The 121,896-nt window shown below is 36.1% G+C and overlaps 1 long non-coding RNA gene across 1 annotated transcript; it reads right to left on the reverse strand.

Moving 5' to 3' along the window:
- Positions 1–9,126: 9,126 nt before the first annotated feature.
- LOC122745623 lies at positions 9,127–115,835 on the reverse strand. Its single transcript, XR_006355477.1, has 3 exons — positions 115,528–115,835; positions 72,676–72,805; positions 9,127–9,575 (listed from the first exon to the last, which is right to left on the reverse strand). It is a non-coding gene; the product is annotated as an uncharacterized LOC122745623 (long non-coding RNA).
- Between the last annotated feature and the right edge of the window lie 6,061 nt (positions 115,836–121,896).

Consider the following 121,896-nt stretch of genomic DNA (forward strand, 5'->3'; position numbering starts at 1 on the left):
CGAGAATCTATTACCCAGCAAAAATGTGCATTTTCTTTCAGGGGAAAAGATGGACATTTAATGACATTGGCGACTTTCAATCTTTCCTGGTGAAAAGACCAGAACTGAATAGAAAATTTGATCTCAACATACAAGACTCAAGAGAAGTTTAAAAAGGTAAACAGAGGGGAAAAAAAAAAAGTTACCCTATTAGGTTAAACTGTTTATATCCCTACACAGGAAGATAATACTCATAACTCTTAAGAATTGTAAATGTATTTGGGCAGAGAGAAGGACTTTATATAGAGGGTATAAATATAAATTGTCTTTGATGTGATGATACAAAAGAATTAAGGGGATAAAAAGGGAGTCTATGGGGAGGAGAGGAAAGGGGAGGTGGAATGGGATGAATTATATCATATGAAGAGGTGGAAAAAAACCTATTATAATAGAGGGAAAGAAAGGAGGGGGGAACATGGTTTCAACCCTATTCTCATTAGATTTGACTCAAAGAGGGAATAACATATACGTTCATTGGGATAAAGAAACTTAACTCATTCTTTAGGGAAACAAAAGGGGAAGGGAAAGGGGGGGCTGATAGAAGGGAGGACAAAAGCAAGGGAGAAAAGGGTAAAGAAAAGGGAGGGGGGTGATAAAAAGGGAGGGCAGATTGGGGGAGGCAGGGGTAAGAAGTAAAACGTCGGTGAGGAGGAATAGGGTGAAAGAAGGGGGGAAAAGTACAAAGGGGGTAAATAGAATGGAGGGGAATAGACAGTCAGTAATAATAACTGTGAATGTGAATGGGATGAACTCTGCTATAAAACGGAAGCGAATTGCAGAGTGGATTAAAAACCAGAACCCTACAATATGCTGTTTACAAGAAACACATTTGAAGCAGAGAGATACACACAGAGTAAAGGTAAAAGGCTGGAGCAGAATATATTATGCCTCAGCTAAAGTAAAAAAGGCAGGGGTAGCAATCCTTATCTCAGACAAAGTGCAGGCAAAAATAGATCTCATTAAAAGAGATAAGGAAGGAAATTACATCTTACTTAAAGGTACTATAGATAATGAAGTAATATCAATATTAAATATGCATGCGCCAAGTGGTATAGCATCCAAGTTCTTAGAGGAGAAGTTAAATGAGTTACAAGAGGAATTAGATAGTAATACTATACTAGTGGGGGATCTGAATCTCCCCCTCTCAGAATTAGATAAATCTAGCCAAAAAATAAATAAGAAAGAAGTGAAAGAGGTGAATAGATTACTAGAAAAGTTAGACATGATAGATGTCTGGAGAAAATTGAATGGGGATAGAAAGGAATATACCTTTTTCTCAGCAGTACATGGCACATTTTCAAAAATTGACCATGTATTAGGGCACAGAAACATCATAGTCAAATGTAGAAAGGCAGAAATAGTAAATGCATCCTTCTCTGATCATGATGCAATAAAAATTACATGTAAGAAAGAGCCAGGGAAAAGTAGAATGAAAATCAATTGGAAACTAAATAATTTCATTCTAAAGAATGAATGGGCCAAACAAGAAATCATAGAAACAATCAATAACTTTATCCAAGAGAATGACAATGAGACAACATACCAAAATCTATGGGATGCAGCCAAAGCAGTGCTTAGGGGAAAATTTATAGCTCTAAATGCTTACATGAATAAGAAAGAGAAAGAGGAGATTAATGAATTGGGCATGCAACTTAAAAAGCTAGAAAAAGAACAAATTAGAAATCCCCAATTAGACACTAAATTAGAGATCCTGAAAATTAAAGGAGAAATCAATAAGATTGAAAGCAAAAAAAACTATAGAATTAATCAATAAAACTAAGAGCTGGTTTTATGAAAAAACCAATAAAATAGATAAAATATTGGTTAATTTGATTAAAAAAAAGAAAGAAGAAAACCAAATTACCAGTATCAAAAATGAAAAGGGTGATGTTACCACCAATGAAGTGGAAATTAAAGCAATAATTAGGAAATATTTTGCCCAACTGTATGCCAATAAATTTGACAATCTAAATGAAATGGATGAATAGTTACAAAAATACAAACTGCCCAGGTTAACTGAAGAGGAAATAAAATCCTTAAATAAACCCATATTAGAAAAAGAAATTGAACAAGCTATTAATGAACTCCCTAAGAAAAAATCCCCAGGGCCAGATGGGTTTACGGGTGAATTTTACCAAACATTTAAAGAACAATTAATTCCAATATTATACAAATTATTTGGAAAAATAGGTGAAGAAGGAGTTCTACCAAATTCGTTTTATGACACAAATATGGTGGTGATACCAAAACCAGGCAAAGCAAAAACAGAGAAAGAAAATTATAGACCAATCTCCCTAATGAATATTGATGCTAAAATCTTAAATAAGATATTAGCAAGGAGATTACAGCAAGTGATCACCAGGATAATACACTATGACCAGGTGGGATTTATACCAGGAATGCAGGGCTGGTTCAACATTAGGAAAACTATTAACATAATCAACCACATCAATAAGAATACCAACCAAAATCATATGATTATCTCAATAGATGCAGAGAAAGCTTTTGACAAAGTACAGCACCCATTCCTAATAAAAACACTAGAGAGTTTAGGAATAGGGGGAGCTTTCCTTAGAATAATAAACAGTATCTACCTAAAGCCATCAGCAAGTATTATATGCAATGGAGATAAATTAGAGGCCTTCCCAATAAGATCAGGGGTGAAACAGGGATGTCCATTATCACCCCTATTATTTAATATTGTTCTAGAAATGTTAGCTTTAGCAATCAGAGAAGAGAAAGGAATTAAAGGAATTAGAATAGGCAAGGAGGAAACAAAACTATCACTCTTTGCAGATGATATGATGGTATACTTAAGGAATCCTCGAGAATCAAGTCAAAAATTACTTGAAACAATTAGCAACTTTAGCAAAGTAGCAGGATATAAAATAAATCCACATAAATCATCAGCATTTCTATACATGACCAACAAAGTCCAGCAGCAAGAGATAGAAAGAGAAATTCCATTTAAAGTAACAGTAGGTAATATAAAATACTTGGGAGTCTACTTGCCAAGACAAACCCAGGAACTCTATGAACACAACTACCAAACACTCTTCACACAAATCAAATCAGATCTAAATAATTGGAAAGATATCAATTGCTCATGGATAGGCAGAGCTAATATAGTAAAAATGACAATACTGCCTAAATTAATTTACTTATTCAGTGCCATACCAATCAGGCTACCTAAAAATTATTTTATACAGCTAGAAAAAATAATAACAAAATTCATCTGGAAAAACAAAAAATCAAGAATATCCAGGGAAATAATGAAAAAAAATTCACAGGAAGGTGGGTTAGCGGTACCAAACCTGGAGCTTTACTATAAAGCGGCAGTCATCAAAACTATCTGGTACTGGCTAAAAAATAGAGTGGTAGATCAATGGAATAGGCTAGGCTCAGGAAATGCAGTAGTAAATGACACTAGTAATGTAGTGTTTGATAAACCCAAAGACTCCAGCTTCTGGGATAGGAACTCAGTATTTGACAAAAACTGCTGGGAAAACTGGAAGATAGTATGGCAGAAATTAGGCTTAGACCAACATCTTACACCTTATACTAAAATAAGGTCAAAATGGATACATGATTTAGACATAAGAGGTGATACCATAGGTAAATTAGGAGAGAAAGGAATAGTGTACCTATCAGATCTTTGGAAAGGAGAACAGTTTTTGACCAAACATGAGATAGAGTATATTATAAAATGCAAAGTGGATGATTTTGATTATATTAAATTTAAAAATTTTTGTACAAACAGAAGCAATGCATCCAAAATTGGAAGGGAGGCAGAAAGCTGGGAAACAATTTTTGAGGCCAGTGCTTCTGATAAAGGCCTCATCTCTAAAATATATAGGGAATTAAATCAAATTTATAAGAATCCAAGTCATTCCCCAATTGAGAAATGGTCAAAGGATATGAACAGGCAGTTTTCTGATGAAGAAACCAAAGCTATCTATTCCCATATGAAAAAATGCTCTAAATCTCTAATGATTAGAGAGATGCAAATTAAAACAACTCTGAGGTACCACCTGACACCTATCAGATTGGCTAAAATGACAAAAAAGGAAGATAATAAATGTTGGAGAGGCTGTGGGAAAATTGGAACACTAATGCATTGTTGGTGGAGCTGTGAGCTGATCCAACCCTTCTGGAGAGCAATTTGGAATTATGCCCAAAGGGCGATAAAGCTGTGCATACCCTTTGACCCAGCAATCCCACTTTTAGGTCTTTTGCCCAAAGAAATCATGGAAGGGGGAAAGGGACCCACATGTACAAAAATATTTATAGCTGCTCTTTACGTGGTAGCAAGGAATTGGAAGTTGAGGGGGTGCCCATCAATTGGGGAATGGCTGGACAAGTTGTGGTATATGAATACAATGGAATACTATTGTGCTGTAAGAAATGATGAGCAGGAAGAGTTCAGAGAAACCTGGAGGGTCTTACGTGAGCTGATGATGAGTGAGATGAGCAGAACCAGAAGAACATTGTACACAGTATCATCAACATTGAGTGTTGACCTACTGTGATGGACTATATTCTTCTCACCAATGCAATGGTACAGAAGAGTTCCAGGGAACTCATGATAGAAGAGGATCTCCAAATCCAAGAAAAAAAAAAAGAAAGAAAGAACTGTGGAGTATAGATGCTGATTGAACCATATCATTTCTTTTGTTTTGGGTGCTGTTGTGTTTTTTTTTCTATTTTGAGGTTTTGCATCACTGCTCTGATTCTTTCTCTTGTAACAGGATTAATACAGAAATAGGATTAATGTTATTATGTGTATATATATGTGTGTGTGTATATATATATATCTATATGTATATGTATAGAGATATATAGATATAACCTATATCAGATTACCTGCTGTCTAGGGGAGGGGGGAGGGAGGAGAGGGAGGGAGAAAAATCTGAAATTGTAAAGCATGTATAAACAAAAGTTGAGAACTATCTTTACATGTAAAAAAAAAAAAAAAAAAAAAAAAAAAGAAAAAGAAGTCCTACCTAGCCTAGAGTTCCAGCCTGGTTGGGTTCTTCCTGAAGTCCTCCTCCACGAGCCTGCTTTAATCAGGAACTCCTTAGCAAACTGATTGTGGAAGCTCTTTATAGGTCTGGAACAGAGGCGGTCCTTACACATTGCTTCAAGCTGATTGGTTGGCATCCTCCAAATCCATTAAGGGCTAGCCAGGTGTGATTACAATGTAGTTAACTTTGAAGTAGGCTAATCAGCAGTCAATCACTCTCACTTGATTCAATCAGTTTAATTTCCAGATGGGTCTTTGAGTATCTGCTAAATCCCATTATTTTATCACAGTTATAAGAACTATGTATACATATATATGCATGTGTGTGTTTATAGAGCCCTTAAAGGTCTACAAATTGTTTTCCTAACAATCCTGTGAGGTAGCAAAGAGTTATAATTATTTCCATCTTATGAGTGTGAAAACCAAACATTTAAAAGTGGTACACTGTCTAGCTGCTAATGTATTCTTCTCAATATATTCTTTCAATATATTTGTATTACCTTCTTAATTCCAGTGCCTTATCTCTGTTATTTATTTCCTCTTTATCATATATATGTGCATATGTGTGTGTGTGTGTGTGTGTGTGTGTGTGTGTGTGTGTGTATATATATATATATATATATATATATATATATATATATATATATATATATATATATATATATATATATATATATATATATATATATAGCTTGTTTTGTGTGTATTTTTTTGCATGTTGTTTCTTAGATTACAAGCTCCTTGGGAGCACAGACTCTCTTTTAACCTTTTTTTGCATTCTGAGCACTTACCAATGCCTGCCACAGAGTAGGGGCTAAATAAATGTTTACTAGTTGATTGATTGTTCTCTCTTTTGCTTCTTTGGAGAGACTTGCCACCATAAGTTTAAGGCTTTCTATTTTATTTCAATTACTTCAGCTGTGCAAGCCATTCATTTTGCCATTTGTTTCCTTTAATGTCTTTCAAGTTCCTGATTTTTCTCTTGAACCATTAGACAGTCTCCTGTTGCAGTTCCATGCTTTCTTGAGAATATACAGGATTCTGTGTTTTACCAGGAGCTGGTTCAATTTCCTTTGCTTGCAATATGTATTTAGACATGTTTGCAGTTGTTTAGATGTCTTGGTACATGCTTTCCCTTCTGTTTTAATATCTTTTTGCAGATTTATCTTCTGGTGCTCAAGATTTTTAAATGCTTTCTTTCCCCTGAAGTCTTCGGTGGTTTCAAGTTTAGTTTGGTTTGGTTTTCCTTGAGACTGGGTCCATCCCAGGAATATTACAGTCATTCATGTCCCTGACCCTGATGGTGATCAGTCTAGAAACTGCTCCATTTTTTCTGATGTGAACCAGTTTACTATAAGTGGCCTAGCACACCCTCCACTCCTGGAGATTCACTGCATTAGTGCCTGACTTAGCATGGACAGTCAGTCATATTTAACCCCATTGCAGCTCAGAGATCCATGGACTTAAAGAATCCACCAGCCTTAGTCTCCATCATAGCACAAATTACTAGAGTGTGCCACCAAATCTGGCTAATTCTTTTTAATACCACTCTCCTATGAGAATATAACTGTTCCCTTTTCTATGTAGTCCAACCCATGAAAACCATCCATATGTACATATTAGGAAAATATTGCTTGTTTTTGTTTTGTTTTGTTTTTGTTTTTTGGTGAGGCAAATGGGTTAAGTGACTTGCCCAGGGTCACACAGCTAGTAAGTGTTAAGTGTCTGAGGCTGGATTTGAGCTCAGGTCCTCCTGAATCTAGGGCCAGTGCTCTAACCACTGCACCAACTAGCTGCCCCGATATTGCTTGTGTTTAAGGGTCATGGCTCTCTCTTAATGTGGAAAGTATGTACCTAAACAATCCAGCAACCAACAACCACTGACATAGGATTTGTCCTCTACTTCCTCGGGCTCCTTGTTTGCACAAAAATATTTTTGAAATGAAGGCAATATGAGTATAAGTTTACTGTCTCTGAAGCAATCTGTCTTATCTCCTTCCATATTTTAAGTGACAGGATACACATTCATAATACCAAATCTTCTTTTTGATAGCATGTTTTATATGCCTTGCATCTGAATAATGCCAAGCACCCATATGTTTATAATCATATAAAGAAAATAATAATTTCAACTTGTATTTGTTTAGAAATATAAACTTTTCAAGATCTTAATTTTCTCAGTAACCTTATAAGATAGGAAGATTAGCTAATACTGTTTTTGCTATAAAGATAAGGAAACTGAGGTTAAAAGAGGGTGCTATTCATACCCAGATAGCATCAGATTTCATCTAATAGGCTGAAACTCAGAGGAAATGTAATAAGAATAAATGCAAAGTCCTCTATTTAGGCCCAAAAATCAATTTGTACAAGAATGGGAGAGAGTAGAGGTGTGGCTAAAAAGTGATTTATATGAAATAGATACAAATGTTTAAGTAAAATGCAAGCTCAGTTGAAGTCAATAGTGGCATGTGTCAGTAAAATAAACTTATATAGTCTTAGATGACATAAAACATAAAGGTCTAGGTTAACAGAAGTGACAGACCAGATGTACTCTGCTATGGATTTGACCACCACTGGATTATCTTAACCAGTCCTGAAAAAAAAAAACACATTTTTACTTAGAATATCGACAAGATAAAGGACAACTAAAAAAGATTAAACAAGAAGGTCAGTAGAATGGTTAAAGGAATTGGAATTATTTGGCCTGGAATAGGGGGCACACAATAGCTATCTTCAAATATTTGAAGGGTTGTTATATGGAAGAAGGATTTGATTTGTTCTTCTTGCCCCTGGGAAGGAGTTATAGAGAGGAAGATTTAAGCTCAAACATAAGGAAAAAATTGCCTAACAATTTGAACTGTCCAAAAAAAGCAGATGGCCTCAGGGAACTGTGGTTTCCTTGGCACTAACAGTCTTTGAGCTAAGGTTGAATGACCACTAGTTTGGGATACTGTGGAGAGGTCCTATGTTTTTTGTGCCTGGTTAGACTAGCTGATCTCTGAAGACCTTTCTGACTCTTCAATTCAATGATTCAAGGATTTTTAGTAATTGGTAGAGTCATATCTTCAGAATTCTAGTGCAGTGCCCTTTTCATTGTATCAAGTTGCTGCCATTAAAAACAAAACACCAGAACAATCATATTCTTTTTCATACAGATATTATGGCACAGATACCACTTTAATGTCAAAGCTTAGAACCATTTATTACAAACACCTGTTTAAAAGTAGGAAGTTGGTTTTCTTAAAAACTAGAGCCTTCACTGGAGCTGTAGAACCTAATTTAGCCAGTGATGTTGCATGCAGTAATTTCAATTATAAAATAAACATAGTGCTGACTTCCTAAGAGGTAATGTGGCATCATGGATACACACCTAGCCTCAGAATGGGAGGGGGGGGGGAAACCTGTGTTCAATCCTCTCTCAAATGAACAACTCATTCAATCTCTCACTGACCCAGGTAACTCTCTAAGAAAGAAGTTATTAAACTTTTATGGTCTCAGGACCTCTTTGCTCTCTTGAAAAACTTGTTGAGGATCCCCAAAAGCTTTTGATTATTTTGGTTATACCTATAAATATTTACCACATGAGAAATTAAAACTGAATTTTAAAAAATCTGCGTTTGTCATTTAAATAAGTCTATTACATGCTAACATAGATATTTTAAAATAACTATATTTCCACAAAAAAGTAGTGAGAAGAGTGGCATTATTGTACTGACTTTTTGCTAATCTCTGGACTGTCTGGCTTAAGAGAAGACAGCTGGATTCTCATACTGCTTCTGTATTCAATCTGTTACAATTTGTTGTTTTGGTTGAAGTACAATATGAAGAAAATTGAGCCTTACAGATATGTAGTTACAAAAGGGAGGAGTATTGTACAGGCAAATAACATCTTAGAATCATTGTGTAAATAGAATTATGTAAATAACTCTTAGACCCCCTCCCCCTCCAAAAAAAAAGCATGTTGGGGCTGCCTAGACATAAAATTGTGATTAAAGAATCACATTTTCAGAAGCCTGCACTGATCTGCCTTGGTAGATAGCATTTCTTCACAGAATTCCCTACATTGATACAATCATAGGTATGACCCTTCCCTTCTCAAAAAAAAATTAAATCCTCATTTGTCATGAATAAATAGGTAAGATAAGTTGTTACCTATTTATTGTGTTTTAGTTACTACTTTTAACAGGGTTGGTTCATGTATCATCTGTTCATTTCTCAATCAAGAAAGAATGTTCTTTAGGCATCAAAGACTCGTATTCACAGAATGGCTTTTTCACAATTTTGAGGCCTCTCATCTTTCATAACCTTGCCTGAAGATTTTCTGTGAAATTCTCTGAAGACTGATGAGTCAGTTTCCATGACTGATAACAACCTGACATCACAAGTGGCCTCCTTGAGAGATTGCAAAAACTTGACACATGAACATTCCATAAATCTTCCATGTTCCAATTCTAAAACAAATGCTTCCTTTTCCGCGGCCAGTCTATGTATTGCCTGTGATCATTTGACAGCCCTGTTTTAGAAAGGGGAAAAAAAATAAAGTCACATTTGGCTTGGTTCACTTGCTTTAAAAATTACTTTTTTGTATAAATCTGCTGCTTCTCTCCTACCATCTTCAAAAGAACATTAGTGACCTTTACTAGTTCACCAAAACCTTATAAATGTCTATCAGATGTTTAATAATCTCATTATTTTTAGAGGAGCCACGTACCAGCCGGTGCAGACAGCTTGAACAGCTCAACTCATGGGTGAATGTTCAGTTTCATGCTGCCTTAACAACACTGGATCCATAATGATTGCAAATAGAAACATGGAATGAGTCTGAGAAGTAGGATATTTATTTTGAATTTAGGTTGTAATCAGGTTTGGTTTGCACCGAAATGAAAACTTGCACCCCAGAGGAAAAGGACTTAGGACAGTGCTACAAAACTCATAGCTGCCCACTAAATCTTTTTTTTTCTTTGGGTAAGGATGAAAATTCATAATGTAGCATTTACTCAGAGAACACCAAAAAGTTTAAGAGGCACATCTTAATGTGCAAGCAACTTTGATGCCTAGAGTTCTACTGTTATATTTCCTGATAAATAGAATGGTTTAGTGGTTAATGCTGGACTTGGGGTTAAGAAGACCTGGATATAAATCCTGCTTCAGACACTTGTAAGGTGTGTGACCCTAGACAAGTCACAACCTCTCTGAATCTCAATTTCTCAGCCAAGATAGAAGGATGATAATAATAGCATCTACCTCTCTCATAGGGTCGTTGTGAAAATCAAATGAGTTAATACATGCAAAGCACTTTGCAAATCTTAAAGCATTATATGAATGTATGACATGATTATTATTATTAGCTGTGTGACCTTGAGTATCCTCTCTGAACCTCATTTTCCTCATCTGTAAAATGGGGGAAATAGCACTAACCAAACCCAAACCTAACTCTTAGGGTTGTTGTTAGGCTTAAATGAGATAATTCCAAGCACTCTGTAAAGTTCTATTTAAATGTCCACTATTGTTATTTTTTATTATTTTAAATTCTGATTTAGTCTATCTTTCAGTTGAGATTAGAAGACTAATAATATTCAACCATTTTAGATAGTTAAAAGCTAGTATGTTGAAGTACCAAAGCAATCACAAACCATACACTTAGAATTTGTTGGCCTTTTAGTAAATACAGAGACTATACATATCCTCTTAAAGTCAGAAGCTCAATTATTCCAATATTTCACTCCAGCTATGAGTGTCTCTTTCTTCCTTCAGGCAACATGCATCAGAATAATTTTGTACCAAATAGAAAGATTAATGCTAAAAAAAAAAAAGTAATGCAGCTTTTTGCAATGCCCTAAAAAGATAATATAAGACCTAGAGCTGTTAAACTAAATGTTTCTTGCTGTTCAATTTCCCAATTTAAAACACTTTCAAGATGGGCTTTGGGCTTCTTACCTGTGCTGTTATTCCCTCCTTTCTTCCTCCTCTTCCCTGAAAGAACTGCTATTCTACTAGAAAATACTTCACACTATGGCAAATGGCTATTTAAAAGGATGAATTTAAGTGTCTCTCTTCACATCAGTGGCTTGACCTACTAGTAGGTGATTTAAAGTTCAAAAGCCCAGGTCCCCATGTGGCCTTTAAAGAAGAAATGGGGGGAAATGGCAATTACTAGAAAAGAGCTCAAAAATATATCCCAAAGTAGCTGGAGTGGAAAATAAGATTCAACTTGGTTAGCTAGGACAACCCTTTGTGTCAGAGGCTCTCACATGACACAAAGGGCACTGGAAGGCTTTGGAGAATTTCTCACATCTCTAGCTCAATGCCCCAACATGAAAATCTGCTAACTTGAATAAATGACACCATTCAATGTGTTATCACCAACTGTACTTGCAAGCACACTATTCACAAAGCTTAAAAATATAAAAAGGTTATTTACACACCAAAGAAAACAAAAAAAGACAATATCAAAACTCATGGTAAAATATTAACACCCAAAAGTGAGCTACTCTTTCCCAGAAAACTCAGTCATTTACAGTCTTGCAACAAGTAGAACTCCTAGAAATCCTTGACTCTTATGCCTAACCATTACTCTTCCCTATGTCTACCTATAGCTTTCTGCAGCTCTTAGCAGGGAGCAGTATGTGCCATTTTCCCCACAAGTACAGGGTTTCTTAAGGGCAATCTCAGTATGACAGAGGAAAATATTCCAAAATCTCTCCATCATGGCCTTACAGCTAAAAATTCTGCTTGACAATAGTTCATTCTCTCTTATGTCTCAAATTTGCTTTTATATACCTACCTTCGCGCGCGCGAGCACACACACACACACACACACACACACACACACACACACACACACACACACACACACCTTCCTGGAGTCGATCATCTACCCCACCAACTACCTCCAAGAAGGTCTCCTTCAGCTGCACCAAAATGCAGCAGATTGAATTTGTACTCCAGTGATGTCTTCTCTTTAGATCCCAGGGCTAAATTGCTATATGGCACAAAGTAAGTGCTTAATAAGTAATATTTTCATTCATTCATTCAATCACACATAGGATGGTATGGGTGCCTTAAGCTACATTACTATATTACTAGAGAAAATACCCCTAACAACAATATCACATTTACACTGAAAAGTAGGAAGCACTACTTGGCCAGCATTTAGTGATGCTCCAGGTACCACGTATAGCAAAATACATAAGACAGAAGACTCAGACCTTGCAACTGTTACAATCTAGATAGTCAACTTTCCAAAGAATGGGCCTAATCTACTGCTGGGTCTCCTTTCTTTACCTTGTTTTGGGGTTTGTTTAACCTTAACCAAAACCCTACTCCCTTTTAAGGCCCACAGAATTTTTATTACAAATAGACACTAGAATGAAACAAAGATCTTAGAGGACCAACAGGGTGGGGAGGTATCAAAAGACATCATCACTTCATTACTTTTGCATAACTTGCATTTTAGATCCTGTCTGTTATTACCTACGTTTACATGTATTGGTAGTATTCTCTAATCCAATTGTATGGAGGACAGGGGTACAGTCTGCATTCATGACAGGTTACCTGCTCTTTTTATTAGGTGCAAGCACACACACACACACACACACACACACACAAATGCACATGCAAAAACACATCCTGGGAGAGCAGGGAAATTAAGCTCATTAGTTTCACCTGTATCAGAGGCCCAGCTGGCAACCCATGTCTGGCAACCCATGTCTGGCCCTGGTGCTCTGTCCTTTCAGAAAAACTCTCTAAGGAAACACGACAGACACTAGAGCAGTTAAGCAATGTGTGAATTAAGCCGAGTCATGATGAGCCTCAGAAGCCCCAGAGATGCAATAAATCATTACTGTCAACTGCTAGGGACAAGTAATAAAGAATCCATCCACTTAGTGGAAAATAAATTTGAAAAGTGTGCTTTAAACAATAGCATCACAAGTGAGAAATAAACAGCTTGGTGAGTCTGTTGTTTCATCTTCCAGGGAAGGACAGAAGGAGTATGAATCGATTCTGAATGGCTAAGTGACTCAGCAACTAGAAACTGAACCATGTCGTTCCCTCCTTCCTGAGGTCATTAAGGTGAGTGGTAATCCTGCCGATCCTATTTCAGAGGATTTCAGCCACATCTTCCCAGGGCCTGTGCTCGTCCTTGGGAGTAAGACAAACACTTTTGTATAGAGCCCCATTAACTCTTTCAAACCACTGAGAGAGTAATTTTCAATTGATGTTTTTTTTAATCTCCCAAAGTATCCAACCTACTCCTGGAAAGGTCCTTGAGGATCTAATAGGGGCCAGAGACCACATCTGTATTTTTAATGGCTTCAAAGACCAAGTTAACAGCTGGTGTATGGAGAGTAACTGTTTGCTGTTGCACTCCTGTGCCAAGTTTTTCTTTATTCCTCAAGTCCTCAAGGACAAAGACAGTGCCAGTATTTTCTCCTCATTAAATCTTTTCAGACAATGCTGCAGGGTGTTCTCATGGTTGCAGAAAATGAAAAACTATCTGCCTTTTACAAAACATTGATATGTATGGATGGCTAGAAGAAGGAGAGGGGGCTCACATATTCAAGTGCTAGGAATGTTTTATATTCATTTTCGGAAAGTTTATTTAAAAAAACATGTAGGGACAGACACACAAATCCACACATGACATCTGTTTATAATAGTTGCCATTTATATGTACCTTATATGCAATAATTTGATTTTCACAAAGATATGAGGTACTAATACATATCTTATTATGCCTATTTTTGAGATGAGAAAACCAAGGTTGAGGGAGATTACTATACATGATTGCATCTATTTACATGTCTAATCAGTCTCAGAAGTGGGACATGAACTGGAATCTCTCTTGCTTTTTCACTCTACCAGGCTGTCAGATTTAGAAATATAACTTGAACCCATATATATTTTCAATAACATACAAGGTATCAAAAAGGAAAGAGTATTCTTTAATCAGTGAATACATGTACACCACTCAGCTATTAATAATACCTTAGATTGTGCCAGGCTAAGTGCTTTACAATTGTTATCTTATTGGATCCTCACAACAACCCTGGGAAGTGGTTGTTACTATTAATCTCATTTTACAGATGAGGAAACTGAGCCACCAGAGGTTAAAGTGACTTGCCTCATTTGAACTTAGGCCTTCCTGACTCTAGGTCTGGCACTCAAGTCACTGTGCCAACTAGCTGCCATAAAAATATTTACATTTAAAATATGGGTCAAAAGATTCTGCTTGCTTCTATTCTAAAATTAAATGGGGGAAAAATGAAAAGGAAAGTTGAAACTTTGATATTGTTTGGCATAGTAGTTTCCCAACATCATACTATTTGATAAACTGATGATTGAAAACACAACCAAAAATAAAATGATGGCTCAAGGGGAACTTTAGAAGACTTACAAAATAATAAGCATAATGATATACTCGTAGGGTAGATGTCTATAAGTAAATATATCTTCTAGTTCTTGGAGACTTTCCTTTGTTGATTTGATGTTTCCATGTAAATGCTGTCAATCAATGATAACCATCTTTTTAAAGCATTTTGATAGTATAAAACCATCTGAAAGTTTTTTTCTTTTAAAGTCTACAAAATGTGTTGTGCTACATGTACATTTTCTAAACCAATGAACATTTAGATTTATTTCAGGTTTTTTTTTTTTTAGAATTCCACATTTACATATTGCTGCATACTAGAGATATTCACAGTATGATTTATCAGTCTGTCATATTCATTTGATAGTTTCCAATGGTCTTATTCAAATCATGATATGGAAGATAGGTAGCCTGAAGTAGTGGACAGAGCCAACCTTGGAGCCAGGAGCACCTGGGTTCAGGTCCCACTTTGACATGTACTGATTGTGTGACTGGTATGTCACATATCCTTTGGTGGGGAGGTGCCTGTCTGAATTGGTAGAGAGAATTTCTTCATATGGGTATTCCTCATACCAATAAAAAAATAGGTTTCTACCCCCAAGAGCCATGACCCTTTAAATTGTGGATTCTCAAAGACTATGGCAATGGGACATAAGGTCTAGAAGTTCCTCCTAAGAACAAAAAGCTTTGGAGTACTCATCTAAAAATAGTATGTCTCTTTTCTGAGAACCAGACTAGCTAGTTTCATGATGATGATGATGATGGGGTGTGTGTGTGTGTGTGTGTGTGTGTGTGTGTGTGAGAGAGAGAGAGAGAGAGAGAGAGAGAGAGAGAGAGAGAGAGAGAGAGAGAGAGAGAGAGAGAAACTAAGAAACTATCAAGGTAGGAAATTTGATTATGTAATGATTCTAGAAAAATATAAGCACAGTTACATGGGGGAAAGACAAGATAGCAAAGCATCAAGTAAAGATTTAAAAGTATTTGAGAATTATGATCTGTATAAAATCCTTCTAAGGATATGGATTCTTCCTCATCTTTCTATGATCTGGGATAGTTCTAGAAATGCTATTGATAACACAATAAGAGAAAGAAATTAAAGGTGTAGATATTTGTAAAGAGAAGACAAATTGACCCTTTTTTCAAAGACAGTTCACTTAGAAAGTCATAAACAATCATCAAAAACAAAACAAAACTAATTGTAATAATTAATATCTTCAGTAACATCACAGGACATAAAACAAATCCACAAAATGTTCAGCATCATTAGGTAATAGTGACAAAGTTCAGTTGGAAATATTAGAAGAGGAAACCCAATCAGAAATAACTAGAAAATGCATAAAATATCTGGGCTTTAATCTTCAAATGCACAATAAAAACATAAAGATGATTACAAAGTACTCTGTAAAAATGAAAAATTATTAGGAGGATATTCATTGCTCATGATTAGGCTATGCTAATGTAATAAAAAATAATAACATTATCTAAATTAATTTGAAGATTCAGGGCTATACCTGTTTAACTAAGAAGAGATTATTCTCCAGAACTACAAAAATAATAAAATTCATTCTGAATAATAAATAATCTGGAATCTTAAAGGAAATATTGGACTAAAGTAGGAATAGCACTTTCATGAGTCAAATTATACCATATAGCAGTAAACATGAAAACTGATTAAAAATAGAAAAAAGGGGGGGCAGCTAGGTGACACTGGCCTGGATTCAGGGGGACATGAGTTCAAATCCGGCCTCAGACACTTGACACTTACTAGCTTTGTGACTCTGGGCAAGTCATTTAACCTTAATTACCTCACAAAAACAAAAAACAATAAAAAACAACAACAAAAATACAGAAAAATAGAAAAAAGTCAAACAATCTAGATAAGCAATTATCAGAAACAATTGAACTTGATAAGACCATACTTGATAAGCCTGAAAACATAAGCTACTTGGGCAAGAAATCCTTATCTGACCAAAATTTTGGGGAAAACTAAAAAGGAATTTGCAAAAAAAATAATGTTAAAACCAGTATATTATACCATATACCACTAAAAGTTCCAAATGGATATTCAAATTGATCATAAAAGGTTACATCATAGAAGCAATTAGAAGAAAATGGATGGAAGTTATCTTTCAGAATTATACTCAGGGAGATAATTCTTAAGCAAGCAAGAGAGAGGAGATCATAAAAATGAAATAGATCATTTTGATTACATGAACTAAAAAAGACTTTTGTGAGGATAAAATCATGCAGGTAAGATAAGAAAGAAAACTTGACTTGGAAAATATATTTGTCAAATATTTTTGATAAATATTTGATATACAATATAAAGAGAACGATTGCAAAAATATAAGACCAAGAACTATTCCCCAAAGGTTAAGTGGTCAAAGAATATGAACAAACAATTCTCAAAAGAAGAATTACAAACTACTAACAATCACATGAAAATTTACTTCAGGTTATTAATAATGAAAGAAACGCACAACAAAATAACTCTGTGGTTTCATCTCACAGCCATCAAGTTGGCAATGATGACAAAGGATAGTTATAGTCAATATTTGAAGAATTGAGAAAAGACAGGCTTACTAAAACCCTGAGAATTGGTATAACCACCAGAGAAAGCAATTTGGAAATTTGCTTTTAAAAGTGACAAAAATGCCTATATCCTTTGACCCAGTGATTTCACCATTAGGCTTATACACCAAGAGGATTAAAGATTGAAATAAAGATGCTGACTCTATTCCCCCAAAACAAACAAATAAACAAAAGCTGGACTTTTTCCTGTTTCTACACTTCACTTCCTGTTTTCATGCTTTGCACTTGTCTTCTCCCATTCCTAAAATATATTCCTTTCTCAGGGAGCTTGGTGGTACAGAAAATAGGGTGTTGGGTCTAGAGTAAGGAAGACCTGAGTTCAAAGCTGACCTCAAACACTTACTAGCTGTGTAACCCTAGGCAGCTCACTTAATTCTGTTTGCCTCACTTTCCTCATCTGTAAAATGAGCTGGAGTGGGAAATGACAAACCACTCTAATATCTTTGCCAAGAAAACCCCAAAAGGGGCCACAGAGAGTCGGACACAAACCAAAATGAATAGATACTCCAGTACATTCTTTTCTCACTTTCATCTTTTACAATCCCTTATTCCCTTCAATGATCATCTAAAATGTTACCTCCTATGAGGTTTTCTTGATATCCTAGTTACTAGGAACTTCCTCCAAAATCACTTGAATTTATTTTATATAAATATTTATAGATGTATGTATTGCCTCCACCAAAAGACTGTAATTTCTCTGAAGGGAAGGATTATTTCATTTTTGTCTTTTTAGCCCTTCCCCAGTGCCTGACATAAAGGAGATATTTAATAAATAACTGAAGATTGATTGGGTGGTTATGATATTAAAGAACTAGAAAGGAAATGAGTGTCCATCAATTGGGGGACAATTAAATAAATAATGGTACATGAATGTAAAAGACTATTCCTATGACATAAGTAAAGAAGAATATGAAAAAGTCAGAAAAAAACAGGAAAAAATAAAATAAGCAAAAACAGGAAAATAATATTCACACAGTCTAAAATGTAACTGGAAAGCACAATAAAATTAAACTTAATGATCAAACTTGGCCCCAAAGAAATATCAATAAGATGTAGCTCCCTCCAATCATTGCAGAACTGGGGGTATATGAGTGTGGAATAGTTCCATAATACTATAAGACATGAAAAATATATTACTGAATTCCGCCTCTCTCTCTCTCTCTCTCTCTCTCTCTCTCTCTCTCTCTCTCTCTCTCTCTCTCTCTCTTCTCTCTCTTCTGTCTCTGTCTCTGTCTCTAATATCAGTATTCAATATTCAAGTATGAATAACAGAGTATTTGAAATGAAAGTTTAATTGTTCTCAGGCATATATTCAAACCATGTTTTCAAAAGCCTGGTAAAAGTCCTTGAGGGACTTGCTCTAAGATATCAGATATAAATAATTAGTTACTTTTAAAGAGGATTTGATATGTGTGAAAATAGTTTGCCTTTACTGTTTTAAACAGCCACTCCCCTGGAATGTGGTTTATACCAGCTGTGAAGGGAGATTTTGTTAGGCAAATGTAAGCTTCAATCCAAGCCCTGTTTGACTTATCATGTATTCAGAATTAATAAGATCTTCCTGGACTTTCAAAAACTTGGGTAAGTTGAAAGTCCAAAGCACATAAGCATTGGGTTTATTTAAGGATAAACACTCAAATGTGTGTTTCTAAATCACCTGCATCTTCAAAATTGGGCTCATAACTTGGGAAGGCAGATTTTCTGCTGAGATTTATTGAGCCATCCTATTCCTTGTTGCATTGTAAATACCACAAGAATACCTTTCTGTAGGTATTTTGGCATATCTGATCCCAGAAAGTGCAAACTTTTGCAACATTTAGGGGAGAAAGAAGAAAAATAAGAATCTGATCCCATTCAAGTTCCTGATAAACTCTAATTTTGTACAAATTTCAGCCAACTGACAATTTTCTAGATAACTTGTTTGTAGAGATGTTCTCTGGCAGCTGAGAGAAAGATACACAAAGGCAGTATCTAAAAAGCTGTCCCTCAAGAATGGGGCATCAGGGTGATTGCCCAGGCCCATGCAGCTGCAGGATTTGGAAAATGGGAGGAGGGCAACCTGTAGAGCTGAAAGAGGGGCCTCCTCAATCTTGTTGCTATTAACTGCATACATTTTCTAATAAAACAATCCACAGTACCACCTCCTTCTACCACCAATGTCAACAACAAAATAGGTGGGGATTTTCCTTCCAATTCCTTCCTGTATGACTACCCTGATTGTTATTTTCAATGAACAAAAATTGCCTGGGTGAAGTAAGGGTATCCCACATTGGGGTTTTTCCCAAGCCCTACATACAAACCCACTCCCCTTAAATGGCCTTCAGTGCTTATACACATACATAACAGGTGTGACCAGAGATATAGACCGTTTGACTCAATTCACTGACCACCTTGCTATGCTGGTCCTTCTCTGAGTGATTCTTCTTTACCAATGATCTCTTTTAAAGGGAGGAGTGAGGGAGGAAATGGATGAATCCAATTTGCAGTGGGTTGGAGAGATCTCTATGCCTGTGAGAGCTGTCTAAGGCTGGACCTACATGCACAGCTGGCTCTAAGGTTTTCTCTAGATTGCCTAGTGAAGTAACCATTTTGTAGCAGAAAGGAGCAGTGGGTGATCAATAATTGACTTGTTTTTTTCCACATCAAAATTTTATTGCTTTTGGACAAAGGCCACTTAAAAGAGACTTGATTAGAGTTTTGTCTCCTCTCATTTCCTCCAGGGACCTTTAAAAAAATGATTGATGCCATTTGCTTTTACATCATTTCAGAATATAGCCCTTCCCAGGGAGCCTTCTCTTATAGCAAAGATTAAAAAAGAAAGAAAAAAGGCATTTCAGCAAAACCAACTAACACATTCACCATGTCTAAAAGTGCATGTAGTAACCCACGGTCATATCCTCCCACTTCTGTAATGAAGAAAGGAAGGTGCATTTTCTCTTCCCTTCATTGGGGAAAAGTTTGGTCAGTTTCTCTTTATGGTTCTTTACATTTACATCCCCATGGCCAATGTGTTTTGTTATCCTGGTTCAGCCTGCTGAATTGCAGTGGAGCAATCAGAGATTCTGAGCTACAATAAGTCTTTAGAGGCCATTAATTCCAACCACTTCATTTTACAAATAAGGAAACTGAGGATCTGAGAGGCTTAATGACTTGATCAAGGGTAATGGCAAATGGTTAACATTTCTGCAGCACTTACTATGTGTAGGTACTGTGCTAAGTGCTTTACAATTATGTCACTGGATCCTCACATTAACTCTGGGAGGTAGGTGTTATTATTACCTATCATGTTGCAAATGAATAAAAGGAGGCAACAGACATTAAGTGACATTCCCAGGGTCAGAGGCAGGATTTGAACACAGATATTTCTGACTCCAAGGCCAGCACTCCATCCACTGTGTCACATTGCCTTACACATCAATTCAAATTTTATCTTCATATTCATCATTCTTACAGCACAGAAACATTAAACATTAAAGCATATTTACTTACCTCAATTTGTCCATATTCAAACTAGTAAATGCACTTTTCCTAGTTTTTTACTACCATAAAAAGTATTGTAATAAATTTATTGAAATTGAACATGGCACAGTAGATGGACAACATGCCTTGGAGTCAGGAAGTCAGGAGTCTGGGTTCAAGTGTTATCTCTGACAAATACTGACTACAGGAACTTGACTACTTATGTAAAAATTTTCTTTATATCTTTGATCTCCTTGGGATATATACATAGCAGTAGGACCTATGGATCAAAGACCATGGGACATTTTAAGTCACTTTTATTATTATAGTTACAAATTTTTTCCAGCACAGTTGGGGAACACTTCATAGCCCCTACTAATAGTGCATCAATGACATCAGTCTGTTCTATAATGATTAATGTTCACGAGGGAGACCATAGGAAGGGAGGAGGATACACAGCTCAGAAATAGGTGATCTGGAAACTAAATATCAGGACCTAAATAATTGAGTTTGGTTATAGGAGTTTCTATTTTCTTTTACTCAGTTTCTTCTCAATGATAATCTTATCCTTGATCATAAATTTCTTTCTGTCTTAGTTTCTAGCTTTATAGATGACTGGCATTTCAAAATGTTTTTTTTTAAAAAAGGTTTACTTTCTAGCTGAGCAATCTCTCAAAAATCATTCTTTAAATAGGACTTGCAGCTTGAATTCTCTCTTGGCAGCATATCTTTTGATTTTTGAATTTCATCATGGGTTTGTTTGCATTGTCCTTATGCAACAGCCTTGTCTAACATCCTAATAACAGGCTACAACTTGTAATTTGGATTTTGAGAGTGGTATATTTTTCAAACATGCTCTTTCTATTGATATCAAAGGCCTCATTTCAGTGACAAACAAAATGAGAAACTGGACAACAGAGAAAAGTCTAACAAAACAATGCTATCTCCAGCCTTCAATCAATTAAGCAAGAAAGCATTTATTAAGTATCTGCAAAGATCTGGGAAAGCTAGGTGGTCCAGTGGATAGAGTACTAGCCCTAGAGACAGGAAGATTCATCTTCCTGAGTTTAAATCTGGACTCAGATACTTACTAGCTGTGTGACCCTGGGCCAGTCACTGTTTGCATCAGTTCTTCATCTGTAAAAATGAACTAGAGAAGGAAATGTCAAACCATTTCAGTAGCATTGCCAAGAAAACCCCAAATGGGATCGTGGAGAGTCAGCCATGACTGAAACAACTGAACAACAAAGTTCTGGGTTGCTAAGCATTGGGAGTACAAGGAAAGGGAAAACCAGTTTCTGCCCTCTCCCAGCTTACATAAGCAGAAGAGGAAACATAATAGGTACATGCATAAGTGGTTACATACAAAATCATAGAGAGGAGATGGAAGGTAACCCTGCAACAGAAAGCACTAACAGATGGGGGAATCTGGAAAGAGCTCCCAAATAAAGTAACATTTGAGTTGAGTCTTGAAAGAAAGCCTTGTGGGGTGTGATGTTTAAAATCTATATTGTGTGATCGCCTTAAATTAGAAGCTTTAGCACCAGTCTTTGGGCATTAAACATTTATTAAAGCATACAGATATTCACATGGAGTTCAGAAGGTTAAGAAAAGGCCTATCTAGCCTAGAGTTCCAGCCTGGTTGGGTTCTTCCTCAAGTCCTCTGCTAGGAGCCTGCTTCAATCACGAACTCTTTAGCAAACTGATTGTGGAAACATTTTACAGGTCTGGAACAGAGGCAGTCCTTACACACTACTTCAAGCTGATTGGTTGACGTCCTCCAAATCCATTAAGGACTAACCAGGTGTGATTACAATCTAGTTAACTTTGAAGCAAGCTAATCAGCAGTCAATCACTCTCACTTGATTCAATCAGTTTTGATTAATCTCCAGGTGGGTCTTTGAGTATCTGCTAAATCCCATTATTTTATCATGGGGGCAGCTAGGTGCCACAGTGGATAAAGCACCAGCCCTGGATTCAGGAGGACTTGAGTTCAAATCCATCCTCAGACACTTGATACTAAGTGTGTGACCCTGGGCAAGTCACTTAGCCCTCATTGTCCCCCAAGGAAGGAAGGAAGGAAGGAAGGAAGGAAGGAAGGAAGGAAGGAAGGAAGGAAGGAAGGAAGGAAGGAAGGAAGGAAGGAAGGAAGGAAGGAAGGAAGGAAGGAAGGAAGGAAGGAAGGAAGGAAGGAAGGAAGGAAGGAAGGAAGGAAGGAAGGAAGGAAGGAAGGAAGGAAGGAAGGAAGGAAGGAAGGAAGGAAGGAAGGAAGGAAGGAAGGAAGGAAGGAAGGAAGGAAGGAAGGAAGGAAGGAAGGAAGGAAGGAAGGAAGGAAGGAAGGAAGGAAGGAAGGAAGGACTTGTAAACTAAGAGATAGAAGAAAGTTGGGGGAATACCCAAGGCAAAGTTATGAAGTTGTAAGATTCTCCTGTGTGAAGAACAGAAAATAGCCCTGTAGAGCAGGGCAATGGATTGTGTAGAGGGAAATATAAAACAGGAAAGACAGAAAGGAACCTGCTTGGTAAGAGTTTTAAATGCCAAATAAAAGAGTTGATATTTGATCCTGGGTGTAATAGAGAACTACTGAGGTTGATTGAGATGGGGAGATGATTTAGGAAAGTAATTCAGCAACTGAGAGGATGGATTAGAGTGGGGAGACACTTAAGGCAGGGATAACAGTTAGATAACCTTTGCAGCAGTCTAGGGGAGAAGGACATGCTAGGGTGATGACTTTGTGAAAGAAAAGACTATGTATATGACAGATATTGTCAAGGTAAAAAGGATGAGGTAGGGTGAATGAGAGTGAGGAGTGGAGGATGGGACTCTGAAAATGCAAACCTGTATGATAGCCTTCAGACTGTGTTTCCTCCTCACTGGTGTTGTGGTCTTCTCTCTGTGTTTCACTGTCTGTTTTGCTATAGAGGATTTATTTCCTTGCTTGCACAGAAGACAGATTTTTTTTTAAATCATTAATCTGCAGCCCTAAATGATTTACTCACAAATGGCATTTCCCAAATCAATGCTAAACTCACCCCTGTTTACCCCATTGAGAGACGCAGGAGGCCTTTAGAAACTAATGCTTTTTGCCCTTCAAAAAAATTTAATCTAAGCACTTAAATATCTCATTTTCCTGCTCGACATTTTAGTTTCCATTTTGCCTATTAGTGCCAGGCCCTGTGCCCAGAGTTACTTTAACAGAATTCAGTAAACTTACTTTGCTAAGGGACTTTTCTAGTTTGAGGGTGGAAGGAGGAATTTTACATCTCCCCACCCACTCCCATCCAGGACATGAATAGGTCTATGTTTTAATAGCAAAACTGTCTACAAAGAGGCCCAGCTATATAATTTTAGTAGCTTCAGAGAGGATAACATCATTTTTAAAAAGGCAAATGTATTATTATTCAAAATGTGCCATATTGTAAAATCTCTTCTGTAACAAAATGTTTATTTGGATTCAAATATCATTAAGCATGCAATCAACAAACAAAATTAAATATGGACTATGTACCAGACATAGTGTTAAGTTCTGGTGATACAAACAAAATATGATCTCTACCCTCAAAGACTTAATATTCTAGTGAAGAAGACATGTACAGAATATATATGTGTTGTGTGGGGGTATATATATATATATATATATATATATATATGAACCTATGTGTATGTATACAGAGTAGGCCAAAAGTCACAAAGGGGCCTTATGTTTTAATAACTTTTTGAAAATTAATTTTCTTTATATATTTAAATTATAGATGTAAATTCATTTCCTATGTATTGTATATGATGCTATGATATTATACATTAAAAACAAAAATTAAGGGAGTTTTAAAATATTGAAACACGTTCATGGCTGTTGGCCTACTCTATCTCTGTATGTATATGTATATGTATATGTATATGTATATGTATATGTATATGTATATGTATATGTATATGTACCTGTACATGCACTGCACACGCACATGCACATGATGTATATGTCTATGTGTAAGTGTATGCATGTGCATGCACGTGTATGTATGTATGTATTTGTGTAACAATTGGAATGATGCCCCCTGCTGGAGACTTAATGTAGAAAAGCTCTGCCATGAGGAGAAAGCCTCTGAGGGCAAGCCATGTGGTCAAGATCCTTGGCGTCAGGAAGTGACATTTGCTCCTGGGTACTGTCTATCAAGGCTGCCAGCCAATGAACTTGAGGAGTCTCCCATTTCTGGGAGGGGAACATGAAGTAGGAAGTGGACGCTGGCAGAGGGCTTCTTTCTCTTTTGGTTCCTAACCTCGCCATGGTGGGTCAGATGATGGGGTCTCTTAGAAATAGTTAGATTTTTACCTTTCTCTCTGATCCTAATGCTCTTTAATAAATACTTAAAACACTTAAATACTCTTGCTAAAGCTTATAATTTATCGGCAACTGCTCATTAGATTTTAGATCATATACCTAGAATTTTAGCCACCTTACATATGTCTACATATACACACATATATGTATATGTGTGTGTATATATATAAACACATGTATACAGTTATCCCTTCCACATTGCAGTTGTTAGGGGTATGGTGCACTGTGATCTGAAAAATCCAAGTAAAATTTTTGGCCCTCCCTTCATACCTGAGAAGTCTGTATTTTTTCTTTTTCTTTTATGGGATGTTTATAGTATCTTATTGTTAAATTTGGGTTGATATATGTGTATATATACATATATGTACATATATACATATGATATATATTTATGTATATATACTTGGCGATTTTCTGAGTTTCTAAACTATTTCTATTTTTTCTGCTGACCTTCTCATGTTGTCTGCAACTTCTGCAAAACTCCCAAAAAATCCCATTAAATTTCTAATTCCGACCCACAATATATCAAAACTGAGATGGGGAAAGTCATGATGTGGAAGGGATAACTCTGTGTGTGTGTGTGTGTGTGTGTGTGTGTGTGTGTGTGTGTGTGTGAGAGAGAGAGAGAGAGACAGAGAGAGACAGAGAGAGATGGATTTTGAGGAATGGGTTCTCTAGGGGACTACAAAAAACTTCATGATAAATGTGAAGCTTGAGCTGACTCTATAAAGGAAAAAAGACTCTAAAAAGAGAAGGTAAGGAGGATATCTATTCTATGCATGGGGGATAATCAATTCAAAGGCATGGAGTTGGACGATGGAGCATTATGTGTGAGGAACAATGAGTAGGACAATATATTTGGAACAGAGAATTTTTGGAGGGGAGTAAAGTATAATAAAACTGGAAAAGAAGGAAGGGTCCAGGGCTTTCCACATTAAGTTGGAGGGACTTATATTTGATCCTAAAGGCAATAGGCAGTCACTGGAGTTTCCTGAGTGTTAGGGCGATGTGATCAGATCTGTGCTTTAGGAACATCACTTAAGAATCTGTTCAGAGGATGGATTGGAGTGGGGAGAAGCTTGAGTCAGGAAGATGGGAAAGAAAGGTCTTATAATAGTCCAGATGAAAGATGATTGGGGGGTGGGGGGCAGGTAGGTGGCGCAGTGGAGAAAGCACTGGCCTTGGATTCAGGAGAACCTGAGTTCAAATCCGGCCTCAGACAATTGACACTTATTAGCTGTGTGACCCTGGGCAAGTGACTTAACCCTCAGTGCCCTGCAAAAAAGAAAAATGAAAGGTGAAGAAGGCCAATGGAAGATGATGAGGGCCAAGTGTGTGGTAAGGGTGGTCAGATATGATTTATGCAAATAATTTATACTCTTTCTGTTTCTGAACCAGTTAAAGGCATATAGCAAAGAATAATTGTGGATATTGTTTCTGACAACTCAATGAAAACCATGTACTTTTCAGGTTCCTTTATGATCCTTTGGAGCCCTGTCCCCTATCTGTTGCAAAGCCAGCCTTGATCACTCCTATTTCTTTTACTTTTAAATCCATTTAAAGAGTAGAAGTAGGGTTGCCTATCCTCCCTCATTTGCTGATTTACTCAGAATTATTTATTTCTTCTATATCTAAATATCTCTTACTATTCCTTGCTTGTTTGTTGAGTGTGATAGATAGATAGATAGATAGATAGATAGATAGATAGATAGATAGATAGATAGATAGATAGATGGATAGATGGATAGATAGGTGGATAGATAGAGATAATGTTCAACTGTTTTCTTATAATGGCATTTTGTCCTCTGATTAAGATTTGATCCCTTACATCATTAGGGAATCCTCCAGCCCCTATTGCTGCAATAAACGTGAGCAAATTAATTATCTTTTTCAACATTTAATTCCCTAAGCAAAACTTATGGGCTCTTAGTAACCATTAAAAGATGATGTTGATTTTTTTCAAAGAATTTTTCAGTTTCATAATCCCTACATTTCACATGAAATAAAAAAATGTCCTTAACTTTTGATTATTTTAACAATTTTCTGGAAAATATAGAGTTCTATTTAACTATTGATTTAATTTTGGAACTAGATATATAAACAGAAGGATAAATTCTTGGATTTCATCATTGTTCTTCCCTCTTATCAGTCAAAATTTGGTCATTAGCATTATATGTTATCTCTCTCAAAAATTAAAATATGAGTGATGGCATATTTTTCTAAAAATCTGTTTCAACAAAGAGGATATTGTGGAAGTGAAGATACATACACATTTGTGAAATTTTAAAAATCATTAATTTTATGTTATGTTTGTTAATTATCAAAAACAACCCACTTTCACCTGCCCCCCCAAAAAGTGTTTTATAGTAGCACAGAATGACTATTTTTCAGTTATATCTGTGATTTCGTTGGTGTAGAGTATTTAATTTGGAGTCAGAAGATTTGATACAAGTCTAGTTTCCACCATTCATGACTTTACGACCTTGGGGAAAATCTCCTATCCTCTCTGGACCATGGATTTTCATTTGTAAAATGAGAGAGTTTGACTTAATGATCCTTAAAATCCCTTCTATCCCTAAATCAATGATCCTATAAATTCCACAGTAGTATATTCCCTCCATTCCTGTTTGTTGGCAATCCAGATAGGTACCTGAAAACCTGAGGGGCCACATGAGTTTTCCAAGAGCATATAGCAATTGTGTATGTCAGAGACAAAGTTTGAGCCCAAGTCATCCTGATTTAAAGTCCATCTCTTTATCCTCTACACCAGGATACCTCTCTTTAAACACTAAGGAAACTAAATTGGATATGTACCATGTGCAACACATGAACACATAACTAGATTCTATTTACTTTCACCCACTGATCCAAGGAATTGGGGTCAAGTAGAGACTAGATCCAGTCATTGCTAAAGGAGGACAAGAGAAGAATGCATGGCTAAGCTTTTTGAGATATACATTCCACCTCTCTTTGAGACTCAAATTTAGGCCCCATGGTCAAAACGCAGACAAATGCACATCTTTTCAAGAGTTTGTTAGAACAGATTAATCCTTTGCCAATATTTGTGCTAGCTTTACAGGTTAAAACAAATATTAGTGACTACTCACCTAAAGTGAGAATGTTACTGAGAAGCCTATACCATAACTAAGAGCCCTTTCCACTATGAAAAAAAAGGATATTTGTGAACAGTAGGTCCTCAATAAATGCTTTAATTGAATGGAAAACTGTTCTTTGATTTATGACAGCCAGTATATGTAGGGCCTAACTTTACTTGAGGGTCTATTATTCATCTCAAAATCTAATAGTGATATAAGAAAGGGGGGAAAAACCCTAAACTTGGGGGCAGCTAGGTGGCGCAGTGGATAAAGCACTGGCCCTGGATTCAGGAGTTCCTGAGTTCAAATCCGGCCTCAGACACTTGACACTTACTAGCTGTGTGACCCTGGGCAAGTCACTTAAGCCCCATTGCCCCACAAAAAAACAAAACAAAACAAAACAAAACCCTAAACTTACAGTCAGAGAAACTGGGAACAGGTTAAAGTATAACTAGTTGTATAACCTTGGGCAAATAATTTCTCTGGGCCATGGGTTCTCATCTGTTATTGTTGTTACTGTTGCTGTTGCTGCTGCTTCTTTTGTTACTGATCCTACTGTGCTTTTTATTATTGCTGCTGTTGATTTTGATAACGTTGCTGTTTGCTGTGGTGGTGGTGTTGGTGCTGCTGTTGCTGCTGCTGCTGGTGGCAGTGGTGGCTATTGGTTGTGGATTTTTTTAGAGCAAATTTGTTATTCCCTTGATCTAGGGAACTCTCAGGAAGGGAAGTCCTGCTACCACTGAAGACCAGGAGTATCTCTAAAACGTAGTATGCTAGAGAATTGTCTGTGGCCCTAAGAGGTTAAGCTACTTGTCCAGGCTCATATAGACAATTTGTTATCAGGACAGAGCTTGAATATAGGTCTTATGGGAGGCAACTAGAGGATATAGTAGGTAGAGTGCTGGCCTTGGGGTCAAGAAGGCCCAAGATTATCCAAGGCCATAAAAATTCTTACCCGTGTGGGACTACCAACAGAGGCTGCTGATAGACTCAAGTGCTAGACTTTAGAGTCAGGAAGCCCTGATTTCAAATTCGGTCTCAGACACTTACTAGTTCTGGGATCCTGGGCAAGTGTCTCAACCTCTGTCTACCTTGGTTTACTCATCCATAAAATGAGGATGATCATGGCACCTAGCTCCCAGGGTTGTTGTTAGGATAAGATTAGATAATTTATATAGAGTACTTTGCAAACTTTAAAGCATTATATAAGTGTTAGCTATTATCATTCTTGACTTCAGGAAGAGATTTCTCTCTACTGTGTCACTCTGTTTCCTGTCATTTTTATCATCTTTGCCATCTTTATTTTCATTAAGATAAGGAAATTAGATGAAACTGTCTCTAGGATCCTTTCTATCTCTAACATAATATTAGTCTTTAAAAAGCTACTCCCTTTCAAATGACTCCCCATGTGACCAACATAACATGCACATGTGGTTCTATAGAAGTACAAGTTATTTTTTTTCCTGGGGGGGAGATCTATACATGTGCCTGTCTGGGCAATGAGGCACAGCTCAGTTGGGACTTATACAGTGGAGCTGGTCTCAGACACTTCTAAATATTTCAGGTTGCCCTGAGTAGTTGGCATGGATGGCTGTGTTGGCTGATTCTATCAGGTAGGGCTACAATAGCCAGATGTGAAGGATGTGCACAGCCTTCAAACATTTCTTCTTGCCTCCCTGTCTATCACATACCAGTTCAATGTAGGAAAACTCTATTTATTGTCAAGGTTCCCTTCTTTTCCCTCCCTGACTTCATCAGGACCCTGAGAACTTCATCATCCTTCAACATCACTTCCATAGCCCCTAACCCTGGGCATCCTCCTTCCCTCTGACTGCAGAGGGTGGAGGATAGAGAGTGAGAACTCCTCCATTAGGGAGAGTGCTCAGGCTAGCCATTGTTTTACTTCCCATGGGACTCTGGCTCCATCATGCCCCTCACTTTTTCAGCTGCCTTTCATGTGTTGCCTCCTTTATTAGACCGTGAGCTCCTTAGGGACAGAAATTGTCTTTTGCCTTCCTTTATATCCCCAGTGCCTAATGCAGTGTTTGGCAGGTGTTTAATAAATGTTTGTTGCCTGCCTGATGGGTCCTGTGACTTCTAATAGGCAAAGGTTTTCTAAATTCTGCCACTGGCAATGCCTTTAAGAAGGGAGAATGGGTCAGGTAAGATTTTTAGAAAAATACTCTATATTCTCAGATATAAAAATGTCCCCAGCATTAGGATATCACTAAAATGACATCAGGGATGTGCATGTCAGAACAGGGGGGAAAAGCACTGGCTTTGGAGTCAAAAGCCCTGGATTCAAATTCTACCTCTGATTTTTACTACTTCTATGACCTTGGACAAGTCATATAATGTCCACTGGCATCAATTTTCTCATCTGTATATTAAAGGGGTGGGGCTAGATGGCTTCTGAGGTTGCCTCCAGATCCAGATGTAAGATCTTGTAATAGATCCTGTAATCCTATGAATCCCCCTGTCTGCATCTCCAAAGGGGGAGGCAAAGTAGTAGGCTACACCAATAAATGAGGAGGAACCCCAACCCAGGATCCCTAGTCATCAAGACCTGTGCTGACTGACCACATGCAAGGCTTTCAAATATCACCTGCATTCGCCCTGGCTGCATCCCTGCATTTGATCTCACTGTGAAGTGTTGTATTACATGAGATACTTTTTTGTTTTCAAAAGATGTCAACCTCCCTGACTCAATCCTCTTTTCTTAAATTCTCTGGCTACTGCAGCCCTACCTGATAGAATCAGCCAGCACAGCCACCCCTGCCAGCAACTCAAGGCAGCCTGAAATTTTTAAAAGTGGGAGACTGGCTCCAGAGTACAAGTCCCAACTGAGCGGTCCCTAGGTGCCCAACTGTGTTTCTTGCTCCCATTATGCTGTCATCTATCATCTATCCTCTGTACACCCACTGCTGTGAAGGTGGGTTTTCAGTGTACATAGTCCAGATATGAGAAGTTAGCTATTTCCTAGAACTTGGATCCTATCCTGCAATATGTTCAGGAGGCCTGATAAAATCATTCAGCCCACATGTTATCCAATCAGTTTCCAGATCTTAACATTTCTTTTCCTAAAATCTGTATCCCCTTCTCTGCACATACATAATTATCACTCCAGTTCAAGGCCTCATCACCTCTTACCTAGACTACTGGAAGAACCTTCTAATTGTTATCCCTGACTCAAGGATCTCTTTACTCCAAACACTAGTCCCTCCATGACTGCCAAAGTGATCTTCCTAAAGTAAAGGTCTGACTATGTCTCCTCCCTCCTCTGCAATCAATTTCAGTGACTCACCATTCCTCCGGGATCTAACCTTGCTGTTCTTTACATGGGACACTTCACCTCCTATCTCTGTGTCTTTGCATTGGCTGTCTGCCATGCCTGAAATGCTCTTTCTCCTCAGTTCTATGTCTGATCATTTCTGGCTTCATTCAACACTCAGCTAAAATTCCACCTCTTTCAGGAGACCTTCCCCAGCCTCTTCAGCTGTTTATGCCTTCCTTTCTATAGTTATTTTCTAATATATGTGTATGTGTGATATATTATATGTGTGTATATATAATAGATATAATCTAGTATATATTATTTAGTTTTACATATATATGTATATATATATATATATATATATATATATATATATATATATACTGTGAGAAAATAATAGGGTTTGGGGGACTCAAAGACCCCTCCCCCCACCACACACACACACACACACACACACACACACACACACACACACACAGGAACTCTGGCTAGTTTTGCAGGGCCAGCCCAGAGTCAGGAGAATTTCAAAGGAAATGTAGATCTTCCATCCTAAGTAACTAAAGGAAGTTAACTAACTTAAGACCACCTTCAAGTCATGTCAATCAATGGACTTGAATGTTACCAGCCAATTAGCTTGGATCAAGGTGGAGTGACCCACCTCTACCTGAGACAGGTTAAAAACCCTGGAGAGGGGCCTCTTGCTCTCTCTTGGCATATTCTTCCTTCTCCCACACTGCTCTCTCTTTCCCCTCTATCCTAGGTATGTAGGGCTTCTTAACCTTCTGAGCCACGTGCTCTATGTCTTTACTAATATTTAATATGCTTTAATAAATGCTTAATGCTCCAAAACTGGTGCAGTTGCCTCTAATTTCTAAGTAAAAAATATATTATAAATCCCAGCTAAACTCTCTAACACTTGGGACAATTATAGGGCAACCACAATACATAAAATATACATATATCTATAGGAGAAGCTAGGTGGTGCAGGGGGATAGAGAGCTTGACCTGGAATCAGGAAGACCTAAGTCCAAATCTGGCCTCAGACACTTACTAGCTATGTGACTCTGGGCAAGTCACTTCACCTTGTTTGCCTTAGTTTCCTCATCTGTAAAATGAGCTGGAAAAGGAAATGGCAAAACACTCTAGTATCTTTGCCAAGATAATCCCAAATGGAATCACTAAGAGTCGAACGTGACTGAACAAAAACAAATTGTGTATATATTAACTTTCCCATTAGAATGATACAGCTATTTATTTTGTCTTTCTTTGTATTCCCAGTGTTTAACACAATGCCTGGAGCATGATAGATATAAATGCTTGTGGATTGATAAAAGTGAGACCAATTTAGTTTCTGTAACAGTCCATTCATAGCACTCTTGTTGTTGGATTGTCCTCTGGTTTGGTGTGAAACACCATGGCACAGTGAAACAATTTTTTTGTCTGCTAAAATTATTAAGAATTTGCTAGGCTGGGGCAGCTAAGTGGTGCAGTGGATAAAGCAAAAGCCCTGGATTCAGGAGGACCTGAGTTCCAATCCGGGCTTAGACACTTGACACTTACTAGCTGTGTGACCCTGGGCATGTCACTTAACTCTCATTACCCTGCAATAAAAAAAGAAGAAGAAAGAATTTGCTAGGCTTCCTGATTGAGTTTCCATGTCAATCACAACACCAGCATAGAATACTATCCAAAAAAGCAGGGCCCATTCTCTTGGATCCTCCCCATTCCATTGTTTAGTGCTTGAAATAAATTTGTTTTATTAATCACAGCAGTATCTACCAACTTTTGGATAAATATAAAACATGTATATATTATATTTACAAAGAGAGGTAGAGAGAGAGAGAGAGAGAGAGAGAGAGAGAGAGAGAGAGAGAGAGACAGAGACAGAGACAGAGACAGAGACAGAGAGGGAGCAGCCATGATGAAGGGGAGTCCTTGAAGTCAGAAAACCCTGGCTTCAAATCCTGCCTCTGACACACACTAGCTGGTGAGACCATAGTAAGTTTCTTCACCTACCCATATAGCAGTCATTTCTCTAAGACTATATTTTATAAATGAGTTGTCAGTCTTTGTTAGTAATGGGAACTTCCTAAACCAGTGTTATTTGTTTAGTCATTTTTTCAGTCACATCCAACTCTTCATGACCCCTTGTGGGGGTTTCTTGGCAATACTGGAGTAGTTTGCCACTTCCTTCTCCAACTCATTTTCTAGTTGAGGAAAGAGACAAATAAGGTTAAGTGACTTACCCAGGGTGACACAGCTAGCACATCTGAAGCCAGATTTGAACTCAGAAGGTGGGTCTTCCTGACTCCAGGTCTGGCATTCTGTCCACTTCACCACCTAGCTACCCTAAACCAATTAGATATGTCATTATCTGTGTATGTATGTATGTATATATAGTATGTATATGACCAAATATATGTATATATGAATATACACACATTTTATATGTGCATATACACACAAACATCATACCATACACATTTGTCTGTGTACTTGCACATATACATGTATGTATAAATAAATTTATACATGTATTTGTGTAGCACATGTGTGTGACCACAGATAAGTCACTTAACTAAAATCTGCCTCAGTTTCTTCATCTGTTAAAATGGGGATAATAATAGCATCTACCTTCTAAGTTACCATGTACCATCTACATGTGATTTATGAGGATCAAAGGAGAAAATATTTGCAAAGTGCTTAACACAATGCCTGGTATATAGTGGGGTCTATGTAAATGCTTAGTTCCTTCCCTTCATATATATATATGTGTGTATATATGTGTGTATACATATATACATGTATGTGTGTATGTATGTGTATGTGTGTATATATATATATATATATATATATATATATATATATATAGGGAGAAGCCTAGAATAATGGAAAGTATACTGGCTTTAAAGTCAGAGGACCCCAGTAGAAAGAAAATAAATCCTGCCTCTATGGCTTATTACTTGTATATTTGGCCAACTTAACCCTTCCTGAACTTAGTTTCCTCATCTGTAAAAGGAGAATCCTGGACTGAATGGCCTCTGTTGTCCTTTCCAGCTGGGTAGATATGACATGTTGTTTATTCATTTTATAGATTATTTATTTATAGATTCATGATTCTTTACAAAAAAATGTGCCAAAATACCCTACCCATCAGGGATCCTCTTCTTACAGATTGATATCTGTTGCCCAAATACATTTTCCTCAGTTGAATTAGTGACTGGTTTTTAACAGTATCATTAGTATTCATTTTGTCTTTCTTCTGCTATTTCTTTCCCTCTGCATGGAAAGTGTGAGTGTTTTTGCATCAAAACAATCTTCCCTTTGAAGGAATTCAAAAGCTTTTCTCCTCATAGAAACTCCCATTTTTTTAAGTATTCATAGAAATTTCCATCAGAGAGAAAAAGAGCATAAGAGAGGTTTAGAAATGAAATAATGCTGAAAAAATGTTCTAAAACTTTCCTTTCTCTATTGTTGTTGCTGTTGTTTTTAGAGAGATTGTAGTTAGAACAAGGGATTGAATTAAATGAAAATATTAATCAGGCATCAAAATGATGCTACTGCATCTATAAACAGTATCAAAGCAACTGAGAAGCTTTGGAAATAGTTTCAGCATGTGTGAATATACACATAGAAATATAGATGTATGTATATTACATGTACATATATCTCATTCTGCTATGTTCCTAAGGATCATATTTAATATTTATATTACTAATGTGGGAAAAATGGCACACCTACAATTTATTCTGTCTTTAAATAAGTTGCTTTGTGGTAAACACAATATACCATAACAAAATATGATGCATTTCTGTAGTTCTATACACAGTACAACTGTGAAATAAAGGAAATATCTTTGATACTCCAACAACTCTCTCTGAATATACCTTCTGCCTAATTCCTATTAACCTAAGAAGAAAAACATCAATAGAGGTGACAATTATTGGGGTGGGGGGGCCATATATTAATAAAATAAAATAATGACAAAAGATGTTTTTAATAAAATCTTAATTCCAATAACTAATATTTGGAGATGATATTTCTCAGTATCCTCTTTAATCATTTTTCACAGAATTACCAATGTTATATCTCTATGTAGTTTATAAGGACTGTCATATTTTTCTTACTGGAAGAGGATATAGTATAGATGTGGCTCCATTTCCCAGCTTGATAGGCACAAGGGCAAACCAATCAGAGATGCTTCTTTGGCCTAGAATTGTATTTGATTGGTAGATTATAAACAACAGTGATGAAGATGTATCACCAGTATAGAGCTTTGAATGTGAAAAAGTTGAACACAAATGTTATCCAGGGCTTTGCCTATTCCCTACCCCCACCCACAACAAAAACAACTTTTTGGCAATAATTTTATGACAGTCTTGCAGCACCCCAGTATGGTGCTGACATCTAAGGAATTTTATTAGTGCTTCATTTTATTGTTAGTAATGACAGCGACAGAAAAGGGCATGAGGTGAAATAGGGTGAGGAGTTCCAGACTTCAGTCAAGTAGGGATCCAGTAATGCTTTTGAATAACTTTTTTATACTAGATGGGCAGCTGGGTGGCGCCCTTATGGGATAGAGTGTTGGGCCTAGAGTCATGAAGACTCATCTTTTTTAATTCAAATCTGGCCTCAGACACTAGCAGTGTAACCTTGGGCAAGTCACTTAACCCCATTTGCCTCAGTTTCCTCATTTGTAAAATGAGCTGGAGAAGGAAATGACAAAGCACTCCATTATCTCTGCCAAGAAAACCCCAAATGGGGTCACAAAGAGTCAGACACAATTGAAAAATGACTCAACGACAAAATCTGTACCATACATATATTCACACTTCTGTGTTTGTGAGGATCACAGCTTTCATAGCTCTTGGCAAAGATAATCTATCCTAAGTAAACTGTATGTCTCCAGCTCCCCTTCATAGAAGACTGAAACAACTATGTGACCTTGACACATTACTTAACCTTCCTGGAGCTCAGTTTCTTCATATGTAAAATAAAGAAATTGAGCCAAATGGCTTTTGAGGTCCCTTCCAGGTCTAGGTCTATGATCCTAACCCATTATGACACTGAACTTGTGGAGTAACTGTCATCTTTGGGCTCAGAGAGAGAAGACTCCAAATGAATGTACTTCTGCCTTTGGCAGGGGCTGGGCTCTGGAATCAAATGAAATCTACATTCTATCTTAACCAATACTGCTTCTACTACTCTTATCTTTTATGTAATCCAGCTAAATCTCTTACTAAGCAAACAACAGGCAAGGTCTAACATAAGAAGTAGAATCAATGGGGGCAGCTAGGTGGCGCAGTGGATAAAGCTCTGGCCCTACATTCAGGAGGATCTGAGTTCAAATCTAGCCTCAGACACTTGACACTTACTAGCTGTGTAACCCTGGGCAAGTCACTTAACCCTCATTGTCCTGCAAAAAAAAAAGAAGAAGAAGTAGAATCAGGGGGTGATTAAAAGCCAGCACATACCTTAGTACCACCAATAGCTTTAGAAGTCCAGAAAATTGGTTGTACATTCTCATAGTGATAACTGCTATACATGCCAAGTTTCACAGGTGGGAGTGACCTCAGAGGCCATCTGGTCTAGCATACACCTAAACAAGAAGCCTGTCTACATAACAAAGAAATTGGGTAATGACTAAACCAATTATAGTAACTGAATATAATGGAATAGTATGTAAAGTAATTATGTGTGTACTAGTAATGTAATGGAAAGGTTTCCCAAAAGCATTAAGTGTTTTTGAGCTAAAAGCCCAATAGCTAAAAAGTACTGTCTGATTTTTACCTCTCTGTTCCTAGAAAACTGGATTCTTCAGCAAGCTTAATTCTAGGGGTTATTACATATAATTGAATATCTAATTAAAAGAATATTGTTTCTGTACATTTATACCAGGAGCTCTTAGCGTTTCAAGAGATCATTTGACTGAAATGATTACAATGGGAATCTATAATTAAATATAAGTAACACTCTAGAAGGAAGAAAATAACATGTAATAATTTAAAATAAACATTTTTAAAGTTTACCTATGTATAATGTGTGAATATATGTATACTTATTCTTACAGATATACAATTATATACAAAAACATGCAATTATACAATCATATGTATTGCATATATACACATACATGTATTGGAGAAGGAAATGGCACATCACTACAGTATCTTTGCCAAGAAAACAACATGGACAGTATTGACATACTATGGTCCACAAGGTCATGAAGAATCAGATATGTCTGAATGACTGAGTAACAACATACAAATATATACATGCATTAATGCACAATCTAGCTTTTTAACTAGATAGTGTATATTGCAATGAACATTCAAAGAAAAGAACATATGAAACCATTTTGATGTGGATGACATGTTGGCTTAATGAATTTTCCCTTTCTGATTAATTGAGGATCATCAGTAACATTATGGGGTTTAAAATGAAATCTTTTGTTGTATTCCCCTGGTACATAACAAACTCACTCCTGGAGGTGAAATTGGATTAAAGATTTTTGTATTCAAATGCCAGTTCTATGGAGCATAAAGTGAAATGGCAGATTGAAAGGCACTATACAAATTCAAAATATGTAAATACTTCTTCAAATACTGACACCTGGTTTTTATTGTTAGTTATCTGGGTAATTAGGAATATGTCTGTAGTTTAAAGGGGCAAAGGGGAGTCCTCTTTGGTTTATTTCTGTTATTTACATGATGCAAAGAAAATTTTGGAACAGAATAAAAATTTTACAAATGTCACCATTTTAAACCATGTGGAAATTATTTCATCTAGTTTAGTAGGAGAATCTTGGAGCACCCAAAGCCACAAGTTAGTTGGTCCAGTGGATAGAGAGGACCTGGAGTCAGGAAGAACTGAGTTCAAATCAAAACTCAGATACTTACTAGCCCTTTGACCCTGAAAAAAATCACTTAATCTCTCTCTGCCTTAATTTCCTCAACTGTAACATGGGTATGATAATAGCATCTATTCCCCAGGTTGTAGTGAGCATAAAATGAGATAATATTTATGAAGTGCTTTGTAAACCTTAAATACTATTTATTATTACTATTGTTACACATGGAGAAAAAGACCTTTAAAAAGACCTAAAGGGAGGAATACAAAGTGAGAATTTGTCCTAAGTAAATAATCCTCCTGTTTTTCTTTGTGTCCTACTTTTCTTCTGATGAATTTATCCAAAATATGGAGACAAACATTCAATAACCTGATTTAAACCCCAGTGAAAACCTGGAGTCTACAACTAAGACCATGCTGGAAGAAATGGAGTTTGTCAAAGATACACAATACCTAAAATTATAAAAATGTGACTTCATGATGAATTAAAGAATGGGTCAAAATCATGTGATTCCCCCAATGCCAAAGCATATGCAATAAATAATTGCAACAAAAGGACATATTGAATATATTTTTAATTACGGATATAAAGTTTATTTTATAAGTAAAAAAAATTTAATCATTTTTGTCACTGGGGAAATTGATGTGGGGGGGATCCTTAGTTATTCCTCTTTAAAGAATTAAACCTTCTCCCACACAAATCCAATTAGAATAAAATAATATTTTGTTTAGGCTTTAGATAAAGAAGATCAAGAGAAAAGTCAAGGACTTCTCTAAAAGGGAGATGGTTCAGAGACATTCTCTGAAATACCTATCTCCTGGAACAGGAGAATGTCAAAAACTTTTATAGATGAGAAATGGGGTGATCACCACGTGACAATGGAAAGTCCCCTTTGGGCATGAAGGAAGTCTTGAATGAGGCAGTGGTCTCAACTTCTGGAGTTATCTCTGTCCCCTGGCACCAATCTGGTAGCAGCCATGCCTAATAGGCTTAACTCACTTCCTTCTCAAGATGTGTTCGTCCTTCAGTTTAACTGGCCAGTTTAAACTTCAATAGTCCCAAATTCCTTGATATGTCCCAATCCTATAACTATTTTACTTTTTCAAGTAATTAAATAAGCTGTTTCTTGTATAAGCCTCTTTATTTTTCTTTGTATAGTGAATCATTTGTATTTCTTAATGAATGATAAGAAACAATTTGGAGGAAAATGATAAAAACTAACAGTGCTAAACAAACAAAAATATCATTGACCTTCCAAAGCTGGATAATATAATAATTTTGCTAATATAAATTGAGCCATCACACTGCCAGACACAGATGCTTAAGCAAGACCACACTTCTGCAGTTTGCTTTTTTTTCTTATTCTTCCAAGACTGCCCACTGGTCAGACATGCAGTCATTCTGAAGAAAAAAAAAAGATAAATTGGCCTGTTTGAAGCAGCCAAAGCTCCTATTTCTCACATCTATCTTCTACCCTCCCATTGCACGGCTTCCTGGAAGTATTAATAGTTGCATTTCATTTCACTATATAAATATTTAAGGACAGTAATTCTGCACAGTTGACATTGCCAGTGCCAATGCAATGCGATGTTTCATTATCCCCTCCTTGTATCAACATAATCTTGTCAAACTTTGTTTCCAATAAATAGAACAGGCTCTATTTTGAATATTTTAATAACTGAACACATTCACATTGCTTTCAATCACAGCCTGCTTACAAACACACAGTTAAGAGGTGCAGTTACATGGAACAATACCCTGCAAGTATCATGCCAATATATTTTCATTAGTCAATGACATCCAGCTGCAGTAAAGAATTAGGTCATGTCCTTTAGAGACAAATTCTTCTGCTTGTGGCAGGACCACATCAGACCAGCCTGGATTCACCAAATCTTCCTGTCACTGTTAAGTGAATATTTATACTTGCCTATGTCCATTCCAGGGACTTCAGCTATAATTTCTCAATCCCATGTTATCTTTCAGTTTAAAGCTCACCCTTTTTATAACAAATGTGGATGTGGTAGAAAGATAGAAAGAGAGGGAGACAGAGAGAAAGAAAAAACAGATAGAGAAGTACTTTTAAAAAAAATACTGCATGTAGGCTATATGATTCTTAGTTATTTGTATCAATAGGTTTAATGCATCTTTAGCTGTGTGGCTCAGTTTTTTAATTGCTCTGATTCTTTCTTTGGCCTTTTAATTACATAGCACTAATATATTTAGAAAATCATTTTATCCCCTAGCATTATTAGATTCAGTTGATTACAAAATGAAAGTATATAAAAGAAGACTGCGTCTTTATTTTGACAATTTTTGCAACATAAAGCATGTTACATGATAGTTAGGCTGTGATGGCCATGTGGAAAGTTAGGTAGAAGAAAGAGTTTTCTCTACCCAGCTGCTGGGGTAGTTAGGAAGTCATCCTAATGGATTCAAGCTCTTGATTCTCTTGTCTTCCAACAAATGCCTCATTTTTTTAAAGGAGGAAAAGATCATTTGCATACAATTCATAACTTCACAACTTTATCTTGTATCTTTACCCACATCTGATTTTTTTTTTTTACAAAAGGTTTGTTGCAGGGAAATTTCTAAATAGAACTTAGCTATAGTTCATGTTTCATTTCTTATGAATATTCTTACCACTTTCCATACTCAGAGAGTGATCCTCCAGGAAATACACTCATGACAGAACTATGCCTTTACTGTAAGAAAACCTAATTAAAAGGATACCATAATGAAACTCCACCCAGAATCACTCAGATAAAGGTTCAGGTATCTGTAGCCCAGCAGCAATTGCCATGTTAATAGCTGATCTCACACACATTTACTCCTCCCAATAGAACTAAGAGGATATACATTCTGTCTTTACTCAGCTTAGCTCATAAAAAGTTCATGGCAGGAGTTTCTTTCTTTCTTTCTTTCTTTCTTTCTTTCTTTCTTTCTTTCTTTCTTTCGCAGGGCAGTGAGGGTTAAGTGACTTGCCCAGGGTCACACAGCTAGTGTCAAGTGTCTGTGGTTGAATTTGAACTCAGGTCCTGAATCCAGGGATGGTGCTTTATCCACTGAACCACCTAGCTGCCCCCATGACAGGAGTTTTCCCAAGAACCTCCACTCTGCTCCAAGCCATACCATCTCCACTTTTCCTCTAGCTACGTTCAAGCTACTGTTATCTTTCTATCCCCTGGACTATGGAGAAGGAATGATAGGAAATCTTTCTACTGGACAGTGACCCGAGATTGAGAGTTTCTCTTTCAATGGTAACGCATGTGGCTTTCTGGAACAACCATCTCTCACTGGTTTCCTCCTGTAACCAATTATCTGGTCCAATTAGTATTTTTGTTTGCTTATTTTTTCTCTTCCCCCATTGATAAATATTGTGTGTGTGTGTGAGTGTGTGTGTGTGTGTGTGTTTGGTACTTCCCTTGATTTCAAGATCTTTTATTTTTCCAAATGAATTATAATTTTATCACATTTTATAAAATAATCCCTTGATAATTTGATTGGTAGAGGATGGAAATTTTAAATTAACTTTGGTATACTGTCATTTTTATTATAATGGCATGACCCAGCCTCAAGCACTGAATATAACTATTTAAGTTGTGCTTTATTTCTTTAAGAAGCACATTGTAATTGAATCTAAACAATCATTTTCTGGACTTTATAGATTGACCTATCTTTTGGCTTAAGATATTTTTTACGAATATTATAAAAGGTCCCTCTATGGCTATATTTTTTAGAATTTTTTTTAGCATAAATGAGTATTGTACTTTGTCAAAGGCCTTTTTCACATCTATTAAGAGAGACATAATGTAAGGTGTTTTATTTTTAATTATATCTATCTATAAATATATATATCTGTATATAGATATATCAATTATCGATTATTATAAATTAAGTTTATTGTTTTCACAACTTTGAATCATCTTTACGTTTCTGGTATAAATCTAACTTGGTGATGATGAATTGATTTCTTAGAGGAATCACTGAAATCTGACAGGATCACAAAAAATGTAATCAGTATTAATTAATGGCATTGTTCCACATTTTTCATTCTGTACCATATACTTCCCAGGGTTAGGTATTAAGACTATATTTGTTTCATAAAAAAGAACCTACTAGGGTACTTTCTTTCTCAGTTTTTGAGAACAGTGTATCATGACTACTATTTGCTTTTTAAAAGTCTCATAGAATTCTTTAAATCCATCAGGTCAAGGAGCTTTCTTGTTCCCCTTGGAAATGCCTTTAAAGCTAGCTCCATTGCTTTTTCTGAGATTGTATTAATTGTATTAATAATTGCATTATTTGGTTTCTTGTTAGTTTATGTATTTTATATTTTTGAAGGAATTCCTTAATTTCTTTTTGTGTTCTCTGTTTTGTTAGCATATAGCTGCATATAATAGTCATTCTTTTTCTTTCTTCTGAATGTTAGATTTTTACATAGTTCATTTGCTATATTTTTGATTTTCATTTTCTGACTTTTTCTTTTTTATCAGATTGTCTAAAGGCAGATAAATTTTGTTGATCTTTTCAAAGAACAAACATTTAATTTGTTCTTTTTATCATTTCTTGGTTTTGTTTCTTGTTATCATTTCTTCTTGTTGTTTATTATTTCTTCAGTTTTTCCAGTTTATTTCCTCCTTTAATTTTAACATCTTTTTTTGTTGCTGTTTTACTTTTATTTACTGATTGTTTTTCTAATATTTATATGAATATTCAGTTCACTAATTCTATCTTTTTCTGTATGTTTAAAGGAATATAATTCATCCCCTAAGCACTGTTTTAGCTGTGTCTCAGAAATTTTGGCCTGCCATTATATATTTATCATTTTCTTTCATATAATTATGCATCATTTTGTGATTTGTTCTTTGACATTCATTATTTAGGATTTCATTGGAGTCTCTGTTTTGGTCTGTCTTTTGTTTATATTCTCTGAAATGTTTATCATTTTTATTGCATTATCTGAAAGGGGTATGTTTATTATTTCTTCCTTTTAAAATCTGTTTGAAATATCTCTGTGCCCATAGTCAATTTTCATAAAAGTTTCAGTAGTGCTGAGAAATATGGATATTCTTTAGCAGTCCCATTTATAAGATGTCATTAAGTCATTAAGCTCTTGTCTTTCCAGCAATTTGTTCAATTCTATATTTCCCTTTAGTTTATATTTCTATTAAACTTATCCAAAACTGAAAAGGGGACATTTATATTTCCTGTTGCAGTTGTATTACTGTCTCTGTTTTCTTATAGTTCAGATAATTTTTGCTTTATAAATATAGATACTAAAGCATTTGAAGTATATAAGTTTAATATTGATATTGCTTTGCTGTCTAAGGCTACTTTTAACATAATGTTTCCTTGTTTATTTCTTTTTGTGTGGTGGATGTTTGTTTTAAGTTTGTATTATATCATGATTATAACTCCTGATTTTTTGGATTCCCCATATGCATAGTAAATTGTTTTTCCAGCTCCTCATGTTTAGTGTGTGTGTGTGGGGGGGGGTTGTGTGCTTCTTGCAAGCAAAAGATTGTGGAGTTTTTAAAATTCAATTGCTTGGTCTTTTTCATGTTATTGGATTTTTAATCCATACATATAAGAAGAATTGGGTTTATATTTTCTCACACTTGCTTTACTATTACAGCTTTTTTGTTTGTTTGTTTTGGTTTTCTCTTTTCTTTTGCTAATACAATTCTTTTCCTTTTTAGTTATTTAACTTAATCTAATTTTAGGTAACTCTATTCCCACTACCACTCTTCCTCTGAATTCAACCTTCCTTCTCAATTTGGAACCCTTTTTCCTAGTTTTGAAGTTTTGTTTAACTTACTAGTTTTATTTTCTTTCTTTCTTTTACTTAGTTATTTTAACATCACCCCTTTTGTTGAGGTGTTGTTTAGTTTTATTTACTGATTAGTTTTCTAATTTTTAAATGCATATTCAGTTCACTTATCCTCTCTTTTTCTGTATGTTTATAGGAATATAGTTCATTTTTCTTCCATTTAATCATCAGGTAAAATCCCCTTTCTATTCCACTATAATTTGTTTTATCTTTTGGTTTCTAAAAATTTCATTTTCATTGCCTTTTTGAAAAAAACATTTATTTTTTCATTTTATTTATTATTTATCTTCCATTTCTGTCAGTTCTTGATTTTTATTATTTGATTCAAGGACCGGATCTGTCTTTTGTTTTTTCTGTATTATTAATGGAATCAAGGTTTCTGAAGTACCAATTTTGGGATCTCTCCTTGAAATAGTTTCTATGTCATTTCCTTCTAGATATTGCCTTCAGCTTTATTTTCTGTCAGGCCTTCCATTTAGAAGCAGGTGATAGGAAAGGATATTGCTCCATGAGATGAGTTTTCCTACATCATTGATTGTACAGAGTTCATTAGTAACTTTCCCCTCCTCCATTATCATTTTTCCCAGTTTGCCATGAAATCTCCTTCCTCAGTCACCCACGGAAGTGCTTTTTTAATGGTATCCCCTCCCACAACTAAAATAAGATTTCCTCTTACATTCCCTTGTTTCAATCCTTTAATTTTCCTCTTTAGCCTGTCTCCTCTAGGCTATCTTTCTGAGAGGCTAAAGGAGTTATTTTCCCTTCACTGTCAACCTTTCATTTGATTAGACTATATCACATATTTCCCAATTATCTTCTTCCTCCCTTCTCTCCTTTTGTGTTCTCTCCTATTCTGTAATTCAGTCCCATAAAAATATTAAATCATCTGAAGGAGGGATGTTGTAAGGTTCAGTCTATTATGTTTCTGGTCTATTTTTCCACCATGATTTATATTTGATTTTTGCTTTAACACTTGTCACCTTATATACTTTCTTTTGTTGTTGTTTTGTTTTGTTGTTTTGTTTTTTTTAGTGAGGCAATTGGGGTTAAGTGACTTGCCCAGGGTCACACAGCTAGTAAGTGTTAAGTGTCTGAGGCCAGATTTGAACTCAGGTACTCCTGACTCCAGGTGCTCTATCCACTGCGCCACCTAGCTGCCCCCTTATATACTTTTAGGAAGAAATCTCTTAATATTCTCTTCTCATTTTTTTGTCCTTAGTTGCTAATGTTGTTTTGCCTTCCTTACATTTTTGTTGTGTGGGGTATTCAATAAGCAAATGATTAGTTCAGGTCTGTTCTCTTTCCAGAGATATCTTAAATGCCTCTTATTGACTGTGTCCACCTTTCTTCAATTGGTATTTAGGTTCATGTTTGCAGAGTATATCATCATAGGTTGTACTTTGAGCTCCTTTAATTTTCACAATATATTACTCTATTTCTTCATGAAGTTTCTAGTGGGCGCAGAATAGTCTTATGTTATTTGAATTTCTCCTACTTTGCGTTTGAAAGTCTTTCTCCTGGATGATTGCAGAATTTGGTTTTTGTCATTAAAATTTTAAAATTTCTCACACACACACACACACACACACACACACACACACACACACACACCTGGAGGTAGGTACTCTGTTGATTCTTTTAACTGGAACTTTGACTTCTGTATTCAGAAGTTCTATAAAGTCTTCTTGCATTATTTCTTGTATTATGGCGTTCAGATTTTTTTTTTGATTTATCATGTTCTGAAAGACTTATAATCCTTAAATTGTCTCTAAAAATCCTGCAATAGAGATCAATGTGTTTTGATTGCAAGGAGATTATGTTTTCTTTTAATGTTATTAGTTATTACTTTTCTATTTCCAGATTGTCCTTCATTTCTGTATGCTTTCATTTCCAATTTTTTGTTTCTTTAATGAGATTTGACTCCATGGATTCAAGTTTTTCTGTCTTACCAATTATTTCTGCTCTGCAGGCCATAAATTCTGCTTTTATAATTCTTATTTCTCTTTTAAAGCATTCAGGCACATTATTCTGTGGTTTCATGCTCATTTGGGAATGCATAGGACTCTCTGCTTCATCAAGTATCAATTCCTGTTTCTTTCCTTTATAATATTTATTCCAAGATTTCTGGACTCAGCTAATCTGAAGGATCAGGATTCCCTCCTATAATTAATATCTTCCATGTTGGTTTATCTGTATGTGTTCAAGGTCTTTAACTGACTTTTCTTCTTCGTGAGATCTTTGGTAATTTGGGTTTCACACACACACACACACACACACACACACACACACACACACACACACACACACACCCTTATATTGTCATATTGCTATCTTTTATCATTAATCTTTCCCCTTTTATGAAGATCTCCCTGGGGAGAAGGAGGGGGTATTCAAAAACATATCAGTCTCCTCTTATGCTGAATAATTTATGTTTATCCAGATTCATTCTCTGCCCTGACTTCTGAAGGACAGAACCTAGCCCTTTGCTTCTGGTAGGCATAGTGTGTCAAGGAACACTCTGATGTTCTGCCCCATCTCTGTACCTGAGTAGTCTTGTAGCACATAGTATTGAAGTCCCAGCTAGGGTAAATTTTCACCACTTTAGGTTTTTGGTTTCCATGGCAATGAGGGGGAATAGAGGAAGGGTTGAATAGTTATTTTGAAAGCTCTGTGGATCCGTTTGTACAATCCTGACAAAGCATGGTAGGCAAGAGGGAAGGGATCCTGAATGAGCACTTTAGGGGTTAAGGATTTGCCTTCTCTGCTATCAGTTCTTCGTGTTTTACCCTATTCAGGTTCTTGGTGTCCTAAACCATGAAGACAGATGAAGTTGCTTTATCTTTCTTAACATCCCTCTTAATTTCTTTTTCCTGTTTACCTTTTTATGCTACTCTAGGGTCTTATATTTGAAAGTCAAATTTTCCATTCAGTTCAGGTCTTTTCATAATGGATACTTGAAAGTCCTCTTTTTCATTGAAGTCCCACTTTTCCCCCTGAAATATTATACTCAGATTTGCTGGGTAGGTGATTTTTGGTTGTAATCCCAATTCCTTTGCTCTCTGAAATATCATATTCTATGCATAGTTTCCTTATCTTTTGTGCCTAATTCCTATTTTGCAGGGGTTTATAAGGTTTTAACATTCATAGAAAGTGTCTTCCATCCTGTTGTTCATTTGACCCAAAATGTTTTTTTAAATATCATAATTCTTCTCTCCACTAAAGTCTCAACTCCAATGCCTCATCATGCTGGAGGCAACATAACTCTGCATTCTAAAAGGTAGAGTACAAACTATGATGGCTCCTACCACCTAGAAAGTATCCCTAAGGAAGAAGCTAGGTGGTGCAGTGGATACAGCACTGACCCTGGATTCAGGAGGACCTGAGTTTGAATCCGGCCTCAGACACTTGACACTTACTAACTCTGTGACCCTGGGCAAGTCACTTAACCCTCATTGCCCCACAAAAAAAGTATCCCTAAGATAATGGATTTAGAATAAGATGGTAGCTGGGTATTTTCAAAGTTATTTAGTTCAGACCCCTAATTTTGCAGTTGAAGAAATCAAGATCCAGAAATGTTAAGTGACTTGCTCTAGATCACAAAAGTAGTAAGTGGTAGAGTCAGAATGTGAACTGAGATTGTCTAACTCCATTTCTAGCACATTCTCCTGCCACCATGTTGCCTTCTTATTTTGAATATGGGTCCAATAGCAGATTGTAATTCAAGGACAAACCTTAGTTAGGTAAACCCTATTATCAGAAGGTTGATTTAAGAGGAAAAAATTATTTTGACCAATTCATGAAACCATTTATTAAGGCATGAAGGGGCTACAGTGTAGTTGGTGGAGGTATCCAGCCTGCTGAAATCAAAGACCAGTGTGTGGCAGTGTAGACAATGAATTGGGCTTAAAGACCATGGACTCATCACATCCTGCCTCTGACACATTTTAACTGTATGTCCCTAGACTTAACCACTTATTTTCTCAGTGTCACAAGAACACTTCTAAGACTAAAAGAAAGTTACATATGAGTTGCACTGGTATAGGCAATTTCCACACCAAAAATTCACTAAAGATCCAGACCAAAAATAAAATTGTATCATATTATATAAAGTTATTTTATATTGTTTACATAGTGGTCAAAAGGATCTTTTTTGTGGGGCAATGAGGGTTAAGTGACTTGCTCAGGATCACACAGCTAGTAAGTGTCAAGTGTCTGAGGTTGGATTTGAACTCAGGTCCTCCTGAATCCAAGGCTGGTGCTTTATCCACTGTACCACCTAGCTGCCCCTGGTCAAAAGGGTCTTAAAGAACATAATAATGTCAGCTTAAATGAACAAAATGCAAACCCAGTGGGTTGAAGTCATCCATTTTCTCTTATACTCCATCAATATCCTATAGGACAGTGTGAGCTTTTGACTGTGCAGTCCCTATTTTCTCCAAAATTTTGAGAAAGTTGCTGACTTTAAAATGAGCAGGTCAACCTGGGCTGAAAAGACACCAAAATATCACAGAGGAATCCATTCTAAATGCAGCAGTAATTGCACTACTGGAAGAACATGGTGACCAGAACATACAGGACAATAAATGACATAATAGGAAAGCACATTTACAGAAACATGCAACCAAAGGGTTCTGAAAGGTGTACTAGTTATATTTTCAGCCTTTGTTTCTGTGTAATGAGGTATACCTAGTCAGAGAGAAGTTGGGTTTTTGTTTTTTTATTAAAGAAGCTGCCAAGGGGAAAAAAAAAAAACATTTTCCTCAGAGACCACAAAACATCTGTTGAAAGGTCTTAAAGAAATTCTTAACATGAATCCCTCAGATAGAAGAATCTGTTTCTAATTCATATCAAGCTATTTAACTGAAATAAGGAAAGAAGAAGACAGCAAGTTAGGTAAAGAAACAGTTTGCTGTCATTGATGGCTAAGATTCAGACTAAATGAACCACTTCTCAAGAGGCCTTCATAATTAGACTTTGCAAGTCAGGGGACAGAAAGATAATATGGCAACTGGCTCAGCAGGCATGTTCATTTAGTTTCTGGGGCAAGAATATGAGCATTTTTTCCAGGTGTCACAAAAGAGTAAGGATAAGAGCCAAATTTTCAGTCTATCACCTTACTATGTATGAAAATTTGACTAGAAGTTCTAAATAGTTGTAATGCCAATTAAAAGTAATGAAGTCATCAGAAACTTTAGGAAGAGATATACATAATTAAATTGACACCAACTGACAAAAATATTTTAATTGGGGTACATATAAGTTAGTAAATGCCCTAAATATAAACCCCTTACTTTGAAAATGGGATATATATTTTCATTGGCTCAAGATAAAGATATTGAGAACAAATATATCAAGGGGAGGTGTGTCCATTATAGAGCCAAAAATATCAACTCCTTGAGGGTAGGCAGTTTCATTTTGGGTATCTGTATTCCTGCCAAGAGCTATAATGCTTATACATAGAAAGAACTTAATAAATGCTTTTCAGTTGATTGATGAAGGACAGGTGGGTGGAAATCTCATTTGTGAACAAGATTTTGGAAAGCATTTGATAAAGTCTCTAATGCTTAAATGAAACAATTTATGAAAAGCACTTTATCAACTTTAAAGCACTATATAAATGTCACTTTTTGGCACTGTTATTCTCATTTCACCTATTCAAAAGCTCAACTCATCCCCTATGATATAGGAAGGAATCAGTGAAATAGGAAGAATTGGCAACATAAGGCAATGCTGGTCAGACTGATACTTAGTGACAGCTTTCCAGGTCCTTTGACCACTACAATAGTTGTGAAGACCTGACAGGATCCATGAAATTCAGGTAAATTGAGTTCTACAGATTGCATTGATTAAGTTAGCACCTTGGTCAATTTGATAAGGATGTGACTTTTTTTTTTTACTTAGCCAACTATTCTATTTGTACCCCCAATCCTATTTCCTCTGTCTCTTTAAGAAACATGTCTGATGAGTAATTTCTTTCTTTCTTGACTGATTAACTACATCAAAAGTTCAGCTTTTTTTTTCTATACGTTAGTCAAACCACCCTCATATATCAGTCTTCCCTCCATAAATGTGAAAGCTAACAAGACATGGAGAGTCATCACAGTCCAGAGAAGAGCATCCAAGACAGTCTCATTCTTGTGTTTTTCAATAACAACAACAATAATAATAATAATTAATATTATTATTGTTGTTGTTATATTTTTGAAAGTGTCAATATAAGAGAATTTGTATTTCAGTGCCATTTCTACTAAGGCTTATCTCAAGGCTTATCCTTTTCTGACAGGAGTTACCACTCTTCAGGCAACAGGCCATTATTCTTGGGATCTAGTCTAGGCCAAGAAGTCTACCCCACTCCTTTTTAAAGAACATACCATTTTTGCCACTGCTCATGTCAGTCTCTGGTAGTTACCAGCTCAACAAAGATAACTCTCTAGCTGGATTTGGAATGTGCAAGCCTAGATGTGAATCCAGCTTTGTTACTTACAATCTGATGGTTTTTGTTATTATTCAGTTGTTTCAGTCATGTCTGACAATATGTGACTGCATTCAGGGATTTCTTGGCAAAGATATTGGAGTGGTTTGCCATTAGCTTCTCCAGCTCATTTTACAGATGAGGAACTGAGGCAAACAGGATTAAGTGACTTGCCCACAGTCACACAGCTAGTAAGTGTCCCAGGATAGATTTGAACTCAGGAAGAAGAGACTTCCTGACTCCAGGTCAGGCCCTCTATCTACTTTGCAACATAGCTGCCATGTAATATATTTAACCTTGGGCAAATCACTTAAAGAAAAGGCATTGGACTAAATGATGTTTGTCCCAGCCTGTTCTCATGATTTAGGCATGTAAAAGAGGCTTTAACAAAAACAAATACAACAACAAAATCAGATGGACTAGTAATAATATCAATAATAGCAAAACCCTTTAAATAGTAAAGGTTTGCCAGGTCCTGTACCAGTCTATTTCACAAGATGATTAGGGGAAAAAGGAAAAGAACTTAAATATTCTAAAATAATTATTCCAGCTCTCTTTGTAGTGACAAAGAAGTGAAAATCACAGGAATGTTCATCACTTGGACGATGATTCAACAAGTTGTGATATATGATTGTAATGGAATACTATTGTGCTATAAGAAATGACAAACTCAATGATCTTAGAAAAACACAGATAGGCTTGCACAAAATAATGAAGAACAAAATGAACAGAACCAAGAGAACATTATATACAGTAAACCAACAATATTCTTTTAAGGACAATTTTAAGTGACTAAGTTATTTTGACTATTATAAATGCCCAAATTAACTACAAAGGACATATGAAGAAAGATGCTATCTTCAATCAGAGAAAGAACTGAGAAAGAGAAGTATATATAGAATGGTTTTATACACACACACACACACACACACACACACACACATATATTTGTGCTGAATGGTAGCCATCTCTAGGGGGAGGGGGAAAAAGGAAAAAAACAAATATCCCAGTTTATCTTTATAAGATCCCTTGGATATAGATGCTTTTATTTTCCTCATTTTCTGGTTAAGGAAACTGAAGCAAAAAGAGATTAAGTGACTTGGACAGAATCACACAGCTAGTAATTCTTTGAGACTGAATTTGAACCCAGATTCTCCTGACTTGAGGTCCAGTACTCTTTTCCCTGTGCTCGCTAACTGCATGTAGCTAATCCTTTAAAATTTACCTTTTTTGCCACGTTTTTACTGATACGAGGGAAAACTTAAGGCTTATTAGGAGACAACAAAGTATTTAAATATAGAAAAAGACAATGAGGACCTTGAGTGTGGGTCTTCTGGCAGGACTGCTCAAAGATTGAAACAGACATCCTAGATTTTATTGGGGTTGGGTTCTCATTCAAGTACATTGTTGGGTTTCCTTTGATTTCACCATCAGGGACTTTCTGGGTATAACATAAAGGTGAATTATCAATACAGGGTATGGAAGTTTCAAACAAAAGAGCTGGAAGAGAAGCAACATGTCTAGAATAGAGGCAGCCTTTCCCCAAAATAGAGTGGCTAGCACAATTCTGTGTGTTTAATCACATAAGCAATTGTTGTATTGGGTAAAGAAATTCTTGTTCTGAGGCAGCCAGGTGGCGCAGTGGATAAAGCACCGGCCCTGGATTCAGGAGGACCTGAGTTCAAATCCGGCCTCAGACACTTGACACTTACTAGCTGTGTGACCCTGGGCAAGTCACTTAACCCCAATTGCCTCACTAAAAAAATAAAAACATAAATTTTAAAAAAAAGAAATTCTTGTTCCTTTGTACTTCCTGATTTTACCTAGGACTGTCAACAATGTACCTATTATTTGAGGAAAAACTATCCTTCCATTCTCATTCCTCATTCTGCACACATGAACAAAGATACGGTTTAAGTGGGTAGACTCCTTGAAGCAATTTCTTAATCCAGGAATAATGGGCTTCCAAAGCTACACTAACTCCACCAGGGCTAGTCAAGTGCCTGCTGTTCTCTGTGTCTGTCATTACAATCAGTGTTGATCACTCTATTGGGGGAAGGGCTGGTAAACAAGTAATTTCCTTGTCTACATTGATAGCTGTCCCCATCCTTTGCATCTGCTTTTGGGACTTAGAGATTTTTACAGAAGAAGCAGACTGGGCATTGGTAGTAAAAAGCAGTAGGCCTCAATTATGGTTGTGTTTCAAGTCACAAGGAAAGGTACAAGGCTCAGAATGAAACAACTGGAAGCAGAGAGAGGAAATCGAGTCTTACACTCAGGGAGATAAAGGGTCAAGGATATATCTGAGTAGGAGGGCAATCAAGGGGGGGGGGACTAGGAAGGTGGTTGCAACCTCACTGATCTTCAGGCCATGGAAGGAGAAAAAAAGGGGAAGCAATGATCATAACTCTGTCCTTCAGTTTAAGCTTATCAAGGCTTCCCTTTCCATTCCTTCTAATTGAATGGGGTGAAATGACTGAGTCCTTCATCCATAATATATCAGAGGAGCTCAAAACATTAGGTGACACACTATGGAGATGTAAGCTCCTAGAGAGTGGGACCTGTCTTTTGCCTTTTGTTGTTTTGTTCTCCTTTGTTTTGTCTTGTTTTTTATCACTAGTGCTTAGTTAGCACAATGGGGGCCCTTAGTAGGAACTCAGTAAATTCTTGTTGCTTGACACCGTGGGTCTGAAAGTATATCAAAGCCAACCTACACAATGAGCAACCCCCCTACTTGGTTAATAATGAAACAGGCCAGAATAATAAATTTTGTAGGGAGGGTTATAGTCTGATTTAGGAGTCAAGAAGAGTTCAAATCTGGCCTCAGACACTTATTAGATGTGTAACCCTGGGCAAGTCACAACCCTATTTGCCTCAGTTTTTCATCTATAAAATGAGCTGGAGAAGGAAATGGCAAACCATTCCAGGATCTTTGCCAAGAAAACCCCAAGTGAGGTCACAGAGAGTTGGGTATGACTGAAACAACTCTGTTTTTTATAATTATACAATACCTTAAACCATGAGTTTATTTAAAATGATACATAAAAACATGTAAAGATATGAAGGATTTTTATACAAAAAAGATCATGAGATTGGTGACTGGATTGTCTCCAACTTGATATAAAAATAGTAACTAAACATTTGTTTCTTGATTGTCTGTTAATCCCCGTTGTTCTGCTTTGTAAAATGCTACGGGTTTCTGGGACAGCTAGGTGGTGCAGTGGATAAAGCACTGGCCCTGGATTCAGGAGGACCGGAGTTCAAATCCAGCCTCAGACTGGTTGTGTAACCCTGGGAAAGTCACTTTGCCTTTATTGCCCCACAAAAGAAAAAAATGCTATGGGTTTTAGATGAGATTTATTTCTTATTTTGCATACTTGATTTAGATACCATTGGTTGATTTTCCACTCCTGATATAATAGGCAAGGAGGTGCCAGAGATTTGCTAGTCAAAATGAGGCGTGGATGTATCCAGTGGGAAAGATTCTAGAGGACTCCAGAAAAGGAGAGCATGCAATAGTTCTTTGGGTACAATCTAAATCAAGGATTTTCACCACCCCTTATTAATGAATATGCCTTGACTACTCTAACCAGTTTCTAGTAGTTATCAGCTCAACCCAGATGACCCTCTAGCTGGATTTAGAATCTGGAAGGTTGGATCCATATCCAACTCTGCCAGTTTCTTCTCCTGAAAAGGAGCAAAGGAGGGGTAAAAGTCAGAAAAAGGGTGTATGTCTCAGAGCAGAGACTATCAAAAGAAAGGCTAGGGGCAGCTAGGTGGCACAGTGCATAATGCACCGGCCCTGGATTCAGGAGGTCCTGAGTTCAAATCTGGCCTCAGACACTTGACACTTACTAGCTGTGTGACCTTGGACAAGTCACTTAACCTTCATTGCCCTGCAAAAAAAAAAAAAATGGCTAAACTTGGAAAACCAAATAGGTTTAACTACTATACGGTCAAAAATGTACTCCCCAGAACAGTATGCCATAAAACTAAGTAAATTCACAGAATCTCAATGATGAAAAGGACCTCAGAGGGCATCTTGTTCAATGCATAAATGAATATGAATTCCCTCTACAAAATGCCCCCAGAGTAATCATCTACATTTTATTTAGAGATTTCTAGAGAGAAAAATTCCACTCCCTCCTGAAATTGCCTGTTTCACATGGGAATAAATCTAATTGTTAGGAAGTTTAAATTTGTCTCAAGCTCAAATTTACCTTTTTACAACTTTCACCTATTGTTTCCAATTCTGCTAAGAACAAGCAGAATAGTGGCCAAATGGACAGTGTTGCTTTTGGAGTCAGGAAGACCTAAGTTCAAATGCAGTCTCACACACTTACTAACTGTATGATCCTGGGTAAGTCACTTACCCTCTTTTTGCCTCAATTTTCTCAAGCACAAAGTAGGGATATTAAAGTTCCTACCTCCCAGGGTTGTTGTGAGGATGAAAAGAGATATTTGTAAAGTTCTTAGCAAAGTGTTTATCACATAGTAGGCACTATATAAATCCTTATTCCCTTCTCTTTCTCTCATAGTGCTCTTTCAAATATGTGAAGATAGGCATAATGTCTCCTATATGTCTTCTTTTCATAGGCTAAATGGCTGATTTTCATATGGAATGAACTCAAGGCTCTCCACCATCCAGGTTACCTTTTAGTGGACACTCTTCACCTTAGAATATAATGCCTAGGGGCGGCTAGGTGGTGCAGTGGATAGAGCACTGGCCCTGGAGTCAGGAGTACCTGAGTTCAAATCCAGCCTCAGACACTTAATACTAGCTGTATGATCCTGGGCAAGTCACTTAACCCCAATTGCCTCACTAAAAAAAAAAAAAAAAAAGAATATAATGCCTAAAACTGAACACAATACTTCAAATGTCAGCTGACCAGGACAGAGAACAGGGAGACTACCACCTAATGCAATATTGATATTATGCTTCTTTTAATGAAGCCTAAATTTGCATAAGATTTCTTACCTTTCTCTTCACTAAAACTATAAGATTATTTTAAAATAACCTCCTATCTAGACATATCTCTCCTGTCACAAGGATAAATCTTTGTGATGTTGATTAATACCAGGAAGGGAGGGAGGTGTCAAAGACAAACTACAACTCTTCTCTAGGTCAGACCCTTTAGTGTATCAATGAATGGAGTCAGAACTGGGAAGAATGTTGGACCTGAAATAAAGAGATTTGGGTTCAAATTCTGGCTTTGATGTTACTACTTTGAAATCATATACACTAATGTATATATACACTATATATATATACTATACATATATATATACTATTAGTGTATAAATAATATACACTAATACTTCATGAAGCTCAGTTTCCTCACTAGTAAAAATTAGTTTAAAAATAGTAAAAATTAATATTGTACTCCATAACATTACAGAGTTCTTCTGGGGTAAATGATCAGTAAGTTTTAAAGTAGCACATACATAAGAATCATAATCATCATTGTATTAGAGAATCTCTGGACAATATTCTTTTCACATATGGGGAAACAGATAAAACGACTTGCCCAGGATCACATGGATAGCTAGGAGCAAAATATGAACTAGTGTACAGGTTTCTGCAAAGGTCACTTCTTTCAAGATAAAAATAAGCTAGACATTTTAATTTAAATTATCCATTTATAAATTATAAAATAAATAGTAAATTATATATTTACTATTATAGTCAAAATATAGTATAATTTCTTATAGTAAATTATAGTAAAATATACATTTGTCTATATGTATGTTTATATATAAATTATACATTTCTAAATTATAAAATTAATAGTAAATTGTGGAAAGAAGCAAATTATCCTTATTTCAGCTATAAACCTTTTCAATAGTCATTTTGTCCTTCAGTAAAGCTTGAATAGAATAGTGCTTCTTCTCACACTGCCATTTTACTGATTTCAAAACTGTGTTTTAAATAATAGTTATTAATCTTGAGATTCTACTAGACTGTGAGGGACCTGTGGATGGGGATACATCCTGAACTTCTATGGCCCTGTGCTTTATCCTTAATACATTATTTAGCTGGATTGTTTGATAACTTCTGGCTGGAGGATGAGTTAGGATTCAACTTGTTTTGTCTAACCAACTAAACTCATGTTAACCGTTCCAAGTTTCTGAGGGAGAGCAGACAAAATTCTAGGATACACCTATTACATTGAGACCTAAGGCAGGTAAGTGGCACAAGGGATAGTGTCAAGCCTGAAGTCATCTCCTTGAGTTCAAATCTGGCCCTAGACACTTACTAGTTGTATGACCCTCAACAAGTCACTTAACCCTATTTGCCTCATTTTCCCCATATGTAAAAACAGCTAGAGAAGGAGATGGCAAACCACTTCAGCATTTTTGCCAAGAAAACCCCAAGTGTGCCAACAAAGAGTTGGATATGACTGAAAAACTACTGAAGAACAAAATTATATTGTGCTCTCAATCTCAACAATTGGCTCAGATGTTTTACCCCATCAATCTTTTCAAGTAACCATTCATTCAAAATTTCATTCACAGAAACTATTGAGCTTTAAAATATGTTCAAGTCTGTTTCACAGATAATCAAAATGACTAAAATGTTGGCATCCATTCTGCCACCTTTACTTTCCCTATACATGAATATATTGAGTTTTCTATCCTTGTTGTTACTCTCTTAATTGGGTCTCATAGTGTTCCATCAAGTATCTCTGTTGGTCTTCAAATAGAGCTTGGATGACCACTTTTCAAATATGTTACAGTAGGGATTCTCTATGGTAGGAATTCAGCCTAAATAACCAAAGTTTTTAGGCTAGATAAGATGGCTGCTAACCTCTAAAATTCTATGCTTAAAACCTAATGTGTGCTGGGAAGAAATATATAGAGATAAAGCTATGGAGAGACCACTGATTTCACTGGCATCAGGAATTCCCAGATAGGGAAATTTTCTCTACCAATGTATTGGTACCTTATCTGAGACTTACAATATTAAAAAGTTTGCCTGGGGGGCAGCTAGGTGGTGCAGTGGATAAAACACTGACCCTGAATTCAGGAGGACCTGAGTTCAAATCTGGCCTCAGACACTTGACACTTACTAGCTGTGCGACCCTGCACAAGTCACTTAGCCCTCATTGCCCTGCAAAAACAAAACAAAACAAAAAGTTGCTTGGAGTGTTGAGAGATTGGATTATTTATATAGGCTTGCACAAAAGTATGTTTCAGAGATAGGTCTTCATTACTCCCAGGCTAACCCTCTTTCTACAATGCTATGCTACATTTTAAAAATCTATTTCTCAAAGGAAAATGCATTTCTTTTTTTTTACAGATTAAAAACATGAACTAATATTTTCGCAAGAAATTCCTTCAAGATCCACCAAAATCATAAAATAGCAGAGTTTCACAGTGAAAGGAAACTTAGTGGCAATCTAGTCTAAAACATACATGGAAGGAATTGCCATTATATCACTCAACAAGTGACAATCAATTCTATTTAAAGACATCTAAGAAGGGAATACTAACCACCTCTTATGATAGGCCATTCCACTTTTGGATAATAGTTAGAAAATTTTTCCTAACATCAAACTCTCATTTGCTTCTTTGTAATTTTCACCTATTAGTTCTGGTTCTGACCCCCGGTTCCAAACAGAATAAATATAAACACTTCTCCAAAAAATAGCCGCCAATCAATCAACAAGCATTTATTAAACAATTACTATGGCCATCTGGGTGGCACAGACACTTGATAGCTGTGCAACCTGGCCAAGTCACTTAACTGTGTTTGCCTCAGTTTCCTCATCTGTAAAATGAGATGGAGAAGGAAATGGCAAATCATTCTAAAGTAGTATATACATAACTCCAAATGGGTTCATGAAGAGTCAAATACAACAGAAATGACTACAGAGCAAAGCATGCAGTAGGCACTGGGGATACAAGTACAAAAGGGAGATGGTACCTGACATCAAGATGCTGTCATTCTACTGGCAGTGAATATGTTCACAGATAAGTAAATAATTAGTCAACAAGCATTTATTAAATATTATTGTGTGCCAGCGGATTTTAACCACACATTTGCCTACTCCCATTTCAGAGAAGGTGAAGATATCCTCTGACTGCTTTCTGTCAGACATTATGATTCCTTTAATTGACTGCTGAGACAGAACTTCGTGGAAACACTATCAGGGTGATCATCATGCCTCTTCTTCCCCCAGCCTAGAAGTTTAATAATGATTCTCTGAGCTCCAGAGTGTGAATGGGGAATGCCCTTTCACCCACTAGTCCATTAGCTGGGAACTCTCCTAGACTAACGTGTTGGATCAGGAAGTCTCCCATTTGTTTTGTTTTATTTGGCACATGGCCATGGGAGATATCAAGAGAAAGCAGGAAGATTCCCCTCCCCAGATATTCAGTATGGTATCAGCTACTGAAGCAGTTTAGGCAGAGACAGAACACCCAAGAGGGAAAGAGAGACTCAGAAAATGAGAGACCACAGTTGAGAAGAAGCCTACTTGGCTTTGACTGAGATGTACTCAGTGTAAATGAAATGTAAAATACTAAAGGGAGAAGCACTAGCAGCTGGAGGCAGAGAAAGAAAGTCCTATGTAAGATGGGGTGAGAATTAAGTCTTGAAAGAAGCTAGTAAACCGAACTTTAAAAATGAGGATATGGAGTATTCCAGACATTGGGAACCTTCAGTGAAAAAAGATAGAATATAATGCTCAAGGATGAGCAAGCAAAGACTAGGAAGCAATTGTAGAGTCACAAAAAGGACTGGAAGACTGGAAAGGTAGTAAAAGACCAGGTTACAAAGAGCTTTAAATTCCAGAAGGTTTTGTATTTTATCCTGGACAAAATAGAGATCGAATGGAGTTTATTTGAGGAAGAAGGCGATATGGTCAGACCTACATTTTACAAAAAAATTACTTCAGCAGCTTAGTGGGGAGGGATTAGAATGGAAGGAAACCTTAACCAAGAAGACTGATTAGAAGGTTATATAACAGTACAGTGATAAGCTGTATGCCTGGAATGGGTAAGTAATATGCCTCCATCACAATATTTTCTATTCAAATTAATGAACCAAAATTACACCACTAAGTCTTTTGTTTTGGTTTTGTTGTTGTTGTTGTTGTTGTTGTTTTGTTTTTGTTTTTGTTTTTTGGTGGGGCAATGGGGGTTAAGTGACTTGCCCAGGGTCACACAGCTAGTAAGTGTCAAATTTCTGAGGCCAGATTTGAACTCAGGTACTCCTGACTCCAGGGCCAGTGCTTTATCCACTGTGCCACCTAGCTGCCCCTTACCACTAAGTCTTTTAATAGGTTTTATTGATACCTTCTGTTTCTTACATTATCATAGTTATCTCAAGCATTCTTCTTCTTCCTCCTTCCAGAGAGCCATCCCATATGACATATAGTATTTTGAGAGAGGATAAAGAAAAAAAAAGTCAGGTTAACTGATCAATGAACATCCAAAAATATGCTCAATGTGTAAGATCTGTGAACATTCCACCTCCACAAATGTGGGTTGGGAGTGTCCTCCCTTATATTTTCATTCAAGTTTTAGTTGATCTTTATAATTTTGTTACATTTACTTTTTGGTGTATAGCTGATCTTTTCATTCACATTGTTGTGGTTATTATCTATTATGTGGTTTTTTTTCCTGATTCTGCTTCACTCTGTATGAATTCATAGAGGTTTTTCCATGCTTCTCTGTATTCATCACACATCACTTCTTGCAGTACAGTAATATCTCATTACATCCATGTACCACAATTTATTTAGTCCTTTCCTGATTGATAGATTTCTACCTTGCTTTCAATTCTTTGCTAAAACAAAAAGTACTGTGTGTACATGGGTATTTTTTTTCTTATCAATGGCTATAATGGAGTTTCTATTTGAATAATTCTGAATTGCTCTGCAAAATGGTTGTAGTGTCATTCTACAACCTTACTAAACATTGAGTGTTGCCATTTTTTGTCATTTTTGCCAATTTGTAGAGTATGGGGTAAAACTTCAGGGTTGCTTTATTTGTATTTTTCTTATTAGTGATTTGGAACATTTTTTATGTGGTGGTGATTACTTTGCAATCCTTCTTTGAGACCTGTTTGTTCCTATTCTTTCACCATTTATCTATTTGAAATGGTCTGTAATCATATATGCATTAATCATTTATATATCTTGGATACTTAACCCTTATTAGAGAAATTCAGTACAAAGTTTTTTCCCCATGTGACCACTGCTATTCTTAAGTACATTAATTTTGTCTATGTAGAGACTTTTCAGTTTCACATAATGAGTTTTCTATTTTTATCTTTTAAAATTTCCTCCCGTTTCATTAAGAATACATCCCTAGGGGCAGCTAGGTGGTACAATGGATAGAACACTGGCCCTGGATTCAGGAGGACCTGAGTTCAAATCTGGCCTCAGACACTTAACACTTACTAGCTGTGTGACCCTGGGCAAGTCACTTGACCCCAATTTCCCTTCAAAAACAAAAACAAACAAACAAAAAAGAATACATCCCTAACCATAATTGTGAGAGGTATATAATATGATTCTCTTCTAAAGTTTTTAATAGTATGACGCATTAAAGTCTTTTATCCATTAAGAATATTTTATGTAATATAGTGTAAGGTATTTGTCTAGGCCGAATTTCTGTCAAACTACTTTCTAGTTTTCCTAGTAGTTTTTAATCAAATAAAGAGTTTTCCTACTAGGTAATTAACATTTTCCACTTTATCAAACATGGAGTTATTGAGTTCTATTGTTTCTGATTCTCTATTGTGCCTATTTTATAATTAATAACATATGATTTTGATGATTGTTCCTTAATAATTTATTTTGAGGTTTGGAAGTGCTATTCCTCCTTTGTCTTTACTTCTTATCATTTCTTTTGGTATTCTAAATCTTTTGTTTTTCCAAATGAATTTTGTTATTATTTTATCAAGTTCTATAAAGTATCCCCTTGGTAATTTGATTGGTATAGCATTAAAGGTCTAAATTAGTTTTGGTGACATTGTCATTTTTGTTATATTGGCATGGCCTATACATAAGTGAACACCATTAAATACAATTATAAAACATTTGCTAAGCAAGAAGCTTAGTAACAAGAATAACCATGATATGGTAGTTACCTACCAATCTGGATCATACTCTCCCTACAATGTAGAGTGTCCTTGGGAGAGAATGAACACAAAGTTGCAGACACCTGGCAGGGAGACACATGACTGAGAGACTTGTGTGCCTGAAAGATTAACAACTGCAGGCTTTGATGTATGTGTTATCCACAGAGAATAGCCTGTATAATGCATCATTTGCTTACTGGGGTCACTCATCTTTAATCCCCTTTTACTCTCCTCTTAATTACAGCCACTTATTTTTTTTATCTTTTTTTATTTTTTTTTGCGGGGCATTGGGGGTTAAGTGACTTGCCCAGGGTCACACAGCTAGTAAGTGTCAAGTGTCTGAGGCCGGATTTGAACTCAGGTACTCCTGAATCCAGGGCCGGTGCTTTATCCACTGCGCCACCTAGCCCAATTACAGCCACTTATTAACTAACTGCTACTCTTAGGTCACTGAAACAATGTTAGATTCTTTTAGCAAAAGCATAAATCCTAATCCTAAAGGTCACAAAGTTATTTAGGTCTACTTTCAGAGAAGTTCTGTCATGGACCTCCAAGGGATTTTCCCTTATCAAGCTGTACTTATAAGTAAAAAACATTTCAAACAAATATTAAGCTACAGGTAGCACCAAAGGGCAAAGCAGCCTAATTTTTCTTTTCCCAGTCAGATCTTCAAATATAGGACTTTTGTTTTCTCCACTCAGCTCTCTAAAATAGCAATGCTTTCTCCCAATCAGATCAGTTCTCATCTGCAGCTGCAAAGCTGTCTTCCCCTTCTCTGTTGGTCTCAGCCAGGCTCTAATAAATCAACTGCTCTTCTTTTTTAATGCCCTTCTGTTTCTTTCTGCTCTCTGCCCAGAATTTAACACAGTGCCTCACACATAGTAGGCACTTAATAAAAGTTTAATGATTGATTGACTGATTACTTTGAGCCTTTCTACTGTAATCTCTGTTCATTGACTCCAGTTGCTGACTTGGCATCATTTGTCACTGACTACTGCCCAGCACAAAGAAGTCTTATATAAAGCAACTCACCTCTACTTCAAGATAAGGAACCAAAATTTACATTTCTGTCAAACTCACCATTGTTAGGCAATATACAACTGCCTCACAATTGTGAAAAAGTTCTTATTACCATGGTTCCTAGTTATGACCTTCAAACTCCGTATGACAGTAATGTTTAAATGAAAAACAAGATACTCAGATCATATTTGTATTCAATAAGTACTTTTGTCATCATCTATCAGGTCCATTTAGAATTGTCTGTTGGGGCAGCTAGGTGTCGCCGTGGATAGAGCACTGGCCCTGGAGTCAGGAGTACCTGAGTTCAAATCTGGCCTCAGACACTTAACATTTACTAGCTGTGTGACCCTGAGCAAGTCACTTAACCCCAATTGCCTCACTAAAAAATAATAACAATAATAGAATTGTCTGTTTCTCTCAAGTACTTTTCTCTAAAAAACTGATTTTCTCCATGTTTCTCAAACAAACACCTTTCTACCCTTTTCAATAAAAGTGAATGTCCAAATTAAAAAAAAAAAAGCTGGTACTTCACAATGGAAATTGGGTTGGAAGGGTAAGTGAAAATGAAGAGTTAAGGAAAATAGTCTTTATCATCATGAGAAATCTTGTGTTACATTGGATAGTACACTGGACCTGGAGCCAAGAGGCCTTGAGTTTCACACCTTCATTGGTTCCTTATTAGCTCTGTGTGAACATTTCAAGTTAATAATTACTTAGTATATTCCTACCATGTGTAAAGCACTATACAAGGTGCATACCTTGTTTCTTCATTTGTCAAATGAGGCTAATATTGCTAACAGTACCTAGCTCACAGAGTTGTTAGGAAGGAAGCACTTTGCCAACCTAAAGGGATGGGTAAATGTGGCTTATCTTATTCTTAATAACATGAGAAAGTGTGTCTGAAAATGCTTCAAAAAACTTTTAAAAATACATAAGTTTAAGTCATAACCATTATGCTCTTTGGCTTGCTGGTGCTCATACATCCAATTCCCATCTTCCAATATCTCAAGGATTAAGGAGTTATACATATGTTCCACCACAGGCCCACAAAATAAATTCAAGTTCCGTCTGGCTTTGTCCCAGATTTTTTGTAGAGTTCTTTGGCTGGGCTATATCTGATCGAAATGCTATTTCCATTCCAGCCTTTTAGAACTATAAGCATCAGAGGCTTAAAGGTAAGAAATATTTTCTCAAATGTTATGTTATTAAACCAGGGTTGAGAATCACTGAATGGAATTGCTAACTCTACAAGGCTACTAAAACTATATGAGTTTATATAAGTATGCTAAACTCTATCTGACCTCATCTTGACATCATGTCAAAAGTTCCAGTTAAGCATGCTACCCTTACTTTAGACCTGTCCAATTGATTTATCTTAGACTTTTTTATTGTAGAAGGGGAAAAAGAGGCCAGATTTAATGATGAGAACTGTATTGGCATGATTTGGTGAAAAAACAGATCCTGAACAATATTTCCATCAATGGTAAAAATGGCCCCAGTGCCCATTAATAATTCACAATGCAGCTGAGCAACTGCTACTTAGGACAAATCTGATCATTAGTGGGAACTGCCATTGCCAGCACTATTAAATGTAATTAACACTGATGTTCAAAGTTTTTTGCTTACCAAGTAATTGGCAATGGATTAAAAAAAATAAGGTTATGAGGAAATTAACCAGTCAACCCATAACTCTCTTTTTCTTGTTCCATTGTTTTAAATATCTTAATTGCCATAAAAAGAACTTAACCACACAGAATGAAGAAAGTGATTAGGAACTTTAAGCAAATAGTTTTTCATTTTCCACAGCTTACTTTTTTCATTATAATACATTTTCCATTTTTAATTAAATGAATAAAATATCACTGTTGCCTATGAGATTATATATAATTGCTAAATAAAGCTTCCGACTTCTCATTCTGTAGTGTGTTTAGAAACTAGCACGGTACTATCTTTAAAAGAAACACTTTTTTTCACTTATCTTGTTTTGGAGTTTTACAAGCTTATAAAATCACAACAGATGTTTCCTGTGGGTACAGGGTACAAAACAAATTATAGATCTGTTTTCACATTGGTTTTTTTTTCTTTTTTTAACAGTTGTCAAACTATTTTGAGCTCAAAATTGGGTGTGACAAATTCAACTCTGTCCTTCAGTATTCTCCCTACACCTGGATGAGAGAATCCTAAGCTAAGTGACAATGATTAAGGTTTTCAAAGTGCAGAATTTGACACACACAAAAAGGAAAAGAAATTTTGACACAATTTGGTAGCTGTCCTTTTCTTCCATATTTTAAGAGCAAATCAATAAATCAACAGCTATTATTTAGTAGACAGAATGTGCCAAGAATGCAAAATATAAGAAGCAACCTGAAAGTGAACCAATCAGCTCTCCTAAGCAGGAAGACCTTGCTTGGTTGAGGTCCTGCCTCTCACATATATACTAAATATAGGACACTAGGCACATGATTTAAAGTGTCAGTGCCCTTAGGAACATCTCTAAAACTATTGGTTATATAGCAGGTACTGATCTAAATTAGTAAGGTTAATTTCTTCACTTGGATTTTCCCATACCAGTAAAATCTTATTAAAAAAAAGGCACACTGCTAGGCACTTGGGCATGCAAATAAATGTAAAACATGATACATAACTTAAAGTATATTACAACTGAGTGACATGGGAATGGGATATTGATTAAAAAGTATGGAATTTCTTTACCCTAGGATTTTTTAAATATTTTCATTTGCTGGGAAAAGTTCAATGTGGTTCTAGCTAAAAGGAAGAAATGGACAGGATGATTTTTCAAGGTCCTTTCTAAAGTGATTTAAGTGGTTATACTCAGGAATAAAAAGCAAGTGGCTTTGAAGCTAAATTTATTATTTTTATTTCTGAGAATACATCCCAGGATGTATTTGATGATTCTTTATCCTGTTTGCCTTCTTTTAAGATCAACAAACCTGAATAGTGTATTTATGGTACATCAGTCAAAAATTGAATCTAGATTTATACCTGGGATATCAAAATAAATTTTTAAAGTCTGGGATGGAACACTCTGTATAAAATACTATTCTCATCTCACTAATGGAGAATTTAGTTTTGATTTTTAGATCTGTCTTCTTAAATTCTGAATTCTTATAGACCCTTTATCAAAGATTTTTTTAACTTTTTCCATAATTTGGCCTAATTACTTCTTGACATGTTTGCACTTTGCAAGGTTACCTATCAAGGCACAAAGTTACATGATCCTTACCACTAACCATCCTTGTAACTTTGGCAATGCTAAATTTCCTTTCAGCTATAACAGTCTATGGTTCTATGTCTCAGTTTCCATCTGCCATTTTAACAATAAGGAAATGCCCTTTGTAGTAGTGTGTACAGAGGTAATTACAAGTTAGAAAGACAAAATGTGCCTGCAATGACTCTTCTACCCAGGATACTGCAGTATGCTTTTGAATATGCCATCAAAAGAACTTCAGATCTTAGCCTAGTTAAAGAATGACCAAAGAACACATTTATCAGTTATGGCTTGGTCAGCTGTCCTTTAAAATAATATAAAGTGTCATCATCATCATCACCATTGTCATCATCACTGTTACTATAATGAAAATGATGACAGATTCTAGAAATTATCATTGCTGACTTGACCCGAGCTCTTTCAGTGTATCTACTCATCTGCTTTTGTTATTTCTGAAATTGCTTGTCATTACTAAATATGATTTGTAAATTGTGGCAGCTGCAATTGGAGCAAAGAAGACATTTTGAAAATTGAACTAAAAAGAGTTTTGCCAGACAACTCTTTCAAATGGGGCACTTTATATTTTTTTTAATTTAACCATTTTGTTCTAAATATCAATGAACAGATATACCAAGCAATGTACTAAAGTGGTAGGATTTTGCACTCAATAACTAAGGTTAATTTAAGTATATCCTTAAATGGATTCATTTTAGGGATGCAAATCAAAAAATACATTTCCAGTTTGCTATGGAAGAACCCAAGAAGACCACATATTCAAGCAAAGTATTAAATTATGTGGAAATTACAAGGGAAAATGTCTATGAAAGATTAATAGTGTAGCTATTTATCATCTTCCCTTCATGTGATCTAAATATAAACAATGAAAGAGTGGCACAAATTTGAGATGAGCTGTCAGGAGTCTTGGTTCACTTTTAGGGACTGGAGGAGACTACTTAAGATAATACAGAAGATCAAATATGAAAGTCCTCTGAGAAAAGCTCTTTTCTCAATTATAATGATATCAGAGATAGAAGTAATAAATTCCATCATCCCAAACAAATCATACACTCTGTTACATGGTCATAAAGTTAGAAACTATATACCAGAGTAGAGTGATTACTGAAGTGTGGTCACAATAAGTTTGTTCCTATTGAATTAACATAAACTTGAACTTGCATATCCAAGTATAAAGGGATAGAGCTATATATGACATAACACTGCTGTCCAATTTCTTGTTTGATTTGGGCATTTCTACTTCACTACCTTGGCTTATTGTGCTACCATTTTCCCTGTCCTCACCCTCAATCCCTCTGCTGAATCAAATCTTTTTTTTTTTTTGGGGGGGGGGGCATGGCAATGAGGGTTAAGTGACTTGCCCAGGGTCACACAGCTAGCAAGTGTCAAGTGTCTGCAGCCATATTTGAACTCAGGTCTTCCTGAATCCAGGGCCAGTGCTTTATCCTCTGCACTACCTAGCTGCCGTCGGCTGAATCAAATCTTAAATACCCTTACTCATTAACCGAAAAGTATCAGTTCTTGTGAGAAAATATTTATTAGTAATAGATTTCTAGGAGAAACTCAGACATTAGTTTTAGTTACTTTCTCCCCCTCACACTAGAAACCTGCCTGAGCACCTTAACAAAAGGAACGCAGATTGATTCTTCCGATTAGCAAGGGGAAGAAAGCACACCTAGATGGTTGGAATTTGATATCTAGACCACCCCCCCAAATCATCTCAATAAATGGAGATGAATGATGCTAACCAATTAGTTTAGATCAATGTATGGTGACCCGCCTCTACCAAAAAGAGGATAAAATGATTGGGTCACAAAGGGATTGCTCTCTTCTTCCCTGTACTCTGTTTTAGTCTCTGAGCCCTCTCCTTGTCCTCTTGGCTCAATATGCTGAGTATGTAATTATTTAGGCCTGTAAGCCTGTGACTAGTGGGGAAGTCAGGAAGACTTGCAATCAATGCTTTAATGATATGTGATATTAATTAATAATAAATGCATATTGCCAAAACTGGTGCAATAGCCATTAATATATAATTTAGCAGGGGCAGCTAGGTGGCGCAGTGGATAGAGCACCGGCCTTGGATTCAGGAGGACTTGAGTTCAAATCCAACCTCAGACACTTGACACTTACTAGCTGTGGGACCCTGAGCAAGTCACTTAAACCCCATTGCCCTGCAAAACAAAAAAAAGCACAAAACAAAATATATAATTTAGCAGAATTTTAGAAAACCCAGACTAGTCCCCCAATAATTTAAATAACATTTTCTCTTAACTCTTAATTCCTATGTTAACTCAACTCCTATGTTATCTAACTTAACCTGCATGCTCTAGTAGAAGGAATGCTGGATTTGGAATCAGGAAAGCTCTAACACTTACTAGTTGTGGCCATTAGCAAATTATTTGCATCATCTCAGCTTCACTTTGTTCTCTTATAAAATGGGAATAAAAATGGCAATAGCACTTACCTCAGAAGATTTTAAGGACCAAAGGAGGTCATGTATGCAATAACCTTTGCAAACTTTCAAGTGCTATGTAAATAGCATTTATAATTTCCATTCCTTGGGCATTTATACAATATTGCTTTATAGTGAGTTAACTTTTCAGCTTCTGTGTCTTAACTAGCCAAATAGATTTTGTATTTCTAGAAGGTAGGAAGCATGTTTTATAGCTCTTCCTATTTCCTTACTACCACTATGGCAGACAGTGTGACAACATGGAATTAGAGTCAGTATCAGAGTTTGAAAGACTTGGGTCTAATTCCTACTTCTGGGATATAGTAGCTATGTGGCCCTGGGAATGTCATTTAACCTTTCAGTGGCCCTATGCAATTCTTTTAGACCATATAAGTTACAGAACAGTGGCTAATCTAAATAGTTAGAGTGAGTTTTTGAAACTATAGAAAATACGGGTGCAAAATTTTCTTTTTCTTTTTCTTTTTTTTTCAGGGCAATGAGGGTTAAGTGACTTGCCCAGGGTCACACAGCTAGTGAGTGTTAAGTGTCTGAGGCCAGATTTGAACTCAGGTCCTCCTGAATCCAGGGCCAGTGCTTTATCCACTGTGCCACCTAGCTGCCCCAAAAAAATGTTAAATAAAATATTAGCAAAGAAGCTAAAACAACATAAAATAAATATTGTACATTATAATCAGGATTGATTTTCATCAGGAACACGTGTTTGCATTCCTGGGATGATGGAATTTATTGCTGGCACTTCTGAAATCATTATGATTGAGAGAAGAGTTTCATCCACAGAGGACTGGTTGATCTAACAATAGGAAAACTATAAACTTAACTATATTAATAACAAAAAGCATGAAAACTGTATGATGTTATCATTAGATGCATGAAAAACTTGTGATAAGAATAAAGTACTCCTTTCTGTTAAATGAAACATTAGAAAATAGGAATAAATAGACCTTTCCTTAAAATGATAAATAGTATATATTTGAAACCAAGGGCTACCATTACATATAATGGAGATAAACCACAATCCTTTCCAGTATCCTTAGGGGTGACACAAGGATGTCAAATGTCACCACTTCTATTTGAAATAACAATATATATACTGGCTACCTCAAAATAGCAAAGAGAACTTGGAATAAACACAGATGAAGGAACAAAATCACTTTTTTCAGATGATAGGATGATAAAAAGAACTCTAGACAATTAAAAATTAATCAAAATAACAAATTCAAATTTACAAAATATAAAATAAACCCACAAAAATCATCAGCATTTTTATAAAAATAACAATAAAACTTGAAGGAAAAGAATGAGAAATTCCATTTAATATTACTACAGAATGAACAAAATACTTGGGAACCTACCTCTCAAGATACGCACAAAACTACATATATATATATATATATATATATATATATGTGTGTGTGTGTGTGTGTGTGTGTATATATATATACACAACTACAAACCATTGTTTACAGAAAAAAGGCAGATTTAATCATTATAAAAATATTAATTGCTCTTTGGTAGTAGTCAATATAAAAGTTACAATACTACTTAAATTGTGTAATATCATATCAATCAATCAAAAAATAGAGAGATCCATCGGTGGAATAGATTAACTACATAACATGCAAAAGCAAATATTTCTAGTACCTGGCATTCAATAAACAAAGACCACAGCTTCTAAGATAAGAATTCACTAACAATAAAACTCTTGGGAAAACTGGACATCATTATGGAAGTTAATAGATTAAACCAATATCTTATACCTTATTCAAAGATAAATTCCAAATGAGTACTTGAGCTGGATATAAAAGGTCACATCATTAACAAATTATATCTGTGGATAGAAGAAAAATAACAACCAAACAAGGGACTGAATAAATCACAGAAAAACAAAAAGATGCATTTTATTCACATATATTTTTATTATGCAAAATTCAAAAGTTTTTTGCAGACAAAAAGATAGAGTAAAGCCAAGAATTAAAAGCAAACAATTAGGGAAAATATTAAGCAAGTTTCTCTGATAAAAATCTCATTTTCAAGATATATATGAAACTGATTCAAGTTTATAAAAGAGCAATTCTCAAGGGAAGAAACTCAGGCCATACAAAATAGCTATTGATTAGTGAAATGCAAATTGAAGCAATTCTTAGATTCTATTTCATACTTACTAGTTTGAGAATGACTATAAAAAAAGGAAAATAATCAATTCAAAAGAGACTGGGAAAACACAGGAACATTGATACCCTATTAATGGATATAAGCATTCTGGAAAATAATTCGGGATTATAAACAAAAAAAGTTACTAAATAGGGAATGCCCTTTGACGCAATTATACCACTGTTAGGTCTATACTCAAAAAATGCATCAAAGAAAGAGGAAAGATTCTTATAGTTCTTTTTGTGGTAGCAAAGAACTGACAACTAAAAGCATGTTCATTAAATGAGAAATGGCTGAATAAGTTGGGATATCTATGGATGTAAGGTCATACCATCATGCCAAAAGGAATGAGGAAACAGGTGAGTTCAAAGAGTCATGGAAAAAAATATGAACTGATGCAAAATGAAGTGAGCAGAATCAGAATTTTAAAAAACAGCTTATGCTACAATATCTACATAAAAATTTTAAACATTTGAAAACTTTTATAAACTGATAAAGGATAAAATGAACAGAACCAAGAGTAAAATTTATACAACAACAATAACTATAAAAACAAACAACTTTATCTCTAGGGCATATAAGCAGTTGCAATGGAGTACAGGGCCTGAAGTGCAAAAGATGAATTCAACTAGTCTTAGACACTTAATAGCTGTTTATTAAGTCATTAAACTTATTTTGTCTCAGTTTTCTCAGTTGTAAAATGGGTACAATAAAAGCATTTATTACACAGGGTTGTTGTGAGAATCTAATGAGATCATATTTTTGAAGTGCTTACTTAGTACAATTCCATGGAACATAGTAGATTCTTAATAAATGCTCAATTCTTGGAAAGATATGAGAATTGTTACCCCCAAAAAAGGACAACTCATGATTCCAAGGGGTTATGATGAAACTATCCAGAAAGTAGATAGATTCAGGGTTCAACATGATATATATGTGTGTGTATGTATGTATGTGTGCGTGCAAATACACACATGTGTGTGCACATACATACATATATATTTATATGCATACATATATATAAATCTGATTCTCAAAGAAATAATCTTCAGGGGATCTAAGAAATACTATCAGATCTTAAGATGAAGAAAAACCCTATTTTAGGATTAGTGTTTAGAAGAATTATAAAAACAAAGATTATGCAGCAATTCAAAGAATGATTAGAATCAAATAATTTATTTGCTGTAAAGAAGTTGGCTGGTGGATAAGCTACATAAACTAAGTTTTAACAAAGATTTGCAGCCTTTCTGCATTGAATTCAACATATATATGTATGTGTGTATACACATATATGCATATACACATTTACATATATGTACGTGTGTGTGCATGTCTAGGTCGGGGTGTGTGTGTGTAGAATGCAAAAGAAGCATAGAATAATAGTATCTGGCCATGTTGAAATACAAGATACCGGTTGAAACTTCAAAGTTAGCACTATCAGGGCATATAATTTTAGCAGTGTCTTAGATGATTAGGCTAATTCTAAGTAGGCCTGCCTCAACTGCTGGTTCTGCATTTCAGGACTGTATTTATCAAGCTTATAAACCAACCCAAAAATCTGAGTAAATCAATATGGAACCAAACTTGCCTTTTGCGGGTATTTGGGGACAGCCTTAATAGGACAGGCTGATTTAATCCCCAACTAAAAAGTTTACCAAAACTATTCTAGACTCTTACATAGAAAGTTAGTAAACAATCTGATGGGGCAGCTATGTGGTGTAGAGAATAGTATCATGCCTGGAGTCAGGAAGGTTCTTCCTTGTGAATTCAAATCTGGCCTCAGACGCTTACTACCTATGTGACCCTGGGTAAGTCATTTAACCCTGTTTGCCTGCTTCTTCATCTGGAAATGAGCTGGAGAAGGAAATGGCAAAACACTCCAGTATCTTTGCTAAGAAAACCTCAAATGCAGATCTCAAGGAATCAGACGTGACTGAGAACGACTGAACAACAGAGGTATGTATTTATATGTGTGTACACAGAGAGGAAGAATAAGAGGATTTGTTTTGCTTGACTATGCATATTCATTATAAAAAATTACTTTTTCTTTCTTTTTTCCAGTGATAACCCTAAGTCCAACGTCAAAGGGAAAGAAAATAGATTTCTGTTAATTAAAAGAAAAAATAGAGAGCTGAGGGTACTAGAAATATGAAATGTTGAACATACTTTCTGATGAGGTTATTGTAGTATTATTTTTACTTAATTGTGTTTCTTTTTTTATTCTCACAGAGTAGGGAGAATCTTTAAATATTTGTCATATAAAAACAAAACATTAATTTTTTTAAAAGAGAAGAAACACAGGTGGAAACAAATAAAATCCCCCAAAAGACCTTGAACATTATAGATACTCACTATTTGTTAATTGAATAATTTCTTCTTCAGTTACTTGAGTCCCGTCAGTTCATCATAAAATCACAGTTCTTAATATTTGCCTTTATAATCATGGACAAGACAATGACTGTGTGGGCCTCAGTATCCACATCTGTAAAATGAGAGATTTGGTCTAGGTAATATCACATTCAGTTCTAAAATTCTATGATTCTGTGATTCTTCACAACCCCATGCAGACAAAGTAGCAATATTCAGGGGAAACATCAGGTTTGCTGCAGAGAAGAGGGATGAATTCTTAACACACATTCCAAGGAATGACTGGAAAACATGTTTTTTATACCTCTGGTAATTCCACCTTCCATATTCAATTGATGACTCATTTGAGGCAGAGACTGTCTCCTGTCCTTTGACTCTCGTTTCACCTCAATGCCTCCAAGGTGATTGGCTGAAGTGGGAAAAGAGCATGAACATGAGATGTTTTTCACTCACCTTTATTCTTCAGGCTGAATTCACTGCTAATTGCAGTTGAAGTTGAGTTAAATCAACTGAAGAGCATTAGAGTGACTGGAGACTAGAGTTGGGAGTGGGGAGGGAAGAGTGGAGGGGGAGGAGAATAGGAATAAAGTTCTATTCTCCCATTGCCTGAAAGGGTAGTTAATTATGTTCAGACCTGCATCATATTCAAAATCTTATGACTCCCGACATGTTCTGTGCAAGAAACAGATGTCATCTTGACATAATTTCTTTGTTTGCTCAGTGTATGCTACAAGGACTATCCATGCTCTTAGAAGCAGGTGATTTATCATGAGATAGGGATTATTCACTGTTTTATTAATATTTTTGCTTCATTCAAGGATCTTTCAAATGAAGTCATTTTCTGTCTATTCCTTTGTCTTTACTGCTGGCAGAGCTATTTTGTGGGTCCTAAACCAATGTGAGCCGATCTAGAAGAGACTGAGCAATTTTGACTGACAAATTTGAAGGGAATATGTGAAATACTTTGGTGTTTAATAAATTTCTTCTGGATGCCAATGACTTCCTAAATCTGAAACCACTAATAAGGAATTGAGGGGGGGAAATAAAATGATTCTTTTCTGTAAAATGCCTTTTCAGTAATTAGATTTTAGAAAATTTCTATTCAGATTGCCATGTGACTCAGAGAACAATAATGGAGTAAAACTGAGCCTGAATAACCAGACTCAATGAGACAAAAAGTCAAATGAGGAGGAAGAGGAAGAGGAAAAGGAAGAGGAAAAGGAAGAAGAAGAGGGAGGAGGAGGAGGAGGAGGAGGAGGAGGAGAAACTGGTCCTCTACACATTACCTTGAAAGTCTCCATAAAAGTTATATTCAGATGCTTCATCAAAGTAAGGAGGTAGCATTGGGTTGTTGATGGTTATACCAATGTACTACAATACCAAGCAGGTATTGAATGAGAAGGACTTTCAGTAAGGTCTGATACCATGACAGACTACAAATGCTATCCAAGAACCAACCTAGAGAAGTCCCTAGATCAAGGTTTTTAACTTTTTTGTGTAATGGACCCATTTGACAGTCTGGTAGCATCTATGGATGCCTTTGGCAGTCTGGTGAAGCATTTGGACCCCTTTTCAGAATGTTTTTAAATACTTAAAATAAAATACAAAAAATTACAAAGGAAACAAATTATATTGGAAGACACATATTTTTTAAGTTCACAGACCCCACATTGAAAACCTCTCTCTTAGAAAATCATCACCAACTACTGGAAGATGGTCATAGACTTATGAAACATATCTTAGAACCAATAACACTAGAATCTTCTTATTTATTTCCTTTTAAGATAAGCTTGTTGGCCCATCTTATTGCCTCAGTTCTCATCTGCTTATTCATTTATAGATGTGACCTACCATCCTTATATGGACTTCACTATGCTATTCACTTCTACTTAATATAATAACATACCTTCAGATAGGAGGTAATACTTGAATTGGATTTTAAAGGTTGTCTAAGCTATTAGTACAAAGCAAGCAGACCCAATAGTGGGAATCTAACTGTCAAGTGTGGGGAAATGTGTTGGCATTTGCCTAGAGTCAGTAAGTCAATAAATATTTATTAAATGTATCAATACTTTAAAAAATTAAATCAGACTATTCACTGGAAGGTCAAATGCTGAAGTTCAAATTTAAATACTTTGTCCATAAAATGAGAAGACAGGATTCATTGGAAAAGACTCAGATGTTGGGAAAGATTGAAGTCAAAATGAAAAGGGAATGGCAGAGAATGAGATGGCTAGAGTGCCATAGAAACAATGAACATGAACTTGGAAAGACATTAAGAGATGGTGAAGCATAATAGGTCCTGGAATGCTATGGTCACTGGGGTCACAAAGAGTCAGACACACCTAAACAACTGAATAGCAACAACACTCTCAGGGTCTTTCACTCATAGTTTAGTGGGATAGATAAAATGGAAACAACTAAATACAAATAAGATATAGACAGTATATACTGGAGATAATCAACAAAGGGATGACACTAACACTAAGGGGGGGTCCTGAAAGACTTCTGGTAGAATGTAAGATTTTAGCTGAGACTTGAAGGAAGACAGGTATTTGAGGAGGTAAGAAAAAGGATAGGAAAGTTAAATAGTAACCAGATTATTAAGCCTCTTGGTTGTCAGACTAAGTGTTTCTACTCTAATCTGCCCATGATAGAACACTAATAATAGTTTTTAAATAGCTGAATTATTTTCATAAAACTGTATTATAATGATTAAGGCATTTGGATGTATTGGATTGGTTAAAAACAATCCCTTGAGGCATGATAATGCAGTAGAAAAAACATTGGTTTTGGAGCCTGAGGACATGGGTCCAAATCCTGATCCTGTCACTACTTACATGTCCTTGGACAGGTCATTTAACCTGGCTGAGACTCAGTTACCTAGACTAGATGGTTTCTCAAGTCTTTTCCAGCTTTGATTCTATAAATAATCTTCCCAATTAAATTGTAAATACTTTAGAATTTGCTCTTTAGACCTCTTTGTGCCCTCTCCCAAAGCGCTTTGCACATAGTATTTGCTATTTGTTTATTAACTGATAGAATCAGGAAGACAGAATCTATATTCATGTTCTAGAGTGTCTGTTAAACAATAGGTTGAGCCTGAGCTTATTGTATGTGCTTTCAAGAATGATTGGAAAATTTTGTGATTTGCAAAGCATCTTTTAGCTAATAAGAATAATGATAAAATCTGACCTTAACATTTCAGAGCAGTGACATCTACTGTCTACCTGTAGTCCCTCCAGAGAAATTAAAATGGTCTCTGAAGAATAAAAGTTCTTGACTGAACCCTTATACTTCAGGAGGGAGGGGTGGGGCAGGACAACCATTTGAAAAGGAAACAAGACCAGCTCTACCATCTCTGCACCCTCACAGCGCCATTTTCATTAAGTTGGCCTATCATTTCAATTGAATCCATTTCCCTGTGAGAATAGCAGCATGATATGTTTTCCCTAAGCTATTGGCACCTGTATTGACAGATACCTGTGTTTAGCAAACGATTTCTAATTAACAGCTTATTGAGCTGCATTTCCCTCACTACCAGTAGGTGTTTAACTCATACTAAAGCTCATTTGTCTACCCAAAGGTAAAACAGGCTGATTCTAATCACACATTTAGAAACCAAAGATGTAGCTTTACCCAGTGGAGGAAAAAATTCTTTCTTCTGCCATTCATAGATAGATAGATAGATAGATAGATAGATAGATAGATAGATAGATAGATAGATAATCAGAAAGACAATAATAATAATAATAATCTCTAGCATTTATAGAACACCTACTTTGTGACAGGCACTGTGCTAAGTATTTTATAAATATTACTTCATTTGACCTTCACAGAAACCTGGGAAGTAGGTGCCATTATTGTGTCCATTTTACAGTTAAGGAAATGGAGACGAGAAAATTAAGTAATTTGCCCAAAGTCACATAGCTAGGAAGTATCTGAATCCAGATTTGAATTCGGGTCTTCCTGATTCTAGGATTAGCACTCTATCCATTGCACCAATCAGCTCTGTGTGTGTGTGTGTATGTGTGAAAAAGAGAGAAAGAGATAATTTATTAAGTGACTACTATATTTATGTTGAGCACTGGGAAGATAAATTTTAGCAAAGGAGATAGTCTCTCAAAGAACTAACTATTTTTTTGTTTTTGTTTGTTTTTGTTTTTTGTTTCTTTTAAAGAGCTAACATTTTAATGAAGGAGAATACATATAGCGGAGCAGGTAAGAGGGTTCAACACAGGTGATAGAGTCTAGAAAGTTAATTTAGACCTGTATGAAGCCTGGAATGGAGTCACCATCCAGGAGAGTAGGCCTCAAGGTGGAAGTTTCACCAGTGTGGCCAGCAAATGCAGACTAAGAGGAGGAGAAATCCAGGAATAAATGAGGTTCTCCAAGTGCATGGATCCTCAGTTTATTTCTCTATAAAATGAGAAGAGCTTGCTAGGCAAATCTTTTAACATCTCCAAGCCTTTGTTTCCTCCTATATAAAACTGTGATTACTTTAGCTACAATATCTACATCAAAAGGTTGTAATGAGGTTCAGAAGAGATGCTTTCCCCCAAATGTTTTTTAATCTCTCATTTCCCTTACACTTCTACACATTACCATAAAAAAGTGATTCTAGACTTTAGTGGGGGAAATGAACTCAAAATCCCCTTTCATCAATTTGTTTCACTTCTTCAACTCTAAGCTTTTCTATGCACTTCAGATTTCACAATTATTCAGATATTTGGGGTAACAATACCTTATATTTACATTTTTATCTGACTATCCATTTGTTTCTTCATTCACTCTATTGTACTGATCTCAATCTTGTTATAAATTAGTTGTGGGGGGCAGCTAGGTGGTACAGTGTATAAAGCACCAGCCCTGGATTCAGGAGGACCTGAGTTCAAATCTGACCTCAGACACTTGACACTTACTAGCTGAATGACCTTGGGCAAGTCACTTAACCTTCATTGCCCCGTTAAAAAAAAAAAAGAAGAAAGAAAGGAAGAAATTAGTTGTGACTTTGGGCACACTTTTGGGCTTCATGATTCTCTAAGGTATTTTCTCTGTAATAATTCATATCTACTAAGATAAGAGAACTGATGTAAATCTTAGGATCATTATTTGGAACACCCTATCCAAACTCCTCCAGAGGACAGAGGCCCAGTTAGGTGAAGTGATTTGCCCAAGATTACATAGCTAGTAAGTAGTAAAGTGAATATTTGAACCCAAATCTTACATCCTTCTACCCTGGTTGCCCCCGTTCTCACATTAACTTGTTCTTCCAAATATCCCCATTTTGTGGAAGGGCACAGGCCAGCCAGCCTTTATTTCCTCTTGAAGCTCTGCTTCTGATTCTCTTGACTTCGTTATCATTCTCTTGTGATGCACTGCCTTCTCTATTCACCCCACCCCCTATTTTTAGCTCTCTTTTATTTATTAGAATGTAACATCAGAGACTTTGACATCAGAAACTGTATTTTTATTCATGTTTGTATAGCCCGAACTTAGCACAGTGCCTACATAATAAACATTTATTAAATGCTTGTCAACTGGTCATTGACTCTTACACCAAATCCAATGTGAAAAAGATGGAATTTTATAAAGAATAGGTTATATAATCATAGTTATTTATTATATAATCATAATTAAAAACAATTAGTCCAGCTCTAACCTAGACCACGAATCCTTTTCTGCATCTCCAACAAGTAATCATCTATTTCTTTGAAATCTAAAACCACATTGTCAATTGTCAACTACTGGACAGATATCTCCACCTACATGTTCCTTTCTCAAACTCAGCACGTTAAAAATTGAACTCATAGTAGATAGAGCACCGGCCCTGGAGTCAGGAGTACCTGAGTTCAGATCCGGCCTCAGACACATAACACACTTACTAGCTGTGTGACCCTGGGCAAGTCACTTAACCCCAATTGCCTCACTAAAAAAAAAAAAAAAAAAAAAATTTGAACTCATTTCCTCTCCTGAAACCTTACCTCTTCCAAGCTTCCCTATTTCATTTTAGAGTAAGTACCATCCTTCGAATTACCCAGCTTCATAATGTCAGTCATCATCAACTCTTCACTATCCATCAAAAGTCATATCTAATCAGGTACCAAGTATTTTCAATTCTACTTCCATAATGTCTCTTGAATTCATCCCCTTTTCTCTTCTCCTTTGGATCACCATGCTAGTTCAGGCCCTTATCAGCTTTCATCAAGACTATTGTAATAGTCTCCTAATTGGTCTCCTTGATCCTATGGTCTCCTCTAATCCATGCTCCATATGTCAACCAAAACAATCTACCTTAGCCACAAATTGACCATGTTAATTCCCTCCTAAAAAATCTTCAGTAACCTGTAGGAAAAATACAAATAGATAATTCCAACTATAATTTATTATCAAATATATTTCCTAAATCAAACATTTCCTAGAGTACTAAAAGTTGAGATTGTTAAAAATAATTCATTCATACCATAATTCTTTTATTCATTCTATAAAAACATATTTAGCACCTATACTATACAATGCATTTTGCTAGGCCCTAGGAGAGACATCAAGAGAAGTAAAACCCCATCTAATCTCTCTAGGGCTTATAAAATTGTGGAAATAAGAAGATGTGCATGCAGAAAACATAGAATAAGACTGAGTATGATAAGTCCAAGAAGTATGGTTCACCTCCTACCACTAGCTATCCTGACTATGTGATACCAGACGTCACTTAATATCTTCTTGCCCCCAAAGAATTCTCTCAAACTCTAAGTTGTAGAGTATGTGGCAATCTACATTGCTGGGTAGCTTTTCTCACTGAAATCCCTATACCAAAAAAAAATTCATACTGTTCCATGCTTTCTCATCTACCTACCACCAAAATAAAGATTAGTGTGCAAAAAAGAGATGATATATTCTTAATATTTATGTTTATTGCAAATTTCCTTCTAAAATTGTTACTACTTTGAACGACCAGGTCACTCTTAAATTCAATGTAATCAGTTGGGTGCATTTTGCATAGGCCAATGTGACCAGACTATTCCCATCTTCACATTCTATGCTTTGCTATGTGGTCACAGTCTAGACATTCTGAAATTACCCCTGAATTAGCACAAATTATGACCTCTTAAGCACATCTGGGACAATGCCAAGAGCCATCATTCATTTTCAGAGTGATGTGACATTCTCAAGTTGAAATTTTTCCTTTCCTTTTTCAATATGTTCACTACAAATCATTTTGAAAATAAGAAAACAGGAAAAACTATCCTATGGGTAAAATTGTGCATTCATACTATACTTCTTTCATAGAATCATAGATTTAGAGCTGAAAGAAACCTTAAAGAACATTCTATGTTCACCTTCCAAATTTATAGAAGAAGAAAACAACGTATGGGAAGGTTAGATGACCATGCACAAAGTCTAAAATCCATCAGCAAGCATTTTTTTGGTTATTGCTATGTGCTAGATGCCATGCTAAGCACTAATGATACAAAGAAAAATCAGAAATAGTCTTTACCCTCAAGGAGCTTATATTCTAATTGAGGAGAGAATATATATGTAAATACATATAATACATAAATGAAGTAGATATAAGGTAATATAGAGGAAGCAGTCATTAGCTGGGGCTTCTAAAAAAGGGAATTAGTGGGAGAACAGGATTCACACTCATGTTCTCTGACTCCAAATCTAGCACTGGCTCCCTGTATGATCTATGTAATATAATAAAAATGATCATTTTGGAGATATCTGAGAGGTTCTCATTTACGTTTTGTGGGACATAGCTCGCTTTCTGTTTCATTATTAAGCTGAACAACTGCCTTGAACTTAAAGAATTTGCAAGGCAATGCATGCAATCTCCCAAATGTTATTCATCGAGGAAATATCAACTAAGTAATTTCTAATGGCTATTTAGTTCACTGGTAAGAAGCTAATTCCAGAGTTGTACATTATAGAACTCTTAGAGAATCATACCGAGAAGGGGCCTTTGTGGCTTTATCCCCAGTGCCTAGCACAGTGCCTGGTCCATAGTGGATGATTAATAAACACATAAATTAAATAAACATATTAAGTAAAGTGATTAATTAATCATTGAGAGCACTTGGTTTGGAATCAGGAAATTCCACTTAGAATTCAGTGCTACTTCTTACTATCTGCATTGTCTTAGACAAGTCATCTCACATCCGAGGACTTCAGTTTCATTTGTATAAAGATTGTGTTGGACTAGATCACCTTCAAGATCCTTTCTAGTTTGAAATTCCAAGATATTTCATATCCCACATTTTTCATTCTTCTGCTATGTTTCCTCACCATAGGATGCTATACTGACTGCCAGCAGAATTCCATTGCCATCTCAACATTCCAGATCATATAAATCCAAACTACCTCTCTGATATCTTATTCTAATCAATTTTTGGAACCCTAGAATAGACCACTTCCCTTCCCATATGCTTTCCAAACTTGATTTCTCAAATCCACATTATCCTGAATAGTAATTCTAGGTGAAACTCTCCACAACTCAAGTTTTCATGACCAATTTTCTCCGTCCTGCCCCTCACTAGATACAATCCACATTAACCACCTCTTTTTAACCCCTTCTGCTACCAGGCTTTTTAACCGGGGGGACATGAATTTTTTTCCTCTGTAATCCTATATATTTTATTTAACACTTATGAAAACATTATGAGACCAACCAAAATGGTCGAGTAGGGAGAAGCAGTGTAGCCCAGATCCTTCCACATTTACTCCAATAAAGATCTAAGAAATGTGATAGACTGAGTAGTGACCTGGAAACACATGCAGATAAAGAATTTGAAGTAGAACTACATTGGTCCCTATGTGGAAGCAAGAGGAAACAGGGAGAGGAAAAAGAAGAAAATAAGGTGAGCATATTCAGGAAGAGATTAATTATAAACAAAACAAACCCTTAGTTCAGAAAGGGGATAATGAAGAGGAAATTAAAAAGAGAGAAAGGATGAGAGCCTGTGATTAGAGTCTAGGTTGATCAGGGGAATGGAGCTGATTGCAGACAGCTTTAGTGCTGAGCACACTCCAATCCCATGACTCTCTCCTTTATAAAGAGGAAACAAGTAACAAAGAAAGGAAAAAGTGTAAGAGAATCATTTGGAGGACAAGACACAATTAATAATCATAGCTGTGAATGTGAAGGGGATGAATTCACTCAGATAATAGAAGAGGATAACAGAATGGATTAGAAAGCAGAATCCAATAATTTGTTGTTTATAAGAAACACACCTGAAACCTAAAGACTTATTCAGAACGAAAATAAGGAGCTGGAGCAAAATCTATTTTGCTTTAGTTGAACTAAAAAAAAAAAAACAAAAAAAAGAGAGAGAGAACAGGAATCAGTCATGATTTTACACAAAGCAAAAGCAAAAGTAGATTTCGTTTTAAAATGCACCATAGATAAAAAATTAATGTCAATAATTCACATATGTAATTAATATAGCTTTTAAATACTTTAAATACTAAATGGTATAGCTTTTAAAAATTAATGAAGACCTAAATGAATTACAGGGGAAAATAATGAGAGCTCTCGATGTATTCCTTTCAAATCTAAGCAAATGTAATGAAAAAGTAAGAAAAAATTTAAGAAGCTGAATAAAAACAGAGTTAGCTATGATCAAACTCTGGTGATTTTGGTTAGGAATAGAAAAATGTATGCATATTTTCATCTGTACATGATAACTTTATAAAAATTAAATATATATTAAAATGTAAAACTCAAATTAATGCAAGAACACATCATAGAAATTATTGATAATTTAATTAAAGATAACAACAACAATGAACCAACATCCTGAATGCTGGAGAATTCAGCTGAATTCTCATACTCATGTGAAATTTTGTATAAACCCTATCATCAAAAAAAGCAAAGGAATAGATCAACAAATTTGGCATGCAACTAGAAAACTAGAAAAAAAAATTTAGAACCCTAAGTAAACACCAGAATAGAAATCCTGAAAATAAAAAAAAAGTTTAAAAATCATCAAATTAATAAACAAAAGTAGAACCTGTTTTTTTAAAAAACTTAAGAAAAAACATTTGGTAATTTAATTAAAGAACAAGAAAAAGAAAAAACTACCAATATAAAAAATGAAAATGAATTCTCAACAAATATGGAAGAAATAAAGGATATTATTAGAAATTATCTTGTCCAACTATATACTAATAAAACCAACAAATGAAATGGATGAATATTTTTAAAAACATATAAAGTAACAAGATTAATAAAATAAAAACAGAGATTTTAAACAACTCAGTAATACCGAAAAGAAATGTAATGTCATAAATCATCCCCCTCTTAAAAGCATTATATTGAAGAATCCATGGACTTTACCAAATTGCCAAAGGTATCAATGACACATGCAAAAAAAATTAATCCCTATACCCTATAAACTTCTTTTCCTCCTTCAACTACTTCTTCCACTTACAAAATGATAAATTCTGAAAAGACAGCATCTCTAGCACCCTAATCCAAGAGTTTTCTTCTTCACTCACTCCTTGACAATCTTCTTAGTAAATCATGAGGATCCATATTTTTCTTGTCCCTTCTATAGTCTCTTCCATTGCTCAGTTGGTCATCCATTTTGAGGTTGATTCTAGTAGGCTATGCAATATCCTCTCTCCATCTTTCCCTTAGGCACTAATGCACAAACCTCTAGGATAATCCCCTCCCTTCCTTAATGATTTCAAGACCTGTCTTCCCATCCACTGCATTTTCAACTTCAGAAACTTTAATTGTCCTTATATTAATGATTCCTCAAGTATCCTGCCCTTGAAGTTCTTGTCCCTCTTCTACTCCAGTGACTTCTAATTCTATCTCACTTAAACTACATACAAACATAGACATACCTCATATGAGAACATGTAATTTCTCACTTGTGAGACAGATGATGGGAAATCTCTCTTGGGGGCTTGAATTGATTCTTTACACTACAACTCCTAATTTATGCCAACTTGCTTGCTTGATAGAGTTAGCAACACAAAAATAATGGTAGGCAACTGGTTATCCTCTATACACATATACTCCAGGAATTATGTAGGATACATTTATCCCATGGACCTTGGGCTGTAGGACTTGCCAGCACTTGATATTGTTATATCTCCAAGATCCAATACTCTGAAATTTTCCTTCTCTAACAGCAACTCCATGTCATTCCACCTAGTCACTCATTCCTCCTAAACTTGCTCTTCATATTTCCCATGGCCTTTTTTCCTTACTTATTCTTCCAGCATATCACCTCTTTTCTGATTCTCTTACTTTCCTAACAATGCTAAATTCCATAGACAGCCATTTCTTTGACATGCTACTACTTCCTTAGAATCCCTCACCCTCTTGATCTACTAATCCTCAGTCCTAGGTAACTTCCACTATCTTTTCTCCACACATAAGAACATATATTCATAGTTAGAAGGTGCCTTAGAATTCAGTTGATTCAGAATTTTTATTTTATAAGTGAAGAAACAAAGTGATTAAACAATTGCTATATATCACAGAGGTAGTTAGTCGAACCTAGATTTGTATCCATGTTCTCTAACTCCAAATTCAGTTATCTTTTGACCATAACAGACTGCCTTTCCTGATTCCTATCTCCTAAAGATTGCCAGAGAAAGTCATAGAGACATGTTGATTTCCTACATTCTTAATATGTAGGATACTACTTCAGCCTAGCCTCATTGGCTTCTTGGCATTTCTTTTGCATATAAATATTGAGTTTTATCACATGTCTCACAAGATGTCCTCTAAACCTCTTCTTATCTCCTCACATTCCTAACCCCACCATAACCCTCAACACTCTTAAATGCCCTTACCACCTACTTTTTAGAGAGGAGTAATGCCATCTGATGAAAAAACTCCCTTAATTGACCTCTTAATCACTTCAAAATTTCTATCATCATGATAGGATTGTAGATTTGGAGATGGAAGGTACCCTAGAGGCATGATCTATTCCTATGACTATCAATTTCTTAGTCTACAAATTTTAAAGGTTAACAAGAGACATTGGACAAAGGATTGTTGTTTGTCCTTCATTCTCAAAGATGACCACAACATCAGGAGGTGATGTCATGAATTTTGGTGAACAGGATTTAACTGAGGGAGGGCTGTGCAAAGTCACCAACCTCACTCTCCTTGAAACCATGAGATGTGGTATGATAACCTTTCCATAACATTTTCAGGTGTCATGAACACGTTACTAAATTTGACTTTGATCCAGACACATGGTGATAAGAAGTGTTATAGATTGCATAACTATCTAAACCCTTTATTATATAAAGGAGGGAATGTAATGGAATGTATTAAATTTGATCATTGACAATGCTATGCTAAGGTTTAGTAAAAAATCCAGCAATTCAAACAGTTAAAGAAGAAGATCCAGCTTCCTCCTGATGATATCTTACCACTCCAAGAAGACAAGAGAACTGAGAAAAGACTTCCAAAGACTTAATTATTTTTTTACTGTTTCATCTAGGAACACCTGTTCCTAGAAGAAAGGGGGGGGAAGCACGCGCGGAATGTGATGAAATAATGGGATTTAGCAGATACTCAAAGACCCGCCTGGAAAGTAATCTATACTGAGTGAATCAAGTGATAATGATTGACTGCTGATTAAGCCTACTTCAAGTTAATTAGATTGTAATCACACCTGGCTATCCCTTAAGAAGGTGTTGTTCTCAGAAACTAGAGAACTTGAGAACACCTTCAAAGCCAATGGATTTGGATGACCAATCACCTTGAAGCAGTGTGTAAGGACTGCCTCTGTTCCAGATCTATAAAAAGCTTCCACAAACAGCTTGCTAGTGTGTTCCTGATTAAAGCAGGCTCCTGGAGGAGGACTTAGGAAGAACCCAACCAGGCTGGAACTCTGGGCTAGACTGGTGCTGAAGCTTCTGATTTAAGGCGACCACAATTTAGATTTTAAACATCACACTAACAATCCATACCTTTCAAATTGAATATTTCTTTTTCAAAGAGATAGGATCTATGCTTTAATCATGTACCTATTCATCTGAATAAAGATAACCTCAGCTTATTATGAGGCTTACATTTACAAAATACCATCCCTAATCAGCCTCTTTTGGATATTAAAGTCGGAAAAGTAGCCCTCAAACATTGAAGTGGCAAGATTTATTGTTGGGGGTGGGGAGGAGGAGAGGAGACAAGAGCACTGATGGTGAAGAGGAAAATCTTCAAGAAGATTCAAATCAAAATGAATGACAGAGGAACCAGTCAAAATGTTAGACTCTAGGTTGGCTTCCTCCTTTTGGATTTTTAACTTGACAAACTGCTGATTGCCCACTTTCCCAGGAGATAACTATAAAGTCTGTCATCAGAACACTGAGAGTCTCTTCTAACCACACACATACCCCCTTTGCTGCCAAAAAGTCATGGCATCCTCTTGTAATATCGGAGAGGGTCTGAGTGTCCACAGGCTGATAAAAGGCCAAACCTTGACATCCATTTAGTTCTCTATTTCATATGTAAGGCTCGCCTACTTCAGATCTTTGTCACTTGGCAATTTTGCCCGTGCCAGTGGCTCTCACTTGAGGGAAAGGGAAAAATGAAGGAGAGCTGACAATGGCATATTTCCCTCTACTCTCCCACAAATATATATTCTTCTGACAGCATTCCCTGAGTCAGTTGAAAACTGGGCTCATGCCAGAACCATAGAGTGAGAATATAGCACTGCAAGGAGCAGGGAGACTAACAAGGGTACTAGCAGAAGATGCATGAGGTTAGAAGGGGAGATGGGGTGAGCCATCATAGCACCTTTCTGTAAGGAATAATTGCAAATTATTAAATATAGCTTATTGAAGATATTTCTTTCATGTAACAAAGACTGACTCACTCCCTGAAAACGACTTGCCCTCATCATGCTCCTTACCCTGTCCTTAATCATTCTCTTCTCGGAGGAAAAAGAGATGCTTCTAGCATGCCCACACCCACCCTGAGATGAGCTTTTTTGTTTTCTAAAGCAATAAACATAAAGAAGTGTCATTACTACAGAGAAATAGTGGCACATAGAAGAACTCTAGCATGTTTGGCAAAAGGATTTTTAATAATAGGGGAAAGGCAATGTTTGTTTGGATTTTGTTACATTTCTTGCCATCTCCTCTTTGTAAAATCCACAGATGCAGAATTATATACAGAATATTAAGATCCATGCATTGAATATTCAGTAGGTACAAACAGACAACCCATGCATCTGCTAGGTAGAAAGGCTTTCACAAATGAAAAGTAAGACCTATTTTTCATCCTTTTTAATCCTCTCACATTTTGAAGGGATCTTAGTGTTGATGAAGAGAGACTGTCAGCTTAGAAGGAGGGTGACTGGTTAGTAACAACCTGCAGCTCAAGGGACCTCAGTTACAGGATTTCTATTCCCCTTTGTAATGATAGTAGCCTAGATTCATATAATGGTTTCCATTTGTAAAGCATTTTCACATACATTTTTATTTTATCCTTGCAACAATATTGTGAAAAAGGTAGTTGATACATCTTTTCCCATTTTTCAGATGAAGAAATTAAGGCTCTGTAAGGTCAGGTGATTTGCCTAAGGTTCCACAGAAAGGAAACAGCTGAGACAATACTGTAACTCAAGTATTCTGATTCCCAATTTTTCCATATTACAATTAGCTACATTCTTGTTAGTTTGGGGGGGAGGGGGCTAAGACTATTTTACCTCATAATTTTTATGAGGCATAATTATTAATAGGGTAGATTCTGATTGTTTTTAATTGTGGGGAGTAGAATGTTTTGTGCAGTTTAGAAATGAGAGAATGGATTACTGATTTGGATTTTGCAGCCCACATATCTCATCCCAATGCCCTAAAATAAAGCAGTCCAAAAACTTCATGGCAATCATCAGTTCATAAAAGATTGAGATATTCTTACTATTTTTAAGGGAAAGGTAATATAAGGAATTATTCAAAACTTTCAAACACTTGCAGTATGGGTAGAATATTTGTAATAGGTGTTGAAGACCCACAATTTAGATAAATCCAATCCTTTACCCCAACAGTCTAATAGAATGATTTGACACAAACACCAGAATCTGCACTACATTTTTAAAAGTGTATATCAAAGGTAGAAACAAAAAGCTATGTGAGGTCCAAAGGGAATAAAGATGTTATCACTTATTTTAGCATTAATAAAAGCTGAGATCCGCCCCCCCCCATATTTTTGACATATGTCCCTGCTTTGACTACCTTGTGACTAGATCTCCCAGTGTACTCACAATTCTGTTGCCTCCAATACACTTCTCTTTGGGTAGATTTAGGCCAATTCAGTCTCCTTTCCTATACTGTAACTCTTGAGTACAATTTTTACCTCTTCTTTAAGCACTTTTGTGATTAAGGTGTTAGAACCCCAAAGTTGTAACTCTATATTAAGTACAGGGGGCTCCTCCATACTAGGTTGGCTATTTAGTGATGAATACTTGAGTGAAAAAAAAAGAAAAAGAAAATATGGACCTTGTACTTGTACAGTGACAGTGGCAGAAAGGCTAAAAAGCAGAGAGAGGATGATAAGAATTTCATAGGGATTTTTTTTAAGATTTTCTATAGACTTTAACTGTTGATACTCTAATTATGAGATCCATGCCCAGAGACCAACAAGTAGACATCCTGCTGGAGGAGATGAGGCATATCAACCTTGAAATTTGAGCTATAGGGGCAGCTAGGTGGCTCAGTGGATAGAGCACTGGCCCTGGATTCAGGAGTACCTGAGTTCAAATCTGGCCTCAGACACTTAACACTTACTAGCTGTGTGACCTTGGGCAAGTCACTTAACCCCAATTGCCTCACTAAAAAAAAAAAAAAGAGAAAGAAATTTGAGCTATAAATAAAACCAACAGGAACAAAAAAGTTGCAGCAAAATAGAAGAAAAACTAATAGGTTCTCCATGGAGAAGCAAAGAAAGAAGTACAGTTGGTTATATCAGATACCAAAGGAAATATGCATTATCTATTGGGAAACTTGATTGAAGAACTCAGGACAAAAAAATCAATCAATCAATCATTCAATCAAAATGACCATGATAAAATGAGTTACAGCTTATGCATCAACATTATTTCATATGTTTGAAACAAGCACCCAGATAGACAAAAGAGGAGGAGCAAGAACTGAAAAGAGAAGAAGACAATACTGCATTGCATTTGGGAAATTAAACAGTGTTCTTAACACTACAAAAAATTCTGCATTGCAGAGACCAGTATTTTCAACACAAATGTTCTCCCACAGATTCTTTATGTTTATGAATCTTATAATACCATGATTTTATGGAATTAATGTTGCAGATAACCTAGAGAAGAATGTGTACATATGTATTGTGTGCCTATTTACACATATACACACATTATATATGTATAAGCATATACAGAGATTATGTAAACGGGAAGCTCAGTGGATAGAGTGCCCATTCTGGAGTCAAGAAAATTGATCTTTCTGAGTTCAAATCTCGCCTCAGACATTTACTAGTTGTGTGAACCTGGGCAAGTCATTTAACCCTGTTTGCCTCACTTTTTTCATCTATAAAATAAGCTGGAGAAGGAAATGGCAAACTACTCCAGTGTCTTTGCCAAGAAAACTCCAAATGGAGTCACAGTTATCCCTTCCACATTGAGACTTTTCCCAATGTGGTGTCAATATAACATGAGTCAACATAAGAAATTAAATGAGAATTTGGGGGGGCAGCAGTTTACAGAAGCTGCAGATGACACATAAAGGTCAGCAGACAACACAGAGCCTACGGCAAAATACTTAAATTTTACAATATGGTACCGTAAACATCCCATAAAAGAAAAAAAAATTCAGACTTCTCTGTTATAGAGGGCCAAAATATTTTATGAGGATTTTCTACATGGAGGGGGCACTGTTCCCCTAACTCCCATGATACATAAGGAATAACTATATACATGTTTACACATAAACATCTATATATGAATACAACCACTAGAAGACTTTAGGGGTGGAAAGATCACTGGCCTAGGAATCTGGAGACCTGGATTCTAGTCCCATCTCAGCTACTTATGAGTTCTTGGGCTTTATACCAGTGATAATTCCTCTAAATTTGTTTCTTTATCTATAAAATGAGACATCTGGGGGGGGGGTGCAGCTAGGTGGCACAGTGGATAAAACACCAGCCTCGGATTCAGGAGGACCTAAGTTCAAATCTGGCTTCAGATACTTGACACTTACTAGCTGTGTGACCCTGGACAAGTCACTTAACCCTCATTGCCCTGCCAAAAAGAGAGACAGAGAGACAGAGAGAGAGACAGAGAGAGAGAGAGAGAGAGAGAGAGACCTGGGCTAGATAATCTCTAAGGTATCTTCTGGCTTTGAAATTCTGTGTGACTCTTCGATTTCATGAATGGGAAATAAAATGGGTAAGTTTTAAGAAAGAAATGGGGAAGGGGAAAGTCCAGAGCTTGAGGTCCTGTCTGAGAAGCAGTAGTGGTGAGCAAAGGATAACCTTTGTATAACCTGAGGTAATTAAAGAGTCCCAGAAAATAAAGGCCAGCAGAAAAAGAGGAGTTAAAAAAACATAATTGGAAAATTATCTAAGGCAAATTTTGCCTACTCCATAATTTTATTTAAGACCAGCTCTCCTGCTCTGCCAACTACAGCCAAAAGTCAATTTTTTGGACTTTGAGATTTATGGGGGGGACAAAAAACCCAATCCCAAACTATGGTGTGTATGTGTGTTGTTAAGTTATTCTGAAATATTTTGAAACATCAGGTCTCATTTATACACGTCTTTCAGTCACAAAATTTCTTCTGACATAGGAAAATGTTCTCTTACCAACTTTATATATGGAAATTTTTCTACATGAAATCTTAAGACGATTCCTAAATCTATATGTAAATGAGCACTTCCCTTTATCTAGGTAACCGCCCAAGAATGAAAAAAAAAAGTTGGATATAAAGAAAGTATCTGAGAGAAAAATCCAAAGGAAGAGCAAAACAAGATAGAGTTAGATAAAATGTGAGATGGCTGAAGAGAAAAATATGGCAAAACCCGGAGTTATGTATTCAGTCTAGGAGAAAAGAGATTCTTAAGGATGAAGTGGGAGAAGATGACTTAGAAGAGGAAGAGGTTGAATGTGCTATCAGATGTCTAGGAACTGAAGCAATAGGGCAGACTAGAGAAAGTAGCTGAGTTCTTTCAACATTCCCTTCCAAAGAACTTTAAAATAGTGCTTCAGTTTGAATTCTGCAGCAGGGGAGCCAACAAAAGGTTAAGGTGAGACATTCTTTTCCAGCCCAAGACAACTTAGGAGAGGTCTGTGACACTGGGGTGGGAGTTGGCCTAAAGTACACATGGCCTCAACACCAGCAATTGGCCTTGGAGGTGGCAACAGCAACAGCTTTGGGCACTTTCCAGTCAGAGATAGTAAAGGGATCTGGCGACTGGTCAGAAATAGATTGCAAAGAACCCTTGTGCTGTCACTGGGTGCAGAATGGGGTGCTGTTTGACAACTGCATTGTCTATACCCATTTCCAGGTCATAGAAACAGGGCCAGGAGGAGAACTTGCAGTCTAAAGGAATCAGGGGCCCTAAGAAGCAGTGTTACTTGTTTTCTTGAGGAAGCATGGGCTCAACAAGGAGTATCATTTGCAGATACAAGAGATCAGAGGCCCATTTTGGGTAAGGACCAAGGCACAGACCATGAGAGCAGTGACCCCAGCTCTCCCCAGATCATACCACTTTGGAAGCATGAAATACTTTCAACTCCCAGAACTATCTCTTAAAACTGCAGTGAGATGAAGCCTAAAGATTGGTACACTGTCTCCCCACCCCCAACCTGAGAACAAAGTTCACCTTTCACATTAAAGTTCAAAATCAAGAAATAGGCTATCAAAATGAGCAAACAACGAGAAAAAAGAGCCTAATCATAAAAAATCTACTATGGTGACAGGAAAGATACAAGCACAAACTTAGAAGAAGACAATGATACCAAAACAGCTACACATAAATTCTCAAATAAAAACTGTTTAACTTGAAACAAGCCCAACAAGCATTCCTAAAAGAGCTAAAAAGAATTATTTTAAAAATCAAATAAAAGTGGTGGAAGAAAAAATTGGAAAAGAAATGAGAGTGAAGAAAGACAATTACAAAAAAAGACAATTAACAGCTTGCTAAAAGAAGCACAAAAAAAATCTGAAGAAAATCACAACTTAAAAAACAAAGTTGTCCAAATAGAGAGGTACAAAAAAAGTCACTGTTGAAAACAATTCCATAAGAAGCAGAATTAGCCAAATAAGAAAAAAGGAAAGAGAAAACTCACTGAAGAAAATAATTCATTAAAAATCATATTTGGCAATTGGAAGCTAATGACTTTATTAAATATCAAGAGAAAATAAAAACAAAGCTCTTGAAAATCAAGGGAGAGGCAGAGCCAATATGGCAGAGTAGATGTAACAACCCAGTCAAATTCTAACATTCCCCTTTAAACAACTTTAAAGTAACACCTCAAGTCAAATTTTGGAGGTGCAGAGCCAATTAAAGGTCAGGATAAGACATTTTCCAGCCAAAAACAACTTAAGAGGTCAGCAGGTGAGATGGGTGACACCCAGGATGGGGGCTAGATAGACAGCATGGCTCTTGAAGGTGGTAACAGCAGCAGCAACAATTTTGGGAATTTTCAGCCCAGAGATTCTAAGGATGTTGGAAAACTGATCAGAAGGAAATTACAGGAAACTTTTTGCTGGGACTGGGCACAGCTGTCACTGATTGACACTTCTATTGCACATATACAGTTCTGGGTCACAGTTCCAGAGCAGAGAGAAGCATCAGGTTGCAGTTCCAAGACAAAGTGAAGCACTATTGCTTGCAGCTGCAGGATAACAGGGGCCTGGTCACAGTTCCAGGGCCAAGAGGAGCACTAATACTTGATGCTGTAGGAAACAGGGGCACTTCCTGGGTGAAGACTAGAACACAGACCAAGAGAAAGTGACCACACCTTTCACCGCCTTGGAAGCACTGAAAAATTATAGGTTTCCAGAATTATCTCTGAAAATACCAATGCAAAAAAAAGTTTAAGGCTTAGAAAAATGCTTCCTCATCCTCAGGTATGCAGATCCCAACTTTAGCATAAAGTTAAAAGTCAAAAACAGGCTAGAAAGAAAGAACAAACAGTAACAGAAAAAGAACTTGGCCATGAAAAGCTACTATGGGGGCAAGGAAGACCAAGACACAAGCTCAGAAGAAAATAACAAAGTAGAAAATCTACAATCAAAGCCTCAAAGAAAAAACTGCAAATGGGACACAAGCCCAATAAGAATTCCTAGAAGTGTTAAAGGAAAAAGATAAATTAGGAGAAATTATCTCACATAAAAGAGGTATTCAAGGAATAACTTTAAAATGAAGGAGGAAATTAGGAGTGATGGGCAATGTTTGAACCTCATTGTCATTGGAATTGGTTCAAAGATAGAATGTAACTATAATGAGAGAGACAGAGACAGAAAGAGAGAGAGAGAGAGAGTTGGGTTTAGAAATCTATCTTATCCAAAAAAGAAATAAGAGGGAAAGGGGGTATAAGACAAAGGGAAGAATTATAAAAGGGAACATGAATTAAGGGGAGCAGTGGTTAGAAGCAAAACAGACTTTTGAGGAAATACAGGATAAAAAGATAGAGGAGGATAAACAGAGAAAGAAAATACAGTTATTAATCATAACTGTGAATGGGATGCACTCGCTTATAAAACAGAAGCAGATAGTAGAATGGATTAGAAACTAGATTTCAACAAAATGTTGTTTACCAAATACATACTTGAAACAGAAAGACACCCAGAGAAAGAGTTAAAATAAAGAGCTGGAGCAAAATCTATTATGCTTCAGCTGAAGAAGTAAAAACAGGGATAGCAATCATGACCTCAGACAAAGCAAAAGTAAAAACAGATCTAATTAAAAGTGACAATCGGGGAAATTACAATTTGCTAAAAAAAAATAATCATAGGCAGAATAATGAAGTGGCATCAAAAAATTATACAGGAAGTTTCTCTGATAAAGGCCTCATTACTCAAATATATAGGGAGCTGAATCAATTTTATAAAAAATAAGAGCCATTCCCCAAGTGATAAATGGTCAAAGGTTATAAGTAGTCAGTTTTCAGAAGAAGAAAGAAAAGTTATAGTTAAATGAAAAAATCAAAATCACTATTGATTAGAGAAATGAAAAGTAAAACAACTCAGAGGTGTCATATCATGCCTGTCAGAAATGACAAATGATAGAGGGGATAAAGGGAAATAGCTACCTTAATAAAATGGTGGAGTTGTGAACTGGGCCAGCCATTCTGGAGAACAATTTAGAACTTTGGCCAAAGGGCTAAAATGCGTATACCCTTTCAACCCAGAAATACCAGTACTAGATCTATACCTAAAAGAGATCAAAGGAAAAGGACCTTCTATGTACAAAAATATTTATAGCAGCTCTTTTTGTAGTGGTAAAGAATAAAAAATTATGGGGAATGGCTAAACAAGTTGTAGCATAAAGTGTGATGGAGTATTATTGTGCTATGAGAAATGATAAAAGGGATGATTTCAGAAAAACATGGTACAGGGTGGACCAAAAGTCAAAATGTTCTAATAACTTTGTCAAATTTTTTTTTGTCATTTACAGGATTTGATTTTTAATTCATAATGTAAATTCATATATATACATACATACATACATAGAGAGAGAGAGAGACTGTATATGATGCTATGGTATTCTAAATTAAAAACAAAAACAAAAAAGTTATTAACTATTGAAATCCCTTTGTGACTTTTGACCCACCTTGTTTATGAAGACCTATATGAATTAATACAAAGTGAAGAGAACAGAATAAGGAAAATATTTTACATGGTAAAAGCAATATTGTAATATATTGTAATATGATCACCTGTGAAAGACTTATCTACTGGGATCAAGGCAATGATCCAAGATAACTCCAAAAGAGTCAAGATGAAAAATGCTATCCACCTCCAGAGAGGGAACTAATGAACTTAGTGCAGATTAAAATATACTTTTTTCACTTTATTTGTGTTTCTTACTTTTTATAGTTTTTTGGCAACATGGCTAATAGAGAAATATATTTTCATAATTTCACAAGTATAATTGATATCATGTTGCCTTCTCAACAAGTGGATGAGGAGTGGAAGGGAGGGAGAAAATTCAGAACAATTTTTTTTCCCCTCAAGAATAAATGTTAGAAGAGGAAGAAGTTAAAGGTAAGTGTAGAGATTGAAAAGAAGAGGGAAACTTGAGTTGCTGAATACAGAACCATCACACAGTGCAAAGAGATCAGGTTCTTTTAGTCTTTTAGCCCATTTCCATGCTTGACCAATGAAGATATTCTCCAGAGGGACAAAAGTAGACTATATTATAGGAAAAAAGAAGTGAGTGGAAAATCGTTAGTGATTGTTAGTGGTAACAACAGCACATGGGATAGAAGAAAAAAATAGAAGTCAGACCCAAGGGAAGGTTTTACTTTGGCAACTAGAATAGATGGGAAAAAAAACCTATGTCACAGACGACAGATAAAATAGTTCCTTGACTGCAGTGATTCTCTAAAAAAGCCAAGTGCTGAAATGCATTAGAGGCAGTAACATCAGATGCTCAAGCTTTTCAGTAAGAGAGGGAACAGCTACTGTTACAAATGAATGAACAATCAATCACTCATTCAACAAGTATTTATAGAACACAGACTACATGTAAATATATACTAGTAGACTAAACATGGAACTTGATTCAGTTTGATCAAGTTTAACAGGTATAGATTAAGGCTATTGGTGTGCTTCTTCCCAGAAGAAAACCATTTGAGACTTTTCTGAGATGATAGACATTTTCTGTTTGCAGTTAGAAAGAACTTTTAACATTTATTTTCTGTGACCTTGTGGATAAGTAACTTAGCTTTTCTATCTCCCAGACAACTCTCTAGGATGAAACTGCCAAGACAAAAGCAGGTTACAACCTATATCTGCATTGAGTGTTTGCTCATCAGGAATCATCTCTATGCAATAGAGAACAAAGGGAAAGCCCATTCACTATTAATGCTTAAAACTACATTAAGAATTTGGAATGCCCTGTATAGTGTAGAGTCACCACAATCTTTAGTCAGCTTTGTAAAACAAGGATGTTTCCCAATTCCCTTGAATGCAGATGTCTTCCCACTGTGGATTGTTTCCAATATATCTTGCACATATATTGTTTGTTTATAGTTGTTTTCACGTTGTCTCCCCAATTTGACTGTGAGCTCCTGGAGAGCAGGAACTATCTTCTGTTTTTCTTTGTATTCTCAGTGCCTAGCACAACCCTGGAACATAGGAGGCACTTAAAAAGTTTTGACTGATTGACCTAAATATCCTTTCTGAAACCATGCAATCAGAGGTATACCTAGGGTGGAATGCTTAAAACTTTGTCCCAAGGCACTTAACAGCATATTCTGTCCCTTCAGTCACAAATAAACAGATTTTAGCATTTAAATAGGAAGAATGGCTATTTAAAGTAAGAAGCTACCAGAATAGCAGTGACCTTGTTTCTACCAACCAGTCTAGTGTCCCTTCCTGACCTCCCACCAAGTGAAAGTCCTATTCTTCCAGCTTATTCCAGGCATGACTTGTAATACTTATCCTGAGCAAAAGAATTCTTAGTTATGGCTCTGCACCACCCCACCCTTCAAAAAAAATACAGAAACATTCTAGATTTTCAGCAAGACTTCCTGCCAACTCAGCTGAATTGCCTTAAATTTTAGGGGTCTGCAGGTTTATGTTGCTGTTTTGAATTAGCTTCTCTTGCCAAGGGATGTAAGAAAAGGATCCTAAAGGAAGCTAGCAAAAACAGCTCATTACTGTGCAGACCAGCCCACCAGCACCTCACAAAAGACTCAGTCTGAGAGGCTTTGTTGCCACCGTCTGATAGCATGAGGAGTGGCCTTGAATACTAAACAGGGAGCTGAAGAGAAAGGAAGGCTTCGTGAGAAACTGGGTCTTTCATATAGGTTGGAAAACAACAATATCAAACCATCCAGTTCCCAACAAGGCTATCAAACATGAAAAACTCAGAATATTTTAGGAAAATGGAGGTTGTGTTGGAGGGGGAGGGTAGTTATTATTGTCTGTTACTATTGTTTAAAAGCATCTTTCAGTATGTCCCTAATGCAAAATCACATACAATAAAGTCAGTTTGCTCAACTAAATGAAAACAAAGGAAAACAAAATTGGTTGGAAAGGACAGTTTTCATTATATATTAATTAATGTAAATCTAACATGCTAATTGAAAGTCTGAAATAAATATCTATAGTAAACTGAAGTAAGACAGAGGGGAGGAGTAGTTGAAAATAAATTAAGATTTTGTACAGAAAAAGGACAACCACAACTCAGTCAACCGACACACCCTCAAAGCAATGGCCCCATCCATCTGTCAATCAACAAGGATTTATAAAGTGTCTACTATTTGCCACACACTGTATGAGGCTCTGTGGATACAAGGACATAGAACAGAACAATCCCTACTTGCAAGTAATTTATATCCTAATGAAAGAGGAGAGGCACATGTAATCTAAATATTTATCCAGTACAAAAATAATTTAATAACTACAAATATATGCAAAGTAGTCAGCTACAAGGTAGCTTAGGAGGTTACTTAGTAGTTCAGCGTATTTGAAAACTTCATGCACCAGATTGTGCTTGTGTTTAAGCATATATTTTTTATGTATTAAATTATGTTTATGCAGGATAAATCTTTAAACATACTTGTGCCTTCCCTTCTTCTTTCTATGAGAATGTAACATCCTTGTGAGCAGAGGTTGGTTTTTTTTTATTCTTTGTACTTATATCCCCTGAACTTAGCACAGTATCTTAAAGGAAGAAAGAGAGACTCTATGAAGTGGAGATAAGAAGGGAGTGCCCATCAGTGTCCTATCGTTGTCAATAAAGTCAGCCAACTTTATTAAAGAACCTACTTATGTGCAGGTCATATTTTCCCCAAAATAGGAAATTTTGGCATTAGAGGGAGGGTAGTTTTCCTAAAGGAGTGGTCAGTTAGGTGGCACAGTAGATAGAGGCAGGGTTTGGATTCATGAAGACCTGAGTTCAAATCCAGCCTCAGACAAATTACTAGCACTGTGATGCTGGGCAAAGTCATCTAACCCTATTTGCCTCAGTTTTCTTATGTGTAAAATGAGCAAGAGAAGGAAATGGCAAACCACTCCAATATCTTTGCCAAGAAAACCCCAAATGGGGTCACAAAGGATCAGACACCACTACAACAACTGAACAACAACAAAAATTCTCCTAAAGCATGACCTTTTCTAGCAGAGCTTTTAAACTAGAGTAAAAATATAGTTATAAACATGAATTAGTATTTGATTTATGTATTTTGTGGTTAAGTGTTGATTTTGCAGTTATACTGATATAAATGACACTGACACAAAGATAGGACAATTTCTCTTTCTTTCTCATTAATATGACAATTTCTTCAGTCTTTCAGGCTAGAAATCTTGAAGTCATTTTTGGACATTCCTTCTCCTTCATCTCTTAAAGCACTGTTAACAAAAAAAAAAACCAAACCCACTATGTTACCAAGTTCTGTTGCTTCTCTCTTCAAAATGCATGTCAGACTCACAGTTTGCCCTTCATTCCCACTGCCATGCATCAAATCAAGAAACTCATGCATGATTTCTGTTTTATGGCAACAGCTTTCTAGTGAGCAGATTCAGCTTTCTGCCTGTTCCCATATACCACATATATCTTACAAATAAATATAGTGATGTGATGGATCTTTCTTGAAAGACACAAGATCCTAGAGCAGAAACTATATGTCAATTTGTCAAAAATATTGCAGAGGGTATTCCCATTTAGTATTGAAGCATATTAGATAGCCTGATGAGTTCTGTTATTTTTCTTTAAATATAAGCATCATCATGGCAGTGGGCCTCATCTAGATGACTAATACATCAAGGTCAGGTTGCCTTTCAAGACTTCCCAGAATTTGGCTCCATCCTGCCTAAACTTTCCTTTCCTTATCATAGGACTTTTGCTGCCATCGGGATGGGCTCCTCTTTGACTTCCAGCAACTTCATACTAATGCTTTGCCCTCAATGTCCTTCCTGCCTAAAAGGCACTATTTCTCCTCCTCACCCTCAAACCCCATCCTATCTGAATTCTAGGAGTTTAAAGATTCATATCAAATTCCACTTCTTCCATGAGACCTTTTCCAACTATTTCAGACCTCTCTGGTCTGTCATTTCCCTCAATGCCTAAGCACAATTTGGCTATTAATTAAATAGGGGTTTGTTTTGCTCTGTTTTGTTTCACAGAAGTTAATCTTTTCTTCCCAGTGGGACCACAACATGGTACAATCAAAAGAGTACTGAATTTGGAATCAAAGGACCTGAGTTCAAATCCTGTCTTGGCTCCTTGGTTTCCCCATCTGCAAAATGAAAATGGAGTAAATTTCTTTTAAGATATCTTCCAGGGGCAGCTAGGTGGCGCAATGGATAGAGTACCGGCCCTGGAGTCAGGAGTACCTGAGTTCAAATCCGGCCTCAGACACTTAACACTTACTAGCTGTGTGACCCTGGGCAAGTCACAACCCCAATTGCCTCACTAAAAACAAAACAAAACAAAAAACAAACAAAACAAAACAGATATCTTCCAGGTTTAAATTTGTAATCCTATATGTGACCTTGAGAGCAGAGATAATAAGCAGATCATTGATTATAGAACTTTGAAAAGAAGGGAGCTAAGAAAGAATCTCATCCAACCCACATCTTTTACAAATGAAGAAATTGAGTTCCAGAGACTTGCCCAGCTCACATTCTAATGCATGTCCAAGTTAGAATAAGAACCTTAATCCTTTAATTCCAAATTAAATACTCTCTTTCCATTGCAGCATGCCATATTTATGCCCTATTCTTTGCTAGGTATATATAAAAAGAGCTTTAAATATCCATTAGTTGATTGATTTGATTTGTAAGCTATGAATTCAAAAAGTAAGAGGGGAAACAATAACAAAATGCAAAGAACTGTTATATTATTTTGCATTTAAATGTCTTTATTTCCATTAACAAAATGGTTTATTACAATATCACATGAAATTCCTTAGGCTGATATCTGAGATGATATCATCTATCAGAAAATATCACAATCACAACACATTAGTCATACACTAACGGTAAGAAAGGTACATGAGAGACAAGCATCCTGGTTGTAATGTCTAATTTGTGACCTTGTACATGTCAGTTTATATTACATTAAATGAAGATAGAATTTTGTTTATGGCAAGTATTAACAAAGGTGCTTATGAAAGAAAAACTACCAAAGCCATAGTCTACTTAGTGAAATTTCCATTAAATATTGAAAACTGAGTGTGTACACTATGACTCTGAAATTGCAGACCAAAACAAAAATGCTACCAGGCCAAGTGAATGCACCTCAAATAGATTACTTTACACTTTGACATTTTTCAAGTGCTGTTTTTATACATAATTTTATATTGAGGACATTTATAAGTTCAGGAAAGTTTGATGCTTTGGATTTTTTAAAAACTGTTCTTTTTTTTTTTTTTTTTTTTTTTTATTTTTAGTGAGGCAATTGGGGTTAAGTGACTTGCCCAGGGTCACACAGCTAGTAAGTGTTAAGTGTCTGAGGCCGGTTTTGAACTCAGGTACTCCTGACTCCAGGGCCGGTGCTCTATCCACTGCACAACCTAGCCGCCCCAAAAACTGTTCTTTTTCAATTGATATTGCTATCTAATTCAAAAGAGGGTACAGATTTCTCAGAAATGGATCCAATGAAAGACAATTTCATTGAGTTTTTCAAGAACTGGTACCGGAAGTAATATTTCCATATAGCCTTTTAATTAAAGAATCTCTACATACTTAAACCAAGATTTCAATTTTTTCATAATTAAGTTTTAATATTTTAATTTGCATAAGAACTTTTTTTAGGTTGTAAGGGGGAAATTCTAAATAATTTAAATATGTACTTCTTGGTTAAGTATGAAGTCAATATATCGTATGTCTAGTTTCATTAAATTTTACTAAATGGCTGTGATGACTGTTAAGTTAATATTCAGCACCTAGCTTGTTAACTCTAAGTTGTTTGTTTTATGGAGGAAGTGGCAAAAGAATTTTAGTTGTCCTAAATGAGTTTAGTTCATCTAACCCTGATAAATTACATTGGAAGATACTGAAATAGCTGGTTGTTAGTCATCACTTCTGTAATTATTAGTGATATTTGAGGAATCCTAAAAAAAAAAAGAGATGTCTCAAGACTAAAGAAGGATTCTAATTTTCAAAAAAAAAAAGCAGTAAAGGTTGATATTTCAAACTATAGAGCTCAATGATTTTGATTTTGATTTATGGTAAAAATTATTAAATATAATATAAAGATATGGAATTGTGAGTACTTAGAAATCAAAAGGTGTTCACTACAAGCCAGTATGGATTAATTAAGACATACCAGATTAATCTCTTGTTCTTTTGTGAAGATTATACTGGTGTATATATATATATATATATATATATATATATGTGTGTGTGTGTGTGTGTGTGTGTGTGTGTGTGTGTGTGTATACATGCATATACATATATAGGGACTCATAAACATAACATTCTTGAATTCTGAATGTTATAAAGGTAATTGACAAACTCTTCAATATCACAGTGTACAGGATGAAGAAAAATCACGGATAGTTGAGTTATCAGATTCATGGAGCATTATTTGATTATTTCCCATCAAGAATAAAGTATCCTGTTAAGATCCTCAGGACTCTGTCTAGGGTCCTATTCAGTTTAACATTTTTTTTTTGGTCAATGACTTGAATCAAGAAAAAGATATTTATAGAATTTTTAGTTAACAAAGCTGGGAATAACAGGCAATATATACATTGGATGTCAAAATCATGATCAAAAAAGTCTAGGCAGCTGAAACAGTGGTCTGAAGGTCAGAAAAAATGTAGTAAGGGAAAATATAAAATCTTATTGTTTAGGTTAAAATATTACCCATATCAATTCAAAAAGAACTAGAAAATAGTTCATTGCAAATAAAAACAATCTAGGGGTTTTAGTGGACTGTGCATTTAATATGAGTTAAGAGGGTGATGAGCAGCTAAGAGAAGCTGATGTTACCTTTGACTATATTATTAGAGAAAGAACAGTAATCATCCTCCTATATTCTACTCATCTTTCTGGAGTGGTTTTTTTTTTTCAGTTCTAAGTAACCCGCTCTAGGAAAGACAATTACAAGTTATAATGCAGAGTAACCAGATTATTGAGGGGATCCAGGGATATTTACCCTAAAAAAATTCAGAAGGACATGATAGCTGTTTTCAATTAAAGGAATTGGTCACCTGGAAGAAGGATTAGATCTGTTTTCCCTCTTCTACATAATAACAAAATGAATGAATGGGTGGAAGGCATATTGAGAGCAGAGTCCAATCCAGCATCAAGAAAAACTTGATAATAAGTTAAGCTGTTCAGATGTAGAATAGACTGTTTTAGGAGCTAGTGAAATGTTTGTCATTAGGAATCCTCAAGTAGAGGCTAAATGACCAGATATCAGGAATGTTGCAAATATGATTCATGTTATGTCTAAGGATTGAAATTTTATTATGTAATCTGGGATTCTAAAGCTAGCATTCATATGGTACTTTAAGGTTTTCAAAGAACTTCTCCAATATTATCTCTTTTTTGTCATGGCAACCCTCAGAGGTAGGTTCTATTATCATCCTCATTTTATAGGTGATGAAAGTGAGGCAGCGTTTAAGTGATTTGGCCAAATTCACACAACTAGAAAGTGAGGCTGGATTTGAATTCAGGTCTTCCTGACTCCAGGTCTAGGGCTTTACTGACTGTACCACCTAGCTATTCTATGACTCTATAACAAGATCTGTTTATTTGTTTGATGACTATTAAATAAACTGGTTTATTTATTTAGTAACTATTAAAATAAAAGAACAATGGTTTCTGTATAATTCAACAACTAGCAATTCTCCCAGTGCTCTGTATATTACATAGGACATAGAGAAATCTGTACCATTCTATATCACAGATGGAAATCTGTCTTGCCTCAAAATGGAGAGGATGTGGTAAGGGCTGAGCTTCTGTACAGATGGAGTTCAGATACATGAAGTAAACTGAGTAACCAGTTGATCAACAAGAAAGTGTTAAAGACAAAGGGGCCTATCAGAAATAGAACACAAATCATAAAGCCACAACAAGGTCTAAGAAAGGTATTACTGAAAGGCAAAGAACAATTTTCTATACTACAAAGTTTATTGCTAAGAGATATAAGATGGAACTAAATGAAGTACATTCACATTATTACTCATGCTCAACTGCTACATAGGCACATATGAGTTTTAGAGCCCATTTATGTACCATGAATTAGTCAGTCTCCTCCTTCCAAACCATACAGAACCCTTTCTTATGGGGATCTCCTCATCTCTTTGCTTCCCTTCTAAAGTTTAATGAATTTGCTTGGGCATAGGATCAAGCAAATATTTATAAACTGGAACACTTTCCTCTATCATCTACGATCATAGAATTCACAAGGCAATACAAAGAACTCCTCAGTGATGAGGGTGAGGTAATGAGTTCCATATCCAAGTGAGGCAGTTAATACTATTTGATTTTATCAACACAGACTGTGTCCCAACCTCACTCCTATACCTTAATTTTTTTTAATTTTTTTTTTTTGCAGGGCAATGAGGGTTAAGTGACTTGTGCCCAGGGTCACACAGCTAGTAAGTGTCAAGTGTCTGAAGCCGGATTTGAACTCAGGTCCTCCTGAATTCAGGGCTGGTGCTTTATCCACTGCACCACCTAGCTGCCCCTACTCCTATACCTTAATAAAAAATAAACCCTTAGCTATAAGAGGGATCAGGAAAAGGGATGTTACAGAATCAGCAAAAAACATCCCTATCCCTGACTAAACAATAGTTCTCATGAAATGGTTTCAATGGTCTATCAATTAAACAATCCAATAATATCACATTGCAACTAAAAATGCTAACTAAATCTTAGTCTGTGTTGATAAAATTAATGGTTAGAATGAGAAATATAAGTATTATTGTTCTCTGCTCTCATTAGACCATTTCAAAAATACATCGTTCAGTTCATTTAATTGCACTTTAGGAAAAACATTGATAAAACAGATTGTATACAGAGAAAACCAAATAGGATGATGAAAGGCCTGGTGACTATTTTATATAAAGACTGATTGAAGTAACTAGAGATAATTAGCTTGGAGAAAGGAAGATTTAAGGGAAAACATAATACCCATCTTCAAGCACTTAAAGGACAATTATGTGACAAAAGTGACTATACTTGTTATATGAAATCCTATGTTAGGATCCATGGATAGAAGTTACAGAGAAACCATTAGGAGAATTGCTAACAATTATAGTGATCCCAAAGAGGAATGGGAGGTAGCAAATTGCCCATCGGTGAAGGTCTTTAGAAAAAAGATGAATGTCCATTTGTAAACATAGAGAAGATTCCTGTTTATATACTGATTGGAATATATGTATAATATACATATATACATACATATAATATACATATATATAATCTAAGGTGTCTTCCAAAAGTAAATTATGTAATAATATGAAATTCAACCTGAATTCTTATTTAACAACTCAAAAATTACTTTCTCATTAAAACAAATTCAAATCTGTACCTTAAAGATTTTTAATAGTTGCTAAAGTGTCCTTCATCCTTTAAGAGATTAAGACTTTGTCAGAACAATTTCCTAATAATTTGTTAAATGAGCTTGCAAAAGTTAGGTTGTTTGCTTTTGGTGCTATGAATCATGTTTAAATAAAGTTACAGGATTATAGATTTACAGCTAGAAGGCACTTTAGAAATTATCTAGTCCAACTCTTTCATTTTGCATTTAAGGGAACTGAGGCCCATAAAGGATAAATTATTTACCCAAAGACACATAGCAAGTAAGTGACAAAATCGATACATTTTATTGATTCTATATTTAACACACTCTTTTGCATCAGATTGCTTCCACTAAGCAAGTCAGAAGCTAATGGCGGAGGGGGTAGGTGGAAACTAAAGTGGAACATTGTCTCATTTTGATTAGATGGGGTGAAGGTCTAATTGGTGGGGAAGGTTACTCTTTCAATATAGAGACTTGGACCATTTTCTCTTCCTAGTTTTAAGAAGGAAATTTCAGGAGAACTAGGAGCAGGAAGCTGGAAAGGAGGTACTATTAAGTCTTACTCTTATAGCAAGTTGTGAGTGTTTGGAGATTTGGTTAATTGAATGTAGGGAAGAGTTCACCTTTTGAACTCCTCAGTCCTTCTCCTCTGGCAATGTGGTCATCTTTTTCATCTACTTCCCTTCTCCTCCCATCAGAGTTGACTTACTCTGGAGTCGACACCCTTGACACATTCCTACAGAGGGATTTCTCTGTACATATGTAGAGAGAAACCATAAAGGAGGCAGTGTGACCACAACGGTATGTGCCCATCACCACACTATCTACCTACTTTTCCTTAAGTCTATGGTTTTAGCCAAGGGGGATGAGGGGGAGTGGGAAGAAGACCAGGTCCTTATGTAAGAAATAACAGCATTCTTTTTCATACAGCTTGAAAGTTTCCAATCAAGTGGGAATCCTAATGACTTTGGATGGAGTTACTGAACTCAATTTCACTTTATTGTTAATTAGTTTCAAATACAGGGTGTCTCAAAAGTCTTAGTGTAGTTTGAAACTTTGAAGGCTTAAATGACCTTTAAACACACAGCCTGCTTAATGCTTGCTAATTTCCATTGTTTTGATAGAAAGGCAGGTAGAAGAAGAAGAAGAAGAAGAAGAAGAAGAAGAAGAAGAAGAAGAAGAAGAAGAAGAAGAAGAAGAAGAAGAAGAAGAAGAAGAAGAAGAAGAAGAAGAAGAAGAAGAAGAAGAAGAAGAAGAAGAAGAAGAAGAAGAAGGTAGATAGATAAAAATAAATATTTGTAAATTTAAAATAAAAGCAAGCCTGAACATTGTTTAAGAACACTAGAACAGAAAGCAAAGGGCACAAATTAAACTATAGGCCAAGAACATGTTTTGCAATTTTGATCAAAATACCTAACATCACCCTGTGGTGATATACCTTTATTACAGGAAAACTCCAAAATTTTAATAACACCCTCTTTAGTGCTAAAAAGGTAAAACTAAAGTTGTATAATAACAGCAGATGCACAGAAGCATCATGTTCAGACTGAGTGATAAGACATTTGTATATGTATTATGTATGTACATACGACTACATGGAGGGATATTTTGTTATTGTTGTTGTTGTTGTTGTTTTTCCTTTGTTCTTGAAGAAGATGATGGTATCAGGAGGTGATGTTATGATTTTCAGTAAACTGGTTTTATGTAAGGGAAGACTGTGTAAAGTCACATGCCTCACTCTCCTCCAGAGCGATCGGCGTCCACTGGCAAGATATGAATCAGGACAACTGGAGATGGCCCTAGATGTTAGAGGCAATCAGGGTTAAGTGACTTGTCCAGGGTCACACAGCTAGGGTCAAGTGTCTGAGGCCAGATTTGAATTCACATCCTCCAGGCTCCAAGGCCAGTCCTCTATCCACTGTGCCACCTAGGTGCCCCTATGTTTGTGTATGTGTGTTTGAGAGAGACAGAGACAGAGAGAATATGTACACTTAAGGCCTAAAATTCTATTGTATGCTTTTCCCTTTTGAATTTGTTCTGAATTCTTCTGAATGACAAATACATGTTCAGGTTTTCACTCACTATAGCTTTCAGTAGCTTTTCTGATGTTCAGATACCATCACTGTCAAATGGTGTCAGGCAACTTCATATGCACTCTTTCTTGTGACAAGAAATTATAAGCATCTCTATCCATCAAAATCATTTTCTTTCCCTTATAGTGTGTAAAACTTTCACCCCATTTATGATGCTTGAGATTGAGAGAAACGCCCTCAGTTTAATGTTTTCCAGTTAATCCTCTAAAAAGTGCATTGTAAAGCCAAAAGAATAACTCAGTGCATTAAGAAGTTTGGTCAGTGACCATGTTTTAATGGCCATCAGGTTAATAGTGCAGATGAGATTTTTTTGCCCACTGTTTCTTTCTGATGTGAATGCTTCACCTATGCAAGCACTAGGCCATGAACTAATAAAGCAGGGAATTAGAAAAAATTGTAGTTACCATCATTATCGACCTATTATAGTCTTAGAAAAGTTTATATTTGCCAAGCATACTTTCTAGTCAGAAACGGTCCTACCTTGGCAGTCATTCTTATACTCAATTTGAGGGATTCTAATTGTTTTTATTGAAATTATAGAATATGTCACAGTAGGAGTAACTCTACCACCTAAATTATTTCATCTTAACATTAGAAGACACATACCTGTCTGTCTGCAAAAGTTAATATTTCATTAATTCCATGAGTCTATGATCTCATGAATGTGAATACTTTCTCCATCAATGCAGATAGCAACCCTCCTTCATATTCTCAATCCTCTGTAATTCCTTTCCAGGTTATACTATAAATTGACCAACAATGGTTTATCCCATGGGCTAGAAGCCTTTCTCTAAATGACTTGCATATATACCAAAGTAACACAGAGAATAGTCATCACTTTTCTTCACTCTCTCTATAAGATCTGCCTACCTCTATTTCTTGTCAGAGAGACAGAGTCAGGGATAGAAAGAGATGCAGAAACAGACGAAGAGATTATATAAATATAGATATGTTCCAACTCATTGTTGGGATTTATATAGCTATGTTATAATAACCTTTATCCCCTACATCTTCATATTACCCTTTGCTTAATTTGGAACTTTCATTTTTCAGGAATTATGGTACTTAATGGCCATTAAAATTTACGACCATTGAAAAAAATCAGGATAAAAAGATGAGCCTTTGCTTCAGTAAAAAACTGAAAATCATTAAAATTAAGGTGTAGAAGTTAAGATTAAGATATAAGTGCATGGAAAGAAGCCCAGCTATCCCAGATAAACTCCAATAAATGTATTAAAAGGAGACTAGGGGAGCAGCTAGGTGGCACAGTGGATAAAGCACCGGCCCTGGATTCAGGAGTACCTGAGTTCAAATCCGGCCTCGGACACTTGACACTTACTAGCTGTGTGACCCTGGGCAAGTCACTTAACCCCCATTGCCCCGCAAAAAAAAAAAAAAAAAGGAGACTAGGACCAATGATAAAGAAAACAGAAAAGAAATATAAGTCATTCCTTCAGCACAGTCCAGATCCACATTAAAAAGATGGCCAGAAGGTAATAAAGATGGATAAAGAGGTTGTACCAGGGATACCAGTGAAAATACAGGTGAAAAAATAAACAAATGGAGGAATGAGAGTAGCCATGTAAAGAAAACTGCCACAGACAGAGGAGGCAAGCGTTAGTAATCAGGGATCTGAAGTCCAATTCCAACCTTGTCAAAAGAGAAACTAGGTACACAGCCTGCTCCCATAAGTCACTGTACAAGGAGGGAGAGAGGGCTATACATTCCTTGTTGCATATGGTCCCAGAGGTCAAAAGCCTGAGTGTATAAATGTTACAGGCACTATGGAGGAGGCTTGAGACCAATACAATCTTTCTTTTTTGGGGGGGTGGGGGAGGGGGAGGCAATGAGGGTTAAGTGACTTGCCCAGGATCACACAGCTAGTAAGTGTCAAGTGTCTGAGGATGGATTTGAACTCAAGTCTTCCTGAATCCAAGGCCAGTGCTTTATCTACTGTGTCACCTAGCTGCCCCCAAAAGAGTGCTTTATAAGTTTCTTTTTTTCTTTATTTTTTTGTGGGGCAATGAGGATTAAGTGACTTGCCCAAGGTCACACAGCTAGTAAGTGTCAAGTGTCTGAGGCTGGATTTGAACTCAGGTCCTCCTGAACCCAGAGTAGGTGCTCTATCCACTACACCACCTAGCTATCCCAATACAATCTTCAGTAGCCAACTGATGTTTGTCAGTATCACATAAGATCAAAGAATAAATTCCTTATTAGAGGTCATGAAAGGAGAAGAAGATAAGAAGATAAGAACCTATGGAGGCAAGAACTTTCAATGGCCTAAAAGAAGACTGAGACAGAAGCCAGTGATTGAAGCAAAGGATAGAATCCAGATTGCACTGGCAGTGATAGTAGTCTATAGAGAAGACAAGACCAAAGAAGTCCTATTCAAATCCTTGAGGTGTTCCAGAGCACAAAAATCCCAACCCAAGAACTGAGGCTAAAATATGACTAATCAGAAGAAAACAGTGAACACAATGAAAAAAAATATTCTATTACAAGAAACCCTGGAAGTAAGCCCAACTAAAGAAAATGACCTTACGGAAACTACAAATGAAGCTTCAGATTTCTTTAAATGCCTTTGTCTACAAAGAATATAAAAGTGGCTAAATATAAGGAAGCAAGAGATTTAAAAAGGAAATTACAAATAAAATTAGAATTTCAAAGGACAAAATAAAAGAATAGCCTGGAACAAAAGCTAGAAAATCATAAACAAAATTAGAATGAAGCAAAGAGAAGTCAGTGACTTTATGAGACAACAAACAATATTAGAACAAAGTCAGAAGATGGAGAAAATAGAAGAAATTTATGGAGTCATTTTGCTATCAAAAATTACTAATCTGGAAAATAGATCAAAGAGAGACAATCTCAGAATCATCAGACTCCTTGGACACAATAACCAGACAAAAAATCTGGACACTAGACTTTAAGAAACCTTTTTTAGAAAGCTATCTTATCTATTCAAACTATAAAACAAAGTTAAAATAGAATGAATTTTCCAATCATCTCCTGAAAGATACTTTAAACTGAAAACATTCAATGAAGTAAAGGAAAAAATACTGTATGCATGCAGAAAGAAAGGTTTAATATGAAGGAATTACAATCAAATTCACACAAGATGTAGTAGTAACTGCTATGATGTGGATACACTTCAGGAGAGTAGCAAGATATAAAATAAGCCCATAAAAATCATGAACATTTCTGTATATTGCTGACAAAACCAAACAAGAAAGGATAAAAAAATCCATTCAAAATAACTACATATTGAGTCCAATGACCACAGCACACTCAAGAATTATATGAATGGGCAGCTAGGTAGCACAGTGGATAAAGCACCAACTCTGGATTCAGGAGGACCTGAGTTCAAATCTGGCCTCAGACACTTGACAATAGTTGTGTGACCCTGAGCAAGTCACTTAACCCTCATTGCCCTGGGGGGAAAAAAGACATATGAATAAAACAATAAATAACTTTTTTCAAAATAAAAATAGATCAAATAATTCAATAAATATTAATTGTTCATGGTTAGACTGTCATTTTAATAAACATGACAGTACAGATTAAGTAAATTAATTTTTTCAATATCATACTAATTAAATTTGCAAAGGGTTACCATGTAGACACAGAAATATCCATCTGGTTAAAAATAATATTTTTGGGGGCAGCTAGGTGGCACAGTGGATAAAACACCAGACCTGGATTCAGGAGAACCTGAGTTCAAATGTGGCCTCAAACGCTTGACACTTACTAGCTGTGTGACTCTGCGCAAGTCACTTAAACCTCATTGCCCTGCAAAATATAAATAAATAAAAATAAAAATAATCTTTCTTCATCCAACCATTCTGGAAAGAGATGTGGAACAATACCCCAAAAGTTACTAAACTATTCATATTACTAGTAAATATAAAACACAAAGAGATTAAAAACAAAGAAGAAAGGGCCATTTATAAATATATATAAATTTATAAATATATATATATGTAGAAGGACTTTTTTAGACTTATAATTAGATACCCTTTTTATGTTTTTGGTTTTGGTTTTTTTTGTGGGGCAGTCAGGGTTAAGTGACTTGCCCAGGGTCACACAGCTAGTTAAATATCAAGTGTCTAAGGCCAGATTTGAACTCAGGTCCTTCTGAATCCAGGGCCAGTACTTTATCCACTAAATCACCTAGCTGTCCCTATAATTAGAATTAGAAATTAAGTGCCCATTACTTATTGAATAGTTGGGCATACTGTGGTAGAGTATAATGGAATATTAGTGTCATAAGAAATTGTGGAAAAGACATATTCAGAGTAATCTGAGAACCTTTATATAAACTGGTGCTAAGTGATCAGAAACAGAAAAATAATACAATGACTACAACACTGTACTTCATGAGGAGGTAAAAATGGCACAAGAGAAAACAAAGATAGGAAATTCAGCTAAATTTGATCAAGTATCCAGAAAGGAGGTATAATCTTGAAGCAATACAGCTTTGAGTAGATTGAAGAACTGATTCTCAAAATATGTGAAAGAAGGGAAAATGCTTAAGAGGAAAAAAATTGACGTTATTATCACTGAAAAAGGTGATTGGAAAAAAATATTAATAACTACCCACCCATATGCCTAGTTCCCTATTTTATAAGAATGATTTATTCATACATTAAGGATATTCTTTTTTAAATAATAAACATTTTTACGACAAGTTTTGAGTTCCAATTTCTATTCCTGCTTCCCTTCCTCACGCCCTCCTATTCTCCCTCCCTGAGGCGATAAGTAATCAGATATAGGTTATACATATACAATTATTTTTAAAATTTCCATATTAGTCATTTTGTATAAGAAGATTCAAATAAAAGAAAAAGAATGAAAGAAAGTGAAAAATAGCATGCTTCAGTCTGTGTTCAATCAATATCAGCTCTTTCTCTGGAGGCAGATAGTGTGCTTCATCATTTGTCCTTTGGAATTGTCTTGGATCATTGTATTGCTGAGAATAGCTAAGTCATTCACAGTTCTTCATCTAACAATATTGCTGTCAGTGCACAACATTGTCCTGGTTCTGTTCACTTCACTATACATCAGTTCATGTAAGTCCAGGTTTTTCTGAAATCACCTTGCTTATCATTTCTTACAGCACGATAATATTCCATTACAATCATATACTACAAACTTGTTTAGCCATTCCCCAATTGATGGGTATTCCTTTGATTTTCCTATTCTTAGTCACCACTAAAAGAACTGCTATAAATAATTTTGTGCAAATAGGTCCTTTTTCTCTTTTTTGGATGTCTTTGGAATATAAACCTAGCAGCAGTTGTTATTGTTGCTTGTCTTTCATTCTTAAAGAGGACCATGACATCTCATGATGTCATGACTTGCAATGAATTGGATTTAACTGAGGGAAGGCTGTACAAAGTCACCAACCACACTCTCCTCCAGAGCCATCTTGGTCCAGTGGCAAGATATACACCAGGATGACTTGAGATGTTTAAGTCAATTGGGGTTAAGTGACTTGCTGAGGGTAATACTGCTATTATTAAGTGCCAGAGGTAAGATTTGAACTCTGGTTCTTTTAACTTCAGGGACAGTGCTCTTACCCACTGTACCACCTAGCTTCCTCCCTAGGAGTGGCATTGCCGTATCAAATGATATCCAGTTTTATAGCCTTTTGGGCATTAAGTATATTCTTAATGACTGTATCAAACAATAAACTAAAAGCTTTCACAGCAGAAACTATTTTATAGTTAAACTATTTTTTTTGGCAGGGCAATGAGGGTTAAGTGACTTGCCCAGGGTCACACAGCTAGTAAGTGTCAGGTGTCTGAGGCTGGATTTGAACTCAGGTCCTCCTGAATCCAGGGCCTATCCTTTATCCACTGTGCCACCTAGCTGCCCCCTATAGTTAAACTATTGACTGAAAAGTATAGAGAACATATGAATCCACTATGTTCACTATTTGTTAAAAAAAAAAAAAGCACCATGATTCAATAGAGCAAAATGTAACCTTAAAAGCTCTCCCCAATCATATCTTCCATGCACTTATTAAAATGATACAATATATGCTGGAAAATGTAACAACAAAAGTAACTTTCAGGATTGAGAAATTTATATCACTCATAGATCACTGAACAAAGATTAGTTGGATGAACTGCTATGTTAATATTGACAGATGATCTAAAAGATATTTGGTTCTTAGAACCCCCAATCGCTTGTCCAATATTTTGCCACTGTCACTGTAGAAGAGGCCATTTTGTATCTTTCTTTCATGCTTGCAGTGGTCAAAGAAAACATTATCAAGTAAGTAGCTAATGGTAATGTACCTGTCCATTCTCAATTGGATTGGTCCTTGGAAAGCAGAGATGGTTTGTTGCAGGACTTCTATTCAAAGTCCTTCCACATTCCTGCTACTCATGTTCAGCTGAAGGAACAAATCTGGGAGGGCTCTGAAGGAGGAGTTCTCCTTTCAGTAACCAGAAGGAGAGAATTAGGTGGAATATGTAAGGTGATGACCACAAAAGAACACGTGGCAGGCTTTCCCTCCAAGCACTGCAGCTCAGGCTTTAATGTACATCATCCCCTTCCCTCCACGCCACAAAGGATCGAGGCATAGAGAGGCTATCTGCAGTGTTACTCCCGTCCTGTTCAGGAAAGCACCATTGTCTCTTTGCATAAGCTCCCAAAGATAGACAACACCCCCCTCCAAGTTTGTACAAGACAGATTTGATCCTCAGGATGAAATAATAACCTTGTAATATTTTTAGCTTTGGAAGACTGCAAAGAATTCATGCTGAGATCAATAAGGAGAAAAATAACAAAATCATACAGAGGAAGCTAGAGCATGCAAAATGAAGAAAGAGCCAAGCACCCACGTTTAGAATGCACTGCACAGCGTTTTCAAAGCCTGATGATAGCTAGCATTGTTAGAAGTTATATAGTGCTGCTACTGTCCCCAATACGGATGGGGAAACTAAGCCAGAAAAGGATAAATGACTGGTCCAGATTCACAATGAGACCAGATTTGAACTCAGGTCTTCCTGACTCCACACGCAGCACTCTAATCCACTGTGCCATCTAGTTTCTTTACCTCAAGGAAAACAACTAGGCCATCCATAGTGCCTGGAAGGGACTTTAGAACATTTGTTGTTTGTGTAGTTTAGTGGTTTGGTATGCTAAAAGGACCATCCAGGCCACTAGGAAATTGCATACTTTTGTGGACAGAAAGTAATTAACAGCATTCGCTTTGACCCAGCCATATTGCTCCTAGGCCTATACCCAAAGGTCATCAAAGAAATAGGTAAAGGTCGTATATGTACAAAAACATGCACAGTAGCTTTTTTTGTGTTGTGAAAAAAAACTGGAAACTAAAGAGATGAGATTGAGAAATAATTGAATAGATTGTACTATATGAATGTGATCACATATTATTAGGGTCTAAGAATTTAGTAATAATAATAGGTGATTTCAAAGAGAAATTGAAAGACTTATATGAACCAAATTAGAGTAGAGGAAGTAGAACCAGAAAAATGATTTCTACTAAAACACAAATATTATAAAACTAATTTTTGAATACATCAATTAATGAAGAATGAAACAAGTAGAACAAGAAGAACAATTTATATGATAATAAGACTATAAAAACAAACAACTTTTAAAGTTGTAAGAACTATGACCATTCATGATTAAAAAGGATGGATGATGAAACATACTATCTACCTCCTGAGAAAGAGGTGATAGATTTACAGCCTGAGTACAGAATGAGACATATATACAGCCAATAAGGGAATTTGTTTTGCATGACTATGCATATTTCTTACAAGGAATTTGTTTTTCTTTTTTCTTATAAGATTGGAAGCAGGGGGAAGAAAAATAGGCTTCTGTTAATTAAAAAAAAATAAATAGAGGGGTTGCAGGGTGTTGCGGATATGGAATTATTGCATGAACTTCCAGATGAGGTCACTGTGTTGTTAATTTTGCTTAATTGTTTTACTCAAAGAAACCTCTCATGGAGTGTGAACAATCCACAAATGTAATGGAAAAACAAAATCTATCAATAAAACAAACAAAAGAGATGGGAAAATGTGAGATGTAGGAAGGTTAATTATTTGCACAAGGTGAAACAAGGAACAAGTGACCAAGACAGACTCCAAACCCAGGTCCCCTGACGTCCAAACCACTCTGCCTCTCTGCTCTTGGAAGGCCTAAAAAGAGGACAAGGAGTCAGGCAAGAGCCTGATTTTTAAATCAGAAGAATGTTTAGTACCAGATGGTTTAGAGCTTTTGAAAGACAAGTGGAAAGGATTTTGTTTGTTTGTTTGTTTGCTTTTTTGCCAGTGTGACTTCGAGAGGTGTAGAGACTAGAGGGGATTACCTTTCATTGTTACATGTAGCTCATTGACAGGTGACAGGTGACAGCTATCACTCAGGCATCCCCCAAGCCTCTACCAAGATGTGTATAAATGTTTGCTGTTGAAGTTGATGAGAGTCCATACCATTGGAGCTGTCTTCTTTTAGCATTAACTGGTGGAGCTGAAAGTAGCAGACTCCTACCTCAGGATCTCCCTACAGCTGAACAAAATTACTTCTAAGCCAGATTTTGTTGAAAAGATGCATCATTCTACCATTCAGATTCTTCTGTAAAGACTTGTCTTTGTGCTCAGCTTTTCCGGGGCAGAGGGATGTATCATTCATTTCTTAATACCCAAGGCTTAAAGCTTTAATTATTAAGTCAGATATGGAATACCTCTCATTCTCTAAATTCCCATCCTTCATTTTATCCAGGAACTAGAAAGTTGAGTCACTTTCACCTGTATAGTCCTCTATCTAGTTCCATTAACTATAATCTAGATATATCATAATGAGCAAGGTCCAGGTTCTTTGGACACAGGGTCCTGTTCACTGAGTAAATCAGTTAATTCTTCCCAGGCATATTTTTTAGTATTATAACAATCCTGGCAAGACTTGGACTAGCTGATTTTGCTTCTCTATATTCCAACCACCTGAGTAAATGGATAGATGAATTGATGAATGGGTGGATGGATGGGATAGATAGATAGACAGACAGACAGACAGACAGACAATCAGTATTATACCTTGCTGCTTTCTTACCCCTTTAGCTTTTGCCTTTCCAGCCTCTCCAAAGGTCTGGGTTTTAGGATTGGAAAATAATGAGCTGCCATTTCTGCCGTGTCATGTGGCTGAAGGAAAATCCCACCCCATCTGCTCTCCTTCTTGCTGTGTTCTCTCCTCATTTCTCCAACATTCTTGAGGGAGGGTTTTTTTTTTTTTCTGTAACTTCAATTGAAATGGGAAAACACTGTCCTCCGACTTCAGCTTCTTCTCTTTTTGAACTTGGAAGAAATGGAACTGCCAGAGTCTTTAGCAGCTAAGTTCCCCTCACAAGTCAACTAGTCAAAGCCTCGAGAGAAGGACGGTAATACCTTCATGGATACATCAGCTGAAAGATTGACACCATATCTACATTGGTTATATAAAGCAGTTTATTTGTAAGTAGGCCAATTTCATAGGCAGGCTTTATACAGCCACTCTAGTCTTTTAAGATAAATCACTGAGTCACTTTTTTTCTGGGCTATATTTGACTTCAAAGCAGTTAAGTTAGCCTAAGTGCAAACACAAAACCCCAAAGAGTAAGAAAACTCTGTGATGTTGCCTTTTGGAAACCAGGCAGGAGGGCAGGGGTGATGCTAACAGGTGACAAACCACTGTGCAGATGTTCTCTCTGGCAAAGGCCTGCAGCCATTCATTTACTGCCAGGATTACAAAATGTCTCATAACATTTGTGTCACTACCATTTTTTCCCCAATCAGCCGCAGCTTCCAAGAAAGGAAGAAAAAGCACCTAGATGTTAAAACCTTAATGAAGAAAGAACGGTTGATCCTGCTATGCTTTGCCAACAGCTTTAGATGTATCCTGATTAGACGACCAAACAGCCCAAATCTGTTTTATTTTTTCTTTCTTCCCTTCTTTTTTTTCCTCTTTCATTTTTCCTTCTTTTCCTTCTTTCTGTCCTTTCATGAAAGAAAAAAAAATATGCCTGTTGGAAGATTTTCTAAATAAATTGCCCCTCCCCAACCAAAAAAAAAAGCCTTTTCTTAACCCTGGTGATTGTGTTTGAACACAATTGATTTCCAATGTGTTTATAGCACAGATGAAAGGAGCGCACAGAACTGCTGGTAAACAAAATTGCAAATGTCATTCAATCCCAAGGGATTCAGTGCCAGAAAAAAGCACATGGAGAGAATCAATAATCACATTTCTGTCAGTCTGTTGTTAACAAATCAGATGGCAGTGCAGGGCTCTCTAGGTATAATGGAGATCTAAAAATAACTGCATCATTATATAACCCAGAGGCAAGCTCATTCAGTTTCTAAATTTAGCATGTTCTGCAAAGGCCAGTCTGGTGGAGGGAGGGGGTGGGGGAAAGGGGGCTTGTTGCTGGTGCCAATTAGCAAGATGACTCACGCAGCTCAGCTAATAAAAATGAAATGCATGTCTCTCGGCAACAATTTATGGAGGGGTATACGTATGGAAAGCATTTTTAAGAGACCCAAATGAGATAAAATAAGACTTGGTATTGCAATCAAGGGGTGAAGGGAGGGAAATGAACTATTTAGATCAAAATTATCTCATAATAGAGATGAACATTGTATTATGTTCATCTGTTGAAGGGGGAAGGGAGGATAGGATATGGATACAAAATACATAAGGGAAAATTGCTTCTTGTAAAGTATTCAACGATAAGATTGGAGGTTATTTTTTTTCTTTTTCTTTTTTTTTAAGAAAAAAGGTACACATTTTTCTTACTATTTCTCTATTCCCTTGATGGACTGAAAGTCAGGGGGAATGCACTACTTCTAAAATTCTTTACCAGAATGTTCCTTCATCACATACAATAAAATTTTTAAAGTAGCATTTTTTCTACATACTTATTACTAATTATTATTTGTCCTGGACAAATGGATAATTAATCGTTTTCAGAAAAATTATGTACTATAAAATCCTATTTATCCAGGACCTAAACAATGGGAATCAAATATTAAATCACAAGAACATTTCAGTGATTTAAAAAAACCCTTGATTTGCATCTTGATCATCCTGGTGTGTTAGGAAATCCTTTAGTATCTTCCAATTCATTAAGGTAAGACTAAATTGTGTTAAGTAGTGTGAGAGTGAAAAGTTCTACTTTCTAGAGCCAAGCATAATAAGGCTATATACCAGTCTTTAATTATAACTGAACAGGGCAGCTAGGTGGCACAGTGGATAAAGCACTGGCCCTGGATTCAGGAGGACCTGAGTTCAAATCCAACCTCAGACACTTGACACTAGCTGTGTGACCTTGGGCAAGTCACTTAACCCTCACTCCCCACCAAAAAAAAAATTGGGGACAGCTAGGTGGTATAGTGGATAGAGCACCGGCCCTGGATTCAGGAGGACCTGAGTTCAAATCCTGCCTCAGACATTTGACACTTACTAGCTGTGTGACCCTGGGCAAGTCACTTAACCCCAATTGCCTCATCAAATAAATAAATAAAAAGAACTGGAAGCTATCATTTGCCACACCCCTTTTTAGGATTTTAAGTCTTCTTTATTCCACAACAAATGTTTCTAGTTCTTTCACCCAATTGAAATATGACTTCTAATATTTTCACTATACTCTAGCATAATGTTCCTCTGGACATTTGTCAATGTCCTTCCTAAAACGTGACAATGAGAATTGAACATGATACTCCATATGGGGTCTGACCCAAGTGGAATATACCAGGGCTATCACAGCCTTTATTCAGAATATTCAGCCACAATTAATGCAGCCTATACTCACATAGCATTTTGGCCACTGTCATACCGCCAAATCATGCTAATCTTGGGGTCCATAATTCTCACATAAATTATTGTCTAGCTGTATATCTCCCACAGTCAGTATTTCATCTAGTACCAAGGCAGCAAGGTGGCACAGTAGGTAAAGAACTGGACCTAAACTCAGGAAAAGCTGGATTCAAATATCCCCTTAGATACTTGCTAGTTGTATTACCCTAGTGAAGTTATTTAACATTTTTAGGTCTCAGTTTCCTCATCAATAAAATGGGAGTAATAGCACCTACCTCTTAGAGTTATTGTGAGGGTCAAATGAGATATTCTAAAGCTCTTAGGAAACCTCATAGCTCAATATAAATTATAGCTATTGTTAATACTTTTTTATTTTTTATTTTTAACCTAAATTCAGGACTTTACATTTTCCCCTATTAAATTTCATCTTATTGAATTCAATCCATTGTCCGTGAAAGTCATTTGTTTGTTTGTTTGTTTTTTTCTGAAAGAACTTGATTCTTTTATCCAACATATTAGCTGTCTCTTCCACTTTCATCTATAAATTTGATTAGCATGACTTCATTTAAGTCATGATTAAAATGTTGAAGAGAACTGGGCAAAGGACAAATTCATGGGCCACTCTTCTACAATCCTTATTCAAGGTGACATTGATGACTGTTGTTCAGATTGGATCATTCAACTAATTTGAATGTACCTAACTGTAATGCCCCTCTGCCTTGTCTACATGTTGATCATGAGAGCCTTGGCCAAAAGACTTGATAAACCTCTCTCTTTCCTGCTTGGAAGCAAAAATCCAATCAGTATTACCTTTGCTACTGAAAAGGACGTGTCAATAACTCCCCATATGGGTCCACTCATCATTCCTCTGATTCCTCAAACCAAAACTTTCTTTCCTACCCATCGTTCCCCTATACATATTGTAATGTTGTAGAGGTCAAATAAATGTTCTTTCATTCCATTCCATGTGTTACCTCCCCCTATTAGATAATAAGCTCCTTTGAGGCAGGAACTATCTCGCTTTTTGCATATGAAACTCCAATGAGAGGCACACAATAAGTGTTGAATAAATTATTTTTTCTTCATCTATCTATCCATTCAATTACCTGATAAACCAATGTAGAGAATAAAAGGAAGGGGAAGGGAAGAGCCAAGAGGGGAGGGAAAGGTAAAGCAAGGATATCCCATTATCACTGTTAATATTTGATAGCATTCTCAAAATACTAGCTATAGCAATAAGACAAGAAAAAGAAATGGACAGAATAAACATAAGGAAACAGGGGTGGAAATTACAATTTACTTAGAGAACCTAAGAGAATCAACTAGAAAATTTGCTGAAACAAAAACTTCAGCAAAGTTGCAAGATATAAAATGAAGCCACATATATGATAAATATTTCTGTATATTACCAATAAAACCTAGGAAGAGATAGGAAGACAATCTATTTTAAGCAGCTACAGAAGGTTTAAAATACTTGGGAGTCCTTCTACCAAAATACAGGCAGTAGCTATATTAATACAACTACAAAACACTTTTTACACAAATAAAAAAGAACCTAAATAATGGGAGAAATGTCAATTGCTCATAAGTAGGGAAAACCTATATAATACAAATTATAATGTTTCCTAAATTAATTTGTTTATTCGGTGCCACACCAATCTAACTACCAGATGTATTCTTTATAGAGCTTGAAAAAAATAATGAAATTCTTTTGAAGAAAGAAAGAATAAAGAATCTCAACATGAAATAATGAAAAAAGTAAGAAAGAAGGGGATTTGGCATTATCAGATTTTGAATTCTATTACAGAGAGTTATGATCAAAATAATTTGGTGCTGGTTAAGATATAGAATGGTTAGAGGACAGCTAGGTGGCACAGTGGATAAAAAGCACTGGCCCAGGATTCAGGAGGACCTGAGTTCAAATCCAGACTCAGACACTTGATACTTACTAGCTGTGTGACCCTGGGCAAGTCAATTAACACTCATTGCCCCACAAAAATAATAATAATTAATTAATTAATTAATTTTTTTAAAGAATGGTTGAAAAGTTGTTGTTTTTGCTGTTGTTTGTCCTTTATTCTCAAAGTAGACCATGACATCAGGAGGTAATGTTATGACTTGCAGTGAATCAGATTTAAGTAAGGCAGGGCTGTGCAGTCACCAGACTCACTCTCTCCTACAGAACCATCTCCGTCCAGTGGCAAGATATATATCAGGATGACTGAAGATGGCCCCTTATATTTAAGTCAATCACGTGAAGTGACTTGCCCAGGGTCATACAGCTACTAAGTATATGAAGGCTTGATTTGAATTCATGTTCCCGCAACTCCAGGGCCAATGCTCTTTCCACTGTGCCACCTAGCTGTGGAACGGATAAGATATACAACATACAGAAACAAATTAGCCCAGTAGTCTATTGTTCAAAAAACCCAAATACCCCAGTTATTTGGACAAGAACTCACTATTGGGAAAAAATCATGGTAAACTATGAAAGTAGTCCTTCACCAACTAGATATAGTCCAAGATTTCATACTATACCAAGGTAAACTCATGACACATGACTGAAACTTACAGGGTAACATCATTAACAAATAAAGCAAGAAAGAAATTACCTTTCAGATTTGTGGATAGAGGAAGAGTTCATCACCAAACAAGGGCAGGGAGGATAACAGAGGATAAAATGGAAAATTTGACTATATAAAATCTAAAAGATTTTGCACAAAGTCAAAGCAGGTAAAATTAGGAAGCAGGTAACTGGGAAAAACTCTTTGGAGCAGTTTGTCTGACAAAAGTCCTATTCTAAAATATTGTAAAGAATTAATTGTTATTTGAGGTTTTTGAGACCCCATCTTTTGGCTAGAATTAAAAAAAAAAAACCTCGGGTGTGCACTGGCCTCTGGGGCTCCACAAACGGCATGGTGCTCCACCCACTGGTTGTAGCCGTCACCATGGTGTTGGCACCTCACGTCATTACCACTGCCAACGCCTACATGGGTCTGGCAAAATTATAATGATTGGAAGCCTAGTGAGGGCAGTCATGTGAATGTCAGAGTGGCCAGCCAATTGGCTGAGGGTTGTGTGTGATCAGCCTGTGGTCTGCTGGGAAGGAGGGAGGAGATTTGCCATTCTACCTGGAAGCTGGAAGGTGACAGGAAGCTGCTATGTATTCTCAGCTGATTCCTGGGCGGTTTTGTTGTTCAGGTTGAATAATTTCCCTTTCCCCATTTTATTTCCTTTCCCTTGATCCTACTGATCCTGTTTGTATTTTTTTAAGTCCATTCTTGTTAAATAAATCCTGCTCTATTTTGAGGGAGGCTGCCAGTCTCCTTACTTGCCCCAATATTGAGGTGAGCCACTTAGCTAACACTCCCCAATTAAAAATTGGTCCCCACAGTATACAAGGAACTGATTCAAATTATCTATTGAGAAATGGTAAGAGGATATAAACAGAATATTTTCAAAAGAGCATTGATAGTCATAGAGGGAAATGCTCCAAATTGTTAATACTTAAAACAACCCTGAGGTTCCAGTTCACAACATTCAGTATCTCAGTTGACTAAAAAGGAAAATGGCAAACACTGGAGGGGCTCTGGGTAAATGGGTACATTAATTCACTCATTGTGGAGCTACAAA

This window comes from Dromiciops gliroides, chromosome 3 (assembly GCF_019393635.1).
Source record: "Dromiciops gliroides isolate mDroGli1 chromosome 3, mDroGli1.pri, whole genome shotgun sequence".
Taxonomy (NCBI): Eukaryota; Metazoa; Chordata; class Mammalia; order Microbiotheria; family Microbiotheriidae; genus Dromiciops; species Dromiciops gliroides.